The 121,896-nt window shown below is 38.7% G+C and overlaps 2 protein-coding genes across 2 annotated transcripts in view; one reads left to right on the plus strand and one right to left on the minus strand.

The window, feature by feature from the left end:
- The window catches only part of agbl4 (AGBL carboxypeptidase 4), a 410,833-nt gene extending 378,419 nt beyond the window's left edge, over window positions 1–32,414 (minus strand). Inside the window, exons 1-2 of the mRNA XM_067394590.1 lie at window positions 32,378–32,414; window positions 30,940–31,062 (exon numbers count right to left, since the gene is read on the minus strand). Coding sequence (XP_067250691.1) covers window positions 30,940–31,062; window positions 32,378–32,414 — 160 coding nt within the window. The remainder of the gene's footprint in view (window positions 1–30,939; window positions 31,063–32,377) is intronic.
- A 9,736-nt stretch (window positions 32,415–42,150) lies between these two features.
- elavl4 (ELAV like neuron-specific RNA binding protein 4) lies at window positions 42,151–121,554 on the plus strand. The gene is made up of 9 exons (XM_067393575.1): window positions 42,151–42,198; window positions 42,746–42,874; window positions 72,920–73,006; window positions 79,521–79,758; window positions 93,585–93,688; window positions 104,085–104,235; window positions 114,340–114,577; window positions 118,777–118,815; window positions 121,227–121,554. The coding sequence occupies exons 1-9, from the start codon at window positions 42,151–42,153 to the stop codon at window positions 121,552–121,554; spliced, it is 1,362 nt and encodes a 453-aa protein (XP_067249676.1).
- Window positions 121,555–121,896: the final 342 nt, after the last annotated feature.

The following is a 121,896-nucleotide window of genomic DNA, read 5'->3' on the forward strand; positions in this document are numbered from 1 at the left end:
CATCTGACCACCTGAAGGTCGTTCGTGGTGAGGTCAAGGCGGTCAGAGGCGCGGCTAGCTGGCTGAAATTGCGAATAAAACGCCGGTAAAAATTGGCAAACCCCAGAAACCGCTGTAGGGCCTTACGGGAATCTGGACTTGGCCAATCCACCACAGCCTTAACCTTGTCAGGATCCATGCGAATTCCCTCGGACGAGACGATGTACCCTAGAAAGGAAACAGACTGTGCATGAAATTCGCATTTCTCCGCCTTGACAAAAGCCCATTCTCTAGCAGACGCTGGAGCACTCGTCTGACGTGTTGAACATGTTCCTGGAGAGACGACGAAAATATCAATATGTCATCCAGGTAGACATAAATGAACTGATCAACCATGTCTCTCAACACGTCATTGACGAGTGCCTGGAAGACCGCGGGCGAGTTGGAAAGCCCGAAGGGCATAACCAAGTATTCAAAGTGCCCTCTAGGGGTGTTAAAAGCGGTCTTCCATTCATCCCCCTTCCTAATGCGGACCAAATGATAAGCGTTCCTCAAGTCCAATTTAGTGAAAACGGACGCTCCCTGCAACCTCTCAAAGGCTGAAGACATCAACGGCAAAGGGTAAGTATTCTTTACCGTGATGTTGTTCAACCCTCGGTAATCAATACAAGGTCGCAGAGATCCGTCCTTCTTCCCCACAAAAGAACCCCGCCCCCGCTGGAAGAGGAAGAGGCGGATGAACTTAGCTGCCAGAGAATCAGAAATGTATTTCTCCATGGCCTCCCTCTCGGGAACAGACAGAGAGTATAATTTGCCCTTAGGCGGAGACTTACCCGGAACTAAGTCTATGGCACAGTCATAGGGACGATGCGGAGGGAGAGAAGCAGCACGGGACTTACTGAACACTTCCTTCAGGTCCAGATACTCCGCGGGCACGTTAGACAAATCCGCAGCCTTTTCCTGTAACACAGAGACAGACACAGTGGGACAAGCAGACTTAAGACAAGACCTGTGACACAAAGTGCTCCACTCGGTGATGGTGTTGAGTTGCCAGTCGATCCGAGGATTGTGCTTGGTGAGCCAGGGGTGTCCGAGAACTACGGGTGCTTGCGGTGAGTCCAAAAGCATGAACTGAATCCTCTCGTTGTGGTTACCGGAGGTGGTGAGGGTGACGTAATCCGTGATCTGAGAGATGTTAGGAAGGCGTTGACCGTTGAGTGCGTTGACTGTAACCAGGTGAGTAAGTGAAGAGATGGGTAGTCCATGCTGTAGTGCGTAACTGGTGTCCATAAAGTTCCCCTCAGCCCCGGAGTCAACGAGTGCATTGCAGGTGATGTTGTGAGACGCCCATCTCAGTCTTACCGGGAGAAGAGGTGATGGTGAGGACTTCTCAGCGGAGATCCCGCCCGATAGTAGCCTCGAGTTTACTATCGGGCTTGGTCTTTTACTGGACAAGACCTGAGAAGATGTCCCGATGCTCCACAGTATAGGCATAAGCCCAGGGATCTCCGCCTTTCTCTCTCCTCCCGGGAAAGCCGAGCTCTCCCTACCTGCATGGGCTCAGGATCTGTGGCGGGACCGACCGTATTAGCAGCGCTGGCCGTCCGGCCCTCCGCTCCCTGTAGTCTGGTGCTGGGGACCTCCAAAAACTCCAGTTTCTGGAGGCGGGAATCCACCCGTAAGCGAGATCAACCAGCCCGTTGAAAGTCTGAGGAAGGTCCAGGGTGTAAATCTCGCGGTGAATACGGCCGGCCAGCCCATGCAGGAACACATCCCACTGCGCCTCCTCGTTCCAACGGCACTCCGCCGCGAGGGTGCGGAACTGGATAGCATAATCCGCGACCGTGCGGCTGCCCTGCTTGAGTTCGGTAAGCTGTCGAGCGGCCTCCTTTCCTGCCACCGCACGGTCGAACACCCTCTTCATCTCGGCGGAGAGTGCCTGGAACGAGGAACAACATGGGTCTTTATTCTCCCACACCGCCGTTCCCCATAAAGCCGCCTTCCCAGTCAACAATGTAAGGACGAACGCCACCTTGGATTCCTCATGCTCGAAAGTACGAGGCTGCAGAGAAAAATGCAGGGAACACTTATTCAGAAAAGCTCTGCAAAACTCTGGCTCACCGGCGTAACTCTGGGGCACAGGCAGGCGGGGCTCCGGTAGATCGCGTCGCTCCAGCGACGCGAGAGGGCAGGCGGTGTGGGTGGCGCAGTGGGAGCGCGAAGTTGTTGAAGTTCCCGGGAGAGCTCGGACACCTGTGTTACCAGCGCTTGGACAGCGCGTCCGGTGGAAGTGATGCTCTCCTGCTGCTGGTCCATGCGGGAGATGCTGTGGTTGATGAACTCCGTTAAAGCTGCTGAACTCGCTGCATCCATATTGGTCAGATCGTTCTGTCACGGAATGAAGGAAGGATGCAGATGCAAGTTAAATCTCTTTAATAGAGCTTCACACCGAAGGTAGTCAGATTCAACATACACAAAGAACATATAACAGTCAGCAGGAGAGTGGTAACACAGGGACGTCGATGGGCGGTGAAGATCCGTGAAGAGTGATGACCGAAGAGCAGTGTCCGTGAAGTAATCCGTGCGTGAAGTCCAGAGAGTAATCCAACGAGAACACGAAAACCAGGAAGCAATGAATCAAAATCCAGTCCAGGGAAACACACAACAAGCAACACAGGAAACAACACGCGGACACCGTACAACGATCTGACAAACAAGAGACGAAAGACAAGGCGTTATATAGGCAGATGGTAATTGCTCACAGCTGCCGCTGATCAACAATCAGCGGCGACGCCCACACAAAACAATCAGGTGACACACCCACACCATCACACAGACACCAGAATGAGACAGCGGATTCATGAACCGTGACATAAACATCTTGGATGATATGGGGGTGAGTAAATGATCAGGAAATTTTAATTCTAAAATGAACTAATTTTTTAACCCCCTGAAGCTTTTTGGATTATTTTTATGATGGAGGGATGCACTTTTTTGGGCTTAAAAATATGCCCCATTCACTACCATTATAAATTATAAATAAAGATTGTTGCTGTAATACAGATACAATTTTCTGCTAAATGACAACTAACTAACTTATTTACTAACTAGTGGAATGCTGCCTTGTGCTAGTCCAGGATCCCTGTTCTATGGTAATGAGAGTAAAGAGTTAACTCATAAGGCTGGATGAACAGAAAGAAAGAGGGAGGGAGGGGGAGATGCATCTGGTTGCAGTCTGGGTTCAGGGAAAGAAGTGTGGAAGTCACCGCCTGGTGGAAGCTAGCTCAGAGCTAATTACTGACAGATGGAATGACCACCATTCCGTCACACCGGAGCCCAGCGGAATGTCATCCTTCTGCCAGAACAGAGACAACACATCCCAAGCATTTCTAAACTCATTGCAAACTTACTCGCCTGTCCAGAAAATCGGATCCTCTCAGGACGAAACTATAAAGTGTGAAGTTCAACTTCCTGATATAGTCAGTTCTCACTCAATAAAGTTTGGCTCACAACAGAAAACTCCATTATGAATGAAGATTACAAATAAAACATGAAAACTTGTGACCTTTCTTTCCCTAAATATATAACTTCATAAACTAATTTATGCCTATCTGTTCATTTTCTGAATGCCCAATGGTTCTAATGGTCACTGCGTTTTTCTTCCAGTGTATTGGGTACAGATTGATAGTGCTCTCCAGATGAAATGGATATTGGCACTTTAGCTGATTAAAGTCACTTTCTTTTAAACACAAATCTCCTGCAGCAAGAATCCAAGTATGACAGCAGCAGCACACTCCCGATGGAAAGGCGTTTTTATAGATTATCAGACAACTATTGCAAAGGCCAATGAGTGACCTTTATAAACATATCCGATTGAGATGGAAAGGTCCTTGTGTAACTCAAACATGATATGTGAAGGAGAAAAATTGAATTCAATTTAATGTGTGGATCAATAGATGCATTTTGCAACATTTTCTGAAAGTGTGTGTGCATTAGGGTTAGACTGATGCCAAAATGTTGGCTCTAGTATGACTGATAATAAGCCATTGATACTAAATCAAAAAGTCTAGGGCGAGTAATGAAAATAAACTAGGGCTGCCTGTCAATAAATTCAATAATTGAATGAGAATCATTTAAAATTAATCTCATAAACAGTAATTTTAAGTTCTTTCTGAGGAAAGAAATCAACAAAATGTGCAAGTGTAATAATGTCATAGACATTATACAGCTGAATATATGTGGAGAGTGGAGACCAGACAGCTTGCTGTATATTTCTATTTCTCAATTTTGATGCGAATTTAATTCTACTATACAAATTGTAATATGAACCAGTTATACTGTCAAATTCTATAAATGCATTCAAATTATTTAATTAATAAATTACCTTTACACTGCCTGAACTGCAATGAATAGCAGAATTTGCTGATGATATGTAACACTAAGATTTTAGTACTATGGTAATATTTTAGTACCAGGATACCACACAACTGCGGTGAACACCCAATTTAAAATGAGACATCTAGATGAATGTAATCAGTTTTATAGTCCAAAACCTCCAGAGCAGCTAAGAACAAGATGTAATGCCATTTCACATTCCCCTTCATATCTCAACCTGAATGACAGACATGAACTCCCAGCAGCAGTGATAGGGCTCCACACCGCAGCTCTCAGCAACTGAGAAGAGTCAAGTCAAACACACTTTACACCAAAAATAACATCTGTTTCACAGCTCTAACATGTATTTTTTATATATCAGCCAACCATACAGAGAAAGAGAGAAAGGATCAGTAGCTGAGCCAGTCACTGGAGGAGAAAAAGAGAGAAGGAGAGAATGGGAGATTGGTGGCTGCACCTGTTCCAGACAGATGTGCACTCTAATTCATCATTCATCCATTCCAGCACATTAACCATTTACACCACTTTTAGCATCAAATATTGGCCATCGACATGCAGTAACAGTGATCCAGTGATTTGGTCTTAATTGTGATAGTTTAATTGGATGAGATGAGATTTCTCATAGATTTCATGTGATTGTAAGACAAGCTACAATTAGTAGATTAAAAAGATTTTTAATGTTTTTAAAAGAAGTTTCGTCTGCTCACCAAGGCTGCATTTATTTAATTAAAAATACTGTAAAAACAGTAATATTGTAAAATATTATTACAATTAAAAAAAAACGTTTACATTTTTAAATATTTTCAAATAGAAGTTTATTCTTGTGTTGGCAAAGCTGAATTTTCAGCATCATTACTCCAGTCTTCAGTGTCACATGATCCTTCAGAAATCATTCTAATCTGCTGATTTGCTGCTCAAGAAATATTTATTGTGTACAGATGTACAAAATATTTGTGTACAATTTTTTTTTCAGGATTCTTTGATGAATAGAAAGTTCAAAATAACAGCGTTTATTTGAAATATAATCTTTTGTAACATTATAAATGTCTTTATTGTCCCTTTTGATTGATTTAATGCATCCTTGCTGAATAAAAGTATTCATTTCTTTAATTTCTTTTAAAAATAAAAATAAAAATTCTTACTGACCCCACACTTTTGAACGGTAGTGGATGTTTTGTATTTCAGATAAATGCTGTTCTTTTGAACTTTCTATTCACCAAGGAATCCTGAAAAAAAGTACAGAACTGTTTTCAACAATAATAAGAAATGTTTCTTGAGCAGAAAATCGGCATATTACAATGAAGCTGAAAAATCTAAAAATCTTACAGATTCCAAACATTTGAACAGTTGTATATTATCAATTAAATATTTATATATAATATATATATATATATATATATATATTTTTATATATAATATATATATATATATATATATATATATAGAGAGAGAGAGAGAGAGAGAGAGAGAGAGAGAGAGAGAGAGAGAGAGAGAGAGAGAGACAAACACATATAACTGATAACATAAGTCAACACGTGAAACATGAAAATGATCAAAATGATGGTTACAATGTTCTTTTACAAACCCTACTCTGCCACAATATGCACAGAAAAAAAAAAAAAAGATAAATAATAGCATTTTCATGAGACACAAATATATTTTCATAAAATTATGCAAAATACAGTTCCATTGCCAGTAAGAAACTTTTATAGTCATTAAATGTTCTTAATTTACTTGCTATTGGCAGGTATACAAAAAAAGTTAATTTTGGACCCTGGCTGCATCTCATGTCATAGATAATGAAACCAACAGATTGAGCTGTAAAAAAAAAAAACACTTTCATACTGAAAAAAAAATATAAAATAAAAAATAAACAACTTTTGATCTGCGATTGATTTTTGTTTATTGCAAAGCACAAAAAAAAAAAAAAAAAATGGGAGGGGGGATGGAATCAATACTGGCCAAAAGTTTATTTTAAAAATCATTATTTGCCAAACAATTTTGGTCCATTTCTACATTAATTAAATTTCAGATAATATCTTCAAAATATAGTAAAGCACACACAAACCCTTTGAATCTAAATAGCAGATCATACTGCCTTTCTTTCAGAACATTTGACTTTTCAGAACCAAAGACAGCTCCCCCCATAGACAGAAGAATGAAGCCGCTCTCCGTGGTGCTGACAGATCTACCACAATTTCCCTCTTAGAAATGCATTGCTAGGTAACTTAACATTATTTTTCTCAATTACCCCTGCAACATTTTTGATACACACAAAATTTCAATATGAATATAAGCACACACAAAAATGCTGATTTAGCTGCAAGCATGTGATTCATTTTCCTTCAATCTTCAGTCTTACAGCCTTACATTTGTGAGAAGAAAAAACACACTTCAGGGCTTCAGGGCAACAAGTCTCTGCTCAGCTTGATGGGAGAGGATATGATACACCATTGATTTGAGTTTTAATTTTATGGTGCCTGACTCCAGAGTCAGACCATGATGAGCTGTAATCTACAACGCTTCGGCCAGCCCTAAACAAGCATAAATACTACAGTGGAGGAGAGGTCCGGCCATCACAGCGTGGAGGATGAACGCCATTTTGGATGACAGTTCACTGACAACACAGATAATTCAATGTATAACCAGGGGAGGAAAAATCAATGACTGTATTTTAACTTGTGGTAGCATTTGTGTGCGTGTGTGTGCGTGTGCGTGTGTGTGTGTGTGTGTGTGTGCATGAGTGAGTGAGTGTGTGTAGAAGGATAGAATGGAAAACAAATGGAGAAAGAGCAAGAAAAAGAAAATTCAAGCAAATTCTCCTACGTTTCAACTCTGTCTTGAGAATTTCATCTACATACTCCGTCATAAGAGACTTCTACAACACAGTGCTTAGGATTTAACAAATTGGGTTTTTAGGCAAATAATGCAACAAGCTCAGAAGAGAACTCTATGGAGTTCAATGGGAATAGAGGCAGTGTTGTTTTATAGCCTGTTTGCTCTCAGCAGAACGACACTGCCGAGCTGCTGGGAGGAGAGACACTTTCTCATTTATAGGGAGTTAATTCCCACTGTTATCAGCAAACTGAAATAAACATTCCATATAGAGAAAAGAGTGGGAGGTTGAATCATCTTATCTGGTGGCTTGTGTGTGTGTGTTTGAGTTGAAGCTTGTGTGTGAGTGTGTGTTTCTCATGTGGTTAACCTTGTTATAGATGTAGAAGAGAAAAGCAAATGGAGAATCCGTATTAATGTAATGTGTTTGCTGTCTGGAGAAGCATGTGGGTGGTCTCCACTCAGCTACCTCACACTGTTCCTTCCTTCCAGCTGTTCAATTCAGACACTTATTTCTAAAACATACACTTGGCCTCCATTGCTTCTCATCTGATCTGCCTTACTTATATTCTTCAGTTTCTATTACTATATCATCGTTCAACACCTAGAATCTACAAATTATGTGTAATGTTATATATTATATTATATTATATTATATTATATTATATTATATTATATTATATTATATTATATTATATTATATTATATTATATTATATTATATTATATTATATTATATTATATTATATTATATTATATTATATTATATTAATTATATTATATTATAACAAAAAACATAATTGTAAAAATGGCAGTGATTTTAAATGGTAAAACACTGTAAAAATGTTACAGTGAAAAACAGTTAATTGGTTTACAGAAAGTTTCCGTACTATATACGGTGAATAACGGTATATTTAAATGTAATTTTATGGTAAAATACTGTTAAATTTACAGTTTTTGGAAGTGAAAAAACAAACAAATTGTATAATTTACAGTGAAAAACTGTATATTGGCATTGACAATTCCCTGTGTGACACTTCACATTTGATGTATTTTCGTTGAAATAACTTTGTTGAAGTTTCTTCTTAGTTTTTCTTCTTCATGTACATTAGGGTTTTATGTTACATCTAATGTAGTTAAATTAATGTTTGTTGTATTTTTTAAATTTCATGTGTGTTACCATGATGGTGTTTAGTGTTTGTGTGAATGACACTGTGTGCCTCTTCTATATATTAGTACTGTCCTTCTCAGCTTGTGGAAAAGCTGCTTGTGATGAACTTTGATTCACTAAGGATAGACCGATATGCATTTTTCAGGGCCGATGCGATACCGATTATTACAGATTAAGGAGACCGATAACCGATATTTTGAACCGATATGTGTCTAGTGTAAAAATGAAAATTAATGTCAAAATTAAGAATAAAAAGGCCTCTGACAAAGACTCTCTTTAAATTATTTTAACACATCTTTAATTCTGAGAACTGTTCATAATAACAACATTAATATTAATAATAACAACAAACATAAAAAGTGCTGGGAGCATCCATCAGCAGCATTCTATAAACAAAGTAAAACTTAAAGCAAATTTAAACAGCAACAAATGAACAAATAATGGAAAATAAATGTAATCTCTCTGAAGATTTATAAAGTAAATTAAAATGGGTAACAATTAGTAGTATACAGGACAGCGACATCCAGAAACGTGCAATGTGAGATTATTGACAATATACGTTATTAGCATAGGGTTATTAGTCAAATCAGAGAGCGCGGCCGCGGAGATAACTAAATCAGGAATAGGGAGCTCGCGTCGCGTCAGGGCGTCAGAGCTCGCGCTTAATGCCCTTTCAGCTCTTCAAAATTGCATAATGGTAATTCTGAATTCTGTATGATAAATTATTTTGCAATCATGTAATAAAGCAATATTTCTCCAAATATGCGCAATTCTATTCTATTCTAGCATTCAAACCCGCAGCAGACGTGAGTGAATTCATTCGTGTTGATAATCTATTCACAATATAACGTTAAGTTGGCCGAATGGTGAGAGAAGTAGGTTTTAGTTTCACTATCTCAGCACTGATGTGATGATCCGTTAAAGCATATCACTGCAATGACGGACATTGACCGGGAATTCACAGTATAATAACTGAACGGGGCTTGTCATCATAAATCGATTATATTTAGGTGTTTTGCAACTTCAGTGTAGTGATTTATTGCAACTTCAGGAACGTTTACTGCATTCTTACCTTCAAGAGATAACTTATTGATGTGTGATGATGAAGCAGCTCCTGTGCTTTCGGTGTGAGAGTGGAACATTTTCCAGCCGCGCCAGCCGTATTGATTGGCCAGGCTCATGACTCCCAACAAATCAGACGGACGATGGGCGGGGCTTAGTCTAGGCCACAGAGCGGTGCGCTCTGACTGAGGTGGCTGGATCAGTGCCAGATCGCGCATTTCAAAATAAAATGGTTTTATCGGCAAATCGGTTTTGAAAATGGCCGATGCCGATAACAATAAAAATGCTTAATATCGGCGCCGATAATCGGCCACGCCGATAATCGGTCGACCCCTACTCATCACCACTGTGTTTGGTGGCTGTCAGTGTATTACAAAGGTACAAAACAGATATTAAAACTTCATTAGGTTGGTAAATTAACATTATATCAGTTAATGTTTTTTTTTTTACCGTAAATTTAACGGAATTGTTTTTACAGTGTGTAAAATAAACAGTTATGAACCAAAATTATTATATAAACCTTTAAATTATACAGTTTTGTACTGTACAATTGTATGGCTTGATTTTCCTGCTAAACGAAAACTGAGATCAAGCATCCTGCAATAAAGCAATAAAGCGTATCTGGAGAGAAGATCTTAAAGGGATAGTTCACCCAAAAATGAAAATTTGATGTTTATCTGCTTACCCCCAGGGTATCCAAGATGTAGATGACTTTTTTTCTTCAGTCGAAAGCAAATTATGATTTTTAACTGCAACCGCTGCCATCTGTCAGTCAAATAATAGCAGTGATTGGGAACTTGAACAATAAGAGTCGAAAAAACTTCCATAGACAAATCCAAATTAAACCCTGCGGCTCGTGACGGCACATTGATGTCCTAAGACACGAAACGATCGTTTTGTGCGAGAAACCGAACAGTATTTATATAATTTTTTACCTCTAATACACCACTATGTCCAACTTCGTTCAGCTTCCGGCTAGTGAGGTCTGATCGCGCTCTGACAACGGAAGTGATGTCTCGCGCTCATTGAAGTATATGGGCGAGACATCACTTCCATCATCAGAACGCGTTTTTTGACCTCACTAACAGGAAGCTGAACGAAGTTGAACATAATGGTGTATTAGAGGTAAAAATTATATAAATAATGTTCGGTTTCTCGCACAAACCGATCATTTCGTCTCTTAGGACATTAATGTGTCGTCACGAGCCGCAGGTTTTAATTTTGATTTGTCTAAGCAAGTTTTATTTACTGTTATAGTTGAAGTTCCCAATCACTGCTATTATTTGACTGACAGACGGCAGCGGTTGCAGTTAAAAATCATAATTTGAAAAAAAGTCACCTACATCTTGGATGCACTGGGGGTAAGCAGATAAACATCAAATTTTCATTTTTGGGTGAACTATCCCTTTAAAAGAATAGCATAGGACAACGCCTTGCCCCACCCCAACATTCACCCATCACTGTGTATATATGCATTTCTTTGAGTAATCGATGTTATGCATTTATCATTTCTGAATTGGCTTTAATTGGTTATTTGTGTAATTGACATGATACACTTTTACCTGACAAATAAAATGTTAGCAGTAGCAGTGAGCAGTAGGCACTTCATCTGAAGACCTTTTGATTTCCGTTTATCGCTGATTTAGCAAGTTGTATGGAAGTGGCTAAATTAAAAAACACTTTTGTTCGAGTGAGCAGTAGGCAACCGACTAAAGGTATTAGCCAACTTATTACACCCTCTGACGAAGATCAGACTGGCGAGTTTATGTCCGTGAGTTTACCGCGAAATCCCGGGGCGAGTATCTCTGTGCGGCATCGGGTCCCTAATGACTGAACAATTGAAATATGGAATATCCAGAATCATCAAATATCTAAATTAATGCATAACTAATGATGAATTTCTAATTGGAAATACAACCTAAGTGTAAGAATCATTTGAAATTAAGTGAACTTAATAGAGATGCTGAAAAGGCATACACGCGTTAACCTTCGCCCAACGCCGTTGGACTCCGTTTTTTGGGCCGATGTGGGGGTCCTTACACAATAGACAGTAAACTAAGTGCTGTCCCATAAAACCTAAATACCATTTTTTTTATGGTAAGTTCTGGCAACCACAGCTGCTGTTTTTTCACCGTGAATTTTACTGGGATTTTTTTTTTTTACAGTGTAATATAATATAATGTAATACTTTAAGTTTTTTTTTTTTTTGCAGACATGTTTCTATGATTCATGATTTGTTTCGTTTCTGCATGTGAAATAGAATAAAAAGAAAAATGAGGGAGCTATATGATACTGAAAAGAGAATGAAAAAGAGAAACAGAAAAAGGAGAGAAACAGAATGGGGGGCAGGTCTGTCAGACATTGGCATACAATAGGAACATGGCTTGGCTAATCCCAGGCTAAGCCTGGTCAGTTAGAGCAGTCCTCCTGCTCATCCAAAACAATGAGACACTCTGCAGTCCACAGCTGCCTAACAACCCACAACCACAGAACAGGACCATACAGGGAGAAACCGAGAGACTGTAAAAGAAAGATAGATGCAGAGAGAATAAGCCAATGATGAAGGAGTGTAGTTAGTCATTGTAAAATTCAGTGACGGATTATTTAATTAAAATATGCATGGTAAAACATAGTATGGAACTCATATACATGTTATGCAAAATAGCGGACTATAAAACAATAAATAATAGGGATAAACATCTATTTGAGCACCAAGGATAAGCACTATCTGGTATCTACTGACTAGCTGTACTTTAATTACTGGTGAGAAATGTGGTAAATGTAGTGAGTCTAGAGCATCCCAGGTACTGATAACGGCATTGGACACAGATATCTTTCAACCTTTCTACAAGTTTTTTTTTTTTTTTTTTTCTTCTTCTGTAACAAACTGCATTGGAAATTAGAAGTGACTCTGGAGACTGGCCACCTCTTAAATGTGTTTTTGCCATGTGCTCCTTTTCATTATTGGAAAACACATCAGACTCTCCCACGGGTGAGAATACCTGGACACGGACAACTGATAAAGCTGGAATTGATTCAAACCCCAGGAAAGGTATCTGGCTCAAGACCTCCAGCCAGATTCTCTTCATGCAGTTTTTCCTGCCCTCTGTCTAAAGGCAAGGTGTCACCGAGGCAACATCAATCTCTCTCTGTGTCCCTCTTTTTATCTCTGCTAAACTTTTTCACATTTTTATCGTTAAATCAAGACAAGAATAGAGCCATGACCTCTAACTCTCAGAACGTCTTTAACAGGTGTCAAAACTGTAAAAGCCTTCAAACTAGCATTCTTCACAACGCCAGCACTATTTCCATCGCCATTCTGGGAGTCCCATGAGGAAGGCCGTGCTGTGCATGAATGTGGGTTTTTAGCTAAGCGGCCTCTAGACGCTAATTAATGACATCAATTACACAATGTCACCCAAATCACTAGACTGTCATTAAAATGGTACTAAATAGTAAAATAATCACATGCATTAGCATTTTATCAAAAATGGGGCAGGAAATAAATTCAAGAGTAGTAATTGCTTGACATCTATCTTTTAGCATGGATATGCAGAACCCTCAGTGGCACAAAATACAGAGCGTCTGCATCTGCGCTTTGCAGCCCACACGCTTGGCAGCAGTGATAAAGGGGCCAATGAATCTGAAAAGGTTCAAATTTTCTTGCTGCCCTTGTATCGGTATTGCTCGAATAAAAAAAGGGCCCAAAGCAAGTGTGTTCATTTCATAACAGTTGGCAGGTCACAGGGAGGCATTCACTGTGAAATGTACTAAATTGTATCATCGATCTCAGCCATGAAACATGCCGGCTTTTCTGAAGCCCCAGACTCCTGGAGGCACTCTCTTAAAAGAGCCACTCATCCCCGTCAACTGTGGTCTTCCCTCTTCCTCTTATTTCAGGAGAACGGGTTAACGTTGTTACCCCCTTTATATCCAGATTTAGATTATGTACCGCTTTGTTCTCCTTCCTTTTCATTCCTCGCCTTATCATTTTGTTAGCTGTACGATTTGAGTCCTTAGTGGGTAAACAGAAGTCACTTCAAATTTCATGCTATCTCTTTACGAGTTAATTATATGAAGTCCTACAAAGGACAAAAGACGCTTTGCCAGCGGGACAGCAGTCCAGGTCCTTTTCTTTTTCTGTCGGCTGTTTTTTCAGGCTTTGTCTTTTTGTTTTCATCTCTCCCTAACACACTCCCTTGCTCTCTTTTCGTTATCTCTTCCTCTAGTTCCTGCTCGATATCCCTGGCCTGGCAATAAGAATAATCTTTCCTGCGGAGAGTTGGGAGATAAAGACAGAAGAAGCTGAAGGGTCCTTGGTGTGCCTGTGGCGAAGAGAAGGTCAACAGTGCTGCTAAGAGGGGTCTGTTATCAGGGTGGTAGCATCCTATTGGGGAGCGGCTGCCCTGTTTATTTACAGTTAATGCTCCCTGTTGGTCTCCGCTCTGATGCCTGGGGCTGACTGGTCTGTAATGGGAGGTGGGCACCAAAGGAGACAGGAACAAGGGAACCCTGAAATTAACAGCAACTCCAATAGGTCACCAATAAGAGAGGGGGCTTTCATTATGAGGCATGAAATGTCAAAACAAAAACTGAATAAAGATGAAATGTTGATCAGTTCTATTAAAGTGCAACAACGGCTGACACAAACACCAGCAGGGTTGTGCACCATTCTGAATTCAATTCCAAATCACTTTCTGATTTAAAAAGAATTTGAATTGAAGTAGCAAACAGGACACAAATTTGAATTTAAATATAATCTATTCAAGAAATCTGTCTATTAAAAGAAATGTAGGTAACACCTTTAGTTTAGGGTTTAGGTTTAATTCTCACTATTACCTAGTTGCTCAGCATGCATATTACTAGATTATTGGCGGTTTATTAGTACTTATAAAGCACATATTAATGCCTTATTCTGCATGAACATATTCCGCATACCTCATTCCTAAACTTAACAACTGCCTTACTAACTATTAATAAGCAGTAATTAAGAGTTCACTGAGGCAAAAGTCATACTTAATAGTTAGTTAATAGTGAAACTAGACCCTAATCTAAAGTGTGACTGAAATTTATTAAAGTGTTAGTTTACCCAAAATTGGAAATTCTCTCATTAATTACTCACCCTCATATCGTTAAACACCCGTAAGACCTTCGTCCATCTTCAGAACACAAATCAAGATATATTTGATGAAATCCGAGAGTTATATGACTCGTCCATAGACAGCAATATGATCAACCTTTTCAAGGTCCAGAAAGGTACTAAAGACATCGTTAAAACCATCAACGTGACTGCAGTGGGACAACCTTCATTTTAAACTTTTTTAATAATATCTTCTCTTCTGGGTCATTCTCATACATTGTTTATGTTCAACGCTTCCAGGTTCCATGTCAGAACGCCGGCTCATTATTGGCCGGCTCCTGCGTCAGCATCACACGGATGCGTTGTGCTGCTCACATGATCAGCTTTGGCCAATACTGAGCCAGCATTTGGACATAAACACAGAAGCCTTCACTGTGCTTACTGCAGCAACTACATAATGACAGGGAAGAGAAGATATTGTTGAATGAAGTCATTATTTTTGTTTTGTTTTTGCACGCAAAAAGTATTCTCGTCGCTTCGTAAAATTAAGGTTGAACCACTGCAGTCACATTGACTGTTTTAACGATGTCTTTAGTACCTTTCTGGACCTTGAAAGTGGTGGTTAAATGGCTGTCTATGGACGAGTCATATACCTCTCGGATTTCATCAAAAATATCTTAATTTGTGTTCTGAAGATGAATGAAGGTCTAACGGGTGTGGAATGACATGAGGATGAGTAATTAATGACAATTTTCATTTTGGGGTGAACTAACCCTTTAACTGTAATTTTAACTTGCATCGTTTGAAAGTTTTCTTTTTAACTGAAAAAATTAAGTGTGAAGGTTTATCCACAAGTTTCCTACGCCCCATGAGGCCTTTTTGGGAGCGTCTTCCGGTTCGAAGTAAACAAGCTAGATGTGACACTCATTCATTCAACAGTTGACAGTCATTCAAGATTTAACGATCCAAACTTGCGAACGTTTGTTTTTTACTTAAAGATTTAAGATTCCGGCATCAATATTTGAACAATGTTTTACAATAAAAAATTTTTACAGTAATAGTAATGTATTAATTTATGTCAGGAGTGCACATCAATCATGCTGAATCTATCTGATATTTATATTGACATAAAAAGAAAACACAGAGCTATTCAGTTGCGCCTGCTTCCATTTATTTGCGATCACAATAACGCAAAAAACAACTCCACTAAGGCTTTTTAATCCAAAGGCTTCCACATTTAGAAATATATTGATAACATACCCTATGTTTACGTCACTTTTCTGAGCCTTTCTATTGATTTTCCTCTAAATTATGCGATGATTGCAATCCGAGGATGTTTGCACGATCTCTCCGTCTATCTAGCCTGATCCTTTCAGCCAGAGCAACAGAGGGAGCTCATGAGAAGACAACAGGAGTTATACGAGTTAACCGGAGTGTGTGAATCTGTGAAAGATATGCATTTGTCAGGAATCAACAGGCACATGGAAGAGACAGATAAAACATTAAACCAAATAAATACACGATTATAATCACATAAGAATTGTCTTCGTTCCTCAAGCAGTCACTGCTATTTTCCATAAACGTGTGTATTTATTATCGCAATGGTTAACATAAGTAGCCTTTAGCATCGCATACAGTGGAAACGCGACTGGCTCTGGCACGCACGATACGTTCGGAGTAAAATATAACATCATGTGGCTTTGGTGCATCAGTGACGTACAGACAGCGGGTTGTTCATGTATTGCAGGGTCAGGATGCTCTAGTCTTGCAGCAGCACTTTTGTGGAAGGTCAGTAAAGTAAAGAGCAATTAAGGGCACGAAAACTGTTTATTGTATTGTGATATTATTAACTAATAATGTAGTAAACACTAGCCTCTTCGCTAATTAACACACAAAATACCATTGGTATGCTGCTTCCGCCGCCTCACCGGAAGTTGTACCCACGTTCTCTTTTATAGCAGTGCCCCGCGGAAACAAGTGGATAGGATTTACACAAAATAAAAAAATAAAAAACTTTCACTGTTGTTAGTTTCACGCAAACCATCCTTGTAATAAACATATCATTATTGAGTAAACTGCACATATTATATAACAGTGACAAATTCAAATGATTCGTATGTACTCAAAGAAATTTTATCAGCTTTACTTGAATTTCTTTTGTTCATACAACTAAATTGTTATTTGTACAAATTACTCAATAAAGTTGCATGGAACCACTTGACTGCCTTTTTTTTTCTTTTTTTTTTAGAATCCATGAATCCATAGACAGAAAAATGGATTGCTGTTTTCACAAAAATATTAAGTAGCAAAATGTAGTTTATTGAGCACCAAACCCACATATTAGAGTGATTTCTGTTGTTGGATCATGTGACGTCGACTGGATTAATGACAAGTTACATTTTAAAATATAGAAAAATGGAAAACTGTTACTTCAAATTGTAATAATATTTCACAATATTACTGTTCTTACTGCATGTTTGATCAAATAAAATGCAGCCTTTAATTCCAATTCAAACTCCAATTCTTCCGATTCTTTGGGGTGTAGCCAATTCAAGTCAAATTCACATTTATGAATTGAAAGGGAGCCAAATTTTGCACAAACCTTGTAATCAGATGTGTTCAAGAAGCACTAGTTTTTTTTTCTTGCATGTTTCATTTAAAATTGGGGAACAACACAGCTAGGGGCAGCACCTGATTCAACAAAGCACATCTATTTCCTGTAGGTTTACATCCAAGCTCAACCAATTGATTGTGTTTCATCTGGACTGTGCCAGGGAATCGGTTTGGAGTGAATACTAACACATGACTCCTCTAGCAAGCAACAGTCAGCACTCTAAGGGGTTGGTTTGCAGTGATAAACTCAGAGTTGAGTCCCATAGCAGTAGCATGCAGTAACTAGCGCACATCTGGTCTGTGCTGTCGTGTTGTGCAGCAGTGTGATAAAACCACAGCAAGCAGCCATTGTGGACCAAGATGGCTACAAAATGCCAGCAAGACTTCTTGGCCATCCCAAGCTAGAAACACAGCAATCTCTCAACGTGCAAAAGCTTTTCAAAGCAGGGAATTACATAAAGTGATGCTACTGTCAATGGCCTGATAGACTCGAATGGAAAGAAAAAGAACAGAGGGGTTCAACTGCAAGCTGTTCAGAAATCTTGGCAGAAAATCAGTGCTCCTTCTCACCTCCCTTTGCACAAATCACAAGCACTCTAGCAAACTACACCCACCACGGTGTAATTACTTAAGAGAATTAAGCAACAGTGCTCTAAATATATAGTAAAAGGAAAAAAATAAATAAATACAAAGTAGAGAAACTCACTGGGGGGGAGGCGCACTTTTCGGATTTCTGCAAGACAGCAAAAGAAAATTCAGCTACACTTCCAATACTCTTATCTAAACATCTATTTTTGGTCCATTGACCGTCAATGTTTGAGTCTGGCAATCATATTTACTAACAGGAGACACTCAAACTGTTCACATACCAGCTTATATATTGTATTTTAGCCATTACTGTATAAAGAAATAACTGAAGCCTTTTTTAATTCTCATGATTTATTTATTTTGTTGTTGTCGTCATGTCAGTAGGGCAGAGTAAAAAATATAAATTATTAAATTTAATCGATTCTCATTTTTAAGAAGCAATATCGTTTCTTAAATCCCAATTAATCAATCTTTCAGTCTATGCTGTTTTCAGTTGATGAATGAACAACGCTTTGTAATACACCTCCCATCCAATAAATCATAACAAGCATTGTGCTTTGTTACTTCTGAAATGAAACAAAGTCTCAGCTTTCAAACTGTGTCAATTTTATTACAAAACTCGAACAATAAATACCACTTTGGTGCACTTTATTGTAGCGTGACAGATCGCTGTATCGCCTAAGTTCAAGCGAAGTGGCAGCATGTGAACTGATCATCTATTCTGCTTTACTACTTGTTACAGCACAAAATAAACATGAATGTACATCAGTAGATATGTTGAAAGATTATTATTACATTATAATAAAAGCTTCCTTATGTATAAATTGAATGTAAAGTCTATAATTCAGTTAATTTTAACCTTATATTATAGTGATGTACCACCTTGAGTTTTCTGTATAGTTTACACTATTAGTTGAGAGATTTCTTTCCGTGAGGAAATTTTCCATGTACAGTACTGTACCTGATAGGCCCCAGTTAATCAATACTAAAGGGAATTTAATCGTAATTAAATCAAACCACAAGCTTTTGAATCAAAATCGAATGGTATCGTGAAATTTGTGTCAATGGCCAGCCCTACATATCATTTATATATATATGAGAGAGAGAGAGAGAGAGAGAGAGAGAGAGAGAGAGCGAGAGAGAGAGAGAGAGAATAGAGAGTGTTTAACTGACTAGTGTGTGAATGTAACCCTATAAATTGTGACTGACAACTGTATTCTGCTATTCTGCTGCTGTGTAAAAGCAGACTATGAGGGATTATAAGGGAAAAAAGCAGGGATGGTCATTTTTGGCTGCATGGTAGGAGGCACTGGAATCAGCAGTGGCTGCCAAGAGCAAGGAAGCTTCTTGAACCTCCTTCAAAGGACAGATGCAAAGTTTTTACTCTAATTAAGGGCGAAGTGTTTGCACACTTAAAATGTTCCCGATTCAAAGGCAGTGGGCGGTCTAGAATTGGTTTTCTGCTAGACATTGGCCTTTTTAGACTCTCTCAAAGAATTTTCTTCGACAAAAATCTTCTCTGACACACTCCTCACAGCCTACAGCAGCAGATGAAAGGCTATAGATTTTGCTATTAACGTTACCATCTACCACGCTAAATTTAGACTGAATAATATTCTTACGTGATGAATATCACATCCTTTTACAGATCAATACTGTTCATTCTGAAATAAAATGCTTTGCTGTGCTCACAGAGATATCACAGAGTGGAGAATGCAAACAAGAGGTGCTGTTAGCAAAACAGTAAATCTAGATTCACTACGGCACTTTGTGATTCTACGTAACACTGAAGTGTTTGAATACAATCTCAGCAGAGAGCAACAATCAGAGCTTTTATCTTTGTAGGGGGGAATGTGCTCAAATCATGAAGAATAACAGTCAACAAGTTTAAGGACGGCAGACAGGAAGCAGTTATCTGCTAGCAAAACATTCGTTATATATCCCTGAGTAGCACTGTACGTGAATGTGAAACGCTGCAAATATCAGAAATGGCAAAATCTGACAAACAGGTTTTGGTTCAGTCTCAAGAAGCTGTCAGAAAGCAAACAGATGGTATTTCTATTAAAATTCCTCCATGTTCTTATGCATCGGTTTACAAACATACCCAGAGCATACAAATGTGTGATATCAAACGCAACCTGACACATCAATGAACTTCATCTCAAAGAAAATGTTTTAAATAAATCAGCAATATAAACAGAGGTGGTGTAAAATAAGTAAAAGGAAAAACACAGAGCGCTAAAGCGTTACAAATCTCCAGTGTTTTCCCAAACTGCATGTCCTTGCCTAGAATGAGGAATGACACATCCGCCTGGCGCCTGTGTTTACGGCATCAGGAGAGCTGCTGGAGAAATGGATTACTCCATCATCATGGAGCAGCGTGTTCATGCGGCAACGTATCACAACACGGCTGTGTGTAGTCATTTTCACCTGCGAGACGCTCTCTATTCCCCGCTCGCAGCGTCGTTTCCAAACTTTGCTTCTGAATGCACAAAAACGGCATGTTTTTGATCAAGAGCTTTAGCAGCAAACAATGGCCCGACAGGCAGCCATGGGTCCTTGAAGCGTTAAATATGAAAGAAGTATTTAAACAAAACCCGAACTGTGGAAACAAGTTGAAATGACTTTACTACACAAAGTGGAACGGAGCCAATGGTGATGCTGACTCGATCACTTGACCTAGTATATTAAACACTCTCTACACAAGAGTGGCGGCTTAGCTCTGACAGCTCTAGCACAAGAGTGGGTTAAAGAGCTCATTGACAAAAACACGCATACGGCATGACCCTGCGCAGATATTCAGGAAAGACGCCATTTGTTGGAGTCTCTCCTAATAGGGGTCAGCGTCCGGCTAAAACTGCACAGATTCCATTTGCTTTAAAGAAGAGGCAGTTGTGCTCTGAGTTAACCTCCTGCTAATAACTGTAAAATAGAAAACGCTGAGGCTGTAAGTGTTATGCTAGTCTTCATACCGCCCATTATAATGTGCTGGTGAGAGCATGTGAAGGGTGCTAATTGAAGTTTGTGTCACGTTCGCAAGTAAAACGCATGGCAGGAATTAGTTTCTAAACTGAGTGGCTGAAAGTGGGAACGTGTTGTACGGTTTGAAAACTGGTTCCTCGCTGTGTCTAATTTGATAGCACTGAACCAATACAACGTTCAGTAACATCACATATTGCATCTTCATTCTTCTGGAGAAATCTCGGCATAGGGAACATGCATTAGCAATCAAAATACTTCAACAGAGAACAGATAGAAAAAGAATTGGCCATAAGGTAAGATATGATGGATCCAAAGACTTGACTCTGAAAGAATGCTAAAATTTGTATTGCCACATGCATGAACATGTACACTGGGTAAACCCAGCCTGATCTGCCAGTGATTTGACTAATAAAAATTAAACATTTATAAATAATTCAAGTCTAATCTAATTCAGTGTACAGTTCTGAGAACATATTTTAACATCCTAAGTATTTATATTCTGTATCTTTTTGAATAAAATCATAACATTTTACGCAAGGTATCAGCCGTTTCCATCACGCGAAAAGACCTATGCGACAAGTCGTGACTCACTTCGCATTCCTGTATGTTGGTTGCATAAAATTAAATGATATACGTTAATGAATTTATAGATAAAATAAAATGTATTATAATATTATTATAATATAATATTTTACCGAAGACATTGGTGCAATTTGACAGAGTTGCACTGCTCTCTCCTGAAGAGGTCGCAAAAAGCCCGCAATAAATAACTCAACCCCCGGCTTGTTACGTTTGACCCAGGAGCTGGGTTACACAAAAACTACCCAAACACTGGGTTGTTACATCTGACCCAGGATCTAGGATAAAAAAAATAAAAATAACATCCCAAAGCATGCACAACAGCACAGGCACTGAAACCACACTAAAACACTGACATTCGCAGAGTATGTTACCAGAGGAAATACCTCAAAGTACAAGTCAATAAAATATGCGCAACCACACATGTGCACTCCATGACATTCCCATGCAGGTATCTCAACAGCCATCAATAGCCTAAGAGCTGAGGTTTCATTCCAGATCTCTCCAGGCTGCAGGGCTCTGATCAAACATAACCAAGGCTGATGGTGGGAATGTCAGGCAGGATTATCACCTGTTTCATTTGCTTGTGCACATTTGAAATATCTGCCCACCTGGCTCATTCCACAGTGCGGACACACACTCTATAACCAAGCACTCTAGGGGTGGGTAAATATTACAGCATGACTGTGTGCAGACCACTGTGCACTTCTGCTCTGAGAAGTAGTTTCTATGATGGCAAGAAGAGTGAGGACCAATTCAAATTACAGTTCAGCTATGAGGTTCGTCTCTGTGCATGAGACTGTGAGGATGTGGAACAAACATGCAAAGTTCATATACAACTGCTTGTTCTTTCATGTTAAATTACATTGAAAAAACAAGTCTTAACGGACAAAAAAATGTTTAAAAATGTGAGATGCTGGGCAATGGAATGAAAAAAATAACACAAGGCCTAGCTATGCATCTTTTAACTAGATTGCCGCATTTTTAGAATGCGTGTCATGCACTTGATGCTGCAAAAGATGCAAGACACAATTACAATGGTCAAACATGTTATGTCCAGTTCAGACCATATGATATTTGCCTGATTTTGCCACAATCTGCTTGATGTAGGGTGTCTTGATGCAAGATTAGATCATTTCAGCTTGTGTAGTTTGTCATAGTGGATGTCACGAAGTCACAGAAAGATGTTTAATTTTTTTCCGGTCGTCAAATCGAATCAGTGATTCGGATCTCCTTTCAAACGTCTAAACTGCTGAAATCACGTGACTTTGGCGCTCCGAGTCACTGATTCGATTCGTAAAGCTCCGAAGCAGTGTTTTGAAATCGGCTCATCACTATATTGTTGAAAAGTCATTATATTGTTTTTTTGGTGCACAAAAAATATTTTCATCGCATTATAATAATAAGGTAGAACCACTGAACTCACATGAACTGTTTTAAATATGTTTTCAGTACCTTTATGGATCTTGAGAGAGGAAGTGTCATTGCTTTGAATGCAGGCCTCACTGAGCCATCGGATCTAATCAAAACATCTTAATTTGTGTTCCGAAAATGAACAAAGGCCTTACGGGTGTAGAACTACATGAGGGTGAGTAATAAATTACATTATTTTCATTTTTGGGTGAACTAACCCTTTAACGGTGCATTGTGGCGCTTTGATTTTGTGTTGGGGAGGGGTGTAGTACAGTCCCACGCTAATGCTTTGCAACTGTTGTTTCGTCTTGACATTTACCTAGCGGATCAATTAGAAAAAGAAAAAAAACTAAAACTGTATTTTGTCACAGAAAGCAGACTGCTCAGACCACTTTGTCAAATAACTGTAAATGTTACAGCTGCTTGGCTTTGTGCATTGACTTGAGTGATATATGACTAAAGGGCCACAATGAGTAAGGACCCGTTACAGTAAAACTCAAGAACCGAGGCTGTTAACCTTGTGGTTTAGGAGGGGGAAGAGCGCAAAACCCCTTCCACACATGGTCTCTGAGTGCACAGATATTTTCTTCAGGGTCAGAGCTGTATAACACCACAGGCCTGAGTATCAGTTAGAGGAATGAAAGAGATAAAGCTACAAAATTGACAAAGGACAAGCAGGCTAGCTTCAACCAGCTAGATGGGGGACAAAAAAATGCTTGATAAAAACAATAAATCAGAAAACTGTGCTGGTTCTTCTCAGAAAACCGCCCAAATCAATTCAATTCAATCCTTCTTAAAACCTCGAGGAAAAAAAAAAAACCGTAAGACGCTGGACAGTGATGTAGCTTTCTTAGTAGGAGCATGACTCTTCTGCTAAACACCAAGGCGTTTACAAGCATAACTTTCATCTTCTAAGCGCTAAGCACAAAATCTGCAACTAATATCCCTTCCACTTGTCTTTTTTATGCTTGCCCATGTTGTTATGTTTTGTTGAGGACAGGAATACATCTATAGTAGCCTAATATCTGTTTAAGTACTCTTCATCCTCCCTGTAAGCCCTGCTGTCTCCTGCAGCCACTTGTGTCGGGCATAAAGCCTGATTGTTAGAATGTTTCCACTTCTTTAATCAATGGGGATCTGACTGTCTTGATTCTGGGTACATCTGAAGTATATAAATATCTGCTGGCAAGCCTGGCTGCTTTTTGTCCCCTTGGCCTCCTTACGTTTTTTTTCTATCCCTTCATTTCCCTCTTGTCTTTCTGGGGTGTTAAATGTAATCATTCATCCACTAGATGCACTCTGCAAGAGTGACATGAAGCATGAGGACTTTGAGGGAAGATAAAAACAGACGGAAAAACTCTACTGAACGTTTAAGAAAAAAAAAAGCAAAACAATTAAAGCCCCATCAGCGGAGAGATTTTTCCCTACTGTTTATCCTCATTAGCAAGCGTGCGGCTGAGGCCTTGTCCCCTCTCCGAACACATTTCTTTTGTTCGCTGAATCGAAGGTTTTTTTTTTCATCTATTATGATTACAATGGATAATTTAAAATCCCCAGTGCAAATCCGTTAAATGCTTAGGGGGTACCGCACGTCTTGGATTGTCATTGGTGGATACGTTATATTCTGCCCTGGGTGGGAATCGAATCATTATGTAGACACACATACGCATATATGCACTTGTGTACACACGCACACACCTTCTTCCTCTGCCTCTAGCTGGCACCAGATTTAATCAGCAGCTACAGTCAATAAGTTTTATCACTCAGAGCCTCTGATAAGCATCAGCATGTGGAGAAATATTTTTGACATAATTTACCCCGCAGAATGAATTATGAAACTGATGTGAGAACATCTACACGAATGAAAGGGAGTGTGTGAGGTAATGAATGACATGCACTTTAAAACCTTCAAGATCTCCTCAAAATGCTAAAAGGTTTACATTAAATATACTTGATTCTGGCATGCTAAATTGGGATGCTTTTATCTGGAGGCCACAGATTAATGCAAGACTATCAATCCTATCATTGTCAGCTACTCCTCCAAAAAAATTGACAAACAAATGTTTCTAAACTAGAATAAAACCACATTATTAAAAACCTCAGATAATATCACACGATTAAAGTGCTAATTATAACCATTAAAGCTCTTTTAAATTCAAGAATCTATGGAATTTACATAATGCGGCAAACGTAACTATATCTATAGAACCATCAATACCGTTTTAATGACGCCTTCGGGAAATATTCATTATGTTTTTTACTATCAAACTGTGCATAATGGGGGTTATTTTAATAAGTTATGCTAAAAAAGACAGAGGCACAGAAGTGAGAGAGAATTAGAAACCTGTAGGCCCAAATGCCTAAGAAAAGATATACCACTGACCTAATCTGCATATGGCTGACAAGAAAATGAGTTACATCTCATCTAAATGTAAATTAAGTGTTTTATGCCTTCAGTAAACAGTTTACGTATCCATGGTCTGTTTTAATTAACCAATTAGAATTTATTACCCGGATACTAAAGATAAGAGACATTTTCTGACTTTTTTTTTTTTTTTTTTTTGGTAAATTCATGACAGCTGTCTAAAGGAAGAAAGAAACAAGACACATTTTTTCTGGCAGAGGGAAGGAACTTGAGTGATATCTTGGCTTTTAAGTCAGACACATTTGCTTGAAGTCCCATTGGGTGGTGCGATCCAGGACTGAAAGCTTGTGTGTAGAAGCCACAGTGTATATATCAATGTTAGAGAAGCTACTTTGAAAATATTGTTTACTGAGCTACAAGCTAATCATAATTTGAAGTAGTTAGACTATACTCATGCTACTGCTTTGTAAAAGCAATTCCTGCAAGATACAAAAGTAGCTAACTACAGTACATAGGGTTTTTTAACTTTATAAATAAAAAAAATATGAGTAAATGATATATAATGATGTAATTTATCATTTAAATCAGAGGTTGCACAAAGGCAGTGACATGAACAATCTTAAACATGAAAATGTACACTGTCTAGAATACAACAAAAACACCCTAATTTAAATAACAGAGTCAAAAACAGTACATTGTGCGGTGACTTGAATCATTTACATGAGCTGCCTGAATGAAATGATTCACTAGAACTAGATTCACTAAGATGACTAAAAGTATCAATACTTTGAAAACAGCTGAACTAAATGTCACACTACTGAAAAATGCAGTTAAATGGATAATTCACCTAAAAATTAAAATTCTGTCATTATTTATTCACCCTTAGGTTGTTCCAAACCTGAATGAATTTCTTTCTTCTGTTTGACTAAAAAGAAGATATTTTGAAGAATGTCGGTAACTAAAGAGTAGATGGGACCCATTGACTTCCATAGTATTTTTTTTCTCCATATTATGGGAGTCAATGGGGCCCATTAACTGTTTGGTTACACATATTCTTCAAAATATCTTCTTTTGTGTTCAGCAGAAGAAAGAAATTAATAAAGGTTTGGAACAACTTGAGGGCGAGTAAATGATAACAGATTTTTTTTAATTTCTGGGTGAATTATCCATTTAAAGTAGTATCACTTCTTCTAGTTAGTTAACACTGGTATACACTGTACACACATATACTGTATACCAAATGAATTTGCTAAACTGGCTGCACAGCCATTTAATTTGAAAAATGGTTTAACTTTTTTCTCAAAATCCGAACGAGTAATATCTAATGCATCTATACTATTATTTTCATTTTTTACGAGCTATCTGAGGGGATATTTTATCCTCTGACTGCGTATTAAATATCATTTCCATTTTGAAGGTGCTGACTTTCACTGTAACAAAGGAGAGGCTACGAACGGTGAAAAGTTATCACTCGCTGACAGGTGGCTTTCTGACAAATGAGCCCACATCGCCACAAACCTTTACATTTCCACATCTTCTTCAACATAAAGAGAAGAGCGTTTGATTAATGACCGGGTGTGTCTAGCTCCGAAAACTTTGCTGAACTATTGCATCTTAAGTCCTTCAATTGACACGGGGGCTTCAGCTCTCAAAGTCACTTATGTCAAAATCGCCGATTGCTGCCAAGAAAGTGCCGCTTCCCTTTTGTCAGTGTGTAAGTGGTTAACATCATTTCACTGCAGTGTTGCTTTGCTGAAACAGCAACAGGACATTAATTTGACATTAGCGCTGTAACATCAATTCCTCTCCATTTTCCGACTTGGATAATGCGTTTACTGGAAGCAGATTAATATCTATTCCATAAATCATTCAGAGAATATGCCGAGCCAGAGACATGGGGGTAATGTCATATATGTTAGCTGATCCTGGTCTTGCGGCTGGATGTTCATTAATCAGTGCCTCGGGGTCCTCGGGGCCAGAAAACAGAGAAACTTATAAAACATCCTGATTATTTATTTATATTGACTTTGGCTCTGTAACTTATGTTAATATTGTATGTCCTTTTATTGCCGCCCTATGCCGCAAAACATCATCCACTCTCGGCTATCGCTTTCACATGGCTACTGTCGACATCCAAGTAAGCTTACGACGGCCGTAATTGTTTTGATAACAGTAATAAACATCTGTATGATGACGGATGGCTCAACTCCTAAAGCACGATGTGAACACGGTTTTATTATTAGTTCTGGGAGAGTTGCTTAGAATAATATTGATTTATCAAGTTACTTTGGAATTGATTAGAAACGGTCAGTCTTACGTTTCAGGCACTGGATCCATAACCAACTGCTTTCTTTCAGCTTAACATTCAACCCAAACTACCTGAGAAGACCAGAAAGACTCCCTCAAACTAAAAATTGTACCATTACAGAATATTTCCAAGACCAAAAAATCTATATAAAAAAAAAAACCTCCCCACAGGGAGCCTAGCCACAGGCGAGCTCTTTCCCCGCAGAGGGGTGAATTGGTTGGCTGTCAAGAATATGAAAGCTGAGTCTCATCTGCTGGAGACCCTGAACCTAATCTCCCAGCAAAGAATGATATTGTGCCTGTTCCAGCCATACTGATTCACTGTCAATCTGGCCCAAAGCTGCTCTCAGCTGCCCACTTGACCTTGTCACTGCAAAAGCACTTTATTTTCATTACATCACTGTTCATTCAGACCGGCAAAAAGTGCCAAACAAAGGCCATTTACTCAAAAGCATTCTTCAAAATATCATAACTTGCTTTAATTACAGTTTTCAGCTAGGTAGAGCGACAAGAGCAGTCACTTTCAAATGAAACACTTCAATTTTTACCCCTCCATTTAAAAGGGAGATAATTATCCATTAAAAGCCCCGCTCACATGGACAATAGTCTCTCTCAGGCTGTGCTGCCATATGCTAAAATAGTATGGTTAAACAAAAGACACTGACAATGATTTTTGCACAAACATGTTTGACGACAGAGGTCTACTGCTCTCCTGGGAATTCAAGGGTGTATCGCATTTGTAGAGGTAACAGGGTTATTCTAGCTGTTCACCGTATACATCCTTCTTAATCTTTAATTAACTGCCATGTCAACATACTGTTCAACTAAGGTGCTGCTAAATTGATATTCTGTTTATATACTAGATAAATTAGATCATGAACATGTCAACATCACACGCTTATGTTAAAATGTTACATTCTGCTTACACTCATGAAACTTAGCAAAAGCTTATAATGGCAACTTAGCCTAAGTAAACAATACTGATAAAATATTGGTTCTAAATGTCTTTACTTGGTAAAAGTCTAATAAACAATCCTTATTTAAAATGACTTATTAATAATTATTAATCGCGATTAATCGTGTGCAAAATAAAAGTCTGTGTTTACGTAATATATGTGTGTGTTATGTGTATAATAATTACGTATATATAAATACAAACACATATATGTATATATTTAAGAAATATATGCATGTATAATATATGTTTTTATACAATTTATATTATATATAAATATAAATATTTTATATATAAATATAAAATTTTCTTTAAATATATACATGTATGTATGTGTGTGTATTTATATATACATAATTATTATACACATAACACACACATATATTACGTAAACAGACTTTTATTTTGCACACGATTAATCGCGATTAATAATTATGCAGCCCTAACAGAAATCACTTTTTAAGGACTACAACAAATGGCTGGTAGGGACTACAACAAGCTTTTTTCGGGACTGGTGACACCACAAACCCCAAAATTGACATGAACCCTGCCCCCGGGAACACACAACAAAAGGGGGTGAGGCCATGTTGGGATGCTTTAGAAAAGAGGAAGAGTTGTAGTAGAGTGTTGTTACTATGTGGTCATTTTACGCCAGACTGCTTCACAAACGAGGGTCAATTCAATGCTGGATTTGCACAAAAGATTAACATGATGGCATATACTAGTCGATGAGTTGAATCACCTCCACAGCAACTAAATAAATTTATCCATTCTAAAAGTTGTAACTTCTTTCTGAGGGTCTCCATCAGTGTCCGACTCCAGTTTGAACAACATAAGGCTGAACACCGTTACTGACAATCATCATTTTGGCTGCGTGAGATTCTCCAGCTTTGTTGTTGTCCAGCAACCAAAGCGCGAGCTGTTAAAGCTCCACTTTCTTCTGGAAAGGGGTCCGGGAGCAGCAGCTCATTTGCATTTAAAGGGACACACAAAAACTGTGTGTTTTTGCTCACACCCAAATAGGGGCAAATTTGACAAGCTATAATAAATGATCTTTGGGGTATTTTGAGCTGAAACTTAATAGACACATTCTGGGGACCCCAGAGATTTATATTACATCTTGTAAAAGGGGCATTATAGGTCCCCTTTAAAGTTCTATCCTTTGCTAGTGGTGAAATGTACACTACCATTCAAAAGTATGGGGGCAGTTAGATTTTTTGTTTTTTTTTTAATAAATACTTTTATTTGGCAAAGATCCATTAAACTGATCAGAAATTACAGTAAAGACATTTATAATGTTACAAAATATTTCTAATTTAAATAAATGCTATTCTTGAATGGTAGAGTTAGGGTTGCAAAATCCCAGGAATTTTCAAACCTGAAAACTTTCCATGGGAATTAACAGGAATATATGGGAATTAATGGAAAAAACAGGGAATTTGCAAATTTGCAGGTTAGCCTATAACAGGGTACTTAAATGTAGTTGAAAAAACATCTTGGTTTTGGTTAAAACAACCAGATTTAATGCAATTTCAGTAAATTTTTTACCCTGAACATTTCTCAATCACATTCACACAGCACACTACTTACTGCAGCGCTATTAAGGCCACACCCCCTGCATGCACTGTGCATTCCCCCAGTCCATAACATGCACATTTGATCAAAAATATAAAAAAAAAACAGTAGTATTGTGAAATATAACTATTTAAAATAATGGTTTTCTATTTTAATATACATTAAATATAATTTATTTCTGTGATGCAAAGCTGAATTTTCAGCATCATTACTCCAGTCTTCAGTGTCATATGATCCTTCAGAAATCATTCTAATATGATGATTTGATAATCAATTATCAATGTTGGAAACAATTGTGCTGCTTAATAACCTGGGATACTTTTTTCAGGATTTTTGATTTATATAAATTTAAAGAACAGCATTTATTTAAAATAGAACTCTTTTGTAACAATATACTACCATTCAAAATTTTGGAGTCAGTCATTTTTTTAATACTTTTATTCAGCAAGGATGTGTGAAATTGTTAAAAAAAAAAGTGATATTAAAGTGATATTGTTAGAAAATATTTCTATTTTTAATAACTTCTGTTCTTTTTAACTTTTTATTCATCAAAGACTCAGCAAAATATTCAGCAGCACAACCGTTTCCAACATATCAAATCAGCATATTAGAACGATTCCTGAAGGATCATGTGACACAAATAAATAACACATAACAATTTCTGCAATAAAAATATATTTATTTTACATATTTACTAAATTAGAATTAATTGAATGTGAAAAATAAATGACTGTTATTTCATGTTATGACCAAACAAAATGTTTATATTTATGTTTTTATATGATAACATTTTATAGCAATATTATAAGTTTATATAAATTTCCCAAAATTTCCAATTAATTCCCATAAATTCACATAAATTCCTGTATATTCCCAAAAAATCCTGTTAAGTTTCCAAATTGGAATATTTCCAGAATTCACCAGGTTAGGTTCCCGGAAATTTACCGACACTTTCTGCCCCTTTGTAACCCTAGGTAGAGTACATATAACAGCATTCAGTATAAGAATGAAAAAGGGACTAAAAAATACAAATACTCTTACCACTCTCAAAGCAGGCGTCGAAGATGACATGACCTTTCTTGGGTGGTCCGGTGTATCCTGGTGGTGTGATCATCAGTTTGTTCACATTCCCCACCAGAGCATCCTCTCCCCCTGCTTCATTATCTGCCACACAAAATTCAGAACTCCATACAGTAAAATTCATAATTATCAAGCAACAGTTATACCATATCCTTGTTACACAGCAATTGAAATCGGCCATCCAAACAGGGTTGTTGATCTGTGTATACTGTGTATGAGAAAAAAAAAACACTGCCAACATCTATTGAATCTTTGACTCTTTTTCACATTAACATGAGCTGAAAAATGACAATAGAAACTACACATAAAAATAATAAAAGCAGAAACTATAAAAGAAATGGTTCTCCCAAAAAGGTGTCTTAATTTACTCCAAATCTGTAACACTTACTTTCTTCCACTGAAGCCAAAAGGAGATGTTATGCAGAATGACAGAACTCAGTCACAATTCACTACCATTGTATGGCAAAAAAAAAAAAAAAAAAACCTTAAAAGTGAATAGTGCCTGAAGCTTTCATTCTGCTCAAGTCTTTGAAATGAGATGAGGTTAAATAAATGAAGATGAATTTTCATTATGGGGTAAACAAACCATATCCAATATAAGAATGGAATATCCAAAGAAGAAACAAAAGTTAGAAAATATTAACATAAAATTAAAGTATCTTTAAAAATCTATACACTTAAAATCTATACACTTTTTCTAATTAAATAAATTCTACAGTATTTGCCTGTGTGTGTGTGTGTGTGTGTGTGTGTGTGTGTGTGTGTGTGTGTGTGTGTGTGTGTGTGTAGGTGTACAGTATAGAGACAGAGAGAGGGAGAAATATACAGTATAGACATAGGTAGGATGTATTTATATAGGAATTTCAGAAGATTTTCACAGAGAAGGCTGTCTGATCATATTACTTCTAACATAGCTTGTGTAAATAATAGCAAAGTAGTAATCATCTAGTCTAGCTGGTCAAGACTTGTAAAGCTAGCATAAACGAGTAACTTAAATGTCTAGTAAATTTTACCAATAAATGCATTTCAAACCTTGTATAGTCTCGTAAAGATGCTGTAAAGTGTGAATACATCAGTCACAGTATCTGGAAACGTCCACTTTAACAAGGCTGGACTACAAACGCACGTGGTATTGCGTTTCATGACTTTTGAATATTTATCGCAATACATACACGCTTTGTAATAGCTTGACTCTCTGAGTGCTGGAAAGTATAACAATAATAAGCTTTATTCGGCTAACGTTAGCAAACAGTCACTGTGTTTACATGGACGAAGCGCTCAAATCAGGCATCTAACGGCTAAATTTGCACGCTCTACATGCACAGACATCATCCAAAGCGTGTCTGTCAATGGAAAAAGGTAAGATGACTCAGTATGAATGTGTTTTAATTTTACACACCAGTATCGAGATGCTCTCTGCTGCTTTCTTCCATCATCCGTTCATACAACCTCACACAGGATAGCGACGCTGGAGGAGCGTTTCCAAGACGACGGCGTGCTGCTGCGCGAGAGGAAGGAGTTGACGTAACCAGCAGGTGCAAGCGCGCGAAAAGCGCACAGCTCCCCCAGCCACACGGATGTCTCCACACAACGCGCCAATTGAAGCGTCCAAACGGAGAGGAAATGTCAGCAGTGTTTACAGAGTACAAGCCCTTTATTAGCTGCTGATAAAACATGCACTATAACATGCACTATATTATGCGCTCATGGTTAAAAAAAAAAAGATGATTTGTGTGTATTTGATTTGAACTCACCTATATAAAAGTGTACCAACTACTAAAAGTTTAACTTAAAATGTACAAACTTTCTTTTCTGGGGAAAATAGGTCAAACATATTGTCCCTCTCACTAGGAAGTAGCAATTTAAGTAAATTATAATTCATGGCTGACATAACTACAGACTAATGGCAAAAAATAAATAAATAATATGTTCCAACCAAACGCCCTGATTCAATGGGAAACAAAGCAAAGGAGGAGAGACAGATGTGTCTTAAAATTATAGGGATGTGGATCAGTGTTGTAGTAGTATCGTGACCACAGTCCGAGAACAAGTCTGCCTCGAGTCTCAGCCCAAGACTATGGAATTGCATTTGGACTTGGTCTTGATTCAGACTCAATCTATTCAGGTCTCTGGTGTTGACTAAAACACTGATGTGGATGCTATTTGCAGGGTCATTCCAGACTAAATTGAACAATTGAATTCCTTCACAAGGAAGCCATTAACAAAAGGTACATTGAGTGGTCAGTATAAGAAAGTAATTTTAGTGTTAATGATCGCGTGATATTGGGTGGCATGTTCTTGCACTTTCATTTCGGAAACATTTTTCTTCAACAATCATGTTTGTTTCTTACCAAACACCACACAAATAGCCAGTACACAAGCTTAAATAAATATTTAAAAACAGACAGGTTATGTCTTTTTGTCTCCTTTGTTCCTTGTTCCACCTTCTGGTTAGTCTCATTGGTTACTCATTGTTTGATCTGTGTTCACACCTGGTATTTGTTGCATTGATTGGTCTGGTCTGTGTATTTAAAGGGTTCACCCAAAAATGAAATTTCTGTCATTAATTACTCGCCCTAATGTCGTTCCATACCCGCAAGACCTTTGTTCATTCCCGGAACACAAATGAAGATATTTTTGATGAAATCAGAGAGGTTTTTTTTATCTCCCACAGAAAGCAACGAAATTACAACATTCAAGGTTCAGAGAAGTAAAGACATTGTTAAAATAGTCAACGTGCACTGTAAAAAGTAATACACTATCTACTCAATAAAATTGTGGCAACAGATTACAAGCAATATTATTAATTAAAGTCAACATATAAGAATTGAGTTAGAGTTAATAAAATTAATTCCTTAAAAGTCAAACATTTAAAATGTGTAAAATTAGCAAACACTGTTACAAAAAAACACAAACTGACATAAAAAGCAATAAGTCAAACTGGGCAACTAAATGAAATACCGATCACCACTATGGTGACCAAACCTTTTCAATAAAATCAACATCTAAACCTCTGTTAACTTGTGTGTTTCTCCTTCATTCAGTTATTTTACTTGTTAAATGTTGGCAATAAAAAATAAAGAGTTATTAATTAATCTTTGACGTCTGTCTGTTATTCAGATATTTTTGTTTAAATTTTACTTCTTTTAAATGGTTGACATTTAAGGAATTCATTTGATATTAAACTCAGTTCTATTTGTTGAATTTAATTAATAATATTGCTTGTAATCTGTTGCCAAAATGTTATTGAGTAGATATAGCGTATTATTTTTTGCAGTGCATGGTTCAAACTTAATGTTATGTTTTGTACGCAAAAACAAAACAAAAACAATGACTTTATTTAACAATTTCTTCTCTACCCTGTCAGTCTCCTACGCAGTTGATAGTGCTCTTCCTTGTTTACGTCTGAACACCAGCTCAGTATTGATCGACGCTGTTCAGGTGGGCAGCACAATGCATGATGTGTTGCTGAAGCAGGAGCCGGCCAACACAGAGAACGTAGAACACAGAAGCTCTTCAATGTGTCTTCAACGTAAACTGCCTAGGAGACTGACAGGGGAGAGACGAAATTGTTGAATAAAGTTATTACTTTTTGTTTTGTATTGGCACACAAAGTATTCTCGTCACTTCATAACATTAAGGTTGAACAACTGTAGTCACATTGACTATTTTAATGATGTTTTTACTACTTTTCTGGACCTTGAATGTAGTAACTTTGTTGCTTTCTGGGAGATAAAAAAATATCTTAATTTGTGTTTCGAAGATGAACAAAGGTCTTACTGGTTTGGAACAACATGAGGGTGATTACTTAAAGACAGAAATTTCATTTTTGGGTGAGATATTACTTTAAGTTCTGTGTTTTTCTCAGTTCATTGTGTGTCTACGTTAGTTATTGTTGTGTTATTCTGTTCATGTTTTGCCAGTTCTAGTCACCTGAGTATCTTGTTATTTTGAGTTTTGTTTTATTAAAATAATTGCTGCACCTAGATCATTTATCATCATTGCCTACAACCAATGCTGATACACAGACTTTTTGGCACAAAAGTTTATTTATCACAAAAATGTTATTCTATACATGAATATTATCTTTACTATATGTCATCAGGGTAACACTCAGATTCACAATAAAGTGCCAGCAATGTGTAGCTTTGTGTAGGATTTTTCAAATGGCCACATACAGTTTGAGACTTAAATTGTTCTACCCTTCGGAGTGACCATAGCGATGCTCACTTTCGAATAGAATTCACTCCCAGACAAGAAATAAAGCAGATTAGCACTCAACATTTAGGCCTTGTATGAATAGGAAAAATGAAGCATATTACTATACCTTGAACCTGATATTTCTTTTTCTTATACTGTGAGGACAGATTGCAGTCATCAACCATCCCTCTTCAAGTGTCTAATTTTTTTTTAAAAATTGCAATGTCCCTCACAACTGACACTGGCTGTCTCTCAATATAGATTGATTAAAGTGTATGGATTCCAGGACAATTGGAGCATAGCCTCTGCCATCAACCACAATCAAATCCGACCTCATTCATTTTCCATTAATAGTGCAGCTTTCTGATTAGCCTGCAAATGAACAACCATATGACTTGCGTTTCAGGAGGACACAGGCATAGAGACCCTCAGCCACTAATTTTCAGGTTATGAGTGGAGCGGCGAGTGTCAGAAGCAGATGAAGAGAACGGGGGTCGTCTTTAATAAGATAAAATTGGCAATGATTTTTTTTTCCTTGCGATCATATTTGATGGCAAACTACAACCAGCAGGGCAGCCGGGGTAGTTTGATTGTTTTAAATAATGAGGAATTGTGCTGCACAGTACACCCTTCAAACTGAAAATTGAAAAGCTGTCCTTCATGGTATGTCATTCCCTAACATCTCCAATTATCTGGCTCCATGCCTCCCTGTTTATTTATTGAGACTGTCAATTCGTATTATGAATCGGGCGACAAAAATATAGATCGCTCAAAACGATCTCCTCCTTGTTCTTTTGTGTCTGCAGACGTCTGCGCATGCTCCAGGGTGCATGCGATGCACATGCGTACACCAACCACGTAGATCTGTGAACAAAAAGCAGGAAATATAATTGTAGGGGAAACAGAATCACAGCAGATATTCCTATGACAATTGTGACGTGCCTGCAAAAGCAGAATTTCTTCTTCGCACATTGGTCCTGTCATGCGGTCTGCCAAGTGAACAGATGATTTAATGAACCCATCAATCATAGAATACAAAAGCGAAGTACAGTCCACTTCTTGATCCTCTGATTTTTTAATTGGTTCCCATGAGACACAATGTTTTTCCACATCAAAATAAGTTTTACCCCTCCATTATAACCAACTCTGCTGCTAACAATCATGCGAGACAAGTGTGACGACAACGACTAGGATGGCAAAACTGGATTGAGCTAAACATTAAAGATGAGACTTTCTCTTTGGGCTGGAGGTATCTGAAGCAAGCATTCTAAGAAGAGAACTTGAGTGTATGTAAGTGTGGGTGTGCATTTCCAATGTGCCCAACATGTTTTTGGTGGTGTACAGGGAAACCCTTTTTAGACGGACCATGTTGGGAATCCACGCATGAGTCCCTTGCAGTGAATGGCAGGTCATCTGCATGGAACAGACAGCACACAGGAGAAGCGGCAGGCTCTGAACAGGCTTTATGAAGACACATAGAGTCACTATGGAGACAGCAATCAGAATCCTCCTGGGACCCTGGTGGACAGAGGAGGGAGAATGAGAGGCAGATGACTCTGGAATCAAGCAGTAGACTCTATGATTCAAGTGACAGCCCATCCCAGTGCGTGCTCACGTACACACACCATCTCCTGAACAATTTTTAACCAGGTCTGTTGTACATGCTAAAATCCAGTATAGGCTACGATACTTGACGAACAGAAAATCCTGCACAGTGATAAAGTAATTACAGCGTGAGTGAGAAAACTGTGTTTCTTAGGATTTTTAGCAATGGTGCCTTAGTAGTATGCAACACACTAAATGGATTCTTAAAGGATTAGTTCACCAAAAATGAAAATTCTGTCATTAATTACTTACCCTCATTTAGTTCCAAACCTGTAAGAACTTTGTTCATCTTTGGAACACAAATTGAGATATTTTTGATGAAATCCAAAAGGTATCTGACTCGTCCATAGACAGCCATTTAACCACCAATTTCAAGGTCCAGAAAGGTAGTAAAGACATCATTAAAGGTGCCTTAGAATCAAAAATTGAATTTACCTTGGCATAGTTGAATAACAAGAGTTCAGTACATGGAAATGACATACAGTGAGTCTCAAACACCGTTGTTTCCTCCTTCTTGTGTAAATCTCATTTGTTTAAAAGACCTCTGAAGAACAGGCGAATCTCAACATAACACCGACTGTTACGTAACAGTCGGGATCATTAATATATACCCCCCCAAACATTCTTTATAAATCTCTCCAACAGTGTGTAATGTTAGCTTTAGCCACATCAAACTCATTCAGAATCAAATGTAAACATCCAAATAAATACTATACTCACATGATTTGAAGCATGCATGCATCATGCATGACGAACATCTTGTAAAGATCCATTTGAGGGTTATATTAGTTGTGTGAACTTTGTTTATGCACTGTATTATAGTCGAGAGCTCGGGGGGCAGGGAGCACAAGATTTAAAGGGGAAGCAGCCTGAATCGGCGCATAGTTAATGATGCCCCAAAATAGGCAGTTAAAAAAAATTAATTTAAAAAAATCTATGGGGTATTTTGAGCTGAAACTTCACAGACACATTCAGGGGACACCTTAGACTTATATTACATATTGTGAAAGAACGTTCTAGGGCACCTTTAAAATAGTCAACGTGACTGCAGTGGTTCAAACTTAATGTTATGAAGCGACAAGAATACTTTTTTTGTGCAAAAACAAAACAAAAATAAAGACTATTCAACAATATCCTCCCTTCTGTGTCATTCTCTTACGCTGTTTACGTTCAGCGCTTCCAGGTTCTACGTCAGAACGCTATCTCAGTATTGGCAGACGCTGCTTATGTGTGATGCTGATGCAGGAGCCGGCCAATAACGAGTTGGCAATCGGACGTAAACACGGAAGCGCTGAACTGCGTTCACTGCGTCAACTGTGTACAAGACTGATATGGTAGAGAAGAAATTGTTAAATAAAGTTGTTATTTTTGTTTTATTTTTGCGCACAAAAAGTATTCTTGTTGCTTCATAACATTAAGTTTGAACCACAGCAGTCACGTTGACTATTTTAATAATGTCTTTAGTACCTTTCTGGAACATGAAAGTGGTAGTTAAATTGCTGTCTGGATGAGTCAGATACCCCTCGGATTTCATCAAAAAATACCTCAATTTGTGTTCCGAAGATGAACAAAGGTCTTACGGGTTTGGAACAACATGAGGGTGAGTAATTAATGACAGAATTTTCAATTTTTGGGGAACTAACCCTTTAACCCCTTCTTTAGTTTCAAACCCATAAGATCTTTGTTCATTTTCGGAACACAAATTAAGATATTTTTGAAGAAATCTGAGAGCTTTCTGTCCCTCCATAGACAGATGCAATTACCACTTTCAAAGCCTTAAAAGGTATAAGATATCGTTAAAATAGTCCATGTGACTTCAGTGGTTCAACCTTTATTTTATGAAGAGACAAGAATACTTTTTGTGTGCAAAAACATCAAACAAAAATAACAACTTTAACTATTCTTCTCTTCCGTGTCAGTCTCCGATGCTGTTCACGTGTGTCACAGTCACCGTCTCGTCCCATTGGTATTGGTTGTCATATGCTGGGTGTGTGTTCACGGTGTGTGTGTTCACTGCTGTGTGTGTGCACTTGGATGGGTTAGATGCAGAGCACAAATTCCGAGTATGGGTCACCATACTTGCCACATGCCACTTCACTTCTTTGTTCCTAGTTCCCGCCACTCATCATTCACCATGGACATTAATCAGCCTCACAGCTGTTTGTCATTTACATTGTGTAAGTCCTGTCTTCAGTTAGTTGTCCGGTATTGTTTATGTCAAGGTGTGTGTTGCTACCTGTTCTTCTGTGTGTACACAAAATAAACAACATTTTGGATTACATTCTTCTTCCTAGTCTATTTGCCTGCGGCTGCCCATGACAAAGTGAGCACCATGACGCATGCGTGGCCGACGCAGGAGCCAGCCAATACTGAGACGGCATTCTGACATACCCGGAAGCGCTGCACTGTGTTTACAATGTGAAAAGCGTCGGAGACTGACAAAGTCTTTTTTTCCACGCAAAAAGTATTCTTGTTGTTTCATAAAATTAAGGCTGAACCACTGTAGTCACATGGACTATTTTAACGATGTCTTTACTACCTTTCTGGGCCTTAAAATTGGTAATTGCGTGTTCTGAAGATGAACGAAGGTCTTGCGGGTTTGAACGACATGAAGGTGAGTAATTTATGACAGAATTTTCATTTTTGGGTGAATTAACTTTTTTAACTTCATAAGATTTGCCTATAATGATGTTATTCTAAATGAATTTAGCATTAAAAGTTCCAACGCAGATGCTGTGGAGGTACAAAATGTTCTATAATAACAAAAAACAAATGTGATACAGTTTTTAAAAAATGCCTCATGCACACACCCTCTATGACGTAAAATGGTAGTGTTCTCTCTCAATGCTCTCTCCATCTCTCTTTTTTCATTTGGATTCAGTCCACCCTAACAGATGGGTCGGTGTCAATAGGCTGCTATTAACTGGACACACGCCTCTCATGGGGCCTGGAGACCAGATCATACTGTACCATACGCAGTTTTCAAAAAGAGGAAAGAAAGAAACAGCTCATTTTCCTGCAGTCATACCCACTTTCAGCTAACCTCCGCTTTTCACACTCACTAGAAACAAAACAGGTTGAAAATGACTTATTTTTGCCTGCTTTGTTATTTTGAGAGGAAAACATATGGTTTTGTGGTTTGTCTTGTACCTGAGTTTAGCTGCGTCCATTGGCATAAAGATGATGATTAGGTTTTTCCATAGAAAATATTATATTTAATATTAAACAATTAACAAGTAATTGTTTAACCCAAAACAACATAATGAATCTTGACAATTTTATCCACTCTCTTTATAATTACAGCTAAACATTTTAAATTAAACATCTTGTGAAAGTCTAATTTAGTATGCATACTGAATAATATTTTTTTAAATGGTAAGATTACAAAGTTATGCGGTCATTGGCTGATGGGAATATATCTGCGAGTCTATGACTAAATCAATGAATAACAATGACCTCAGGATTGCTCATGCTTTTATAAGTTTGTCCATATAAAAGAATTATAAAGGAACAATATTTTAAAATCTAAAGTCAAGAATATGAGTCACTAAAACCAGCTATTTATAGTACAAAAACAAACAAACAAACATTGTTAAAAAAAATTATGATTTAAATCTGATTTGATTACTATATTTTCCTACAAATAAGGCTACACAGAAAATAACCTGAATTGTTGGATAAGAATCAGGTTGTTTATTATTCTTTGCCATTCTCAAATCAAATTAAAGGGTTTGTTGATGTTTAATTATTCAGAGGACAGGTCATTAATCCTCGGATTTCTCCAGCTATGTGGGAATCGTTTAAGTTTCTATCTAACTACTTCTGATTAATCATTATGATTATATTTCAGCAAATTCCAACACAACACATTTGAAAGACAAAAAATGTCTATGCAATTTAATAATCAGGATTATGCCCATTTCTTTATACATACAATACATTGGCCCCAAAAAATATTTGAACACTTAAGCCACATTCAAAGTTTATAAACTTACACTGCATCAAACCAAGTGGCATATGTGAACAAATGATGCTAGACCTTTCAGAACTAACCAAGGTCACGTCATAATAGTATAAAGTAAGTTCACACAGTTGCCTCTAGCATTTAACCACACAGGTTACTTAATCACATTAAATATACCCCCTTAACATTTGACACCCAGAAAGTATGCTTGTGCAACCTTTCTGTAACATAAATACCACTTGGTTTGATATTTTGTTATCAAATGCAGTGACATTTATATATATACCTACACATTTACATTCATACATAAATATCCAAATGCATTTTGGGGTCAATGTAGCTATGCAAAGCAGTGACTCGAAGCACCGAACAGTGTGCAATTACGCCAATATCTTTCTCTGACGCCATTTCAGAGGAAGAGACGTGTCCGTTTCACAAATATGCTCCGGGAACGACATGCCGAAATCTCAGCAGGGGTTTTCTCCGGCTAGGTGCCACTGGTCAAAGTTTTCTTAATGCTATTGGTCTATAAATCAGCCCCGTTCTCTCCCATACATCAAACGCGGCTGTCGCGAGGCGACGAAGGCGCGGGGGGAGGCAAGAGAGAGGAGAACGGAGGTGAGCGGGTGCCAAAGCGATCATGTGTTCCCCGCAAGCAGCAGGAGGAGAGCCGTGAAGCCAAACGGAGAGGAAAAGATGAGCCAGGAAAGGCAGATGTGCCTGTGTCATGTCTGTTATGAACAGTCTTCCCACCTTGTGGTAACACTGTGAACTGTAACTGCAGGAGAGCGTGATCGAGAAATAGACAGAGGGAGCGAGTGGAGGGTGGGGTGGGGGTAAAGAGAGATAGAGAGAGAGAGAGAGGGAGTGTGAGGAAGGGAGGGAGCAAGGAAGGAGAGAGAAAGAGAAAGGGTGAGGGATGGAGAGAGAGAGAGAAAGAGAGAGAGGAGTTTAAACTAAGAGCTATGTTTTGGGACGAACTAATCTGCTAGAGAGCAGTGTGAGGATCGGAACGCATTGTGCGAGCGAGTGTGTGGAGGACAGATAAGGGAAGAAGCCCGGCAGACCGACTGCTTGTTTTAATGTGCTGACTCTGGGGAGCTAAAAAAAAAAAAAAATATTGACTCTTCAGTCGTGTGCCGTGAGCCAGGGCACAAGCGCCACATTTAACAGAGGTGCACCAGAAAACACGGGCGCGAGAGAGGAGAAAATACATCCAGCCAGACAGCACATATAGAGGATTTCTCCTTCCTTTTCTTCTTTTTTTTTAATCTGTTCATTTTTCTTTCTTTTTTTCCTCGGGACTGATTCCCATTTCCAGTAGAGAAAAAGGAGCCGTAGAGCCACGAGAACGCAAAAAAACACCACAAAAAAGCGACAAGAAACGCAACACCGCCAACAAGATGTTTGAAATCAGCCGAACACTGAACGCTGCTTTGTTGAGCAATGAGGTAAAGGAATTGGATTTTCTTCTTCTGTCACCTCACTTCTCTGAGTGTGTGTTCATTATTCCGTTGTGCGTACGTTTCTCTGTTTTATCAGTGTGTCCATGCTTCTAAATGTGGCAGCTGACAGGTCTAAATGAATGTGCAGGGATTGAGCATTTAGGTCCAGTTAAACGGCTGCTAGCTGAAGGCAGAACCTCTTTGCTCTCCGGGCGTACTGTAATGGATGAGAGACTAGACTCGCTCTCTCTCCCTCTCCCACGCACAATCATTTCATTTTCTCATTTACTCAAAGCAAGATAGCTGTAACTGCTGAGCTTGCTTGATGACTTGCCCATCTGGGGCTTGCACTGACTGTGTGCGTGCGTGTTTGTGTGAGTGTAGCGCCAATGTGAACGTAAGCACACGGCTCTCTATAACTGTGGCAGTCCAGTTTTCTCTTTCCTTTTGCCTCTTTAGCCTGTATATTTCGTTACCACCTTGGCTAGCATTCTGTTCTCTTCCTCTTCTCTTCTTTTCTCCTCTTCCCTGTAAATGCGCACCTCGCGAGCAGTGTCTGAAGATGATGGTAAGGTGTTCACAGAACTCGGCAGTAGCCCAGGCGGAGGGCTCCTTCCCAGGCATGGGCTCGCTGCTTTTCCCCCGAGATCCATCCAGCCAACTGGGGGCCAGGGAGCTGGGGGTAAGAGGATAGACGGATCCGTCAGACAAATGAATGAGAAAATAGATGGCACAGTAGAATAAGAATACTAACTTCATTTAGGTAAATGTGTGCAGCCCTAAGGCTTGAATTAGCCAGTGTTTTCATGCCTCATTGTGTGATGATACGGCCGCCCACTCCGACTAGATCTTTCTATCAGTTAGCCAGAGAGAAAGAGAAAGAGCGAGACAGATTGTGAGAGAAAAAGCAGCTTGTGTAAGTGTATTGTTTGTGTATTCCTGCTCAGAATGTGTTTGTGCGGCAATGTAATGATGCCTAAAATTGAAAGTGCGCCACGTGTGTGTGTATGTGTGTGTGTGAGTGTGTATGCGAGTGTGTATGCTTAAAGTCATTTGAACATAGTAACGTTAGATGGCTAAAGTACAGGTTTTTGTATGTATGTTTTGTCTTGGGCATCATTTTGAATTTCAAACAACTTTCCAAATGTTGTTTTGGTGCTCCATTCGGCACAAACGTGCTTGGAAATGTGTTAAATAGAAAGCATGCGTCTTATACTACGCAGTCAGTTACAAAACTACCTCAAGTTAAACAATATGTGAGTGGCTCCATTGTATTTCTTTCATTCGTAGCACATCAGAATTAAGCCGTTTTATTTCTCCTCCGATAGGTGGCCATAACAGAGCATACTAGTAGATAAATAGCTGGCAAAGGCTTTCCTAAATGTAATGAATGTGTTTTCACTTAAGTCTGGAGCTATGAAAGTGGATATCCATCCTTACATTCTCATTCAGTCATTTCTGAAATTCTACTACAATCTTGGGGGGGAAGAGAGATGGCTGTATGGGAAAGCCCTGGCTGGCTGGCTGGCTGGCTGGTGCTGTAAGCGCCGGTCGGTTAAGAATAAATCCCTGACTTGGTGCATTAAATCGACACGAAACTGTGGGTGTCTAATCTGTGATGGGCTCTCGTTCCTCGTCTCCACAAAACAGGATCAGCCTGCCTGCCTGGAGCCGCACCACATTCTCACACAAATCAGACTCATACTGACAGCACTGGAGCTCTTCTGCCAGTGCACAAACACACACACACACACACACACAAGTATACATACACACACTGCGATCGCATGCAGCTGGATGTTCACAGGCAGAGAGAGCAGATTTTTAAACCCTTCTTTGCAACCTTTCTGAGGTGTGTGTACACACTTGCCTTAAAATCCTCCACAGCTCAGGGATTTGAAACATTCTGAATATTCATCCTGGTGATTCTCCAGCTCTAAGAAGACAGAAAAAAGAAACATGGCATGTAAAGTCATAACCATAAATATTCTCATTTGAACTACAAAACATTTACAAGTAAATCAAGTAAGTCACTATTTGGCCTGGGAAAGCGGAAAATCTATGCAACGTTTAATATATAATGAAAATTAGTGACAGCGATATGTATGCGGCACTATAGTCGTTGTGAATCGTGTGACTGCGCAAAGTGTTATTCTGGATTTTTCACATTAGCAGAACACAGTTTACAAAAGTAAATTCTTTTTTTCTTTTTTTTTTTTGAAGATAAAGATGGTTTGATGAGAAGTGAAGATTCTCTCGGTTTCTCTTTCCACCTCGAGAGACTGTAAACAAACTGTTTTAATGTTCTACTTTTGCACTTTTCATGTTAAAGATAGAAATTAATAAGAATAAAATACTGATATATAATTTTCAGTTGCTATGTCTGGCATAATTTGATCTATTTTTTACTGTTATACAATAACGGTCATTGTACTTTATATGCAATTATTTATTTCCAGATATGAAATATACCCTTGCCAATATTCTTGTTTTTTAATTACATTTGGATAATAAATTGTGCTGTTTATTCATATGGGGCAGGGAAATGATGCTGGACTGTTGCTTCTCATAAAAATCTGCATTTGTGACTCACATTTATCTGCAAACACACAACTCACATTTCAGATTGTAATTAACCAGGTTAAATCAGACCATCGTTACAATGATTAATTGTGCCTTCATTAACTGAAGCCAGATCATTTGCATACATTAAATCATTGTACAGGGAAGAAGCAGAGGTCTGTCTAGGCTTTTTTTTTTTTTTTTTTTGTGAGAGGGAGATTTCATTCTCCTTCCTAGTTCTCTGTCAGTATTTTTTTACATGCATTGGGTTGCTCTCAGACATCTTGCTGAGGCAAATGACTAGAACGTTCCATTTGGATGCAGCTTTTTCAATTATATTTCTATATGCGCAGCATGTGTAGATTCATATATCAAAGTAATGATTGTATTTTATGATTAAGTAAATCAATCAAGCAATGAAAACACTCAGAGCTAGATCCGAAGATGTTTCTGCAAACATGAACTGACATTAAAATCCAAGCGCAATCATGAGAAGCAACGGATCACTAACTCAGAGATCATTTATTTATCTGTGCGCTTTACCTATCTGGAATTATTGAATAAAAATAAAACATTTTATTTGCGGAAGTAGCAAAACAGTTGCATCACATAACAGTAGTTATGTTAGATTCTGGTATACTTGTGCCAAGCACTCTCATGGGTTCTCGAACATCCAGAAGACATTGAAATGATTTCTAATCACGGTTAATAACCGCAGTGTTTTTTTAATTAAGCATGACACATTGCCACTCTAGATACTGCGCTAAGCAGGATACGGTGTGATTTCCAATTACAGAAAATTTTTTCAGCATTCAGCACAAATGATGAAAACCTCTGAAATAGCACAAAAGTACAATCATGAGAAAAACGGCACGTTCCGATGAAAATACATCAGACTTGGTAGGGTTATGTGTTGTGAATTAATCCAAACACATGAAGGAGGATTAAAAATTTCTGATGCTGATTGGAGATGCTGTTCATGTGCACACACGCTCCAGCAGTCCACAGGTTACTGCTGCTCTGTCAAATGCTTTCGCACTCGCTTTCTAACTTCATTTTCAGCCATTTTTGAAGGTTACGTTTACTCCTAAATTCGTTGGAGGGAGCTGAGAAACAAACAGAGATGAGGGGGAGAGGAGAGGGAATTGAAGAGCGATTGGCAAATGTCTGTTGGCAGTGTGAGAGATAGGCAGGGTCATCTCTATTTCACAACAATGATTAGCTCTGCCCATCTGCCGGCTCGACAGGCTCCTCCTGCTGTGATTGCAGTGTTCTCTGTTCAATGTAGCCCTGGAAATTAGTTCATTTGTGCTGCTCAACCCCAGCCTAACTGTACTGAGAACAGGTGCAGCATTCTACCCCCGCACAAAGCCGTAGCGAGCGTGTGCGCGTATGTGAATCCTCTACAAGAGCAGCCGAGCAGCAAGTAAAGCAGACTCATCAACTGTGAAAAGATTCGCATCTCGCAACACAATAGCAGTAGATTGCAGTAGATCAACTTCCTGTTCAGAAATAAGCACCTTTTTCTCCTTCTAGTAGGACGTCTCTCCTTGCGGAGTTATTAGCGTTCATCTCAGAATTTCGACATCAATACCTTCTTACCTCTGTGTATATTTAGCCGGGTACAAAAGCTACTTTGTTAAACCAAATATGACACTAGCACTTTATTCTCACTGGTGAGAATTTTGAGTACTTCCAATCAATATTCTGTCCAAATTTAATTTCCAACAGCTCTGTCAAGAAGCCTCAGTCCGTGATTCTGTGCTAGTGTGAAAATGGCAGAGCCATCACAGAGAAAGATCTGGAGCCCAGAGCCCTGCAGCTTCAGAGGCCGCCGCTATTGTCAGGGCACTTTGCCATTTTGGAAGAAAAGGCCGCAAGAATGAGCTATTTAACCTGTGGGTCACTCAACGGTCACTGAGCGCACACGCACAAGGTATTCGTGAGAGAATTAGCCACCTTTCACTGCTCAAACACAAGTGTGTGTGTGTGTGTGTGTGCATGTGTAAATGACAGAGTGCAGAAACAGAGACTCCTGTTCCGTAAACTAGTGATGCAGGACCACCTGTTTTAATAGACATACACCAAATGTTGCACAGGACTGCATCCAAATACTGTGTGAGCATTATGGTGACGCTCTGAGCTCATATGGATTGTAAATAGATGTGAAATTAGGAGAAACTAAACAGCATATTCCAAATTTTGTGAATACCAAAGTAAACAACATTGTTATTTTTATGTAATCTGATGGATGACAATACAAACGATTGTCTGTATAAAAAAAATAAATAAAAAAAAAACCATATATTATATATATATATATATATATATATATATATATATATATATATATATATATATATATATATATATATATATATATATATACGAAAAACAATTACAAGCAAATGGAACTGCAATTAGATCATTTTTTGTGTATCAGTACCACATAATCAGTGACATCTATCTATCTATCTATCTATCTATCTATCTATCTATCTATCTATCTATCTATCTATCTATCTATCTATCCAATATAAAACAGCACAAATGTATTCTCATGAATTGACTGCAATAATGGCCCGGTTGACAACTGAGTTTGGGTCTAACTAAAGAGGCAAACCCAAGCTACAATACACATGGGACCCTAGACATCCTCTGAAACGTGCCTAAGGATGCATTAGCTCAAGCAATCTGGCTGCAGAGCCATAAATGCTCACAGTTTTGTGATTTCAGGTTAAGCAGGGAAAGAGGATGAGAGTGCATATTAAGAAACAAATTAAATGAAATTAAGTTTGTATTGTCATCACAAGTGTGCATGTGTGTGTGAATCTGTCACATAAATATGACACACAAACACACACCTCACTTACATATACGCACTCGCACACTTGCAGCGTTTCAGGATGCTCGTGCATGTGAAAGTAGATGAAAAAGCTCCATTGGGGGCCGTCACCATCGAGGCGAAGAGCAGGTGTCTCCAGCCAGGCAGAGAGAGAACCAGGGCAGCCTGGCTCAGTTGAGTCTTAGCCCCACCAGAGCTCCCCTCGGCTGGGAGGACAAGCGACATCTGGCCCCTTTGCCTATGTAGTGGAAGACACTTCCTCCAGGGATGACAGTCACTACTGAATCTCTGAGCCCCAAGTCAGTATGGGAAAATGTGATTTTTTTTTTTTCACTGCCTTTTGATGATTTCACAGGGACTGGGTGTTGATGAAGATTGGAGGTCTTGAAATCTCTACCCTTTTTTCTTTGAAAATACAGCTTAAAAAAAGTCAGTGAAGAGAGGGGTCAGCGTGAGTGATACAGGCACCATGACCTGGAAGTAAAAAGCCTGTGATTTCAGCAGCAGGGGGCGAGTGCTGGTGATGATGGTCCCCAAAGAAAACATGTTCACTTACCTCTCTCTGCGTACAGAATAAAGGTCTAGTCTTCATCTGGAGTTTGAGGGCTATGATTTCTGCAGGGAAAAGGAACATCAAAACAGAGGATTCAGTGAACAGCAAGAGCTTTGTGTTTTAAGTGAGACTATTCAAGCAAAGCCATAAAAAGATACAAAATAAAAGAAAGAGCAGAAAGGGGGAAAAAATTACAAAGGAAGAGTAATTTCTATGGCTGAGCCAGCACTCAAGACTGTTACCGAGAATGCATACTAAAATTCACAGTATTTCCAAATGCAGAAAATAGTTCATGTTTCTTTCAGCAGCAGTGCTGTTTTATTCTTCCAGAAAAAGAAATAGACATTTTAATGATTCAGTATTTCAGGAATGATGATGGAGTGATTTCTAAAAGAGAAACGTTAAACGCTTACACATGAATGTGTGTTAAGTGCATGAATGCTCGCTTGTCTGGTTTACCCTGGCTTGCTTAAGTACTATAATTAATGGTTTTGTTAATTGAACAGGAATTGCGAAGGCGCTGTAGTGTAGAAAGCAGCACCAGTAATTCATCAATTTCAGTCTTTTTCTCCTTCCTTTTTTGACTTTGCATGCTTGTTACTTTTACAGCTCGAGCACTGGTTACAAGGACAACATTAGTTTGCAAATTATATGAGCTACCATATTTTAAGATGAACTCAATTCAAAATTAAACTGACCAATTGGACAAGATTTGTTTACTCAAATTGAACAAAACATGCTACTGATATTTTACAGGAAAAACAGATTGCAAAGACTCACTGAAACACTGTAATATGTTGGATTGCATGTTAAATACATTAAGAAAAGCAGTCAACCCTGACCGGTTGTTATTAAGGAAGTCCAATCATCCATCAGAATCGGCGGCCATTTTGTAGAAGGATTATCCGCTATGACACGCAGGCTGTTTCTAAAGTGATAAATGTGCTCTCTGCCTGAATGATAGCCTGTGCCCAAGAGCTGACATGTTGACGAACGGTGCTGTTTCCCCGAATTGATAGGTTCTGAGCCCATACATTTCATTGATTCGTTAATTGTTCGAGGGAGTTGGAGGCGCCTGACTGTCATGAATAAATGATAGATGCCTGGCATGTGTGCATTACCGAGGAAGACCTTTGAGGCGTGGTGTTGCTTCCTCAGAGACGCCAACCGTCCTCTTCACAGCCCCGAGGAGCTGCTGGTCCCCGTTAGTTTCCCCTCACATTAATAATGCATTCTCTCTAACAGCAGTGTTCAGCATTAAATGCTCTGCCATGGAGCCTGTTCAAAAACATCAATACAAACTCACTGAAATAACCCTGTTTCAGGCAGAGGGGGGAAAAAGAAGTTACATATGCTAATTGCTTCTTAAGGCATTCCTTCTGTCTACAGCTAGCGGCTCTTGTATCTTTTTCTCTTTCTGAATCTTTTCCTTTCTCTTGCCTTTCTCTCGTCTGCTCTGAATAAGTAAGGCACCATGAATTCTGGGAGAAAGACAGCATGGATGGAGGGGAATGGTGCAGAAATACTGACGATGCTTTTCCCAGGGCTCAGAAAGACAATGTGATGGAGTATCTACAAACAAGAAAAGATAGGTGGGAACAGGGGGAACGAGGAAAGGAAAAAAGAGAGATCGATGGCACATTTCTGTTCGATTTTACCCCAGAGATATGAGTTGTACATATAATATCAATGAGCTAAAAGTGACATACCAAATTCTATGGGTGCAGCTTTAAAAAACTACTACACGATTGCAGTTTGTCGTATAAATATCTATATTAAAGTCTAGTGGAACAGTTTTAGTTTAGCATGCAAGGGGAATAGTTACAATATTGACCTATTAGGTATAAATAAGTGTGTGTATATTTGTATATATTTGGCAGTCATACATGTTGTGAACATCAGAATTTAAATAGTATAACATGTATAGTTAAACTATTTTTCCATCGCTTCATATTAGAACTATGACAATGTTTTTTTCTTTCCTTTAAATCTTAAAAGGCGCCAAAACACACCATTATTTAGGCACCAAAACACAGCATTATTACAATTCACTATAGACTAATTAAAATCCACTATGGATATTCATTGTTGTAGAGGAATGAATAATATAATGAATAAGCTACATTCATCTTGTGGTTGCTCTTAGCAAAAGCTGGCCTGGTCAGCACAGTGAAAGCGTGGCCCCCTCTCTGAAGGGAAGCACTGATTAAAGACCAGGCCAGATGGACCACAGCGGTCTTCCTCATCGTGCTTGAGAGCTCCGACTGCGATCAAACACAGCAAAGGCCACCCTACAGCCAATCGTCATACAACTCGATCTTCACCATCGCTCAGTCTCCCTCCAGCCAACCATCAGTGACTGCACCACACAAATGAGATGGAGAGAATGTCAGTGATGTTAATGATCAGAAAAGAGCTAAAGTGTCTTGCTCAATGTCACCTTCATTTTGAACAGGCCACAAGGAGAGCCACCCACTGGGTTAGATATCTGCTCAAGGATTCACCAGTGCTACATTTATCTAATTTTCTTCACAAATAATGTGACTTTCCTTAATGTAAAAGAGAAACATACTCTCATTTCAAAGTCATCATGATAAGTACCATCAAAATCAGCATGATAATTATTAGGAGTCATATTTTTGACCTTGATATATTTTATTAGCACTGAAAATCTACAAAACTCTCAGAGTCTCTGAGTAAAAAGTGAACAGACATGGAGGATACATATGTTTTACCAGTTAAATCTTAACTCAAACATTACCTGAATCCTTATCCTCTAAAATATCTTGGATAGGAAGCACAACCATCGTTTTTGGACAGGTTTTTCGTATTTGAACGTGGCGAGCTCCATCTGGGTGAGCCGAGCCTGAGCTCAGCAGCCTGACACTTGCAGTGCTGCCTGGCGGTGAAGCCGCCAAAAAGAGTTGATGTGGTGTCGAGGTTCTCCTTTGAGAAGGTGACAGGAACAGGAATTGGACTGGGTGATACTCATGTCCTCTGACAGAAAGAGATATTCGCTTCAGAGGGAGAAAACTTCACCCCTTACTCCCAAGACGAATGAGAATTGTGACAATTGGGATATGTCAAATAAGAGAGAGAATTTGATGTGAGGAGAAAAACATATTTGTCATTCAACAAATCAAAATTGAATAGAAACAGTATTTCTGGGAATATCCATTTTTTTGTTTTCTCCTTAATGTTTTTCTAAAACAAAATTGTAGCTTTTTTATATGAACTGGATTTTTCAAACAAAGTAATTTGAGGGAAAATACTAACTAAAATAAACACACAGTTTTTTCTCTATCTAATCTACTAGTGAATTCCCAAATAGCAGGACAAAGTGAAGTGCCGCTGGAGAATTTTCTAAAATTTTAAAACAAAGCTCCAAATGAGATGTGCAATTTTTAACACACTTGAGCTGACAGCTTGCAGGGGATCTACACTTCAATGTCTTTAAATAAACCTGTTATTATTCAGGGTGAAAATTGAGACTAAATAAATACTCCATCTCACTGGAAGATTTTGCTCAGTTGAAACAATTATCACCATGTCTACTGCATGTTTTAACATGTTAAACTCTCAGAATAGATGCCTGGTGCTCATGGTGGAAGCAGGAGTGTATCTGAAGTGAATGTGTAAGATGCATATGGTGGAAATCGATAACATTGACAAGACACTGATTGAGCATGAGTAACACACTCATCCAAGTGGACTGCAGGTTTAAAATATTTGACAAACAAGAGCACTTGGATTTGTGGTTATGGCCAACAGAAGAAGTCAGGTGGTACGTGTGTGTTTGGAAGCAGGGAGAGATGGGGCATGCAAGGTTCAGAGTAATTAGTCAGATTGAGGGCTGAAATGAGGCAGTGTGAGAGGAGGCTGGGGCTAAGCATTTGTGTGTGTGTGTATTTGTGTTAGAGGCCAGGCTGGTGGGATGCTCTAATTGGAGCTAAGCGGCCGCAGAGGATCAGAGGTACTCCAGAAACAAAGGAGCACAGGCAGAGAAGGGAGAGAGGGAGAAAGAGAGAGGTTGCAGTACTGGGTGTGTGCATGTGTCTCTTAGTGTTTGAGCGAACAATAACTAAAGTGACATTTTACATGCTCAGCTAGCAAAGGCTTTGACCAAACCTCTGACTGCATGAAAATCACACACATGGCCAAACTCAGTTTTGAAAAAGAGAACAGACATTCTACATGAATTTTTAAACAAGTTTTGAAATGTATACATGAATATTTTCATTTCCAAGAAAATGTGTTCTGAGTAAAAAACTGCATTTCAACCCACAATGACACGAATTAAATTCCAATTTACAATCCAATTTAACTACTGTATACCGAACGCATCCAAGATAAAAAAGAATACATTTTCAGTGTCAATTAGTTAGCCGAGCATATAAAAACACCATTTTACAGAATGAAAATAAATCAATTAGCCTCGTTGCTTTTAGCTCGTTACTCAATTCGCATGCTGCTTCACTTTTAATGGCTTTTTGACAGCCGATAAATGATGTGATTTACATTAGCTGGCCTGTTATAAAACTCCTCCGCCGGTGGTCAGAACAGCCATCCTTTAGCTCCACAATACCTGCATAAAAAACCCATTTGGCAAAATGGCTGACATAAAATGCATGTGGGTTGGAGGACAAATAACGGCATCTTATATAAAATGATGCTATCTTAGTTTGACTGCTATTACCTGCTGTTCATTTTTCCGAGAGGCTTATCCAACGCATGATGACTAAATGAAAGTCATTTATGTGTACAGACATACACATACACTTTTCTGCAATAGTAAAGATCCCTGAGGTCACATCCTCCCACTCAAAACCTCCATGTATTCTTGGCCAAACCTCCCACCGCAGACCTCATGCCAGTCTAATCCCTAAGACCCCTCCCTCCATCTGTCCCCACCCAGCCCAGGAGTGAACAGAGAGACAGAGGGTCACACGCAGCCTCTGAGTCATACTGGACGCGTTCCCTCAGCCTGCACGTCTACTGTTGGTGTACACGGCCTCAATTCAAATCACTCTCTCATACTGGATGCTGCAAATGGGTAGTTGACAAATAACATTTTTTTTCATTAACAGGATTTTAGGTTTATATTCATAAGTGTGCATTTTTATTACATGCTAAGGCTGCTCATCATTTTTCACCACTTTTAGATTCTTGTGGTGTGATTTTTATAAATACAAATATTCCACGTAGTTTCTCAATTCATAGGGGTCCATAAAAATGCATGTGTAATTGTATAACAATTTGAAAACCATTTTAGTTGCGATTGGCAAAATGTTAAAATGCAGGACAGTGCTTGATGACAGGTCAACTACCCAAATACTGCATAATGATAGTGATTAAAAACAAAATACTGATATTTTCCAGCTATAAGCTATTTTGAAAATGGCAAGATAGCTGGTATATTACTATAAAGTGCAGATATTTTTGATTTGTCTAATGCTTATATGTTTTTAGTCATCTGTGGGATTTTGAATACAGGGAAAATTCAAACTGAACCTTCCAGATGGGCCTCGTCTCCTCTTCTATCTGCAGCATCAGCTGTTACAAAGACCAGCAGCTGACATTTAGTCCTTTATAAAGATTTCCAAGAAAGAGAAGGAAGAGAGAGAAAGAGAAAGATAACCGTCATTGTAAGAATCATTGTTATTTATGATTTGTTGATGTTTCTTTGACTCCTGACAAAACCAACCATAGTGTAGAATACCCAGTAGTGATGAACATTACAGTAATGTCACAACATTCTAATCTATTTTCTTTTATTTATTGTTGTTTGTAACTTACTATTGCCAGGAGCTGATCCGTTCTTCTATTATTGTCTGGAAAAGACAGAAAGAAAAAAAAATCAGGAGAATAAGAGAGCAAAACATTCAATCTATATGCAATAAACCCACTCCACTGAAATACAACATGAAAAATACATCTGCATAAAGGCACTCAGCACTTTGTTTACATCCAAATGAGAGTGCAGAGACCTTGGCATTGACTACCCACATGAATACGTCTCTCTCACACATACAGATCTCTGAAATGCCAATAATGTACAGAAAGTAAGAAGCTATACCGAGTGTAGCGGTCTCCCACTACCTTTTTCTCTCTTGCTCTGCATAAACACACAGTATGAAAGTGAAAGTCAAAGCACACATTTCCACCTGCCACCCATGTGATGATGAGAAACTGGGGGCATCAGAAGGGTGGTGAGGGATGCTACTCGTTCTCGTTCAGTTTGGAGGTTGTGAAGAGTTCAGTGATGGTTTCCATCAGTGGTTGCTAGACTTCAGAATGGTAAACTACTCACACAGGTTAATGGTCTGACTCAAGTTTGCCTGTGCTATGATGTGACGTCCTGTATAATTGAATCAAGCCTGCATATGAATGAAACGACAGGCAGTTTTTTTCTATCTCTCTCTCTGTTGGTGGGAGGGACCTGAATTAATGTCTTGTTGTGAGGAAGATGAAAGGTAATGCCTTCTATAACTCACATGGTGCCACATGGTTCAGTGAGCATAATGGGAAGCAAACAGAATAACTAAATTATGGTGTGTTTTGTGATATGAGCTGTGCATTGCGGTTTTAAACAATGCTATTTTTACTATCATGTGAGTGTTTTATGCATTTAAATATACGTAATAAATGTATTAATATTATATATATATATATATATATATATATATATATATATAAAAGCACAACATCCCGGGGCAAACTGGGCCAAACGCATTTGAAAAGAACAGGGAAATATAAATAGTCTACATGAAGTTTGGGTTTTTTCGGGTCGAGCTCTCAAGTACTGTGTCCCTAAGAGTGAGGCCTGGCCATCTAGTGAGAAATGTCTTTCATTTTTTATGGCTCCGCTGGACTCTCATGCCAAAAGTGGTTCTTGTCAAGTCAGTTACTCACCGTGAGGGACCTCCGCTGTGGTTTTTAGAAGTGCAGGTGCAGAGATGATAAGACCACAGCCGTTTCTCAGCCCATTCCAGCCCTGTGATTTGTTCTATTGTACCAGTACAGCAGCACAAAGACCCACACCATATTAAAATGACACCCCCATTATTTCCCCACAACAAACCTGAGAGTGAAATGCATTCACACAAAACTCCCCGAAGACCCATTGAATGTGTAACATTAGGATTGTATATGCGGAGTAAATGGGTGCAAGCAGGAAATGTGTTTTTGCCCGTGATGAATTCCATATCTTGGTAAATAAAACAAGATCTGAAATCCCTTCATTCGGCGAGCAGTCGCTCTCGGGCAGCCCTCACCGGTGAAGATGTGAAATGGGTTTTGTCAGGGGTGGGAGCGGCTGGTCTCGCGGTTAATTATTGATTCAGTGCGCGTGCAGCTGCGAACAACAGAATGTGGGAACAGTTTGCAATAATATTTAGAAATGAGAAAATGAAAGAAAAAAATAATGCATTGGATGACATTATTTTAGAAGACTGTTCTTTTCACCTGAGAAGATGCAATTGAAAGTAGTATGTGCAGGAATGAGGGGGAGCAAGATGAGCTTGTGACGTCACTAGATGAGAAGGTTGAGATCATGAATATTTATTAGCTTGTGCTGCTGTTGCTGACGTTCTACATTAATTTAACATTGAGATACAATAACAAGCTTGTTTTTTACATAACTTTTTTTTTTAAGTAATTTGGATTTTTAATTTTACATCAAGATACTACATATAAAGATCACATTCACAATATTATTGACACTAAATAAATTCAATGCCGTATTATTAGTAACCATGATTTGTGAGACTCATCCTTACACCTGAAATAAACGTACAAATACATTGCCTGGATTATTAAGATCTACGACACAATATTTAAACAATTTTTAAAGATTAGACAACAAGGGTTTAAACCAATCAAGGCCTTCCTTGAACCCACAGCAAAAGTATTCCAAACTAAACTTTGGAAGTTTTAAAAGTACACACATTATAGCCTATATATACACTAATGTAAACGTGTAGGCATATATACTGTGTGTGTGTCTGTGTGTGTGTGTGCATTTTTGTGATTTATGAGGACACAAATTTGTATAATGACATGGGTATTACACTGGTATTACGACGTAAACATGAAATATGAGGACATTTCATGTGCCCTCATATTTAAAATAGCTTTAAAAACATACTTAACAATGTTTTATTAACAAATGTTTTCTGTGATGGGTAGGTTTAGGAGTAGGGGTAGTGTAGGGGTAGTGTAGGGGGATAGAATGTAGTTTGAACCGGTATAAAAACCAATCAGTTACGCCTATGGAATGTCCCCACTAAGATAGCAAAACAAACCTGTGTGTGTGTGTGTGTGTGTGTGTGTGTGTGTGTGTGTGTGTGTGTGTGTGTATACACACACTTTTCAACGAGGTCTTCAAACGTTAAAAGATAAAGTTAGTTTTATCTTTCGCCAAGTAGACTCTTGCAAACAGATGCCTGATGAAACAGTTCGCCTGAGGGGGTAACCATAGCAACAATACGCTGTGAGCAATAACTATTATTTACCACTTTGTTATATGTATAATTCACAAATATATCATAAAAACGTTTGTTAATTTTTTCAAAATTCTCAGGTCGGTAACTATAACGTTACTAGTGGCGCCAAAATTACAACAATGCAAGAGACACACTTCAACAGATTACGTCCCGAAAAAATGCATTTAGAAATTACTTTAAAAATCGTTAAAGTCATTGCATAATTCACACACCGATATGACGAGTTAAAAAAACAACAACACTGTAACGTTATATGCGCGGGCGTCTTCCCTCAGGTTCCAAATAGTAAATAAACCCCTATTTTATTAACCTAGTCATCACAGGTACAGTTTGCTTTTGACACTACACTTTAACCCAAAACGTTTACCTGTCTTCCACATGCAACCGAGGGTCAAATTAGCTGTCAATCAGAGCCCGCTATTTCCCCAAAGGCGCGACGCTCCCCACTCGCGCCTCACCCTCTCCAACCGTCTCCTCAAGAGCAGCGCGCGCCACCCCCTGTCTGTCCCCGCTCAACCAATCAGATCTCACACCAGCCTGACACTGTGTTCCATAAATGGTGTAGAGGAAAAAGGGACGCTCGCACTACTAGCTCCACAGAGTCAAGGGAACCGATCTTTTTTGTTTTTGTTTTATTTTGGATATTTCCCCTCAGCTACATTCATTTACGAAAAAATAGGCGTTTTCCGACCGCAGCTGTAAGTTTTCGACTCCATCTAACCATCTCTCTGCCGACCTGTCTGCATCCGACTGTCCTTGGGTCCACGCGACACCTCTCCTTCAAGACTTTCGGGAACGACTCCCCCACAAACGCTCAAAAGCGCAACGTTTATTTTTTAACCGGGTATCTGAATAAAATAACGAGCTTTTTTTCTTTTTTTCCCCTTCACCTCCGGACACGAGAATGGTCATGGTGAGTAATGTGCTCGCATTTGAAAGAGAATTACACTGTAGTGAAATCACTGAAACACGCTGTCACGCGCAGCCTTAGAATAATCCCTTCATCCCTCGTAATACTCCTTCACCAACTTTGCTCTTTTCCTTTCTCTTAAGCACATAAAAGGCGACAATAGGGATGAAGACAGAATATTGTTATTTAGAGATTATTTTTAGGGTGCGCATTTTGCGTAAAGGTGTGTGTGAATGCGTTTGCAGTTATGGTTTTGTACAAAGAGCAGGTGTGTGTGATCAGTAACCTGTGCGTTCTTCAACCTGATACTCAGTAGACAACAACTGTGGTTTAATTAAACATGTTTCGTCCCACATTTGCCAATGACTAAAAATATGGCGTCTTAATTGCCTAAATCAGTTAGTGTTTACCACTTCTTTTTGCAGTTTTTGATATTAATGCACTGACTGTACAAATATACAGAGATAAATATAAAGTTTATGTAAAATCATATATATTACAGAACAATGACCATTGTCCAGGGCAACGTTGTATAAATTGACTGCTCATTTGTTTCTGGCCATGTTAATGTTCTGTCAACTAAATTTAACATTAATGTATTTATTTATTACTGATTTATTAAGCCCTGTTATAAAAGGGATGATGTAAAGTCAGCAGGTCATGATTACTGAATAAAGCCTGTCATAATGATTATCAGACTGTAAATTACCTGTATGTGTATATATACATCCTGTGTGTGTATGTGTTTCTGTATGTATGTGTGTGTATATATATATATATATATATATATATATATACACACACACACATATATTTATATATATATATATATATGTAAAGCTTTAACATACTCCGCAATCATTGCATGCTTTACTTGCATTAATTAGCAGTGCTGCGCAGGCATCCTATTACCATAATGACTGTAGGTGCAATCAGTCTGCTCTAACTCAAGCTGAGACCTCGGTTGCGATTGATTGCCTCTGCTGGTTCCGATAGGGCTTCTGCTAGCCGAAGCGCCTGTGCCTTCGTCTGCAAGGCTGCCAGAGCGAAAGTGTTAATTTTCCAGAGTAGAGCAGATGATGGACAGCTGAGGCAGCCAGTGAGAGAAGTGAGGAGGAGGGGGCTGCTCTGACCTCACCAATGAGGAGGGGGCAGGGAGTGGGGCTGCAGCGTTCAGCTCATGCCGAAGCCCGTGCATTCACAAGCAGCCTCACTCGGAGGAGGAATGCCCACTCTCTCTCCCGCTGGCCGCACGCTGCCTCGCCACCGCTGAGACACATACAGAGAGAGAGAGAGAGAGAGAGGAGAGACCGAGAGAGATCTCCAAGTGAGGAGACATTAGCACGGCTATAGGCGAGAACTCTGCCCGCCGACTTACAAATGGAGTGGAACGGGTTTAAGATGGTAAGGATGCTGCGGTGGTTTTGTGCAGACAATTGTGTGTGTGTGCGTGAGTGTGTGTTTGCCCTTGCTGTGTCTCACTGCCTGCAGCTGCAGTGGCAGCATTGGAGTCTCTCTCTGTCTCTCTCTCCTTTCTCCTCTTTTTCAATTCTGCATGCTACTCCTCCCCTTTCTCTTAGGATGAGAGGAGCTTTATTTGAGAACAAGGCTGAGAAAAGGAGAAGAGCAGAGAGGAGAAGAGAGGAGAGAAAGGACAGGTGTAGCAGGTTATTAGATGCTGCGGTTTAAAACCAATCTATGATGTAGAGGCAGTGTTGAATCTTAATGCTCACCTTTTTTTGCTCTCATCTTCCATTTTCACCTTCATTTTAACGCTTGTCGCTTCGGTTTGATCTGTCAAAATAATACAGCCATATTATTCATATGAGTAATGTGATGATAATATCATTTTCTAAATGATTTCCCAAACAAATCCATATAAAAATCACATTTACGATGCATACGTTGAAGGTTGTGTAACTGTGTACTAGCGTATATGCCAGAGTGTAAGTTTGTAAATGAGAATGAGTGGGAGTGACCTCGTGTGTGTGTGTGTGTGTGTGTGTGTACGTGTGCATGAGAATCTATTAGGCAGTGTGCGAGGGTGTGTTTCCGTGCATGGTGTAGTTAGTGTTCAAGCACGTCTGGAGATCACTGCCTGTGTTTGCCCATCTTCTCTGATAGAGGTAGGGTAGGCTGCACTAAACATGCTGCGCTGTGTGTGTGTTTTGCGAGTGTATGTGTCCATTGTTGACTAAGGGCTCAGAGACTGCCTCCCCCGGCTGTCACCAGGCTAGTGGGAGACTGTGCCTGCCAGGAACCAACTCTCCCCGAGAGAGAAACGGAAAGAGAGAGAGAGAGAGAGGGAAGTAGCGAAGCTTATAGACAGAGCTGGGTAAGAAAAATCCTAGGCCTAAGTTAGCACATCATTTAAAGGTGGAAGACATCATAATTGCACCGTTTCGAATGGCCAAGACAGCACAGATATATGTATTTACTAACTTGCGGTGACTGTCAAATTCCTCATCTGAGTGGCGTGCCATTCAGATTCAAATGTGGGCAGCATTATTCATTTTTCAGGCAAATGTTTGACTGTTTGTGTGTGGGCTTTAACATGCAATCAAAATGCTAATTGAAAAGAGAGTGATTCCCAACAGTGAATCCCTGTCTTACCTCCTGCCTCCCTTTCTTTTGTGTGAAACACAGGCAGAAAAATATTTGGGCAGTGAGGGGGCTTGTCCACAATGCTTATAGTGAGAGAGGAAATAAGGTGTGGGAGGGAGGAAGTTAAGGGGAAAGAGCTTCCACATAGGCCTATACATTTCTCCTCCTCCTCCGCAGTGCTGACGTCCCTGCTTCATGCGATCCTAATGGCCATTACACAGAACTATGGCCACGTAGGCACAGCTTCTCCTCTTCTTTCACCTCTATCCTTCCTCATAATTTCACTCCCTCCTCCAAGCAGCCTTACTACTCTGCTTTAGGGCTTTCTCCTTTGTTGTCCGAATCCAAGGTTGCATATCAATGCTAATAAGGCTAAAGCTGGACTGAATATTAAAAAGGGGTGGATGAGGGCGCAGGTGGACAACTGAGAGAGAAAGAGATAGCGAGGAGAATAAGACAAGCTGCCGAGATGCTGAAATCTGGGCAGCAGGGGTGGGAAAAGTGCCCCAGGATGTGTGATGGCTGGGTGGAAGAGTTTGCACCCCTCTGCACACAGCGTGACTACAGATGACAGCTGAGTGTCAAAGTGGGCCACTTGACTTTTCTGAGAGTTAGAGTAGAGGCTCAGGTTGCCCCCCTCTGGCCGAGAAGACTTGGGGGCTCTGTGAGCATGTGACACCACTGCATCCATCCCTCATGGTTCCTGCTGCAGGAGAACAGCATCATCAATCTAACTGACTGGCTCGGCGTGTTTTTGCAACGAGCCCTCAGATGGTGGCGCCGTAGAGCTTCCACCTGAGTGAGTTTTTTAAACATGGTTCATTGTGCAAGTTTCAGTTTCAATATTTCAGGCACATAGCACTTTCAGTATTGCTTTTCTGTATAAAGACATTAATTCTGTTATTGGAACTTTTTGTCTACTTTAGAAGATATTCATCTTGAACTAAATTGGGTTGAATAGCTTTTAAACAGTTTTTTGGATGTAGGAAATTGTCAAAAGAAAATGGACAATTTGGTCCAAGAATGATTGTTTCTTTAATATTTAATGTCTTTATAATCAGAGGATGTGCCAGATGATAAAATTATTATAATGGCAGTAAATGGACTCATAAAGACACAACAATTGACTGAGATTAGATCAGATAACCTGAGATACAAGATGGGATACTGTGATATAATTTCTCAATCGTAGAAAGAACAACCACACAAAATAGAATTAATTTCTCATCCATTTGATTTAACACACTACATTTAAGATTAAAGGACAACAGAATAGCCCCGAGTCTTTTATATATCTGTTAAATAACATTAAAGACAAGTGTAGCCTTTGCTGTATAGTTTTATAATTAGAATCCATGTCAGATGCCATTTTTAAGTCTTTATGTTCTCATTGCTATTCCGACATGGCATCGTTAAAAGAGTAAACAACACTCTGTAATCTATTTGCTATGCTCTTCATTCCGATTTGAAAAAGTATCCTAATACTTAATCGTTTTCAACAGCTCTGACAGATTTAGAACACAAATGTAACCTCTGAATGTAATTACTGAATGAGTCTCACTCTGCCAACTGATTAGAGAAAATGCCTTGAGAGTTACTGAGGTAACTGAACATCCAGCTCTAGGGAGGATAGAGCGCACTGACAGGTGAAGTCAGAATGCGCTTATTAGACAAGTCTCACATTCAGACTTAAATAACTCAGAGAAGATTTCAGTAGCTAATGTGAGCTTTCATCACATTCCATTTTTGTGATCACTTCTGGGAGAGTTTTACCCTTAGTGTTTAAATGAGAATCGAGCAAGCCTATGAAGAAAACCCTTGGAAATTGTGCATGTAAATTTGAGCTCGAATTAAGATTGACCAGTTCAATGAAATGCTCTTATAAAATCTGCCCGCAAATGAGATCTCTTTAACATGTCAGTTGTTAACCCTAGACGGCAAACTTTAAGTCACCTACTTCTCAAATTCTGAGAAAAGTGCGTTTCAAAAGAAAATGTCACATGTTGTGCCAAGATACCAAAGTGGGCAATCAAAAGTTGAAATGTTTAAACGTTTCTGATCAAATTATTCCAGGATAAAATCATTGGTGCTATATTACTAACATTAACTTCATTGCTCAATACTTTATTTTTATAAATAATCTTCAAGAGAAATATCTGAGAAAAAGTTGATACTTAAAACACTACAGAAATTGCTCTCTTTTCGCCAGTAATTCTTCTGACACTTGATAGAGCAACACCTTAAATAAAATTTGGGTAAAAATTGAATGGCCTTTATGTAAAATAATGCATTAATAAGGCTCAGGTAAGATTAAACAATGTGCTATGAATAATAATCTAATATAATCTCAATAATGTGCTTTCGCAAAGAGGCCTTTTATTATGTCAAAGCTAAATATACATGAATAACAACAAAACGTTCAGGTTTAAATTTTAATAGGCGTCCACAGTGATTTCTCAGTTTGATTCATCCTCATTTTCCTTGCAGAAAGCCGAGTAGAGAGAGAGAAGGAGAGAGGGAGAGAGCAGGCTTCACAAGCGCAAGCATAATAATTCCTCTGGCGCAAATTCAAAGTGCCACGCACAGACAGACGATAATCAGCCGAATATACACAGCACACACAACCTGCTTACCAACACAACACACCGTTCGTCCTGGCAAACTGACAGATGCCTCTCCAGATACACATTGTGTATATATATGTATGTGTGTGTGATTATATATATATTATATATATATATATATATATATATATATAAAATTTAGCAAAGTCTCCATCACAAACAGTGATTGTTGGTTAGAGTTGATCACAACAGAGAATAGAGAAAGGTAAAAGAAGCGCATTACACCCATTTCTTTCAAGCTGGCTCTCATCCCCTATCATTCTAGCTTCCGACCTCCCTCTTCCTCCATCCCACTTTCTTTGTTTCATTTCTTCTCCTCTCTCCCCCTCCCTCTCTCTCACTCTCCGCCTGTGTGTTTTGGTATTCATACAGACGTTCGGATTTGAGTGGCAGGCTCTCTCGAGACTGTGCACAAACTGCACATTTCTCTGATCTACATTTTGCACCCCAGGAAAAGACAGCAGCAGCAGGCGAGTCTTTGCTCCCACTATTGCAAACGCAGTAGCTTTTCTCTCCTGCCCATTAGCCAATTAACTGACCTGCCTCCCGTGACGCTAAAGGACATCTCAAGGTCATTCACATTACAACAGCTCGCCTCACACAATCACATGGAAATCGAAACCTCTAAAACCTTTACAATGCATAGTTTTATGACAAAAAAAGACTAATGCTTTTTAAAAAAAAATTGCATAATGATGGCTGGTATGGCATTCAAAAGAGCACACTTGAGGAGAGATTTTATTTGTGCTTGTTTCCCGTGGGTGAAAAGGGGGATACAATGAGGAAAAGAAATGAGACAAGAAAGGGAACATGGAAATAAATGTCAAAGATAGTTCTGTTCTCCGAATATCAGGGTCAAAGGTCACAGAAGTAAGGGGTTACGGAACGTATGATGCACGGTAGCTCCCGCAATGAACCCCGACTGAGAAAGTGCAAATGGGGTGGTCCACAAAAACCATCTTCCCCACAACAGTAACCATAGATACCGCCGTTGGCATTTCACGAAGGGATTGCTTCGCGTGAAATCTTGCCCCTGTAGATCCGCTCGGGTTGTGGATATTGTTATCTCGCTGTCAAGAGGAGTTAGGTTGATTAGAGGTGAGAGCAGACCTTTAGCAGAAGTTGCTGTCTTGTCCGGGAGCAAATGTCTTTCCTTACACAAACACACCCTGCCTTTTTTTTTCCTTCCGAGAAGCCAGGCATTTATTCCATTAGGCCTCCATCAACCTGCAATCAGGAAACCATGGTTAGTAAAAGCACATCAGACAAACACTGGTAAATATTCTAAGCACAATCCAGAAAGCGAAAGAAAGAAAGAAAGAAAGAAAGAAAGAAAGAAAGAAAGAAAGAAAGAAAGAAAGAAAGAAAGAAAGAAAGAAAGAAAGAAAGAAAGAAAGAAAGAAAGAAAGAAAGAAAGAAAGGAAAAACACTATTCCCCACACAATCATCTCTGAACTCTGATTCTGATGGATTCTATGAGGATAACCCTATATTTTCTAACACATTATATATGAGCATAGATGGTCCCCTGTAGGCAATTTCAATTACAATGTACCCCGGCATTGGAAGATTAATCTGCTCTTTTGAATGCATGCCACATTTGCTGCTTTCGTTGATATTCTGCAGAGGTTTTATCTAACCAGCTGCAATGGAACACATTAGGTTGCTCTCTCCCTCATAATGCCATTCTTTATATCCCCACCTCCAAAGAAAAAAGGACATCCTGGAGATGTGTTGACACAGTGTTTAGGTCATTGCTGTTTTGTAAAACAAGATGACAGTAAAGTCTATCACTTCACTATAGTTGCAAAAGCGCGGGAGAAAGAAATGCCCTCTTGTAAATGACATCCATTAATCTGCATTTTGGAGCCTATATGACTACATTATAGGCCTGACATATATGAAGAGGTTAACAGATTGAATTTCATTCACCTTGTTTCTCATATTGAGATTGGTGCTATTTATTAGCTGCCTGTGCTAGTTAGTAATTCAGTCAATCTTTTATCAATTACCTCAGCGTTCTCTTATTAAAGCAGATGCTGTGGGGTTACTATTCTGTCTTGCTGCTTCTTTCTTTTATGAGCTGAAGCACAGAACTTAATCAATAACTAAACTGACTTCATGCATAGAGATGTTTCTCTACCAGATGCGAGTTTTGTAGGGTTAAAGATAGAAATGTATTGGTACAGATATTTTGGCCAATATAAATATAATTTATTTGGCTGAGAAAAAATGTAATGCCAATGATTATAAATATATACAATCTTTTGTCTGTATTCTTAGAACAGTAACACTTACAATAAAGCTCCGTCTAACATTTTAAATGCTTAAAATTCATTAAAACACCATAATGTACACTCCAAAAAACGCTGGGTTAAAAATAAACCAAGTTGGGTTGAAAATGGACAAACCCAGCATTTGGGTTAAATGTTTGCCCAATGTGCTGGGCAAACCTATTTTGAGTTCATTTTAACTGAGCAATACAGCAATTTAACTCAACAATAGTTGAGTTAAATAAAACTACCCAGCAGGTTGGGCAAACATTTAACCCAATCGCTGGGTTTGCCCAGTGTCAACCTGCCCATTTTTTCGAGTGTATAGTAGACAAATAATTTACTGTTTGATTCTGAATAATAAGATATGCCTATATATGACTAAATAGTAAAAACAATTTTTACATTGATTAGCTTTTCCCTTACTCATAATTTAATTAAAACAAATTTAATAACACTGTTAAATCTTAGTAAATCTCTAAATGAAAATCTATTTTTCGTACTGTAAATTATGATGTTGTGATGCCAATTTTATTTATTATTTAAAATGGTTAAGTATTATTATATTTATTTGGACAAAATAGTATACAGTTTAATTCTGGAAATTTTTCGGTTATCAGCCATAACATAAAAATACTTATCAGCTTGTTGTATCAGCCAGAATTAGAATATCAGTGCATGTGTATTTTAAAATATTAGTTAATATACTGGAACAGTCATCACGCTTCCCATTTATAGGATTGGATTTTGTATCCCTGTAGTTCTTCTGGACTGTAGTTCTTCCCTGTAGAAACAAAAAAAAGGCAGAAAATCAGGTGTGTTTGTTGGTGCGAAGAGAAGTCCAATGCTGGTGAAGAAAATTTTTTTTTAAAAAAAACATGTAGAAGGTAAGGGAAAACAAAAGATCACAGGGGAATGGGAAGAGAGAATGATGGAAGAATTGTGTGTTGTGTTGGAAAGGAAATGTGCAAATAAGAGATGATGTTTTGGAAAAAAGAGAGTGTGGAGAAAGGGACTTTGAGAAAAAGGCTGCAGGAAGATGAGGAGGCTGAGATTGGATTAACCAGAGCTCGTGTGTGGTTTGTTAGAGTAAAAAAAGAGAGAGAGAATAGGAAAGCTCAGTTTATGTGTGTTCAGAAGCCCACCTCATCCTCTCAGGAACTTGAGAGGCAGTTAGCTGCCTTACGAACACTGTCTTCCTTTCCTTTCGCTCCCCTCACACACAAACACACACATCTACTTTCAGGCTATTTGTAAAGCTTTTAATGTTTCTCTATAATGAGCAAACATTGCATGACAAGCTTAAACAGAGGAAATAATTAAAAGACAAATATATGGTGCAAGGTCTTTAGCTGGGTTTCACACTCTGCATAACAAAACACATTCATCCTAATTTTACCAGCTCTCCACACTCACTGCAATACTCACCAAGGGCTCCCAAGCGCAGCTTTAAAACTCATCTATATAGTCTCAATGTGATTTGTAGTTGGTAAAGCAGCTTGTTAGCCGGAGAGGTTCAGGAGTGCACAGTATGCATAGTTTCCAGGGCACGGAGGAATGAGGCTGTGCATTCACTCTCTCTGTGCCCTGCGCAGGTGCGGCACTGTTCTGCCACCTGCCAGCTACCTACAGCCATGTCAACACCCCACCTGGAGCTGACACAGCCTGCATACTGCATGCACAGAGTAAAAGGAAACCACATAGACACACTTGCACAACTAGAGAGACAAGACACATATACACACAACCTTGACAGAGGAGATATCTGAGAAAAGACTGAATGTGCACAGTGTAGGGCTGGGTGGTAAGACATACATTCTATGTGATAGTACAAATGCGTCAGTCAGTAAATATTATATGGAGTATATATAGGATTTGATTTAAAAAGAAGAAATCTATAGCCTACTCAGCAAAGTGGCTTGCATGTGATTGCTTGTGGATGTCGTTGTTGAGTGTTTTAGTTTTGACACATCTCACATTTTTGCTGGAAATTATAATATTGTAATTATATAATTGGTGGTATGGTTCTGTATTGGTCATCCATGCAGCCTAGTATGGATAAGAGCAGGGAGCACAGGGATAACCCCGTTAACAGAACAGAACCAACATGACTGTATTACAGATATCATTAACATTCTTAATGACAATAAATTAATTTAACAACATAAATCAAGATACGTGACAGTCTGATTCAAAGAGGAATATCAGAAGGCCAAGTCAGGACTGTGGATGAGAGAAAAAGCTGGGGATGAAGGAGGGTAATAAGCTCCTGAACAACACGAAAATGCTGCAGATAATACTGAAGGGTGGCATATACAGAGATGCTGTGATAGGCGTCAAATTCCTATAAGTAGACATGGATCAGCTGAGTCAGCTGATGCAAGCTTGACTGACGTGACCTGCCAGAACTGATGCTACGTGTGATTTTATTCAATATATTTTAATGATATATATCATATTAAATCAACCTATCATTATATCATTTGGAATAATATATGATTATATTGTGTTATATATACCATTACATGACAATCACTCATACCTTGATATAATACTTCAATCATACCACCCACTCCTTGTGTAGCTCAGAGATTTCCTCTTACAGACATGGCAAGGCCACCTTTATTCTAATGCAGAAGTCCCCCAAATGGTGAGAGGCACTAGTACAATATCTATATATGTGTAGGGGTTAGCAGAAAGCAGAAGGGTATGTGAAAGAGAAAGAGCATGTGGGGTTGGGCAGTGTATCTCTGCCTGTCATTGACAATCAGCTCGTGGTCCGAGGCTAGCTGACAGACAAGGACAACACATGCACATACCCAAAGAAGTCTCACTTTGATTATTACTCTGCACATAAAGTGAGTTTCTATATACAGATGTGAGTGATTTTAAAGACACATCCACCAAATACTCACCCATTAAATCTGCTTTGATATGACACAAGAGTCTTGTGTCTGATAGCGAAGGCCTCTCCACGTCACAAGCAGTGCTCGTGTCCATGGTAGATATCACAGCGATGGCCAGGGGCTGGACCATGTCACTGGCGTGCCACTGGGTGTGTATGTGTGTGTGTGCAATGCCAAGCCCAGCAGGCCGTTTGCCCCATACTGCCTGAAGGACGCGAGTCCTGCCGGAGCAGGCAGAGGGCCAAACTCTCTCATATTTCCATCCGGAGCCTGAGGATAGAACTGGTCACTGGAGCCACACAAATTTAAGTGTCATCCCTGAATCAAGATGCTCACCAATTTTCTGCTCGCCTTGGCAGCGAGCTGGGCCGCTACCAGCGGCTAACGGAGCCAGCGGCCCCATGGCAGCATGGACTAGATAGTGGATTTTGCAAAAAGCACACATGCAGTCGATAAATCCAGCTCTATTTGACTTTTTTGCATGATTATGGCTGCGGTTGTTTGTTTGTTTTAATCTTCATCAGCATGCACCGCAGTTGTGTAACTTCATGAAAACATTCATTTTTGCATTGCAGTTCATCAGCACAGCATTGAAGAATTTTTTGTTCCTTTTTTATTTGAAAACTCCGCTGAACCCTCACCAACACATTAGCCGCACTGTCACATTGGGCGCTAATTCGTCTCCACAGAAGATCTGCGAGAGAGGTTAATTTAAGGCCAAGGAGATCCCACGCACTGAGAGAAAATACAGCCATTCATCCAGAGAGAGAGAGAGCGGGGAAACTGCAAAGGAGCGACGGTGGATAGAGAGAACGAGAGAGAAAGAGAGTGGGGTCAGCTGATGAGGTCAACATTGTGAGATTTGGAGAGAGTGGATAGGGAGAGACGCAGGTGTTTCACCAGACCCGTAGCCCAAAGGAAAAACACGTGTCACTGATGCTGCCGTCCCCCACATGCACCCTCGCATTTTCTCCTCCTATCATCCTCCCAGTCCTTTCATCTCCACCTTTTCCTTCCTTTCATTTCTTGCAAGATTTTTATGTGAAATTTATATGAACAACTATTCAATTTCTATAAGATAGAACCAAGAATTTGTACCTTATTTCTCTTATTTCTAGTACTTGATGTGTCAATCTGTATTCATGTATTTTTCATTATTTAAAATGTCTGATAATGGTTTCAAGCAATTAAACCCTCAGACAATCAATCATCTCTCCATCATTCAGGCAATTAAATGAGAAAATTGATTTTTTTTTTTTTCAGCTTAAATGATTTCAATTTGGCACAAAAAAAAAAAAAATTATATATATATTGTATTATATATTATAGTTGTATTATATCTTGTAGGCTAGATCATCTGAAGCTAGAAAATCACTTATTAAATTTTAAATCTGTTTACAGTGTGCTGACCTAAAGTCAAACTGCTTAATATTTATCTTTAAAATACTAATTTTTTAATAACATAAAATTGCTCAAGCAATGATCTGCGAATCCCTGCCATCCCTGCTTTCAGCATTCAGGTGTTTATGTTTCTGTAGTGGCCTGTATTCAACCTCACCTATTACTCTACAGACCTGTCATTATATAGTCACCCTGAATCATCCCAGGAAGCAAATCAAAAGGTCAGAGTAATTCCTCTGAGATATTCATTGGACTCTTAGACGGGAGCAAGGAACCCATCTAGAAGAAACAGACGCTAAGAAAGAACACGAGGCATGGGCCAAATGAACAGCAGCCTTCATTACTGATCAAATGAGGCTCGCTGTAATGATGGGGTAATGTGATCAGGGTGTGGTCCTCTGCTTTCCACTAACGTCCTGGCTCAACCAGGCCCATCACCATCACCCAGGGGAGAGAGCCAGAGAAATTATGGGAGAACCTTCTTAGAAGCATCTATTGATCTTGCGTAACATAAAACCGGACTTCATCTACAGAGGGAAGAAGAAAATGTGTCAAGCAAAAGTTAAATGAAAAATTGCTTTTATACTGAGGCATTTATTATACGAAGTCCCTCAGAGGAAGAATAAGAGGGAGAGAGAGGTACTCAATGAGAGGAGGGAGGGAGGGTGGAGAAGAAAAAATCCATTTGGTAAAGTAGATGCGGATCGATGGTGACAGAGCGGAGCAGTCTTGGCGCATGCCGTCCCACATTACTGCCCTGATTGATCTGCCGGAGTGGCAGTCTGACCTGAGGGCTCTGGAGGAGGTGTCCCACTGAGGAGGGGAGCCCACGCAAAACACAGGGAGAGAAAAATAAAAATCAATACACACAGAGAACTTTACTGACCTGATGTTAAGATACAAGAAATGTATGAAGCTGCGTACCTGAATGGGTTCTGACAGCTCACATCCCCTCCAGCAGTTCAGTGCACAGGAGGGTTGGAGTCTCGGGGCAAGTGCAGCGACCTCTGTGAACATTAAGGAGACTTGTACTCTCCGCACAGAGACTCTGTTGAGTACAAATTTGTTTATTTCTCAAACTGAGAATAATTTTAAGGGATTTTTTTTTTCTAGGGTTACTTACCTCACTCCTGCTGTTTTGTAAAAGAAGATAAAAAATGAAGGAAAAGGTTATTCCTCGGCTACATGTTCATGAGCGGTATGAGTAAACAGAAATTATAGTGCAAGAAAAAACATTTCAACATGAAATCCTCCCTTAGATAGCTTTGAACCCCATGAGTGCGTGTGGCAAGAACATCAAGATCATACATTCACATGTATATGCTGAGGGTGACCTCCATTTTGTGGCAGGTAGTCTGTTTTAACAGAGCCTCTGTAATGTCAATTATCCGCCATGAGGTTGTGTGATACGGGCTGTAGGCGCATGGAAATGATTGTGAGATGCTTCAGAGTCCAGTGTGTTTCCTGTTTGGGGTTAAGTATGGGTTGTTTGACCAAGAATGTTCTGCCGTGGCTGATTCATTGACCATCACGCGAGCAGAAAAGAAAAGCGTGGGAGATTTTTTTGATTGCAGAGGGTGAGGTGACATCTCTGTTTTATTGGTTTTTGTGCTGTGGCTACTGTGGTTAAGGTAATGGTGAAGATATGCTAAGCTAAGATGAGATGCAATTTTCTTCAGTTTTTAAAAACCCCATGAAGCCGCTAGACAAACCTCAATTTTCTGACCGGTGTTAACGTGAACAGAAAACAGGAATAGTTTCTTTGTTGTTCTATAATATTTTATATCATCAACCTTATCCGTCCTTTTTCCATGAAGAGAAAGACATTTCTAATTGCATATATCTGCTAAAATTCATTTAGTCAGTGTTAAGGAGAACATTAATATATAGATGGCCTCAAAGCTAACATTAAATGGACTAAAGCCACAAAACTTTCAGTTGGATTTCATGGGGTATTTAATAATGGTATTTAGTAAAAAAAAAAAAAAAAAAAAAAAATCAGTGATTCTTTCTCATCGGCATATTTCTGCGCATCTACATTTAGTGTGTGTATTTTGTTTTATGTGTGTGTGAGAGAGAAAGAGAGAGAGTCGATAAGTTAATATAATGAAGTAAATATATTAAAAGATAACTTACCTTACATCCTGTAAACTGTGGTTAATCACTTCTGGTGTATCTGATAAACATTTTTAATGGAAAAAACGTTAATTTAATTTAAATGTTTGTTGACATTGTTTAATTGATATGAACAACAGCAGTTTGAGTAGTTTTATTTTTTGAACAAAAAGAATGTAGAGAGTGAAGAGAGAGAAAATAAGACAGAGAGAAAGAGAACAAAAAAGCTATTTCTCCATTGTTACGTATTCCACATTTGATTCCTGTGAGCTTTGAGAAAAGGTCAGTGAAAACAGAAGATGAATTCATTTATAGTCTGTCCTCTCCCTTCTGTCGCCCGCGGACATTGATCTGTCCTCTGTAACCAGAGTAACAGCGAGAGCTTTTTAAACCTTACTGTGAATGATGCACCAAAATTCTGATGCATCATTTGGCTGTGTCATCCTGTTTCTTATTTTTTGAACGATTCAGCATGTGGATCTAAAGCTCTGGACTGGTTCATGCAGATATGTTGTTTCATTAGAGAACAAATACACATCACGTTTAAAGATGAATGTACACTTGTGTTTCATCACTAGAATAATAAAAGTGTTTTGTTACACCCTGCGGTCCTCACTAAAACTAAAACCAAGGTGGCACTTGAGATTAAAAAAAAAAATCACATGAGGCTCTTTTTTAAATTACAGACCCATGCCCCAGATAACACTACACCGAGAGCTGTCAGCAATCCACCTGCCCACCCCATCCCTCTCTCCTCTCCCTCCTCCGCTGACAGTTCATTTTTCTCTAGATCCCGACACCTGGGCGCTTACACGAACGTTTTAAAGATCTGCAGAGGACGCCAAGCCCCTCCCCCCCAGCCCCCCTCCATCCCTTCCAATGCAGAAGTGTCTCCTCCATCATGTAGTGCTGGATGCCTCCTATTACACTCCTCCTCTATTCCATCCATCCAACAGAAAGGTCACGCTCAGAGTCTCCCTCTTTTCCTAAATTGGCTGTTTTCCCCGTTAGTGCCACGGCTCAAGCTGTGATTGCGGCAGCCTCGGTATTGGTCCTCTAAGGTCTTGTTTACGAAGCTGGATTTGTCAGAAAACCCATGATATTAAATCTACAGTAGGAGGCTCGCTGTTTTTCACAACTTGCAGTTTCTATATCCTACACAGATTTGTCTATGGCCTGGAGTGTGAAAAAATACTTCCATTTCGTCAGCAAATAGGCTATTCTATATATCACCCATTCTCTGCATGCACTTATAGCACCCATTTCAATTATACTATATATAAAACCCAAATAAATTCAAATGTTTGTGTCTTTCGAGTCCAAATCAAAGCCACCTGTGTGTTTTAGTGTGCCTGGAGACCGTCAGGAGTGTTTGTTTGGTATGGAGAAAATGGGCATGTTTGAATATTGACCCTGCCCCCCTCCTGTAGGGATCGACAGAGACTCAGTGGCGTCAGGCAGACCTGCCGCAGCTCCAGGGCTGGGCTGAGAAGGGACTGCTGACACAGCCAAAGATGGTAAGGAGACTGCTGCCCACTAACTGCCATTTTTACCCCCATTAATAGCCATATTGCTACTATGAAATTGTGCTATGAGAGGGAGGGTGTGTGCAGGGGTAGAGCGAAACAGGCCTAATGATAAGTTTTAAATAAAACGTATTATTAGTATTATTACTGTAATTGCTATTAGGGGTGTTAGCTGATAACATATTTTGGATGGATGTTGTATTGTCAATATGTATAATGTCTGTGCAACATTTCAGTGTCTTGTGCAAGTAGAAATATTGCATATATGTATAAGGAATCACTTTAGAATGTAAAAAAGATTTAAGTTTGCATTGTATTCGCAAAAAAATCTAATTTCTTCCCTTTATTTCTCATTGAATTTCACCTGAAGATGATTACCAGTGTTGTTTTCTCCTAGATTTAGCTGTCACAGGTCCATATAAATAAGAGCCGACATCTATAGGAGGGAGCACTAGCATCAAAAGACTCTGGTAATAACTGGAGAGCATTACCAGTAAAAACACACATCAGAATAGAAGCCTGACATTTTATCATCTTAGCTAATAAGGCCATTAAAGTGCTGTGTTGAAATGGCAGGTGTCAGGACACACACTGAAATGCATCTATCTGCACTGCTGTGAACACACACATACACACACCTCTGGCTCTGCGTGACTCAGGGACATTGGACTGGTTGAACCTGTATTTTTATCCCCGTCCTGACATCCTCTAAGGCACTTATGTAAGACAGAGTGGCAGAGCCTCTTCCTTCCCGCATTCACACACACACACACACACGCTCGTAGCCTGAGCTGGGCCGAGCAGCGTTCAGAAACAGTCGGCATATCTGCCATTGCTTTTGAAAAAATAAAGGAATGTAATCTGGGGCTACTGTTCAGTTGAATCAAAGGGAAGATGATGTCTGTCCCCCGGCTGACACCAAGGCCTTTGTGATGGCTTAGCATGTCTGCCTGTCTGCTTGCCTTGCCTGTCTGTCTGTCTAACTGTCTCCCTGCCTTCTACAGCTAAAGCACAAACAGATAGAGCCAGCTAGGCTCTGCCTTAGCTAGCATTCAAACCGCAATAGTTTATACTGTACTATTCCAGTTAAAGGTGCTGTAAGCACATTTTATGAATGCCACTCATTAAATGTCCCTATTGCTTGACAGATATCACTGAAACAGATATCCTGAGAAATCACAACTGTCAATAAAGCAATACCATCTGAGATAAAGTACACAATATAGCAAGGTTTTATATTATATATATATATATATATATATATATATATATATATATATATATATACTTAAGTATTATAAAAATACAGTGGTCTATTTCAATATATGTAATATAAAGTTCCAAGACTAATCAGCATTTTGAACAAATCACTTGAGTGAATGATTAAATGACTTACTCATACAGTCCAATGTTTCGTTCCTGAATGATTCAACATTTTTTAATAAATCAGTTAGCTGAATAACTCAGTGAATCACTCATAAAGACAGTCAGTTGTCGCCACCTACTGGTGCAACAATGTAATCTGCAGAAAGAGTCACTAAAAATCCTCACAGTAAAATCTATTTAATGGCCAGTTTTGCCCTTCAACCTAAACTTAACTACTCAGGAACAGTAGTTAAAGGAAAGGGGGACACTACACTGACCCCTGTCAGCTGCTAGGGCGGTTGTCCAGCAATAGTAAGAATGTAAAAGAACAATTACCCTTCTCAATATGACAATGAGGTAGTTCAACTACAGGAAAACAATAAGGCAGCATATAAGTGCTAGTGAAGGGATCACAAAGGAAAGACAGGTATTTAATTGGCCATCGAGACACAACAGGTCCCTGGAATCAGAATGAAAGGTGTCCACTTCTCTGGAATATTCAAAGCTCTTATCCCATGAGGTTTGAGCATTTCTTTTTTTCCCCTGAAAGAACAGTGCACAGCAGGAGCCGCAAACAGACTTAATAAGTCTCCCCTCACACATGCACACAGATGAAAACACACAGAAATAAACATGTACACACACACATCAATCAAGGCCTGCTGTGGCGATGGCTATTTTGTCCCTTTGTGTCGCCTCATCCCTCTTTGCTGCAGAGAAGTGCGGAACAGGATCCATTTACATGCATATCCTGAGAGCTTTGCAGATGAGCCTCCTATGGGCTGCAGGCAGCTTTTTTCTATTTGTCACGTTGGAAAAATGTGAACGTCAACAAAGACTAAAAACAGAGGCACAGCAATTGATCCAAAAAAGGGTGAATGCAAACATCTTTCTTTTTTGTAACCATTTTACTCCTATTGAAACATTATATATACACACAGGTGTATATTATATATATATATATATATATATATATATATATATATATATATATATATATATATATATATATATATATATATATATATATATATATATATATATATATATATATATATACACATACACGCACACTTTTTTTCTTTTATATAGTTGCTATTGGTTAACATCGTTAGGGTTAGGTCATGCAGCATAAGTGATGCCATTGTGAAAGGAAGAGCACGTTATTACATTTGAAGACTTTTTTTTACATTTTGGAATAACATGCCTGATAAATCATTCCTAAGACCCAAAACAGGCATTAAGGAAATAAATAGCATCAATTTTGATATTACATTGACTTTAAAGATCACTTTAAAGAGACCAGAGAAATGCTGCAGCTAATTTTGATGGTTTCTCATTATAAACAACTAAATAACTGGTTTTAGCATCATCTTTACTGTGCCTGTGTGTTTTTAAAAAATACTCCAAGTGCAAACACGAGCGTAGTGTCAGATGGGGAAAAATTGTTAACCTTTCTAAATATGCCCACTTTGATAAAGGAGAGTCAAACTTCAGAGTGCAGATGCAGAGTATTTTTTGAAGAGCTAAAAATAAGTGCAGCTGAATTTCAGCTTAGATCCATTTTTTTCTCGTCCTCATCTCTATTATTTTCCACTCTTGAATCTATCAGCAGGAAACATTAGCACTTTTCCTTCACTCACTCAGTGCAGATCTTGATCCGAATTATGCCACATCCAGTCTGAGAGAAAAAGCAAATGAATATTAAACATGGTTGACTTACAGAATCAGCTTAGAACGAGCTATAATCAGGTCATGCTTGCTGTTTTAAATCTTATTTGTTTGTTTGTTTTTTTTCTTCTTCTATCCTCTTTTTGGTCTGAGACTTTTGTCTACCAATGAATGAAAAAAAAATAATTTAATATTTCTAGAAAACTGACACTAAACACACAGTACATAATGGGAGAATGTTACACTGTATCCTAACCAGACTCGATGTGACCAGATTCTAACAACTTCCAGCACGTGAAAAAATAAGAGGCAACAAAATTTACAGCCAACCAGATTGTATTTTATAAAATTCCTTTTATGATTTTTAGCCTCTGCTCCTCATTGTTTAATATGCATGAGGAGCAGGATTTTTGTCCAGTAATATTTCAGCATGTTCAGGGCTACTCGAAACAATGGCGCAGAAATAAAAACGAAGCGGCAGACAAAATGTAGTGTCACTTTGTCACATCACATTTTAAGTTTTTGCCATGGCTGTCCAGACAGTCGGAGAAGGTCAGTCTAGTGTTAAAAAAGGTGTAAAAGCTAAAGCAAAATCTGTCTTCAACATGCGCCTCTGACTGACGTAGCTGTTGTTTGTTCCCCTGAGAAAATCTCATGGAGTTTTGCTTTTGCAACCATGAAGACTTACCCCCTAATCTGATCTCGCTCACACACGCTCACTCGCACGCATATCTTCAACCTTCGTGACAGTCAGAATATGACACGATTCCAGATGTCACCCAGCCCCCTCAAATAGAGTCGGGTGACAAAATTAAACACACATGCGCTCACACACAAACATGCTTTATGCAAATGGGTGAATACATTTAACTGCGGTGTGGAACAATCTTGAAATAAAAAGTTTGAGGCTGAAAAGCAGCACAGACTGGAGCCTCCTCTGTTCCTTCTTCCCCAGGGCCAGCAAGCTTCTCTTCAAACACCTGCTCTTAAAAGCACACGGCTAAACCAGTGGCAAACGCTGTTCGCCATGACAGTCGTTCCACGCTGAAGGGCTCACATTGTTACCCTGTCAAGTTGAGCCAACCATCAAAACGCACAGCAAAACTCAAAAATATCAGTGATAGAGCGAGGGCAAGGGAGGGTGGAAGAAAGCTAGTGAAAGTCTAGAGATGCATAAACAGTTTTTCAGTAAGTGTGTCATGCATTGTATTATTTAGAGTAAGTCTGTGAGGTTTTGCAGTTAATAGTTGCTGTTGCAGCTACATACACCAGATTATTCCACACCCCTTTATCTGGGATGTCAATAACTCCTCAGATTTTCTTAAAGTAATCAATATATATAGTATATAAAATCATATATATATATATATATATATATATATATATATAAATATATAAATATATATATATACACATTGTGCGATTTGTGAGAAAACCAGAGGGGGGGATGTTTTGAAAAGTTTTTTTTTTTTTTTGTTTTTAAAAACACAGTGGAGCTATATGCTATTTTTGGTATATAAACTGGTAAAAAATCTTCTGATTTAACCTTGAGATTTGAAGTATTAGATAGCTTAGATATTTGCACTACTATTTACAGTACAATGACACTAATAATTCTTCATTTCTGATAGAAATGCAAAAATCAATCGGTAGTTATTAATAGAATAACGAGACACAAACCTTTACATTTTAAGACCTTTTAAGGCCAAAAAATTGGATAACAATTTAAAACCATGTCAACAAATAAATGCATGCACAGTTTTGAGACAGCTTTAATAGCATGTTTGGTCATTTCATGACTTAACTTACAACAGAACAATGACAGTCATTGCTCATAGTTTCTTTTGCGCTTTATTTAATCTATAATAAAGTAATTATGCAGCGCGCGCCGGCGCATTTGCGCATGCAATTCTTGAGTGCGCACCGCGAGCACAGTATAACGGCTGATTGGACAGTAATGTTAATTTTTCGGAGTTTTACCAACATAGCCTGACAACATCTCATCTGACCGCAGTTCACTCTTGTTCAACTGAAGCTCCCTTGTCATCACCTGCACCTTTTCTGCGCTCGTTTGACTTGCGCCTGGCGCTGAGAATGCACGTCTGAAAAGTGTCCCGTTTGTTGTGGTCGTAAAGAGACAGTTCTATATAAACGCAGCGTTTTACTTGGTGATGTTTTAAAAAAAGATTTTTATTTTTGGTATTTTATATGCTCTGTTGGTGGTTTGTGGAGTAGCATCACCTGGGAGGGGTATTTTTTTTATCCCCCCTGGGGATAAAAATAATTCAGCAGAGGCAGGGATACATAGACCAGAAGGAGGGAAATCCCCCCACCCCCTACAAATCGCATCCTATATATATATAATATATATATATATATATACACACACACATTTGGGGGTAACGCATTACAAGTGACTTGAGTTACATAATCAGATTACTTTTTCAATTAACTAGTAAAGTAACACATTACTTTTTCAAGTTACAACAAAGTATCTAAGTTACTTTTCAAATAAGTAATGCAAGTTACTTATTTTTACATTTATTGACTGACAGCTTTCCTGTCCCCATGTTGAGAGAAATAAAGTTCAGAGGTTGTGCACTCTGTGTAAACGTGATGGTTATTGTAGTTCTAGACTAAATGCTAAATGTGAACATGCATTTACTCATCTCACTTGCACGAAAACATTCAGTATTCCTCAAAATGAATAAAAACCGTGATATGCAATCTCAGAATTTTACGCAAACCTGTAATAATTAACTATATTACATATACCCAAATATACTTTATGTATTTATTCTCACTTTATTAACCAATGCCTTTGCTGCCGACCTTCAATGTTCATAATTCAACCATACTAATTAGATTAGATTAGAATAGATTTAAAAATAAGAGTGTTGAACTTACTTCTCCTGTATCATATTCTTTTTTAATCCAGAATGGCAGCACAGCTGAAAGGTTTGTTTGAGCTGCGCCCTCTACTCTGCAGGCATAAATATGCATTTCCTTCAGCCTGAGGCTTATTAATTTCACTTTTGGTGTGAAAGGGCCTTAACATTTGCCAAAAATAGAACTTTTTGTTGTTGTTATTAAAAAACAAACAAGCAAGCCCAGCCCAGGTGAGAAAAAGTAACTCAAAAGTAATTTAACGCATTACTTTTCATAAGAAGTAACTAACGCAATTAGTTACTTTTTAGGGAGTAACGCAATAGTGTAATGTATTACTTTTAATAACTTTCCCCAACACTGATTTTATATACTATATATATTGATTACTTTAAGAAAATCTGTGTGTGTGTGTGTGTGTGTGTATATATATTATATATATTATATATATATATATATATATATATAAATCAGATTTGTAAATGCTAAAATATGGTTTAATATCATCATAAAAATCTGTCAGGAATTAGTGAACTGCATACATTTCAGATGCCACATCCTTCAAACCTTCTTTTGTCTGCAGATAATCAGCAACATGGAGCCTCAGGTGACGAATGGGCCGAACTCCGCCACGGCCAACGGGCCCTCCAGCAACAGCCGCAGCTGCCCCTCGCCCATGCAGACCGGCTCTAATGACGACAGCAAGACCAACCTCATCGTCAACTACCTGCCCCAGAACATGACCCAGGAAGAGTTCCGCAGCCTCTTCGGCAGCATTGGCGAAATTGAGTCCTGCAAGCTGGTTCGAGACAAAATCACAGGTAATAATAAAGACCGAGGGGAAAAATGCATTTCATTCGCATAATGAACTGTGTGTAGTAGAGGCAGAAGAGACACAATGTCTTTAATATAACAAAATCATTTTAGTTATAATAAAAAATCAAAATATTAAAGTCATTTTAGAATATTCAGCATTTTGAAGGCCCATCCAAAACCAACAACCTTGTATCACAAAAAAATAGCATTTTTTTAACTCCACTGTTGAATGTTTAATTGGACAAATTAAATTAATAATGAAGTCTTACATTAAAAACATTGCTTCATTGGGTCTGTTCAACACAGTTGTATCAGGTCAGACCACAATTTCAAGGAAATCCGGGAGTTGTAAACACTGGATGAGAAGGGCTATTCTTTGTTTACAGTGCCCAGAGAGAAAGGAGGAGAGAGAAAGAGGACATAGAGGTGTTTAAGCAGCACTCCCCTGCTAATAAGAGTTCTAATCCCACCGTAGTGACTATGTGGGTGGTAAGCAGATGGATGGCGAGGCTGCTCAGAAATAATGCCAGATAATGGCCTCCATTTTATATCCTACTTAGTGACACTTCGCTCTGGATAATCTCATTAAAACAGGGCCAGGCCTAAAGCCACTGGTTTTTAGACAAAAGGGGAGAGAGAGAGAGACATAGAGAGTGAGAGAGACTCTTGGCTCTTGACCACAGGTTTTGTAGGATTTCATTGCCAGGCAGTCAGATGGTCGGGCAAGAGATTTGTCATTAGAATCATCGTCATGAGAGTTGACACATGCTCGTTTTCAGTCTTTACATGTGGGAAATTCACTAAAGTCTCAGGATATCCTCACGAACACCAAATTGAACGCGTTTTATTAAATTGATGGTTGTGTGAGCGAAAAGATAACGTTAAACAGGATCACTCACTGTCTTACCACTCTGTCCTTGTTCAGGCTCAGGAACACATAGTGCATCATAAATATGGCTCTTCCCTGTACTGCACTCTTTGCTCTGGAATCCCAGGGGTGCAATTTCCCAGTTCAGAATTTTAAGCTAACAAATCGCTTCTTGATCATTGTAAAAGCAGAGTGAGTTAGGAGACTGCAGAGTTCTCTCTGCTGCCGTGATTAGCTGCTGTCTGGGGTTCAAAATAGATTGCGGGGCATCAGAGATTGTATCTGAACCTCGATGTCATAATATTTGACCAGATCAACCTTCCTGAGCTCTCCGCTCGGCTTTCATCTATTGGGTATGGACGTCGACGAGAAGTCACTTCTCAGCTTTCAAAAGAATTTTGACGTACGAGAGAGCCTTTTACACGGCAGTTGAAAAGCTAGAGAGAGACGGCTCCCTCGACAAGGTGAGAAGCTTTGGGCCTTTGCACGTAATAGACAGGCTTCTTCTTTTCCCTTTTTTTCCTTCCCCCGCTCCTGTCAGCTTTGATGAGACGCAATGCAGTGATGTACCGTTTGCCACGGCTACTGTTCTCTTGCCCTGTCAAACCCGGGTGATTGCCGCTTGCCAAAGTGCCACCCCAGATTGTTTATCCGGCCTTCTCTTTCCTTTCCTTGCACTTTCACATACATACATGCTCTCTCATCATCTTCTTTCTGACCTCTAGCTGTACTTGAATACACCGGAGACCTGAGGCCCAATCTTTTATTTAATGTAGTCATGCACGCATGGATGTTTTTTCAACTATGTGCACTTTGGGCCCTACAGCCTTTTAGAAAGCAAAATATCTTAAAACACACTGTACAAACTTGTCTACTAACTATGTCCAACAGTTTATTTACACACATCAACCACCATTCATTCAGTGATGGAAATGGCACTTTTAAACATTTTGGGATTAAAGTGGCCAACTCCTTTGTCTTCTAAGGCTTATTTCATTGTTAACGTGATGTATTCTAAATACACATGATTAAATACTTCACTATTTGTGCATAATTTGACAAAATTACAGATTAATTGGAAAGTAAATAATAATAAATAAAAATAGACTATTCAAAAGGGAAATTTAAAATTAAAATTAAAAAAAATAAAGTTAATAACTTCAATTCATAGTTTAAGATTGAAAGTCTAGGTCTGAGACAAGGGTAAAACAATAAAATCTGTACACAAAAGGGCATTTGAAAAATAGCAAAAATAAATTATTGAAGGCACAGTAAAGTTTCCAAAACAGTGTTTAATATGACCTTTATATAACAAAACAAACAAAAATTATAATGTAAGTCCCTTTAGTTGAAGAAGCAACTTTGTATATGCTAAGAATACACAAATGTACTGACAAACCACACACAAAACAAACACGTCTCTGATTTTTGTTTTATTCATTGCACAAAATTATTCTAAGAATTTGAAAAGAACAGAGGACTAATATTTATCAGCGTTTATGTAAACTGTCAGCAGAAACGGCTTTATCACATCCCTCTCAGTGGGGAAAGCATTTCAGAAGTCATTACCACAAGGATTGTGTCGAGATGCCGAATAAAGCAGATGGCGATGCTGCTAACTTAGCGGAAAGCTTTTGTTTTTAAAGGTTCATATCAAGCTGAAAATCCCCTACTCTAAATGCACACATCCCCAGCACAGTGTTGCTACCTCAGCAACACCCCATTCTGTGCTAATAATGAGGATAAACACATAGCCCATAGGGAGTAATGGTGATTTTCTTGTGAGCCAGGAATCATATTGAATGAAAACTTTTAATGGAATACATTAAGAAAGTGTTAACGCTTCTGGCTATCAGCACAAAGCAAAATGGAAAAGACTGATTGAGCGGCGGTTCGAAAGGGGAAAAGAATTGGATACTTGTCAGGTTTTCTGACACGGTGGATTCTTTTTCTGCGTGAAAATGAACACAATTGTGTTTATAATGATATGGCAGAAAAAGGACACACTCAGGCAAGGACATGAATTGATTGCGTCTGTGATTTTCCATCTGATGAGGAGAGGGGGGGAATGAGCGACTGCAGATAATCTTCTGTTCATATTCTTCAAGCAGTAAATAATTACCGCACGATTAAAAATGGCTTCTGAGAAACAGCGCCAACCCCCCCTCGCACAACCCCCCTGCGGTTTAGGCCTCTCCCTGTGTAGCAGAAAAGCAACCGGCACATGCTATCGCTCCCAGCCTACTTTATCGCCTGCCATTTTGCTTCATTATTTTCCCTTTCTTGTCCAATCCGCAGATGCCATTGTTGGTATTTAATGGCTTGGCACAGGCGGCGGTGCTGCTATCAGTTCGCTCTGTGTTTAACACTTATGTAGCTTACATCAAAGCTGCTTTGTGCGACTGCTTGTTCAGGTACACAACCCACTCGCACGCCGAGCACCCAACCATCTGTCACGCTGCTGACCCGAACGCGGTGTCCGCTGTCTGCTGCCAAGCTTAGCGCGTGCTAACCTTAGCGCCAAGCTGAGCCGACATCAATACGGAGCCGTATATGACTTCTGTCTCTACACTGACCAGAGTGTATTCTGCTCCGCCCGCCAGCAAATTAAGAACGGCATGTGATTTAAAACCAGAAAGACATCTCAGCATTCCTTCGCAGATGTGCTGGAACTCAGACCATCATACTGATGAAAAACTGCAGGGAAAAGCAGATGTAGTGGCATGAAAAATTCATTGTGCTTGATGTTTGCAAAAGCACGTTGAGGTTTGAAACACCTCAGTAAGTGTTAGACTGCTGAGAATGTGTGAAAAACCACCATGTCAAATATGCGCCGTGTTTATCTGATGCTGTAGAAATAAAACATGAACTGTTTTCCATGTTTTGTCATTTCCTGTTAAAAACAGCATTAGGCCGAATTAAACAAGCAAACACATGCAACACGGCATCTAAATGGCGAAATCGTACAGGTGAAATTGGTAGCTGGAAAAAGTCTGATAGAATAGCAGGAATTAGCTATCGTAGTGATTGCAGGGAACACTAACTTCCCAACATAATTCAGTGCTGTGATGTGTTCCGCACTCAGTCTGGAGTAAACAAAGTAAATGATAGGTTGTTATTCAGGGTAAAACATTCAGACCTCATTTACATTGTTTGACACTGAACTTTCTCTCACCATCCCAAAGCCACTGACAAACATGAGCACAGGAATAAACCAATCACCTGTTTTGTTTTCTTTTTCAAAGAAGGCTATTCACCCTCTATTGGTTATATAAAAATGTGCATGGGGGAAATTGACTTTATTTTCTCTCTTTTATCTTTTTTTTTTCCTGCTGACATTCTTTAGGCAATCATGTACTTGAGTAGGAGCCGTGGCCTTGCGGTTAGCAGTTGTGCGCCAACAATAAGTTGTGCAAAATTTAGAATTGAAGAATTGGCCCCCTTTTAGTACGAATGTGAATTGGCCACATCCCACAGGAAGTTCATTTAGAATTGTAATGGCAGGAAAAGGAATTTATTGAATTGCAATTCTGCAATGCATTCTGGGGAGTGTTCTTCCACCCTGGACCACAAAATGTTTGGAGCTTTGCTTAAATTCAGTGAGTCATCTTTTATCTATATGATCCAGAACCAAGCTTAAACAGCAACAAATTCTCTGAAATCCAGACAACATTTCCATTAATGCTCTAACTCATATTGCAAACTTTATTGTTCTTTTTTCCCTAGTAATTTTACTAGCCCACGAGGTGCTGCTGAGGTTAGTTACAAACATTACCTTGCGGTTAGCTTGGCATTAGCCACTGGCTCCATGCAGCTCCAGCAGTTCCAAGAGAGCGTGGGATCTCAGCATTCCCTGGGGTGGCTGCCAGTGTTGTCATCTAATATGCGGGGTCTGACGTCGCTTCGTTGGGGTGTCCCAGATTTACAGGGGCTTCTTTCGTTTCCACATGCACACTCCTCCCAGACAGCCCACACACTGCAGGCTACACGCCAACACGCTGCAGGCTCCGGCACAGCAGAGTGGGGGAACGGGGGCGGGAGATTCCTGTGTCTTCCAGCTGTCGCCAGCCTGGCACAGCAAAAATACAGACGCACAGCTTCAGATGGATTTACAGTGTAGGGTTTACTAGGGAGTGAGTCGATAAAGACATTGTGTAAATGATAAAATTGGTTTCCTGAATGACACTACCAATGTGCCGGCCCACACGGAATCTGTGCCTTCAGAACTCTGTAGAAAGTTCACTCCTCCAGAAAAGTTCATCAGTCTATGCCCCATTATCTTCAATTTTATATAATTCACTTAACATCTCACAATGTGATTTGAAGTATCACATACAACTTTCTCACAATTGAGACTATTTCTCAAAATCAGGACTTTATATCTCACAATTACAAATAAGATTCAGTAAGTGTTTTTTGGCAAATAAATGAATACTTTTATTCAGCAAGGATGCATTAAACTCAAAAGTGACTTTTATATTGTTACAGAAAATTTATATTTCAAATAAATGCTGTTTTTTTTAATTTTCTATTCATCAAAGAATCCTGGGGGAAAATGTAGAACAATTTCCACAAAAATATTAATCAGCAAAACTATTTTCGACACGAATAACAATAAATGTTTCTGAGAAACAAATCAGCATATTAGAATGATTTCTGAAGATTCTTGTGACACTGAAGACTGGAGTAATGATGCTGAAAATTCAGCTTTTATATCACAGGAATAAATTACATTTTAAAATATATTAAAATAGAAAAAAAATATTTTCAAGTATGATAATTTCATACACAGTGGATAAAAAATGCCCTATTTTTTGTTAAAATGGAAAAAATGAAACACTGCCTTTGTGGTTCCATGGATACATTTTCAAGAATTTGGTTATCCTTTTTAGAGCATGTTAAATCTCTGCAGCTGAATGCAGTCTCCACTGACTGATAGACCATCTATAATGCACTATTATTTTTGTTTTTCCCAGTTGAGCTCTTATATTGTCAAGTTTGTAGCAGACATTATTTACTACGCGCATGACTTGATTTTCCTCCAACTTATTGGGCCCAATTAAGGCTTAATTTGTGTTGGCCTTTGTCTGTATTATTACATATGGTTCTGTTGTAATATATTGTATTCTGTGCTTAACCTGTTGGTTGGGTGAAGAACTGCGTGTGGTGTTTTTATATTGTTGTGTTTTTTTTTAATTATTATTATTATTATTATTTATTATTTTTGATGGCTGTTGTCTCTATTGTTGTGAAAATTAAATAAATTATTATTAAAAAATTATAATTTCTATCATGACAACTCTTGAAAGATTTTTAGCATGTTATGGAAATGACAATCTTAATGTATTTGGTCTTGGCGGAATAGATCTGTTATGCTGCTGCTGTTGATTATTGCCGTTGTTGTAGGTTATTGCTGCTGATGCAGAGCTACTGCCAATACGTACACCGAAATGCTACTCTAAACATGTAAGACATACTGCTTCAGCACAAATAGCATATATAGAATTACCTTTAGCAAATCTATACAGGTGGAGCAGGGGAAGGTGGAGGGTTTCAGAGGAACTCGAGGAACCAGCTAGTTAAATGTTGAGCAGCAAACTCATTGGCTGCAGATGTGACATGAACAAATCAGCTTGTGCCATGTAGTTAACAATGTAAATATCATCAGGTTGTGTTAGGGATCCATCTAACCATCTAGAGTTTCATGACAGAACTTGCATATATCACAATATGACTGTGTTAACTGTATTTTTGACAAATTAAATGCAGCCTTTTTTGATCAAATTTTACCAAACCCAAACATTTCAATTGTAGTGTATGTTAAAAAAGATTAATTCAATTACAACTTTATATACTATGTGATTTTATATCCCTTAATGGAACTTTATATCTTGTTTTAAAAATCTCTCAGTTACGTTTAGATTTTTTTGCGATATCAATTTAATTTCCATAGAAATAAAAAAATAAAATAAAGGCAATATTTACATTTCCTTGTAAAACATACTGTAAAATAAACAGCAGGTAGGTATACATTAACAGGCCTTACATTTGTGTAAGGTGAGGTAAGCTAATGGTTTTACACAACCTCTTAGGCGAAATATGAATCTCTAATGCAAATCCAATCAGAATGATGCTTTTGTCTGGGAGAGAGCACTTAGGCATCCCTTAAGTGTTTTATGTACAAATGGGTCGAATTAAGGCTATTAGATGCAACGATAAACAGCATTAAGAATAGAGATTATCTCATTGCACCTTACATTATCTAATTACACTTCAGTCAGCTTTTGTCTCTTTGGATGGAAGATCACTAAGCTAATTAAAATGAAGTCATAAAGTCCTGTGTTGCTGTCTTTTGGCATTACACAAGTCATGATGACCTCAGTGATGCAGCTGTGTATTTATATATCATATAAAATAAAACAAAAATGTCTTTGAGATGTCTTTTACTGCAGAGACATGTTTCTGTCCCAAGATGCTGTAGAGACAAGGGCAAAATGTCAAGCAAGCAGCAGCAGTGATACATTTGTTTTGACAAATTGAAATGGATTTTCGTCTTTGCTTCTTTTGCCTTCCACATCTTAAATGTGACTAAATTTAAGTCTGACCAAACAGATTTTCCTGTTCGTAGCCAGAGAGCTTTGTGATATCAAGGTGCGTTACTGTCAGATGCTCGTTGAACTGTCATCTTGTGTCTGCGCTGCTGTTCTCTCCCAAACGAATGCTAGTTTCAGCTTTCCCACCTGATTCAAGCTTAAGGGAACTGCAACTGTCGACTCAACATGGCTGCCGGAGGGTTTGTGGAGGGGGGGTGTTGCTGGAGGCAGTTTGGTGTTTGCTACAATGTTCATCTCATTTTCAATCAATGGAAGCACCGGGCCTTTAAATTATGTATCAACAATTGATGTAGAGAGAGGGTGAAATTAGCGAGAATCCAGCGTGAAGAATTTTAGCTCACTGCCAAGCAGCAGAACAGCGAAAATCAGTCAAATGTATCTTTCATGTGCAAAGCTTTGATGATAAATGATTTTGAGCACAGAGAAATATGCGTGTGTGCGAGTGTGTTATTGTAAATGATATGTACCATGAAGTAAAAGTGTATGTGTGTGTGAGCGAAAGAGAGGAAGGACACCCACCGGACACACTCATTTTATCATCTCACACACTCTGACTCCTGCTGCTGAGGTAAGAGGCGTAATGGTTCAAATATGACTCCTCCAAATGGAGCCTCTCACTCCAAACAGCCTCAATTTATCAGAGAGAGAAACATCTCATTCCTCCCATTTAACTCAGCGTGCTCCTCAAGAGCTAAAGGAGACCCATATGGGGGGGAGGGGTAGCTTACGCCTGCCCTTCCTCATCTTCCTCATCCTCTCTATCACAGAGACAGTGTTTACGAGAGAAAAGAGGACAGCGGCTTTGGGACCTCGTGACTCTAGTTGTAACATCACTAGACTAATAATCTTTTTTTCATGTACACATACTGTGGGGTCAAAAACATGACAACACACTTACGCCATGTCTCTCGGGAACAATATACAGCTGTGCATTTCATGGATAATAATTCTGTATCAAAGCATATCAGCATATTAGAATGATTTCTGAAGGACACTGAAGACTGGAGTAATAGCTGCCAGAAATTCAGCTATTTCACCATATTACTGTTTGTACATGTTTGTCATGAAACAAACTAAGCCTTGGTGAGCATAAGAGACTTCTTTCAAAAACATAAAAAAAATCTTACTGACCCCAAACCTTTGAATGGTAGTACACATTGCTTGCAGTTTTATTTCAATAAATATACATGGCTACAGTTGAATTGTTGTCAAAGGAGAAAGATGCTTTTGGGTCCAAATGATGCTAAGCAGTCAAACCTCTAATTTTTGTTTTACCCACACTCTCAGAACACACACAACATCTCCATCAAGCTCTCGCACATCACTATTACGCTCCAGCTTCAGCCGTGTCCCATCGCAATGAAAAACCCATCAGGAGCCTACACACTAATAGTCATAAGCTGTTTATTTGTGAAAAATATCCTTTTAATTGGTGTTAAGCATTGTCTTTGAAAAAGCCTTTCCAATGTTTCTAAATTTGACTGCACATCTATCCTGCTGGGGAACAAAAAGTGCTGGAAAAATGGAGATCCGCACTCATTAAAAGCCCATTAAAAGCACAATGCATCATTTCAGTTTCAATTTTAATTGACAATTAAAACATATAAGTTAACGTAACCATTATACTAATTAAACAGCATAGAGGTAATTCTCTTTTGCTGTGGCATTTGATGTTTATGGCATATTCCTAATGGGCTCTGTCAAAATCCTCAATCATCTTTTTGCAGTTTCACAGTTTATGTATATCGATCATCTTACTTTACACCAGAGAAAAGCAAATATTCTTTTTGATTTCATGTAAACAGCACACTTTGCCTTGAATGAGTATGCACAAAATATAATCACACTTCTGTAGACCAAACATGACATGAAACATTCACAGAACAGGTATGATGCAGATATAGCAGAGCGCTGGCTTTACTATGAAACATTCTCTGTGATTCTTACTTCCCTCAATAATAAATTCATGAGGCAGACCTGACTGTAACCCTCTCCGGTACCTACGCGGCTGTCCATTGTAGGTAACCCTGGCTGTGCTGAAGAGATTGTGTTTGTGTGCGCTTTGTATTCATATGCTGTCTCTGCGTGGGTATATGATCTGGTTGCGTGAACAGAATTTTATATTCTGTGTGTAGGTGTGTATACCACATATGTATGTCCAAATATACAGTACCGAGTATATATATATACTTATGTATGGATATCATGTGTTATATTTATTTTTTATTTGTCTGTGTGTTTTAAGGAAGTGCAAAAATACATGGGCTGTCAGAACAACTATTCAGCTTTACTGAAGCCCCATATAATTGGGTCCACCAGACTCCGCCCAGTAAGCTTTGTGTGTTTAAAAACACAGCTACAAAAAAGAAAGAATGGAACAGAATGCAGGGGGTCTCAAGACACATTTTTAACTTGACACACTGTCTTGAAAACACAATGATTACTGCACAGAATGCTGAAAATGCAGCAAAAGCCTCGAAACAATAGCCAGACATGCCTAGTCTGTTCATAGACTGACATTTAAAAAATAGCACAGACTAAATGCAGGAGTATATAGCCCTTCAACAGATATTGAACTAATAAACAAGCTAAATATTAGGTCAGATTCCCTGATTTGATTCAGTTCTGATTCACAAGCTCTCTATTCAAATTCAATTTTTGATTCAATTCTGATTTATAATGGGGTTATTTCAGGCCTAGTCCACACATACACGGGTATTTTTATAAACAGAGTTTTTCCTCCACCTTTAAAAAAAAAAAAAAAGTGTCCACGTGAAAACGCATAAACACGCTATGAAGCACTTTCAAAAGCATGTCAATCCAACATGGCGTAAAGCCATGTTGGCCAATCAGAAGCCTGGAAAAAAGGATTTTATTTTGTTCCGATGTCACAAGTTAAGGTTTCCAGTTTCACCATCTACACGACAACATTGCAACCAGAGTTTCTGAAAATCTTCACCCTGGCAAGAGTTTTAAAAAAAGTTTGGTTTCAGTGACCAGATACTGCGTTTGCGTGTGGACAAACGGCCAAATCGCATAGAAAAAGCTGCGGTTTTGAAAATACCCGTGTTCCTGTGGACAGGGCCTCAGTTATAATGTTAATTTTGCTTACATATGAAAGCCAAATCTAACTACAGAGGAAACCTATGGTACATTTAAAGAAATATTAATTTTAAAGCTGCGTAAGTTTTGCCTCTTTGACGCCATCTCTGTTTGAAACCGGCATTTGCAGTTATTTGCGGAATTATCATCTTTATGTGGGCTGTGCCTCGCCAAAGTAAATCATGCTGCCAATGGTGATTAAATCTAACGATCACTTAGCTCATATCACGTCATACTGTGCAAATTATTATTATTGTTATACTTCGTTCACAAATTGTTAATGTTAACAACATCAGCATTGCGCGACTATGTGTATTTAGTGTGTATTAGCGCTACCTGTAGATTTAAATTTCTATAGTCTAATCTCTGATGTTAATTTGTCATACCATACAGTCCGCCATCCAATTTATGAGTTTAATTATTGCACTGCAACTGCTGTGAGAAAAGGCTATAAATGATCCACCTCACATGCAATATAACCTAGTTAGCTGGGACTCGTTCTTTATGTAAACAGACGTGACGCAATGACACAAAGACATGCTCGAATTTCCTGCGAAAACCCACCAGTACCACCCGAATTATAAAACATTATTACAAGCTTACAGTTGTGAATCGGGCTAAGGTAAGGAGATAGTTTTGAACACTGGCTGGTTATGTACTTGCTCAATAATTGATTTTGGATCATTTTTAACCAAAAAAAGGTACAGACAGCAGCTTAAAAAATTAACAACAGAGCTTAAATCTATGCAGTTACTATTACACTAGATAATCAACACAAACAACAACTGCTCTGAAGATATTAACTAAAGTAAACTTGCACTGTTATTAAAACAATGTGTAAAAATAAATCAGTTTCAGTTACAAACCCATAAGAGAATAGAAACTCTCTGAATGCATCTATAAAAGTACAGTTCAAAACACTTTGAGTAGAAATTCACATGAAAGAGTAAACAAAGGTTCTTTTGAATAAAACAGTAATGCTCTCTAAGATTTTAAAGATACAAATTTCATTGCCAATTTTTAGTGTGCTGACAGTTTAGGATGTTAAAACTCTCCCTGTTGAGTTGCATCTCATTATTCAACCCCTTTAAAGCATCTCTACTAAAATATTAAAAACAGTAGATAAACTAGTCAAACTCACTAATCAATTACTCTGTTATTGGACAACTAGTCGAGCACCCTTCTCATCCTGCATGTCCATAAGCAAGAGCAGCATGCAGCAGTGAGTTGTGTTTATATAGTGGGAGTTTGTTTTATGACATGGCTATGTGCATGCGTGCATGTCTGTAATATTACATTTTCTTTGAGGTTTTGCCTCTGCAGTTTGTTAGAGAGCACAGATGAGATATGGGATATTTAATAGAGATCAGTTTAAGGTTCTGTTAATGTGTCTGTTCGCGGGGAAATTAAATTAGCTAAATAATTGCCTTGCCAAAAAAAGGCCCTTAGAGATTGTCAAAACAACTCGCAGCCTCCTTTCTTTAAAGCAGGATGATTTTATTCTTTGTATTGTCATAGACTACAAAGACTAATAATGAAATTATGCACTTAAATTAATAATTAATGAACTCACTAAGGGGTTCTTCTTTTAATTTTCTTAAAATATTAAGAATATGACTCAGTTCCACAACAATCCTTGTAACCCAAGTGTACGTAGGTGTGTGCGCTAGTGTTTTTTTCTTAGCAAACAGCCTGGTTCTGGTCCCCCACTGAGATCTCCAGTGTCGCACTGCTGTGTGATGGAGAAGGGATGTGTGTTGAGTGTGTGTGTTATACTGGTGAGAGAAATCCCTTTGACTAAAGCAGTGGCCTTGGTTGGCCTCACCTTATCCTCAAGCAAGAACTCCAAAGGAGGCAAGAACAACTGCTAGCGACGTTATGGAAATGCCATCAGGCAAAGGGGCATTACAAAACAGATTGTTTTATGAACCCATTGTTGTACGCTCAAACACACAATCATGCAAACACATGCATCCACCCACACGCACATATACACACAATGAAAATGGCATTACGGGGCATGCCAACGTGGGGCCAAATGCTCTGGGCCAAAAAGGAAGGAGCGAGGAAAACAGCTGAGATGGTGGTGACAGAGAAGACAAATGGAGAGGTTAGGCAGAGTCAGTGTCTTACTTTTCTCGGGCACGTTCTCCGAATGTATCATTATGCAGAGCTGAAGTTCTGCATGACAGCACTTTGGAAACACACTTCATTTACACTAACCTTTCTAAACTATTTCTATTTTCTCACATACACACATGTTGGTTTTCCATGTAAAATTTTCCCCTTCCCCCAATACTCCCACATTAGTTAACCCAATGTTGCTGTATCGAGCTTGTCAGGCTTGCTCTAAGCTATGAAAGAGCAGTACCTGAGCAATAAAATATTGTCAAGGATCAGAGAATTTATATTTAAAGCAACTCTGAAACATCAGTGTCAGGCTTTGAATAGTGCTGTATCTCTCATTTTGCCGGTTCTTGCCGGGATCTTAATGAATGACAGAGGGATTGGTAATCCTCCATAATCCAGAGAGAAAGAGATAGAGGCATGCTGTTTGAAGCGAGGGCAGCACGAAATTCTCTGCTCGCCCCCCACGGTATCTGGTGCGCTTTAGCTTGTGTTTGTTTGGCGCAGGGTGTAGCACTCTTTCGCATTTATGATTCACTTTGTGTGTACACTGTGGACTTAGCGCTGTCTGTTTCCATTAATGAGGATAAGTGCAGCGCTGTTCTCTAGTTCCACTGCACTTGTGTGGCGAGATCTTTAAAGAACGAAAAGGAAAAGGGAGGAAAAAAAGAAGTATCACACAGGCCTTTAGCTGCAGGGTTTCTATTTAAGTCAAATAGCAGCTGATGTCTGCCTCGCCTTCAGAGGAGCAGCAGACGGTTAGAAGAGGTTAAATCAAAATAATTCCACCAAAGACTCTGTCAGAGGTTTCCAGCGGAAGCTTTCGCTTAATGTGCGCTTTCTAAACAAACTCAAACTAGTCACTGCTAGTCAGGCTAATGCTACATATATCATTAATTGTTAATGTCGTCTAGCTCATAATGTATGCATAGTTTTTGTGATGAATGCTTTTAAGTGGTTTAAAGATTTTTTTAGGGTTGGTAACTAAGGACAAGTGATTGGCTTTCAAAGGAAGGGTAGTTAAAAGAAATGCTTTTACACTTTTATGTCTTTCCAAACACAATGAAAAGTTTTAAGCTAAAATAAGTTTGTTCTCTTCCTTCTCTTTCCTTCACTACAGGGCAGAGTCTTGGCTATGGTTTCGTCAACTACATTGACCCAAAAGATGCAGAGAAAGCCATCAACACGTTAAATGGACTCAGACTTCAGACCAAAACTATTAAGGTATGTGACTACGCTAGAAGAAATCATAAAGTCCAGTCTCACACATGTCAGGAATTTAAAAAGGTGCCTGTTTATAATTAATGAACACTAATATTATTTTTTATATAAAAAAGCATAAATCAGCTTTGCCATCACATAAATAAATTACATTTTTTAAATATATGTGACCCGTGCTGGCAAAATGAGTCTCAATGAGCGAATTTTCAAAAATGAGTTATTGTTATTTTCACGATCTCTATTTAAAAAACCTTCAAAATGATGATGATTTGTTGGAATCTGACAAAAAATGACTGAGCAACACCTGTTTGAAGTCAATTTTGAGAAATATCGAGTTAAAGTTCCAAAACAAAATCACCTAGCAACTATACCTTAAAATCCCTGTTAATTAGAGTTGGCAAAAGTACTGACTTCGGTACCAATCGGTACTGAAATTTTAAAAATGTTATGCTTTGAGTGTTGTTGAGCGGATTCTTAAACACCTCTGATTGGCCATTGTGTTGATGCACTCATCGGATATGTCTGTGATTGGCTACAATGATCAACGGACAGGAGCATCTGAAAGCACACAGAAGTGTTTGAATTTAAAAACGCTTTGAAAGCAGAAGTGGGAGTGTTTGAAAGCAGGCGTCTATCAGCGGAGTGGTCCACGATAGACGGCTGCTTTCAAATGCTCCCACGCGTATCTGTGTAAGCGCTCAGTGAAGAGCGTCATTGATGACTATTTACAACATGATTTTGAAGAGTTGATCATTGAAGCCAATCACAGACATATCACCACAATGACCAATCACTGCGAATCCGCTCAACAGCACTCAAAGCGTCACATTTTTAAAATTTGACTTGGTACCGAAGTCTGTACTTTTGACAACTCCACTGTTAATAACACCTAATTTGGCACACACCTCGTCAAAACCAAATATCTATAGGAAAATATATATATTACATTTTTTTTTCAATATTTTACTTCAATATTTTGAAGTACTGTAATTCTGTGTATATCGGTATTGCGCGCTGTCTGAGGCGTCTTTGTGCATGCACTTTGAAAATCACATTTCATTGGTTCAGACTCATGTCATCAAAAATTTGCTATGAATATTCACAAAGTTGGAACACTGCGCTTTAAAACGATACCAAACTTGGACTAATGAGGAGGTTGCTGAGGGAAAGCGCGAGTGGTGAAGCGAGCATTTTTATGGACAAAGGAAAGGCACTCCTCTCAGAAAAAATACAAATAAAGATACTTTTAGATGTTTAATTGCTATTTGAAGCATTTGGATTGCTAGATTAGGGTTTAAGGAACTAATTTTTGTGAAAACCTCAAATTCGACCAAAATCCAAATTTTTGACTTGTATTGCCTGTAACTCGTAATTAGCCCGTGCGCATTCCGACTCATTTTGCCAGCACGGGTGGCATATTAAAATAGAAAAAAATTAAATTGTGATAATCAATTGATCTAATTACTTTTCATAATTAAAATAATTAATTATTAATAATTATTTAATTGTAATATTTCAAGTATGCATGAATTGCTAAATTACAGCATACAATTTCAGTTCATTAATTAATGAAATGATATACCAATTAATTAATCACATAGAATTAACAGATTTTGTATCACATTATTTTTGTATAATTAATGTAAAAACCATGAACAGCTGTTTTGCGGTGTATCTGTATGCATACCTGAATGTGTCGCCCTCAGTGTTGGGATCAGCGCTCTGGTTCATGTTGTTAGGTTACTGCCTGCCTGTTGTTTACCAAACACTTTTCAGCCAAAGCAACCCACATTACGCTAATTGCAGGAGCGGTCCCCCCTGGAGCCAGTGCCTCTCGCTCAAGGGCACAGCGTTGAGAAGCTTCTCTCCAGTTAACAGGTCACCCGCACCTGGGATTGAACCTATTTAAACGTAACAGATAACATAGACGGTAACAGAGCAACATCTCATTTAGGTGGAAGCGCTCTCCCAGTCACCATTCCTCACGTCTGCGCCAGTCAATTCACTGAATGTTTCCTGTCACCGTTTGTGCCAGTGGAAGCTGCAGTGATTAGTACATGTGGCGTACACTGGCTCGTGCTGGGCTGAGGCGCGGCGGCACAAAGAGAGAGGAGGGCAAATCTGACTCATTAAGATGCAGAAGGAAACAGGAAAGCAACTGAAGGAAGAAAAGGGAAAAATAGTGTAATTGATATGTAAATGAATCTCCAAATGTCAAATCATGAAGTCACACAAAAAGAGGGAAATAGCATGTATAATAGAATAATGTGGACATGCTAAATAGATATCTAAAATGTGTCTGGTTTACACTGTAGAAAAACACATCAGTTCTGTTTTATTCTATTCTATCATGTTTAAGCAATATTTTACTTGGATATATGCCATGTTTTGTTCTTTGTTGTTCTGATATGTTCCATTCAAATTCTGTTTTGTTGTCTTCTGATTTGTCAAATTCTATTCTGTTTAGTTCTGATCTGTCATTTTTGTTATGTTCTGTTCCATTCTCTTGTCATATTCTATTCTGTTGTCAGATTTGTATTATGTTTTTTGTTCTGTTCATGTCCTGATATTCTATTCAATTTCATTTTATTCTCTTATGATTTGTCATGTTCTATTCTGTTCTGGACTGATTTGCTCTATTCTTTTCTATTTCACTCATTTCTGCTCTATTATTAAATGAAATTATGGAACTAAATAGATCCACCACAATCTGATGGCTTCCATTTTCCTCAACGGTGCTTTATTTAGAAGCAGCAGCTGGTTTTAACAGTAAATTCTGACTGCTGCTTACGGCATAATCTGGCTCTGTGTGTGTTTTCATCTGGCCTATAATCCTAGACCTCTCACTTACATCCGCCCTAATCTAATCAGATTGGATTTCGCCTGCTTATGAAAACACGGCTCAGTCTGCGCGGCTCAGTACCTCTTAACATAACAGCAAAAGAACGTGCGTGTCTGTTTGTGCATTTGCGTGTGGGAGCTAGAGAAAGAAAAAAAAGGAGAGAGAGAGAGAGAGAGAGAGAGAGAGGAGAAAGAAAAGACTTGTCAGGGCTGTTTTTGAAAGAGCACAGCACAATGCTCACAAACATAGGCTTTTTCCAGAGTGGCAGCATGTGTATGTGTTGGCCGGCAGTGTTTCTAGTACTGGTTTCAGCATCAGCTAAGAATCCATCAGAGACAGAATGACTCACTCTGTGTGTATTTGCCGATCATCACAGCTTCCTGCCACGCGGCACTTCTCTCAGTGACAAAACACACTTCCGAGGAGGCAGCGGTACACACATACATACACACACTGTTAAAACACTGCACTTACCGGCCAAACACATCAGCCTTTTCACTCCCATCATAGGGCTATGACTGAGTGACTCTTTAGCTGGTCCTTTCAACCCACACCCCTTTCTAGAGCACGATCCTAACAAAAACACAACACAAAAAAATAAAATGGCTTCAGTTCATGGCTACTTTGTAGTGTGAATCAGTCAAAAACTCCCAAGTTATCCGTTTGAAGCATTCTAACGAATCATTTACTCAATCCATCACAGCAGTTACGGAATTAACATCTGACTCACTGAATTGCAGGGCTTAATAACTGTCATTCATCGCTGACTCAAACTAAACCAACATTTTATGTGAACTTAACCCTTTATGAACCACATTAGGAAATGAGGGTTGTGAATTCAGGATAATTTCTTACTGTTGAAGTTTCACAAAATGTTTTATTGATGTTGCCACCATTTTATAAAAGCATTAGGAATATTGTTAATGTTAAGAAAAATTTGCCTTTTAAATATTAAATATATTTAAAATCTAAAATATGATTTAATATATTTTTTATAATATATATTATTAATATTTATTTAATATATAACAATTTAATATAATATTATTAACATTATTTATTTGCATGTTTAATATTAATATTATTTAATAAGACAAATATCATAATATTATTTAAGACTGGTATTAAGTTTAGTATTATGGTATTATGTTATGAAATTTGAAACACTGATGTGAGCATACAGAGATTTGGCCTAAGGGCACAATTTAGTATAGCACTAAATTTTGTGCAGTCTGTTGAGGAGTTGTCATAACCTGCAGGAATGATGTTGCTGAGCATACTTCTTATAAACATGTCCAATTTCCATGTCCAGCAACATACACACTCCAACAAAAGCAGACTTACGGGTAATAAAGAAAGAGTTGTCTTCCGTGCAACATACACAAACAAAAGGCATGCTACTGTGCACTGTGCTGTTCACACGCGCATCTCATGCATGATTGATTTTTTTGCGAATACTGGAATTGACACAACCAAAGATGCTCCCGTTTCACACACTGTCCTAACCAAGTGCAAAGTGACAAGCAATTTGTCTGTCCACAATGAAAGAAAAAATCCTATGTGGAGAAGAATTTGAGCAAATTTGCACTAGACGGCGCAACCAAGTGCTACCAGAGTGGGGGAGCTTCATAAGAAGGCTGAGCTCATGAATATTAATTAGCTAATACTGATGATCCACACTGATTTGACATGAGATACAATATCAAGCCAGTTTAAAGTTTCAGCTTTGAAATGTCAAAACTGAAATGTCACCAGTTTAACATCAAGATACTAGAAATAGATTAAGATATTGAAAATCAACTATACATAATCATTTGATAATGTAAAATTGTCAACAGCTGTTGATTACCCGTTTCTCAACAAAAAAAGTTGCTCTCCTAAAAATTTTTTTTGCTCAGTTAATGAGCACAAAGGGCCCTATCATACACCCGGCGCAATGTGATGCCAGGCGTGTTTTACTAGTTTCAGCCTTGCGCAGTTATCATTTTCTTGTCCAGTGCCACTTTGTTTAAATAGCAAATGCACTTGTGCCTATCTGTTCGCCCATGGGCGTGCTGGCCTGAAAACGAGATGTGTTCAGGTGCATTGTTGGCGTGTTGCTATTTTGAGGCAACTGAAATCAACTGCGCCATTGACAAAAACCTTGTCTAAAGTCAATGGCGCAGTATTTATTTGTTATTTAAAGGGTGCGTTAGTAATGCGGCTATAAGCGGGTGCACAACGCGCATACATTCTGCTTGTTACACACATAGGGACTCGCAGCAGCACATAAACATGTCAAATATTAAAAAATTACAACGCTTTCCATTTCCTCTCTTTCGCTTGCAAATTCCGCCATGTAAATAGCAATCCACCATGGCTGGGAATGGGAGATGACACTCTGATTGGTTTATTACACATTACGCCCAAAACACACCCTGTGACTCAAGACTAGGTACAACCCCTTTGGACCATGAACCTGGCGCCAACCATTTTTTCCTTTCTTAAACTAGCAAAAGAGGCGCCTTGCACTTCAGACCATGCGCTTAAATTGTTAAAATAGGGCCCAATTTAACATCTCAAATTTTATGCAATAACTTCATCCTTAAAACGAGCAGAATACATAAACTCAAATATAAATTTGCTTTAGTAGGTTTGATGCATGAAGATTTAGCACCGCACATGCTCTGATTTCTCCACCTACTTATTACTGTCAATGTTAGTCTCTGAATAAGCACATCCGCTCTGGTAATTTACTGTCAATGGATAAATCTGCCTTTTTTATTTCTCGTTCACCTCTATGAAATATAAAACTACTGCAAATAATCTGAAATTATGCGCTTTTAATGCAAGCCGTACATTTTTATATGTTTGGTTGAGTGGGCTAAAAGTCTTTGGGCCCTGAGCAGTGCTACAGAAATAGAAACCAAGCAACCATCAAAATGTGCTGTTGTTCCTTGTGGTCGCAGCTGGTAAGGACGAAAACTGTGATTTACATGGAAGAGCTTTGATCGCCTATCGCTTCATCGTGCCTTGCCTGAATGGATCACGTTGTCACTCCAATCCGTGTTCTTTGTTAATCATCTAGATCTTTTTATCTCCATATTTTCTCTCTCTTCATCCATCCGTCCATCTCAGCATGGGTCAGAGAAGCCAATGTCTTTATCTCTTCTATGTGATCTCTCTTTTTTACACCTCTCATGCTATCGGCCCTCCCCGCTTGTTCTCCTTTCTCTCTGCACTCCATGAAACCTCTTATTCAGACCAGCACCAGCCCTCTCAAAAGATGCTCTCCTGCTGTAATACGGCAAGAGAGAGAGGTGAAATCCTCTGTCTCATAACTTCTAATAAGTGTGTTCCAAGGTCATCCTTCTCATAAAGCCTCCATTGTAACCCCACCCCCCATCGAGCTAGGATGAAGACAGACCATCTAATAGCAAAAGACAGCTGTGTCTGAGTGGATGAGTGAGAAAAAGGGAAAAAAAGAAGGAGAGGGTAATTATCCGAAGTGCAGTTCTTTGCGCTTTTCAGTGGAGCAAGAAAAACGCAGTTTATGAGGGCCCTCCTGCTGAAATAAGCTGATGATGTATAGGTTTACAAGAGGTTGTTTAGACGAGAAAAAGGAAGTGAGAAAAGATGTCAGTGGTGGTTTACGATGATTTTATATACTTTCGTAAGTTGCCGTGTCAGGTTCAGGGACGTGCTGTCGCTTGAACACATCAGCTAATGCAGGAAGTCCATGAAACAGATCAACAGAGCTGCGTTTCACCGGCTAAAAAAATAAAAAAAAGAATGAGAGTGAGAGTTTCAATCCAGTCACAACTTCCACACGCTCATCATTTTGTTACACACACACACTTCTCCATGACACTTCTCCGTTTCTCAGCAAAACTCCGGCTTTGCCTTCCTGTCGAGGTGTGATGGGAGAAATCCCACTGAGGGCGAGAAGAGCGTAGCCTTGTGCTGTGAGATACGTGTACACACACACACACACCTCACAGCAGACAGGGTGTTGATAGATCTGACATCTGGAGCTGCTTGACAGGGCGAGAAAAAAAACAAAAAGAAAAGAGGAGAGGAAAAGAAAAGAAGGGAAGAGAGGAGAGGAGAGGAGAGGAGAGGGAAGAGCCTGCCAGGGTTCCATGCCTTTTGCCTTCTCCATTTAAGTGGATTTGAGGAGATTACGGCGGAGTGTTTAGCATGTTTAGCTCAGCATTTGTAGCAGTGTAACAGCCTGTGATGGCTCTGCTGCCCAAATGTCAGAACTAATGAAAATATGAGATGGAAAGGCTGCTTCAACCATTAATGGGAACAGATTAAATTGACGTGAGCATTAAAAGGGCAGGAAGATAGAAACATCTCCCCATCTTGAATTAAAACTGAACTGCTGTAGCGGGAAAGAGCGAAGACAGACAAAAACTCATGGAGTCAACAAGAAAATTCAGTCTGTTAATGGATTTGTTCACCTTAACATGAAAATGTTGTCATCCTTTTCTAAGCCACATGTCGATTCAATCCTGATGGCATACTTTCTTCTGTGGAACACAAAAGGAGACATTTTGAAGAAAGTACTGGTCGTTTTTTCCAGTACAGTTTAAATGAAGCTTAAAATAAGTATAATAAAAGTATCCATAAGACTTGTGAAGTGTATATTTAGGCATGCGATCAGCTAAGGACAAAAACGGAAAGGAAAAACATTTTTTCTCAATTCAATATGACTAAACAACAAGAATAATAATAGCTGTTATTATTCAAAATAATAGTAATATTTATGGCTGTATGAATTTAGTTGCTTTCAAACGTTAATTTATAAGGCTTTTATTTTGGAAGAAAACTGCTGGGGGACCTTAAAACATCTCTTTTGTTGAAAACAGATTTATAAACAATTTTAGATTTGGGAAGATATCCATGCATGAAATACAAATGAATTTGAAAACCCATATGGAATAAATCACATACTTGATATTCAAAGACTTCTAAAGACATAGCTTTGTTGACGCTTTGTGTCATGAACAAATTGGAATTTAAGTAATTATTTACTGAAAATCTTGACGTACGCTTATAAGAGTTCATCAAAAAAGTAGAAATGGTTGAATCATGAACGAATCATTCTTTTGAGTTGGATCTTTTCAATGAATCACTTGTAATAAAAGATATTTGTATAAAAGCAGTCGTATGGACTATGATATTCGGTGGAATATGTGGGCGAGTAAATAATTTTTGGGTGAACTATCCTTTTAAAAATAATTCTCATTCAAGATAATCCAGGATGAGCCACAGCACTGAAATTTCCCACAAGGATTACTTAAAAATATCTAATTATCCCTGTACATTTGTGCAAAGTTCAGTGCCGTTATGGTACTGTATACTAAATTTGCCTTGATTTGATTGAGAGAGTGCAATGGGTGAAAACTGTATCATGTGAGTCAGAAAAAATAGAGACTGGTATGTGAAGTTGAAAACAAGTACGGTGTGTTTTAGAGTGTGACAGACTCTGTCCAAGGTGCTGCCGAGTTTGACAAGTCGAGAGAGGTGAGAACGTGCCATATGAGTGTGTGAGCGATAGATAGAGGGAGTATGGAGAAAAGAGCGCTGTCCAAGGTGCTAGTGAGCGCAGCGCACTGATATTAGAGCATGTGGGGAATGCGAGGGTGAGGGAGCTATAGATGGCTTGGCTCTCACTCTAGGCACAAACAGAAGGTTCCAAAGTGTTATTCAGCACAGATGACAGCCAGCCTTCTCTCTCTCACACACAAGCTCTTCCATCATGTGTGTTTTCTGAAAACAAATTAGCCTTTATCATTTACTGCAGTGTGCTCTAAGTGAGGTTTATGAACCTTATTCTAAAACAAGTCAATCTGTACAACTGTAGAGAAGAAACTGAAACTGTCCAATTATGTCTAATTAAATCCATGCTTGATTTACTGTTGATACTTTGTAACTTGTTAATTCTGTTTATTTTAAATGTTAAGAGTTATCCTCAAAAATATAACATGGTCAGACGTGGTTATGACACTGTTGTGTTTCTAGTCTTGAACTAAAAGATATTTAATTGAAAACATATTTTGCAACACTTTACAATAAGGCTCTATACATTAACATTAGGTAATGCTGTAAATGTTTTTTTTAATGATACCAACTGCATTTATTAATGTAAGGTAATGTTTTTCTCTATATATTCTAATTTTTTTTTTTTTTTTTTTGTATAAACATTAAAGGGTTAGTTCACCCAAAAATGAAATTTCTGTCATTAATTACTCACCCTCATGTCGTTTCACACCCGTAAGACCTTTGTTCATCTTCGGAACATAAATTAAGATACTTTTGATAATATCCGATGGCTCAGTGAGGCCTCTATTGCCAGCAAGATAATTAACACTTTCAGATGCCCAGAAAGACATTTAACACAATTCATGTGACTACAGTGGTTTAACCTTAATGTTATGACAAGAATACTTTTTGTGCACCAAAAAAACAAAATAACGACTTTATTCAATGGTATCTAGTGATGGACGATTTCAAAACACTACTTTGAAGCTTTTTCTTTTGTTTCGAATCAGTGGTTCAGAGCTTGTATCAAACTACCAAAGTGACGCCCCTAGTGGTGAAACATTAAAATTTCGAAACACTTATGACGTAACGAAGCCTTGTTTACTGAAATCACGTGACTTTGGCAGTGTGATACACGCTCCGCACCACCGATTTCGAAACAAAAGATTCATAAAGCTTCAAAGCTTCATGAAGCAGTGTTTTGAAATTGTCCATCACTAGATATTGTTGAATAAAGTCGTTGTTTTGTGTTTTTGGCGCACAAAAAGCATTCTCGTCGCTTCTTAACATTAAGGTTGAACTACTGTAGTCACATTAACTGTTCAGGTGTATATATTAACCTCAAATAATAAAGGCTGTAAAAATATACCATATTTCATCGATGATACACACATGATAACTAAAGTTTTTTATGACTTTAATTCTGACTTTTGGACCGCAAACTCCATGAAAATTTGCCTGTAGTTTAAAGAGTTCATGAACTTCAACCATTGTACTTTGGGTGTATGTCTTGGGTACATTTTTTCTCTTTAGAAACGGGGTTAGAGGTGGTGCACATTAATATTGAATTTACATTTTCATTCCTCCTTTGAGAGAAATTGCAAAGCTCTTTAGATGTCATGTGTATATCCCTTATCTGTGAATGAGCATGGATCACAGAGAATCCCTTGCAGCAAGTTGTTCCTTTTCAAAATATTATAATAAGTCGAAAGGATTCTCCTTTGTTCTTAAGTGGAGGATTTTGGGGCATTATCTTTCTGAAGTCTCAGGCTGCTCTAGGTCAACGCAAGAATACAGACCACCAACACAGTGTGAGACAGAACAGGTGCGCAGATGACCTCTGGCATCCGAATGCTGCATATTGCCAATGCAAGATGTTGGCTATAAACTGCCTGAACAAATATCCTCCAAAAGTAAAGTGAAATTAAATGTTCATCAAGCACATATGGAAGTGGAATTAGAATGACCACATAGACCACTATAGTTTCATAATTGCAATGCATTCTCAAAGTGTTTTTTGTCTTACAGGTGTCATATGCACGGCCCAGCTCGGCTTCTATCCGTGACGCTAATCTGTACGTGAGTGGGCTGCCCAAGACCATGACCCAGAAGGAGCTGGAACAGCTCTTCTCTCAGTATGGACGGATAATCACCTCCCGCATTCTCGTCGACCAGGTCACAGGTATCAGTGGGACCGCTTTTCTCTCACCCTGTAGCATGCAAACAAGCAAAGACAACCTCTCATTTCACATAAAACAATCTCACAATAAAAGATTGAGACATTCAGTACAGTTAAAGCCAAAATATAAGGAATTCTGCAATTCTTTGCATAATTTGTTCGCTCTATATTAAAGACCATGTTAGAAGAAGCCAGACTAAAATGGCATTATCTTGTCTGATTTCACAAAAAATAGACTAGTGTAATTTTAGCTCTAATATGACATATAAAAGTTTTGATTAGTCAGACTGAAATAGAACTTTTAAAGTGCATGTAAATGCACTTAACATGTACTAACTGAAACTACACACAAATTATGCAGCCAAGTTCTGTGTGTACATGTATGTGCAGGTTGGTTGTTTGTTTGCATTTGATAATGACCAAGCATCCTAATTTTAAGAATCTTCGAATGACATGAAATGACTGATGAGTCTATTTTAAAGCATTCAGACATCTCCTTGGCCTATCCTTCCTCCAGCATCATGAATAAATCAACTTGGATATAAATGGTCATGGAGCTGAATTTCTTACACATTCAATATTTTTCCAACTGCATAATTCATATCGGCACTTTCCATGCAAACAATATCGCATAAGCCACAGAAAAATGTACTTGTTCTAGTGGTGCAAAACCTTTTCTGAAGAACTGCTGAGGAACGTTGCATGGCCACATGCACACATACACACACGGAGGCCTTCCTCCCTTGACACAGATCCTTCCTCTGGCCCAGAGAAGGCTCCCCGGGAGAAAAGGGTCCGCAGGAGGGAGCTTAATGATTAATTAAACGAGTTGCTAGTGATTACGATTTTTTTCTTGTTGAAGCTATACTGATCAGAGGGCTGCCATAAAGATACATGAGCAAATATTACAATCCTTCTGTGAAGCCTTGAAAGACAAACAGGGATTCTGCATTTTTCAATAACTAGTGCTGAAGTCAAAAAGGGATTGTTACTCAAAAGTAGTTAATAGTTTAATTAAATCTCACATGAATGTTGACAATTCAGATTAACTCGCCGATTACATTGGGCACCCATGCGCTGACAGAAACTAAAAGTACAATCATTGCAACATCAATGCAAGCCATTTGTGGTTCATACAACAACAACAACACTGCCCCATATTAGCGTCAGAATTGCAAAACAGTGACTTCATACTGGTAAAATGTTTTTTAAAAAATGGTTCCCTGAACAACAGTTTCGTTTCAAACAATGCAGTTACAGTACGGTGAATGAATGAATCTTATGAGACAATTATTTTGAATGCATCAAAATGAATCACAGAGGAATCTAAAACTACTAATCATGCCAGGTATGGAATTAATGACTTACTCAATTATGACTGAAACGCTTCACTTTTGGTCTTGTCCGACTTGAAATAAACCAAGAATTTTTACTAATATTATATATATATATATATATATATATATATATATATATATATATATATATATATATATATATATATATATATATATATATATATATATATATATATATATATATATATCCAACAGTTTTTTTTCTGGTTCTCGAATCTGATTGGCTGATAGCCATCCGATATTGTAGTCATAATACCAATTTTACCTTTTCACTGTTTGTATCACTCCGCGTGAAGTGACTTGTTGTGGCGGCTGAGCAAATGCACCGTAATTTTTGCGAATACTACATTTGTTGTACCACTAACTGTAGTTTTAAGAGTTTTTTTTTTTTAAGGCGAGAATGTAGTTGTTTAGACCTGAAATATGTGAAATATTTAATCATAGCGCCTATTTTACAATTTGTTTAGATATTTTCGGAGATGCGAGCTCCAGGCCATCAGCGCTCGTATACCCGCCGAGAACAGCATAATTTTGGCCAGTGCTTCGGGGATTTGCCGCTGTGTCTAATAGTGGTTAAACATGATATATAATTAATTTTGGGTACATAAAACAGGCACTCTTTGGTCTTATTAATCTATTACTTGTTTGATAATTTATTATTAAGGCTATATTTAACTTCACGGTGAATATCAGACAAAGATTCTTCTCTTCTCTACTCTTCAAATTAAGGGTGTCACGATTTCGATTTTAAATCGAAATCGACCGAAATTAAGTCACAATCTCGAACTTCGAATTAATAAATGGAATCGTCGATGCTGCCGCGCTCCCATGTCGCGTCCGGTTGCTTGCCAAGCGGAAAAAAAAAACACTGCCAGTCAACCTCCTCTAACAGCCACTCAAAAGATAGCATGGCAACTGCAGATGCAGGAGACCCATCATCGACAGAACTCGTCTCGAACCCCCTCCTCTTTCACTGAAGTCGCTGCGTGGAAGTTATTTTGGATTTCCAGTGAGTTATGTTGACAACGTTCGCGCTGTCGACAAAAAAAAAAAAAAAACAGTTTGCAAGCTATGCTTATGTGCGTGTACCATACGAGTTTGTCGTCTTGTAAACATGTGCACGCGGCAGATGATGTCAAACACAAAGCTCACCTCCATTCATGTGCAGCAATGGATAACACGAGGCTTTTATTTATTTTTATTTATTTGTTTATATGAAAATGTTGTACACTTCCCCATGTTAACAAACTTTCAAGACTATCAAGTTTATAAATGACCAACTTATAAAAACAAATTTATAGCTGTCTTTGTAAAGAAATTCTCACTATGCAGCTTCGAGCCGCTGCTGTGACGCTGTACAAACGCTTCCATTGTGAATACTCGCGCGTCTCTGCTACTGCAGTGACGGTGTAGTTACGCTCATGCGCTGCGCTGCGCACGCGACGCTCACGCTTGCAGTGTGAAACAGGCGTTAGGAGTATTCATAGCCGCAGACATGCGACCTTATTCGGTGGTGGAAAACTCCAATCCCAAGTAGAACGCATCTCACAGCTAGGGTGATTATATTGCATAAAAGTCTAGTCTGAAAAATGGCATAGCAACCTGTGCTTTAAAAAAAATGTAAAAATCGAGAATCGAATCGAACCGTGACCTTAGAATCGAAAATGTAATCGAATCGAGGATTTGGAGAATCGTGACACCCCTACTTCAAATACATAAAATATTAGCCTTTATAGACATGGTGTTTCTTGAGCAAAGTGTCTATAATCATATATATAATGATCCTATATTATATATATTATATATAGTGTGTGTGGCCCTTATATATATATATATATATATATATATATATATAGGATCATTAAAGGTGCCCTAGAACATTTTTTTAAAAGATGTAATATAAGTCTAAGGTGTGCCCTGAATGTGTCTGTGAAGTTTCAACTCAAAATACCCCATAGATTTTTTTTAATTCATTTTTTTAACTGCCTATTTTGGGGCATAATTAGAAATGAGCCGATTCAGGGTGTGTGGCCCTTTAAATCTGGTGCTCCACGCCCCAAGAGCTTGCGCTTGACTTAAACAACATAAAAAAAGTTCAAACAGCTAATATAACCCTCAAAATGGATCTTTATAAAGTGTTTGTCATGCAGCATGTCTAATCGCGTAAGTACAGTGTTTATTTTGATGTTTACATCAAACATTCTGAATGAGTTTGAGGCTATGCTCTCTGGCTAACGGCTAATGCTACACTGTTGGAGAGATTTATAAAGAATGAAGTTGTGTTTATGAATTATACAGACTGCAAGTGTTTAAAAATGAAAATAGCGACGGCTCTTGTCTCTGTGAATACAGTAAGAAACGATGGTAACTTTAACCACATTTAACAGTACATTAGCAACATGCTAACGAAACATTTAGAAAGACAATTTACAAATATCACTAAAAATATCATGTAATCATGGATCATGTCAGTTATTATTGCTCCATCTGCCATTTTTCACTATTGTTCTTGCTTGCTTACCTAGTCTGTTGATTCAGCTCTGCACAGATCCAGACGTTCTGCTCTTGTCTAATGCCTTTCATAATGTTGGGAACATGAGCTGGCATATGCAAATATTGGGGCGTACACCCCGACTGTTACGTAACAGCCGGTGTTATGTTGAGTTTCACCTGTTCTTCTGGGTCTTTTAAACAAATGAGATTTACATAAGAAGTAGGAAACAATGGAGTTTGAGACTCACTGTATGTCATTTCCATGTACTGAACTCTTGTTATTTAACTATGCCGAGGTAAATTCAATTTTTGAATCTAGGGCACCTTAAATTGGAATTAAGAAACCATAATCAGAATCTCAACCAGAATCAATTTCCATCCCTACACAGTAAAGGCTGATTATGTATGCTAGCATAATGTCATGCAAACACACATTTTCAAAAATCATGTCAGCATCTGCCACATGCTTTTTAAGTCATATTCCTCTATATTTAAGCAAAATACAATATCCTGAAACAACACTGGAAGTCATTAATAAAAACAAACACATATGGCATGATAAACTAACAGTGGCTTTGCCTTTCTGAAATAATAATACATCATACATCCTTGTCACAAGTTTCTTGGTAACAATTAGGGAAGCATTTTCTCTGTTCACCTTCACAGAAAGGATAATGTATTGCTGTGGAAGTCCTCTTCCTACATGTCTTGTTTATACAACTTGTTCCCTAGGGTGTGTCTGTTTGTTTTCATTTTATTGGGAAAATGTGACTAAATTACAGGGATTTGAAAAAGCTTCTGAGCATTTGACTAAATCCATGCCATGGAGTACTTAAACATAACATGTAACCTAAGTGAAGTATGATAGGTTTGGCTTTTTGATCAATAGTCAAATATTCAGAGAAGCTCCGTAGAGCCTTGCCTAGCAGTCAATACATGTCCCATCAATGAGAGCAAATACAATTGATCCAAAACGCCGGCTCTGACAAGCTGTGCCTCTTAAGTGAAAAACGACTGCCTCGACTGAGCTACTTGTGGAAATCCCTCTTTTAAAATGCTACGCTTTCTTCTCTTCCATCTCCTTTTCTTTTCTCACTCATTGATATTTTCCCATGACTTGAATTCCATTAACTATACCATGTGAGCACACTTTCAGCAATGGTTAGAAACACAAAGTCCATGTGCATTTGAGCCAACGTTGCACGACAAGTGTCCAAATCAAGGCCTGTAGAACACAAAGGATCTGTGATGTATACAATAAATCAAGATGCTCCACCAGACATCGCAAAGCATGCCATGATTCTGCTGCCTTGACCTCCAATTACACAAGGACAAACAGATGGATTTATAGCCGTGAGCCGGCAGAACCAGGCAAAGAGCTGCTCGAGTCTTCAAAGACCTCCCTTTACTGAGCCTTTTCAAACACCATCTGTAGCAGCAGCAACTAAAAGTTACATAAAACAAGGACGACGCTCTCCTTTCTCTGATTAGGCAGAAGCTACGGCGAAGAGGTGTACACTTTTTTCCTCATAATATATTTAACGCACTAGTTTAATAAATGCTCCATACAGTTGGCACAGCCACTTAAAAGTGAAAGAATGAGAAACAACGGAGAGGTGCTTATGTTCAAACAGGGGAGAGAAGGCTTTCATTAACAGCTGAGCTTTTCTGAGCTTTCTCTTTTTCCCCAGAGGACTCTCTCTCTAACTCTCTTTCTCTTTCTCTCTCTCTCTCTCTCTCCTGTACGCAGTAAGTGTCGAGACCAGAACAGTGGGCGTGCAATGGAAAGCGCTTTGTCAGGCCGGCTATAGCGGTCTCCTGCCACTGTTTCTTGTGCGCTCGCTCTGTGTGTCACGGTTATTATTAAACTCAGCATTCTCCGGCTTCATGTGTGCTGAGCCGAGATAAGTACAGGTAGAAAGTTACGTAAGGTAGGACTGATTACTGGGAGAATAGTGCTGTTAACCGGCACATTGTAGCTGTAACTCTGTTCGGTTCATGATAAGCGCTAAAAAGGAGCTAGCAGTGCCAGTGTCTCCGGTTTTAGCCCGGCTGCTCGCTTTGTTTAGGCAGCCTGTTATAGAAACGGCTGCAGGCTCATTATGGTAATGTCAGAGAAGTGAGGGGAAAAGAAAAAAGTAAAGCACAGTCAACATTAAGGCTCCCATTTGCATTTTTTAACCGTTAAATTGCAAGGTTTTTTTCTGGACCCGCAATTTTAGCAATTCTGCAGGCATCTGATAGATCGTCAGCTGTTTGCTGAGTTGCAGCCTGAATGACATCGGTCAGCACTATTTCTACCCGAGGAAACCGAGATCCCATCACGATTTCATTATAGTTGTGTTAGAGCACAGTACCGAAACCCTCTGGATTGAATCATAGTACAGATTACCTGCCCTAGGCTCTACACTGTTTTTTAAAGGTATGATACAAAACAGACTTCCAGAGGACAAAGGGACAAAAGGGCACAATAGACATTATTTACAGTATTTACAACATTAATTTGCTGTTTAATAGCCATCAGTCCCATCATTCATAATGTTATGCAGGGTTGTGCACAATTCTGAATTGAAGAATTGGCTCCCTTTCAACTAATGAGTTGGAATTTAAATTGAATGGGCCACATTCCACAGAAATTTGAATTGGAATAAGAGGAAGAATAGCATGACTTGCAACTGAAATAAATTCAAAACATGTAATGTATTCTGGGAAAATAAGTATTTGTCCACCCTTGCCCACAAAAGCTAATTCATTGAATATAATGAATAAATGTAATGAAATTAATTACAAGTTCTCTAAGAAAATCTATTCTTTATGAATATTAAAAAAAAAAAAAAAAAAAAAAAAAAGTATGTGAAATAGTAGGCATTATTCAATGATAAACATTCCAACATGCACAAACTCATATCGTATGTAATTGGTGTCCAGCATGGAAATGAAAATAGTTACTTTAATTTTGTAGTTCAATTTTGTATAGAGATGCCTATTTAGAGGAAAGATATTTTATAATTACTACTGGATCACAATGCAATGGAAATGGAAGTCAAGAGAGAATTGCATTGTTGGATACAGTACTCCATGCACTATACCCTGTTGCATACTACATATATTAATAAATCATATTGGTATTCCAAGCATACAGAAAATTTGCATGCTGTGCACAGTATCTAATCCAGAAATAAAGTAGTACACTGTAAAAAAAAATCCCCGTAAAATTTACGGTAAAAAACAGCAGCTGTGGTTGGCAGAACTTTACCGTAAAAAATACGGTAGTTTAAAAAATACTTAGTTTACTGTCTATTTACAGTTCAAAACTATATAATTTAAATGTTTATATTGTAATAATTACGGTTCATAACTGTTTATTTTACACACTGTAAAAAAAAAAATTAATTTACGGTAAAAAAAAGGCATTTCATTAACTGATACAATGTAATTTCACCAACCTATTGAAGTACTAATTTCTGTTTTGTACCTTTGTAATACACTGACAACCACCAAACACAGTGGTGATGAGAGTCACATGATGAATCAAAGTTCATCACAAGCAGCTTTTCCATAAGCTGAGAAGGATAATACTAATATATAGAAGGTGCACACAGTGTCATTCACAAAAACACTAAACACCATTATGTTAACAAACATGAAATGTTACAAATGCAATAAACATCAATTTAACTACATTAGATGTAACATAAAACCCTAATGTACATAACTGATTGGAAAAACTAAGAAGAAACAGTTATTTCAACAAAAATACATCAAATGTAAGCGTCACGCAGGGAATTGTGAATATCAATATATGGTTTTTTTCACTTTCAAAAACTGTAAATTTAACAGTATTTTACCGTAAAATTACATTTAATGTACCGTTAGATCTATTATAGTTATTCACCATATATAGTACGGAAACTTTCTATTCCTCTCCCTGCTTTCGGACTCAGCCAGTGTTTGCGTTCATCCAAAACAAGCAAAAGCACAAACAGCATATAGTTTATGTCAGATCCATCAGTTCATTCCTGCACAATTAAACTGACAGACAGAAACAAAAAGTCGTCTAGTTTTGGATCAAAATTTTATGAAACGGAATGTGTAATCTCTTGTATTTTTAGATACTTGAGCTGTTGCATGTCAAATATCTTCTAGACAGAGAGAGGAACAGAGAGAGGAGGTGTCATTCCCAGATTCCTCTCTCTGCTCCACTTTCGAAGGATTCTGCTTTGACCTCAACATCACTCCACTGTGAGCACGAAGCTAACCGTGCATCCTAAACTCTCTGGAATAATGCATGCTTTTCGTTCCTCGAGCCTTTACTTCTGACGGTCTAATTAAAGAGAGCAGGTTTTAGGAAGGGAGAGGGAAAAGTGAAAAGCTGTCAGGAATGACTCACGCTACGAGGGAAAGAGAGTAATGCAGCCGCAGTCTGAATGAAAGCTCACTGCATTGAAAAGATTGTGTGCAAATATTTGTTTGCAGAATGGAACGTATCAAAAGACACTGATTTGAATAGACAATCAGGCAGCACAACAGAAAACATCAATACTAGCGGGTGACAGCTGAGAGAGTGAGAGGAGAACGAACTGACAATATAGAAAGCAGAGCGCAGACACACACACAGACAACCACACAAATACGTGTTCATTGTATTATGCAAATTGCCCTCTTGGCAAGTCATCTCCACACGCACCTCCCCGGAGCAGAAGGATCGTCTCATTAAAAACCAACCCAACAAAAGACCTCCCAGTAAGCCAGGCTCTTTTAAATGTTACTTTCAGGTAGCGGTCAAAACCATCGCCTTGGAAACCATGGAAATGTCGCGGACAAGCTGCATACCATGAGGCGGCGTGTGGCCGTCAGCTGGCGCAAACCACACAGCGTGAGGCCGCCGCACACACGCGCTCAATTTCCACACCAGCGGGCGACAGCATCTCAACACAATATCGCCATCCTCTCATGAAGAAAAGAAAACAAATTACACGTCTGCCTGACAGCACCGGAATGCTGGCCGGCCAATAGAATCTCCCTGTTCCATCTCGCCTCATTTGCATAATGTGACACCAGCAATAGGATCCGTCACACAGGCTGCATATCTCTGAAAATGATTCGCCATTGAAAAACGACAAATGACAATCTCTAAATATAGAAATGAATCATTCTGAATGAAGGTGTGGAAGTGTGTGCATTTGCGTATGTCACATTTGGGCAGTTGTGGCCTAATGGTTACAGAGCGAGACTGGTAACCCAAAGGTTGCGGGTTCGCATCTCAATGCCAACCGTAGACTTTAAAAAAAAGATGGACGACACACAGTCACTCTCTTCTATTGTATTAAGTCAAGCCGCTGACATCTTGAGTCTCGAGTCTGCGCATAGTGAACTTGAAGCCAGAGTCCGCGCAGTAGTTAGACATCAAGATCCCACCCACACTCCTGCAGAATCGGTTAATAAAGCAGAACATCTTATTATGTCAGTGTGAAATAAATAGTTCTGGAAATGTGAAAGCTCCAATTTCCTCTCGAAGATCCAGACAAAAGTCAGTTGGTGCTTCAGTGACTGCTTTGTTCAATGAAGCTGTCGATCTCAGCTGTCAATCATGATGTCAAAACCCACGTTTTTATAGCATCAAATAACTAACTAAAAACAAACTTACTTAAAGAATGAAGATTTTAACTAACATCAGCGTGATAAAAACTGCCTAAAACGACATAAAAAAATATTTTGACATTTAGTTTGTCTCACGTCCCATTACATTACATGGAGAGGGCAGAGTTTATGTCCTATACTGCATCCAGCCACCTGGGGGCAATCGAGATGCTTTGGCTTCACTTTTCAGGACTCAATCTCAAACTTTCAAGGGTTCTCAGATGTGGAAGTCATCATAGTTGGATAAACGTCTATTGTGGTTAACAAAAACTACAAAACTTCCCATTTGTTCCAGTAGCAAAAGAAAAAAAAAAATCAATGATAGTGTTTCTATGACTTTCCAAAAGAGGAAAAAAATCGAGAGATTGATTACGGTGGTCAGAAGAGAGAGAAATGTCAAATCACTCCTCAATCATTCCTTCGGCCATTGTATTATAAACACTCTCACAGCACAGTTTTCTGTAGTTTAATGCCAAGGTAATATAACAAGGTGTTATGAATGTATATTAATTTTTTTAAATGGAAAAAAGAAGCTAGATTTACGATGTCTGTTTATGTTGCTGTTGCAGGCCAGATAAAGCCAGTAAACGTATGGTGTGTTGTTTCTGGTGTGCTGGCCCCACAGGTGGCTCGCGGGGTGTGGGCTTTATTCGCTTTGATAAGAGGATAGAAGCAGAGGAAGCCATCAAGGGTCTGAATGGACAGAAGCCCTCAGGTGCCGCCGAGCCCATTACAGTGAAGTTTGCCAACAACCCCAGCCAGAAGACCAGCCAGGCGTTACTGTCGCAGCTGTATCAATCCCCCAACCGCCGCTACCCGGGACCCCTCCACCACCAAGCGCAGAGGTTCAGGTAAATACAGTTACCCTGCAATAATAATCTGTATCTTTCGTAACTTTCTTTGAAAATCACATCAAAATTGGTGGAACAGAAAAGCAAAATAGGTGTCTGGATTATGAAACTGTTACCTGTAGAGCTGAAGTTGTATGTGTCACGTCACCACCGAGGAATAGCTGCTCCCAAAAATCTACAGAAACAAAATGAGATTCAGAAAAGAAACAGAAGCGAAGGACTGATAAGAGACAGTGGGGTTCTGTCGTTCACAATGTCCCTCTGATTTATTTTTCTCATACGCCATCCTCCCCTTCTTTCATTTCACATCTGTTCCTTTCATTTCAGTTCAGCAGGCCAGCAATAACTTCACTCTGGCAGCTAACACCTTTACAGCCTTCGGCAGCGCTTCTCAACCTTTTTAAAGGCGATGTGAAGTAAATTTTCTCTGCCTTACCTCCTCACTACGCATATAGTTAGTCACAGGCAACAATAACAACACCTTTTGATCCTGCCGTTGACTTGCTAGGTCTTTGCTTAAGATCTCCTTTCCTCGGAGGCTAATTCACATTAACTATGAGTCACATCTTATGAGCTTCGAGCTGGCGAAGCCTGCCAAAACAGATGAGGCCATTTTGCAGTGAAAGTTTACTGCTTAAAAGCAGCGGATATCAACTCACAATCAAGCTGATATTGAATGTAGTATGAATAGTGTTAGCTTTAGCCATTTAGCTCATTGAAAATTAAATGTTTGCATATGCAAATCAGTATTTGTGCTATTAGGACAAAAATAATTTATTCTTCCAAAACAGAATCAAAGCAGATTGACACATATTTAGGTAGTTAGCTATAGCAGATGGTTAAACTAGCTTTTTTCATGCAATCTTCACCATGTGTTTTAGAACCACCGTTTATAGGTGCATTACACTAGACTTTAAGCATGCAAACTTAGATTGAATATGGGCAACAGGATATGATGCCATGTTCCAGTGTACCTGTACAGGAAAAAAAATATGAATGGTGCATAATAATATATTATGTACGCTACCATTCAAACATCAGGGGTCAGTTCAATTTTTTTCCTAGGGATGCATTCAGTTAATCAAAAGTGACAGTAAAGACATTTATAATGTTACAAAAGATTTGTTTTAAGGTTTCATTGTTACAGCGTAATTATGCATTAATTTACAACATGTACTCACTGTAGTATGGTTTGGAATAGGGTTTGGTTTAAGGTTAGTTGCAGGTAATTATGCATAAATTACTGTTATTATTACAGTAAGTACATATAACATATGTAATAAGTACGCTAAAATAAAGTGTTACTGATTTCTATTATTTCAAATAAATGCTGCTCTTCTGAACTTCTATTCAGCAAAGAATCCTGAAATATATTAAGCAGCACAACTGTTCAACACATAACTAAGAAATGTTTGAGCACCAAATCAGCACATTAGAATGATTTCTGAAGGATCATGTGACACTGAAGACTGGAGTACGGCTGCTGAAAATTCAGCTTTGCCATCAGAAGATTAAATTACATTATGAAATTTAGTAAAACAGAACAGCTATTATAAATCGTAATAATATTTTATAATATTACTGTTTTGATCAAATAAATGCAGCCTTGGTGAGCATAAGAGACTTCTTTCAAAAACATAAAATAGTACTGACCCCAAACTAGTGTAAATAAATAAAATAATGTAATACATAATAAATTTGAAATGTTAAATTATCCACTAAATTTACCAAGAAAAAAAAACAAACCAGCTTACCATAAACGTTAGTATTTTTTGTATTAAGTGAAAAGGTTTTTTTTTTTATTTGAGACGTATATAGCTTCTATTGGTCAAACACCTTTTCACTATACAAATTTGCACCTCAGAATTCACCAAAAAGTGAAATACTAAACTTTTACACTCCTGTGTGTTCACAATCATATGAATTGAAGCATATGTAACATGAAGTGTGCAGCTCATGAGAACCATTCAGAATAATTAATAATTCAATTTGATCACAAATATAAAATATTTTGTATGAGTTACAGTCTATCGCCTCTAGAAGCATGAACTATCAGTGTGATGTTTACTTAGATCCTTTATTTAGACAAACAGGACTCATCAAGCAATTAGCACTGCACAGCAATACTGATGGCAGAAATCAGTAATTAATTCTTTATACATCACAAGCACTTATTATTGAAGAGATCTGAAAAGGATGCGTTCCATTTGCATGTATTAGTCGGCCTTACAAAGGCCTCATTGTGTTGTGTGTGTGTGTGTGTGTGTTTGAAGAGGAAGTGTGAAAAGCTGTAGGCCGGACCGAGCCAGGTTGAGACACCCCTGCATATATCTAACACATCGCCTTCTCTTGCACCTCAGAGCCCTCTCTCCAATTAACTCATTTACCCACAAAGCAACCTGCCTCCCTAATTGGCTAATTGGCATCTTAATGACTCGACACACTGAATGTCCTTACTTTATATTGGCTGCGTTTTTTCTTCAAGTTCACAGAAGGCAGAGTCACCAACTGTTGACCCACCGCAGAGAGGGAAGGCGAGCATGTGTACGCGTGTGTTTGTCTGGAGAACTTCAGTTTGAAATGTGAGAAAGCAGTAATTAGCCTTGCCAGCCATCTTGCAGCAGCTTTAATAGGAAATGAGACAGGGCCGAGCCGAATGAGGGACGGAGGTCGCAGAGTAGCCAAACAGACGGGAGCCCAAAATGAGAATGACTGACGGAGAAGGAAAATGTAATACACCGGCCCGGTGGGTCGCTGGGGCTAATAGAGAGACCGCAAAGAAAGAGACAGCAAGAGGAAGAAAGGGCACTCCCAGTTAATACGGCATTACATCCTGCCTCCGACTTCATTGAAATGTCATTTTATATTAAAGTTTTCAGATAGCTGAAAGATGGCCCCAGACTAATTTCATCCATAACACTAGCATATTATCTGCACGTGTCTCGACACTAAGATTCATTCTTAATATACCATTCTTAATATCTGTTTGTATGATTCATTTACTTCTCTTTTTGAGTTTTGTTTTCAATTTGCTCATATTCCTCTTAATCATTCTTTAATTGCCAGTATAAAAGTACATTACAGCATTGCAATATAGAATCAAAATATAGTCATTCTTTTCAATGACAAAAGTCATTAAAACATATTTAGATTAGTATAAATTTCTATATTACAGTTATATATAATTGTGATATACTATTAGAATATATAATTAGAAAAAAAAATGTCATAATTCAAATCCATCCCACATTGTTTTATAAAAAACAACCAAAAAAACTGATGTATGTATGTATGCATGTATGTGTGTGTGTGTGTATATGTGTGTGTGTGTGTGTGTGTGTGTGTTTGTTTCAAGTAAACCCTACGTTATGGGGACAAAATCCGAAATCATTGTCCTTGTGGGGACATTTTTTGGTCCCTGTGAGGAAAACAGCTTATAAATCATTCTAAGTGTTGTTGTTTTTTTGGTTTTTTTTGAAAATTGTAATTTTATGTCTATGAAATGTCCCCGTAAATCAAGAAAACCCAATGTGTGTGTGTGAGAGAGAGAGAGAGAGTTAGTGAGTGACTGAGTGAAATGAAAACAATAATATATGGCCCAATTTACCTGAATAAATTTGTTTTTGAGTTGTGGCTTCCAAAGGATTCAGGGGCTGAAGCTGTACCTCAGTCCAGCTCTGGGTTATTTGCTGCCAACAACAAAACAAAATTAAATATATTCCCAAAGCATTAAGTTATCATATCATATCATATTACAAAATATTCACACATAAATGCCACTACACTAAAAAACATTTATTATAATTCAGCTCCCCTCCCCACATTGTTTGATAAAAGCAACCAAAAAAAGTCCTTAATTGTTCTTAATTATAGCTTGCAAGTCAACCTATAAAATTCTGTTTATGTTAAATAAATGATGTAGTAACTAATATTTCAGGACTGCAGCACTGTTGAAATAAACATCACTCCTAAACGGGTGGGCATTCAAGTGGCCTCCTGTTACCATTAGTGCTGCTGCAAGTCTGTTGCTCTTTGGTTGTATGATTGACTCTGTGAGATGCCTGATGGGGCAGCACAGTGTAATGGCCCATCGCTAGATGGGCGTCTTCCTTCAGTGAGGCAGGGATGTAGCATTAGTTCCACTGAGTGAGTCAACCATCTGCCTGGCATTAACCCCAGAACCCTCCTTCTCTTTACAGGCTGGACAATTTGCTTAATATGGCCTATGGCGTTAAGAGGTAATTAAAACTTCACCGAATGCCAGATGTCCATGTTGACAGTATGATTTCTGTCCTGTTTTTTCCCTTCTTTTTGAAAATCACATGCATTCAGTTCAAGGTTTTTCCCTTCCCTTTAGTTCTTTTGCTTTACCTCCTTTTTTTAACATGATTATTTTTGATTTCAACCTACCAGTCAGTAGCCCTTAAAAGTAAGTGTAAGTATCTTTTATAATTTGTAGTGTTTGATTATGAATTTTTTATGAGTTCCGTTTTGGTATTTTGTGTTTTATTGTGTGTAGCTCCTGTTTTGAGGCGTGGCTTCCACACAGGATTCAGGGGCTGAAGCCGTACCTCCGTCAAGCTCAGGGTTACACACTGCCAACAATTGGACAAAATTATGTATATTCCCAATGCATTAACTCTTAACAGCTAAAATGCATGGAGAGATGGAAGGCTCTTATATTTTTCGCTTTGTTTTATTTGTTGGAATGAGCTGGTCTAGAGCGAGACGGAGGGGGTAACAGCTCACCTGGATCCCTGCAGGAAATGTAGTGTTTCACTGCAGGTTTAGGAGCCTCTGATCAGTTGGGTTTGCTCATGTTCTTTTTGCTTTGTGCTGCTGTGGATGTAGTGAAAAGGCTTCTTTTGAACATGTTTTAGTGCTTATGACATTTTGTTGCATATTTAATATCTATTGAAACACCTTGATATCCCTCGAACACCAAAGACTTTAGGCTAAGATGGAGGGAGTAGCATGAAAGGTTGTGCATTGTGCAAGTTTCTTTTCTTTCTTATTTTTTTTTTACAGATAGCTCTCTGTAAAGACTAAAGGCTCCGTATTTACTAGATTTCTTCTCTTTCTAGAAAAGTCTGTTGTGTTTCAGAGCTGGCTGATTAGAATGAACCATTCTAATGATTGTTATTAGAAAGAAAACATGACAAGTAACAGGAAGTGCAACAATAAAACAGGATATGCAAAAAAGCAACGGCTTCTTTCAAAACAATGGCGAGACGAAAGATTCCTTTTTATTTACACTCGGTGTGATCAGCTGTCAAATAAGCCAGTCTGCCTCAAGAGAGGGAAAATTTAGGAGAGATGAAACCGACAAGGGGTTGGGGAGGCGTCGTGCTCACAGAGCTTGCTGTAGAAGGTAATTAATGAACAAAGCCTAGTCTGAAGAAGTGAGCATCACTAGGTGAAGGTGGGCAGCATGGAAGGGTGGGATGGCTCTAGGTCAGTCGCTTGTTGCTATGCAACTCCTCGTCCAACTGTTCGCCTTAGTTCGAACAACAGACAGCACTCGGCCCTGCCCTAGTAGTCACCAGACACCTTTGTGTCAGCAATACGCTAGTCCGACCCTCACCCGCTTGCCCGCAGATGACTGGCATCCAAATTACCATGAAGCCATATTCGATGAATAATGGCACCGGATTCATTATTTACACAGAAATACCAGCATAATTGAAGTCATGAGATGGTTGCTTGTCACACGGCGCAAAGTGAGCCGACTTACCATTATACCCTTCATTTACATAATGAGACGCAAGCGACAGGACACAAAAGCGAAAGAGAGAGACAGATGTATTGACTCTGCCAGGACGAACAGGCTAAAACGCAGATGAAACGTCTGAGTAATTCTTGGCAGAACAAGAAGCAGGGAATTGGCCGGCCCTGTAGTCCGTGCAGTGCTATCGATCACAGTCACACACTGCGGAGCGGCAGAGGGTGTGGGTGGAATACACTCTGTTCCCCGTGCTAGCTGGCTGAAAAGCACCGCTTCCATTTTCTGCTCGCTGGCAGCTTCCTATCCCCCTCCCCAAACCTTTCGGATTCAAAGACGACGGCAGCGGCGGCAGCAAAGCGGAAATCTCAATTAAAGCACACCCAATAATGCCTATAGTCATTCCTTGAGAGGTGGCACACGAAATGAACCTTTTATCCAATTTACCTTTTATTTAAAGTGGAAATTTCCTTTAAGCGGAAAGGCAATTAAGTGAAATCAACTGAGCATTCAAATCTCTGTATCATGAGGGAGGAAAAAAAAGGGAAGAATGGAAAGATTACAAGGAGAATGAGAGCAGATTTACTCGGTTGCACGTGAAATCTCTGATGAATTTCGAAGGTATTAATGCGCAGAGTTCCTGTAATTTAGTTCCCCAATAGATCAGCGCAGGAAGAGCTCTGCATCTTGGCACCCATGCGCGTGACACTTCTGCGTGGCCCCCCGCAGCCAGCACCGGAGCGCAGCCTTTTCAGTCTGCATTCAAAAAACCCTCCGGTTGCCTTCCGCCTGAAAAAAGGAGCAGATTTTTAGACTCCCAAGTGGTAGATTGAAAAGATGTGGCAATAAGATTGAAGAATCAGTTAGAAGTTTGGCTAGTGGCAGCGTGACTTACGCATCTTCCTCACTCTCTCTCTTGTTCTGCAGGTTCTCCCCCATCACCATCGATAGCATGACCAGTCTAGTAGGGATGAATATCCCCGGTCACACAGGAACGGGCTGGTGCATCTTCGTCTACAACCTGTCCCCGGACTCGGACGAGAGCGTCCTGTGGCAGCTCTTCGGACCGTTCGGTGCCGTCAACAACGTCAAGGTGATCCGCGACTTCAACACCAACAAGTGCAAGGGGTTCGGTTTCGTCACCATGACAAACTACGACGAAGCGGCCATGGCCATCGCCAGTCTGAATGGGTATCGGTTGGGTGACCGTGTCTTGCAAGTGTCTTTCAAGACCAACAAGACCCACAAGTCCTGAACTCCCCTCCCATCACTTGTGTAGCTCCTTACAGCTCCTCTAATACTAAAAACCCACCTCTGCCCACTCAGCTACTCAAAACAGGAACACACCCAACCAACAAACCCACAAAAAAAGAACTGGATATGGCTTATAATATAACTTTGGACCTATAAGCCAATGTTGCCTAAGTATTACAAAATGACAAATTGAGAATATTCATTATTTGGAGACCCTGGAAGTGGTACAGGGATTCTGTTGTATATCTTTTTGAGTTCTCGTGGTTGTCTTTACTTTTTTTCTTTTTTTTTCTCTGTAAACAGTAGCAAAACCAGACCGCCCTTATTTTGAAGAAGAAAATGT

Source organism: Chanodichthys erythropterus, chromosome 9 (genome assembly GCF_024489055.1).
Source record: "Chanodichthys erythropterus isolate Z2021 chromosome 9, ASM2448905v1, whole genome shotgun sequence".
Classification (NCBI taxonomy): domain Eukaryota; kingdom Metazoa; phylum Chordata; class Actinopteri; order Cypriniformes; family Xenocyprididae; genus Chanodichthys; species Chanodichthys erythropterus.

Excerpts from the sequence above, each read along its gene's own strand:
- elavl4 (XM_067393575.1), top strand. The coding sequence starts at position 42,151 with ATGTTTGAAATCAGCCGAACACTGAACGCTGCTTTGTTGAGCAATGAG. Across the intron at positions 73,007-79,520 it reads TGCTGACACAGCCAAAGATG|ATAATCAGCAACATGGAGCC; the intron begins GTAAGGAGACTG and ends TTTTGTCTGCAG. Across the intron at positions 118,816-121,226 it reads ATGGCCTATGGCGTTAAGAG|GTTCTCCCCCATCACCATCG; the intron begins GTAATTAAAACT and ends CTTGTTCTGCAG.